This window comes from Cyanistes caeruleus, chromosome 7, assembly GCF_971803275.1.
Source record: "Cyanistes caeruleus chromosome 7, bCyaCae1.hap1.1, whole genome shotgun sequence".
Lineage (NCBI taxonomy): Eukaryota > Metazoa > Chordata > Aves > Passeriformes > Paridae > Cyanistes > Cyanistes caeruleus.
The window spans coordinates 27933022-28077200 of NC_141707.1; the positions used below are offsets into that span (position 1 = coordinate 27933022).

The window sequence follows — 144179 nt, forward strand, 5'->3', positions numbered from 1 at the left end:
TTCATTCAGATCAACTCTGGAATTTTGCTTAACTGAAAGTAAGAGTTTCTGTTACATTAATTGTAGTGACTCTCATAAAGCAGATTATGGGATCTGGATTATACTTTTTAAACAAGCAAAAGTACATAAATGGATTACAGAAGCTTGTACATGACAGCAATTCTCCAAGGATACAGATAACCAACAACATCTTTTTAGATCATAGGGGTATATTGAGGCATAATCTCAATGCACTGGGGGGAGCTTGAGCTTCTCCACTGAGCTAGAGGTGTTTTTACCAGGAGTTTCACAAAGTACAAAAACCACCTGAATTTGATTTTTTAGCTCTTAATTGTTCCATAAAACATCATAAGCTCTGTGTTATGCCTGTCTATAAATAATCAAATCCGAAAGAGGTGTGAGAATTAAAATACTTATGTAAGTTAGCATCCCATACCCTAATAGTGAAACCACCTGTGATTCAATCTTGTTTGATGAAATAATAACTGAATGCACCAGATTAAAGAAAATGCCCCTGTGATTTGATTTCTTCCTTGGCTAAGCATATCTATGATGATATATAAATAAAAATGAGAGTGTGATTTTAAGCTCAGCTGGGAAATAGAACAGCACAATTATAGGTGAGCTCTTATGTTGGTCTGTCAGACTGTTTTTTTCCTTTCCAAGTAGGAGTTAAATGAGGTTTTATAAACTTATTAGGCAGAGGAAGACAGTGGTTCTTAGGGATGACAAAGATCCCAGCCACTTCTAAATTCATAACTCAGTTGGAGCAGGAACATAGACCCTCACACTTGCAGATTTTCTCTTACTTTGAATTGTGACTCTCAGTTTCTAGACTTTGTGTTTTTGTGAGAAGAAAGCTATTTCCTGGTTGGAGCTGAGACCTTAAGCTGTCTTTTAACATTATTTTCAAGGGCTTCTTGAAAGTTCCTATAAAGCTACCAGTGCTGGGCATTGTGAAAAGCTGCAGGGCTGTGATGACCTTGGGTCAGTCTGGGGTGGCAGGTGTTCAGGTTCAGGAAACTCTGAAATCACAGCGTTTAGCAGGGCTACCAGTGACTAATTGCTAACAATATCAGGCTCAATACAGATGGGAGTGGTAGTGAGTGACACTCCACACTTGGAACTGGGAGTTCCCTGTTTGCTCCTGCTGGACTCACTAAATGTGTGAGACAAGAAGGACAAAACAAGGATGAGTGTAAAAATGATGGTACTGTGTGCTTGATGTGTTTTGGGTTTTCAGTGTCTAAGAACATCCAGCAGTACTAATTTCTTCAGTACATACTTTACCACTCGGTGCTTTCCATGGGATGTTATAACTTGTATGGCTGAGGGACATCAGGAGTTTGGCTTTTCTGGATGACTTTTAAAAATAAGCAAATGTTAAAAATATTTTTTTAACTACAGGAAATGTCAAATTTTCATTCTTGATATAATGACTTTGCATGCAATTTCCATCTTTTTACGAAATGATTATGGACTTGTTGCAAGGAATAAAGTCAAACATGCTTATATCTGCCTTAATATATATGTATGATATTTGCAAAGTAATGTTTTCAGGAATTACAGCCTTGAAAAGTGCCACTATGCTCAGGAGTGCTATTACTGAGTTCCTTCCTTTATTATGATTCTTAATGGGTAGAACCTGTGGAATGATAAACTTTTGGTTTAAAATATTGTGTGAGAGGCAAGAAATCTAGCGTGGTTCCTCTCTTAGTCTGAACGGCCAGAGAAATGTTTTTGTTACATCTGTAGGATAACAATGCTTTACTTTTCAATCCTCAACATTCTCTGGTACCAGTATCAAAAATCAATTTCCTCTAGAGGACCAGCTTGGGCAGTCCTGGGAATCAGTGATTTAAATGGTGGGGGGAGGGAGGTTTGGTCTATTTGCTTCTCAGCTTTACATTTTGAATGTCATCTGCACTGTTATGCTCCATTCCTAGAAAAGGAAGAATCAGTTTTGAAAGAAGTGATGCTTTTTTATATGAATGTAATAATATAAAGTTAGAAATTATTTCAGTACATGTTCAACAATCTCCTGTGGGATGTACGTGGTTCCTACTATCAAACAAAATGTATTCTGTGGGCAGGATGGGCACTCCATTCCTATTTGTACATTTTTTAGTTTGAAATGCAATCTACAGGTTAAGCCAAATAAGTGCTAACAGAATGTAGGATGTACTGTATCAGAACTCTGCTGCTAATGTTGCAGATTAGGCCTTTAGTTTTTATAACACCTCTGCTCCTCTCTTTCTCATAAGAAGCTGCTTTAAGCTTGACAATACCATGTTGAGAATCACCAGGTGGAGTTATTGCACACATTTGAGAGATTATTTTTCTGACTACACAAGCATTGTTAAAGACATGGTTACATCAGTTTTCATTTTGTGAATTAATTTCTGACTGTAGGGTGCATCATAAATCAGGGAGGATGTTATTATCCCTTCTTATGCTCCCTGTTTAGAATCTTTTCTCTTAGTCCCCAGGAAGTAAACTGCTATGTCTGGTCCTACTGTCTTAAGATAACTGTCTGCATGTTGTTTAGCTTCTCTGGTTTTGGTCTGTGCATACAAGGTAAGTAAACATTTTGCACCATATATAATCCTGAACTGTGACTCAGACAAGTCTGTAAAGGTGAGGAAATAATGTGAGTAAAGGATGAGGTGTGTTACTGTTAGGTAAGTCTGAGTCATTCCTGTTGAGTGTGGAAAAGGGATCAAAATGAATAGGGATGGGGGAAGTTGCCATTTAGATACTGCAGGAGAAGAGATGAGCAGAATTGTGCAGGGATAAGGAAACAGAAAAAAGGCATGATGGCTGTGTGTGATGCAGGGGAGAAACATGCTGAGGGCCTCGGGGTATAGGGCAGCCAGGCAGGTACAAAACACATTCACAGGGAGAGTTCTGACCTGGGGAAGGCTGATTCTGACCACAGGGCAGCAGAGCAGGGTGGGTGAGGATGACAGCTGTCTGTCACCATCAGGCTCCCTGCTGGGGGGGATGCAGGAGCTGCACGTATCCCAACCTAACGAAGGCATATTGATTAATTTGGAATCTGTATGCACAGTTATAGCTGTTTGGCCTTAATGTCAGTGAGATGATGTGAATACTTACCTTAAATGTTAAAATATTCTTTAGATTGTAATCACATGTTTCCTTTGCTCTTTGGAGTCAATCCACTGAGATCTCTGACTCAGAGTGATCTTTCAAAGTCAAGTTGGCATTTGAATGGCACTTAATATCTGCCCCTAAAATTCTAGACTAAATATCCATTAATTGATGGCACTCAACATTGCACTCTAAACTGGGGCAACAGCTACAAATACTTAAGTAATCATTGAAGAATTAGGGAGTGATTAAGAGGAATTAACTGATTGCTTTCTGAGGTATTGTGGAGTAATTAGGATGAGAGTCCAGCTCGCAAATAAGAGCATAACAAATTGATGTAGTCAAATCTAGAAGTAACTTTCATTGAAGAGCTTAGCATTGGATATTCTACTTCTAAATCTCAGGTGGGCTTTGCTTTACACCAGACAGAATGGCCCATATCTCACTGAAATAAAATAAGAGATGCTCATTTTCTTTATATCATATTGAGTTTGAGACATCCTGGATGTTGCTGTTGTTGAATCAGAAGCTCATTACTGAAGCTAGGATGGCAGGACCTGAGAGGGAATTCCACATGGCACTTGTACTACTGGGTTGATGGGCACAAACAGAAAAAGAAGAAAATGCCCTAAGAAACACTTGAGGACATATTTCCACCCTGCTTTTTTGTCATTCATTTTTGTGCATCTTTCTCCCCTTCTCTTTGTGCTTTTTCTCAGACGATATTTTATTGTTCTTCTGTTATTAAAATGATATTGCAAGAGATTACCTATTGTGAAGCTGGAGTAAGAAATATTGCCACTGGCTTCTGTCATTTTTCTAGAAGTTAAGGTTATTGAAATAAAGATTAAGAGTAGGGGGAGAAGAGGGTAATGGGGTCGAGGAAGAGCTAATTGAAAAAGATGACAGCCCTCTGTCTAGGAATATTCTCTGAGAATCCAGGGGAGGTGCTCATCAAATAAGTGATTATTGTCCCTTCAGTAGCATGAGTGTCTGTGTATAATTAGGTGTGCAAGCTGCCAAATCTCTTACAAGGGATGCCATGGGATCTGAATCATCACTGATGATCTTTCATATTATTGGTATGAATGCAAGCAATGCTAACACCCCTGCCTGTTTACCTTTCAACAGATGTACATTTTTTAGCTGCAACTTGTTGTAGAAGTATGTGGACAGGAGAAGAATGATTCCACTGAAAAATATAATTTCAACAGGAAATCCTTTGCTTTCTTGCTTGGATATAGAAATGCGATAGGATGTCTACGGGCCCCTTGCATTTTATTAGAGTTTTTGCTATAATTATTTTTCACTTCTAAGGGAGAAAAAGGTTGCACTACAAAAATTTCAGCTAATCTACATGCCTAAATTCTGCATTTTTCTTCAGAAATTCTCTGGGAGTGAGAGGTGTTTTGCTAAAGAGTGAAGAGGGATATGTGATGTATGAAGAGGGATCAAGAAATACAAATATTTGGCACTGCTTTCTGCCTGGGACCCAATGGCTTGTTCTAGGGGATTCTAGAACAACAAGCCAAGCTAAACCTGTTGCCATTGAAGTTAAATTAGTAATGTCATAATCTGCACAGAAGCTGTAAATTAAAAAATGTTGAAAACTACTTCCATCTGGTAAACAACAATTGATGAGTTCCATACCTGGCTTTTGCAATCACACAGAAACTACTTCTAGTTTTCCTGAACAGTTTGAAGAGGTTTTCTTTTGTTGTCTTGTTATAATTGTACAGTGAAACATCCTTGAGAAACTGAAGGGGAATATCAAACATAATGAAGTGCCTTTACTTCTGCGCTGTACTCCCATGTCTTAAAAAAGTAGGTAGTCTCTGCTGAAAGAAAAGAAATATCTGTACATCATTAAACTCAAGGCCAAAATGAGTAATCAGTGAATTTGGGTTGCTATTTCACATGCATTGGGACGTTAATAGAGAACAAAGAATATCAGCCTTGAGCCTTGAATTGTATGGAAGGGAATCTTTCCATTTTTCAGTGGGTGGATGGTATAGTAAAAAAGGAAATAACAGTGAAAACTCTCTTTTAGGCTTTCCCTCATCAGAAGGAAAAATTTTTTGTTCTTTTGAGTAGGAAAGATTGGTACCTTAACTAAATATGAATGACCACAAATGGCCCTAGTCTCAGAGTAAAAATTGCATAAAGAAAGGGACCTGTTTGTGATATCCAAAAGTGGGTACATCAGTAATGTTTAGAGAGCAATAAGATAATTTTAGGAATAAGAATGCTATAAGGTAAAACAGAATCATTCTCCTCTTTTCTACTAAGAAGGAAAATTATTAATTTGGTCACTCAAGTATCAAGAAAGGTTTGCATTCCCTATCTACAGTGGGGTGGGAAGCAGAGCAGCTATAGGAATATTCCTCAGAGTGTAGAGCTTCTCTACAACCCTTTCTACACTCTGTGTCTTCTCCACTTAAAAGTTCTCTGGTCCTGTAAAAACCTCCTTTTACAATTCAAGGTGAACCATCTTGAATCAGCCAATGGAAACCAAAAATCCCCGATCTGAAGAGGGACTGCAGCTTGTGACAGTAATCTCTGCCCTCATACTGGTGGGAATGTACTGCCCAGAAAGGCAGTGACATTCAGTCTCTGCTATTTATGAGGCACTTGTCAATACAAGCAGTGCAGAGTTTATTCTGAGATGCCTGTGACTGATGTCATGCAAACAATTATGTGGGTTAACATGCTTGAATGGTCCATTAGTTCAATGAATCCTCTGTTTACTCAAGAATCTGCAGGGTCTAGCTGATAAACAGTGAATTTTGATTTAGGATGTCCTGTGCCTCACCTTACACAACCCGATAGAGTCTAGACACGTGGTGAGATAGTGTTCCTCTGGACAGGGGACATGATACACCTGAGCCCCATTCTTATAACATGGGTGTGTCCAATGTGGGTCCCTTGGCTCCATAAACTCAGTCCTGAATGACTGAAATTGATCATAGTGAAGGGGAAATACACTAGCAGGAACTATAATGGCAATGAAAATATGCTCAAGAGAAAGCTTACATGTCTGCCTTCTAAATTAATGTTTTGTCACTAAATAAACAACAAATGCCAAACCAGCTGGACACATTTAACAACACCCCTCCCCAGCTAGAATCAGTAAAGGCATATGGTTGACAGACAGCCAAGCTAATTGTCTCTAGTTCTGTTCATATTCAGTTTCTGGCATGTCCTGTTCATGCAGTGGTTGCCTCAAGCTATTTATCCCTGGGCCAGATTGCCCCAGACCCATCTGATCAATCTGCTGATTGATCTGGACCCTGTAGTGAGTGGCCTCAAGGTTCATGGTGTTGGAGATGTCTGTGTGACACACCATTGCATGATGTAGATGGATATTTGCACTGTGGTCCAGTACTTTTACTCTCTGTTAGCCACTTCTTAAGCAGCCCTGCTGCTGAGGCTCTGGGGACAGCTGTTCATGGATGCAGAGCCAATGGCCTCAGAGTGCAAGCTGTATTGCAAAGACATTAGAAATTATGTGGCCTCCAAAAGCCACTGTCCGGAACCTTGATGAGGTAAATTCTCCCTGCAGATTTATTCCATTAGTTACTAGGTGAAGACAGAGTTGTCAACAATGATATCTCCTTCCCAATTAAGCTCACTATTACAGTTCATAAATCAAAACATGCCTTCCCTGTGAGGAAAGAAAACTTGCAGTTTCTGCAAATGCTCATAACCAGTGTGCAGGAAATAGTTACGTTTTTTTTTGAACCAAGCACATTCCATCATATTGCCTTAATACTGAATCATGACCAAGGCTATTAAAGAGACCAGGCACTTGTGTTGCACTTTAATGCCAGGTGAAGGAAGGCCTGCTGAAATGTTTTTCTGTCACAGAAGAGTGCTGATCATTTTGATTAGTATTGTCTTCTAGCCCTTTCCCACCAAATCACAGAGAACAGGACTATAGGGACATCTATTCCCTTGTTCCAGTGCAGAATCAACTCCACTTGTGTCTGTCTTCATAAAGGCATCCAGTGGCAGGGCTGCCTACACCTTTCCCTGGGAATTGATTCTGGAAATGGCCTTGGAATTGACCAGTGCTTTGCTACTATAATTTAGGAGCTTTCTATTTTTGGTTGTGCTGATTCCTCCATACTGGAGTACGAGCTTACTGCTTCTTATCTTGGACTCTTTCAGTTACACTTGAAATTCATCATAGAAAACTGGGGTTTTTCAGTGTTTGCTTGATTTTTTTTTTCCATTGTTTTTCTTATAAAAAAATGACATGAGTACTGTGGATCTGCTAGTCCTTTACACATTGATACACAACAGGATGGTGCATTTTAAAGTGAGATGAAGCATCCCTGGACTGGATGAATGGGATGAATGGAATCCAGATTTGCTTTGCTGCATCCCTGAGAAGGGAAGAGGACTCACATGGTAATTAACAGCTGGTGATTGCTTCTCAGTTATCCAGTAGTAGAAAATAAGCAGCATTTTTGTCTGTAAGAGTGGTATTTTGAGGTCTGCTTCTCTTTCAAGCTGTTTAAGCACAAATGAAAGAGTAGGCTCTGTAGTGAACACTTGAAATCCTGTGTAGGCACCAGAAGAGTGGATAGAGCCCATTGGCATTACTGACAGGGACTTGATATGTTAACTGAGTCAAAGAAGAATAAAGATATTCTTATTTGAAACACAAGTCTTTCTACAAATGACCCCACAATACTCTTTAAAAGAAAGAGTGCTTTATGAAGCAGTCATTGTTCAGAGAAGCAATGCTCAATGATCAGAGCTGCCAGCCTCTGGAAATGCCCTCTAAAGGATTAAACTGGAGACTGTGAGGGTAGAATTTTATTTTCTGATCTATGTGTGTGGTAAATTGTTTTGCTTAGGTACCTAAGCTTAAAAAATCTAATTAAATGCTACAGTCATCAAAGACTTGGGACAGGGATGGATGTTGACCCTTCTTTAAAAGAGATGTTAAGACAGGGATTGTTTACTACTGGAAAGTTTCAAAGACAATAAATCAACATCTTTGTATTAACTTCACAGTTTGGCATTTTTCATGGAAGTAGGTCTGAAATCTGATGTAAGACCTGAGATTGCTTTTCAGAAAGTTGCTTTACCTTTTGTGTATAAGTACTGCTTTTCTTGCATATTCCATTATTCTTTATTTTTAAAATATTTTAGGCTTTTGAAAATTAATTTTGAGCTCCAGCTATACAAACAGCCTGAAACATTTGAGAGGGCTGTAAAGAATAAACAAATCTGGTTAAAGGCAGGAATGATAAGCTGAATCTGTTGCAATGAAGAATTATGAAGCTCTGATTAGTGAATGTGAATCTACTCAGGATGAGTTTTGGGAATCATTAAATATTTAAGTTGCATTCAACCAGTTCTGTCATGTTTGAGGTGGACCTATATTAGAGAGATATTGCTTCTTTTGGTCACATTTTCCTACTCTTTCCTACTCTTCTCTATTCTCCTACTGTTCTTCCTTTCAGTGATAGATAGACTTGTGTACTTTTTGTTTGCTAGCTCCAAAACATGCTGTTTGTAGCTTGACTCCCTCCCTTCCAGTATTTTGAGATGGTGTTTTCCAGCAGGAACTCCAGGACTTTCTCTTACAGTTTTTCTGCTATTCCTTCTCTTCAAGTACTCTGGCAGCATTTGCACATCCCAGGCTGTCAGGACCCTTCTGTGCTGACTGTACTGCAGGCAGGGCAGGGGGGAGAGGAATCCTGCCTTGGATACCTCAAATGAAATACTGAAGGAAAGCCTGGCAAAGAACACAGTGGCACAAAATTCCAACAATTGTACTCAGAACAACGTTGTGACGAACAGCAGTGATAGCTACTGAGAGTGTCAGCAGATTTGGAGCTGTCCTGACTGACCACAATTTTGTTCTGATTTCTTCATTAAGTTGAAGTCCCACATTTCACTGCCCATTTGCTAGCAGCCCTAATCCAGCTCTGCATCAATCCCAGTCACCTCATGGGTTGCTGACAGCTACTGATTTCAACAGTTTGGGTCACCTGAGGATCTTAAAGGAGTTGTGTTCTCCTGGAGATGATTTGAAACCAACAGAGTAAAACGTTAACTAAATTAAACTCAACAAAAAAATTTAAAAACAGTAATGGAGAGAGAGGCTGCTCAGTGGGGCATCTTGGTTTGCATGTGTGTTATTAATGTATGCCTAATTACTTATGCCCTTTACTTTGTCCTTGAGAAAATTACAATAGCTACTAGAGAATTGCTAGCAACAGAGAAAATTCACATTTCAGCCTGAGTCACTGCAAAATGTTGCTTTTGAAAGGAGAGGGAAGAGGAAAAAACCCAACACATTTTAGGCAAAAAGGGTGAGAACAGTGTCTCTCTCCAGCTGTTAAAGTAAGTGTGTGTGTGTGTATTTTTACATATATATAGAGCTATAATTTGCAGCTCCTAAATAGTTCTGAGGAGAACATACAAGAAATTTTAGCAGAATGCTAGGCACTCTGCTATGGCTTATACAGCAAATCCCTGACTGGTGCTGCACTAAGGATATTGACACACATTTGCATGTGTGAAAGTTGATTTTTTAAGGTGATGTCCATAGCAGATTACTTATGAAGGTAAAAGTAATTTTTTGGGGGGGGCAAAGTAAGAGAATATAGGGGAGGGGATGGAGCAGAAGACAGGGAATTTGGCCCTCTCAGTGGAGGATTATTTAGCCACGTGTCTTTACTCTCAGCGGTCAAAAGATCATTCCTTTTCAAATTTTAATGAAAGAAGTTTAGTTTGATGTTTTCCTCATTCTGAGACTGCAAATGAACGTGACTGTTGCTCTTGGAAATACCTTGAGGTGCTGAGATGTGTTCTATCAAGTGTTGTTTTACATCTGGTAATAGTCACCAAAAGAGGATCTGAATTTCGATGCATTTTTAGAGAACTTATTGTTCAATTTGCTTTAACACTGCCTCCAGAATTTGATGATAGATCAGTACAAATATGGGCTGGAGGATGATATGGCAGATGCAAGTGGAGATTTGTAATTTTACGATTTAAGATTTGTAATTTTAAATATGGTCATCAGTAGCATTCATAAGCAAGGACCTAAACTTCTGAAAAGATATTTTAGGTAATATTAAGAAAATTTTCTTCTGTGGCCATAAGAAAAATATTGGGGGGGAGGAAATTTTTTGACATCTTTAATAGTGAGTGAAAGGCTAAACTGAATAAATTTAGTATGTGCCTTGAGGAATAAAGTTTTTTTTGTGTTTTGAAAGATGGTAAGAATTGAAGAGTTGGGGTGGTTTTTGTTTTTTTTTTTTGAAAAGCAAAAAATTCTACCTTGTTTCCATCACTAAAGGAAATTCACTTAAGTAGTTCTGATCTCCTGAGAAGGAAAAAAGAAGCCTTAAGAACAGGGTAAACAAGCCAAGCACTTTGGATGTAGCCTTGAAAACAAAGTTGAGAACAAAGAATGAAAGTATGACATTATCTGCTCTGAAGAAAGGTCACAATGTGCAAAGCACTGAAGAATCCTGTATTTTAATACAAAGATGTGTAGTTTAAGGTGATGCTTGTCTTGAAGCACTTGATAACTTCAAGTTATAAAAGCATGAAACACAGGTGTCTTTCAAAAAAAGAACTTGTAGTTGACAAAAAAAATCAGTGTTCAAGTTCCCCAACATTCAAGCCAGTTTCTCAGAGCAAGTTGCATGAAACCCCATGGTGCCTGCTGAGCATCGTTAATGCACACTCTGTAAATCCCTGGGGAGTAACTCACATTTCTAGAATTAGGGGCTGAACAAGGAGAGAAACTGTACAGGGTCCAAGTAGAATGGGGGGGAGCTCATAAAAACAATTTGACTTTGAGGCCTGTCTGCTGTGGAGGAGGAGGAATGAGGCTGAATGTGAAATGTATCTATAAAAGCTGTTCAGAAAAAAAAGCCTTCCAAAGCAACAAATTAATGTTGAGCCATCAGAACTGTAGTGAAAATTGGGACATATTTTCCATAAATACCACAGATTACAAATGTTTTGATCAGCTCTCTCAGTAGTTAAAAAATATAAGGTCCCATTGTATCTTTTTATTGGGCATTGAAAACAACGTCATATGTTAGGATTTATGTAATTTCTTCAAGATTTGCAATGAAGGCATTTGATCAGAGATTTGGAGATGGACTCTTGTGGTCAATGTCTTCCTCAATTGCCTGAAGCAGTGTATTCTGATGCAGCACATGCCTGCTAAATAACTAGCCAGACTGTTAATTGCTTTTATTGCCAAAGGCTGATGGCTCCGTGCTATGTTAAGAAGATAAATATGTGGAACCTGTCTATTTCCTCACCCTTTCATCAGCCCAAAGAAGCCATAAAATGCAACCATTCTAAGGTATAACTGTGTTTTCTTCCATAGAGGGACAAGGGATCTGAAATAAGGCAAATAAATGGTGAAGGAAAGTGTAGGGCCCAGTTTAGTGGCTTAAAGAGTCATGTTGGGTGGAGAACCAGACACTTGGAAGTGAGGGAGGGAAAAGAGCGTTTCTCTATTCCTACACTCTGCAGGACTGACTCTGATCTGGGATCTGTGCCTGAAAGAAGATGTAGGAATCTGGTATACAATAGAAACAAATTAATCTGAGTGAATTTTGAATGCACCCAATCTCGGGGCTTTCTGACTCCATCAATCAGCTTTCCCAACCCGCTCCCTGCAGGAATGGGTGCACTCTGCAGCAGGGCTATAGCATGCTGCCGTTTGCCATGAGAAGGAAAAATTTTGATGGGATCAATTTTGCAAATGACTGACTTGTAAAACACACTGTGAAGTGTAGTTCATAGAAACAAAATAACAATGAAAAGCCAAACCCAAGAACAGAGTCCTGGAGTCTCTGATGTGTCATTGATGCAAATGACTAGAAGATCCAAAGCTTAAAGAAATTAAAGTGTCATGCTTCAGTTCAATTGTAGTGCTTAAAGGTATCTTTATTTCCCACTATTTATTCATGAAATCTTTAATATGCTAGAAAATGTCAAAGTAAGTGTTATTCTTGTTCATTAAAACTTTTTTTTTTTGAATCAATGCTTTCAAGATGTGCAAGGAGAAAACAACCTTCTCCATTATTTTCTATTTGATAGACAAATTATCTTGCCTATACCTTCAAAGAGATCTGATGATAACAGAAACATCTCTTTTACCATATATTCTAAATATTCATTAGAAGGTCTGAGCAGTCAGTGATTGCTCATGAGACAAACTCTTAATAGAACAATGATTAATTACAGTGGGAAATAAAAAGTACCAAATCACTTCTTAGTTTACTTCACCTATCCTTTCAAAATGTTACATTCAGACCCTGGTAGCTCTGGTATGTCTTCATTACTTTAATTTTCTTTAATAGTTGAGTGAAGACCAGGTCCTTCATAGGATAAATCACTGCTTTGATATCTTCTTTCCAAGTTAAAAAGCCCATACCAAAGTGATTTTTTTTTTTAAATTAGGTCTCAATTTGGCTATAAAAAAAAATGTATTTTGGCAGAGACTACAAAACAAATCATCCCAGGTTTCCCAAGAAAATAATAAATTTTAACTGCTTACACAAAACTTTTGATGTGAATTAGACTGCATGAAGATTTGCTTCACTTAGTAATCTTCATTAATAACCTGGTGTCAAGTTTTGAAGACTTCTGCAATGAGTTTTCATGAAGTCAACTATTTATATGCAATTAATTGGATCTTTTGCATCATTCTTCTGGTAGTCAGCTGAGCCACCTATGAAATATTTATGTCTCACTTTATGTCACCATTACTTGGAAGAATTATCAGAACTGTTCTGACAAACCTTTTACTTGCATAATAACTACCAATCATGCTCTTACAACACTTTTGATTTGCCAAAGTCAAAGCAGTTATTGTCATAAAAAGTGAGTGAAGGAATGAGGTCTCTGACTCATTGCATGATTATTGGTTATGGGGGGGGAAATAAAAAGGAAAAAACCCTGTGATTGATTGATTGCTAAATCAAAATTGGATAGATGTAAACTTCCTAAATGCTGAACTACTCCCCCTTTATTTTCTTTTTTTCTTTCTAAAAACCAGAAAATGCCAGAAAATGAGAAAAAAAGTAAATGAAAAAATGGGGATATTTTTTAATTATTCTTAATATTTGAAGCCTTTTATAAATGCTACAAAGGTTCACAGAATTTACTAGTGGACCTCTGTGAGCTGCAGGGGATCAGCCTGACTCACCATTGTCTGCACCACAGGGGAATGTCTCTCATACTGTCACTCCTCTCTGGCTGCAGCTGCCACTGTGCAGGGTGCACTTCACAAAAAATATGATAGCAACATCTATTTTTAAGCCTTCTGGTAAGAGAACCATTTGGAGGAAAAGAAGTCTAAGGCTAGCAATTTGAGTTCAGCTGTACTCTGGAAGCTAGAGATTTTGTTAAATAAATCACAAAGATTTCAAATGGCCAAGCATCATAATCTCAAAATACTCCTCTTTTCTTTAAGTCAGACTCATCTTTTGCATTTTAATTAACAATTTAGCATAACAGCATCTACATTCCACTCTCTTTAATAAATCAGACATTTTTCCCCTCTAATTTACAACTGACATCATCTCTGATGTTGTATTTTTTCCCTTCTTTCCAGCTCTATCTCTAATTCACCTCTCTCTTCTCTGCATCAAGTGAGGTATCTCTTTTATTTCAATACTGGAGTTTTGAAAATTATTCCATGGATATGGATATTGAGCTCTATTGAGCTATATTAGCTATTCTGAGCAGGTGGTTGAGAAATTTTAGCTCTGATCTATGAGTATTATTGCATTATAATATGGACAAAGCTTTTTTTAGTTATATTTGATTTTTGTGTATAATTCATTGTAAACCTCAGTTCAGATCTCAAAAGCTAATCAGTTGTCAGATTAAATATTGTAAGTTATTATTGAAGGATTAGATAACAAAGCACAGAACATCGCTGTGCCATTGTCTAAGGCTGTGTTATGTCTTGAATACTGAACACACTTCTGGCCATTTCATCCCAAAGGATTTAACAGCTTGAGTAAAAGTACAGAGAAGGGCAAAAAGGCAAATGAAAAAAAAAAAAAAAAGGAATGCCTTACATAGACCAAATGCTGAGCAGAAAATAGAAAAGAAGAGTATATGGTAGGAATGTATAAACTATAATAGGAAAAATGTACACAGAATGTGTATTCACTATCTTACAACACAATAACTAGGAACCACTGCAATCAAAAGGTAACCAGATTAAGCAAACAAAGATTAACTTTTCACCACAGAGACTGATTCAGTTGTGGAACCCATTGGTGCATGTCTGGAGGACAAAGAAAAAAATGGATTTGAAAGGAGAGAAAAGAAATTCATGGAACAAAACTCTTCAGAATGCATTTTCATTTGACTGGTGTGACACAGGTAAAGTTTGACTCCCAAAAGGTGCTTTGTCTTTGGTAGGGAAATACTTCCTGGAGTATCTGGAGGGTTTTTTGCCTTTTCCTCAGTGCTGGAATGAATCTAAGGCAAACGTGGATCTCAGTTAAGGTCAACAGCAAAATTAAAGTGATATCTTTAAGGCTGCAGCAATGATGGAGACCAAGAGTAAAAAAGTTTTTTCAGAGATGTCTTTATTAAGTTTTTAATGCTGATCAATCTTTCCTTAAAAAAGAAAAAAACCAAAAGCTAACTCCCCCCAAAAAAACAGAATAAAGCCCATAAAGAATCAACCAAGTTTTTGAAGCATCAGCTCACTTAAAAATGATATTTGACCCTGATTTTTTTTTAACCTGACTTTGGCTGCTTACTCTGATCACCAAGCTTTCCAGCATTTTTAGCACTGCAATCTATATTGATTTCTCTCTGGCTTTTATAAGGTCACTAAAAGTGAGTATCACAATATCATAGCCTCCATGCATAATTCAGCATTTGTTGACACAGAAAGCAGCTAAATAAAGGCAATTTCATTGCTTTTAGAAGAAATTCAGAGAGACCTTATTTATAGAGTTAGTGGATAAAACTCCCCTTCTGTTTGTCTTAGATTAGGAAAAAGAAAGGGAAGATTATTTTAAAACAGTTTATCTGCTTTAAATATTGCACTTGCCTCATGGTCTTTTCTGTTGTTCCCCAAATCCATTCTTGAAGATGGTTAGCAATCTGTTAAAATGTTTTTTGACTTTGAGGAAAGATCCTTCATCAGTCTAGCACAAAAAGAACAAAATAATCCATATTTTTTATGGAGATTTGACTGATGAGGATATTTCTTCCTTAAACAGCTATTATGAGTGACAAAGTCCTGAAAAAATTCTCTTTCAAACCAAAGAAAGAAACAACCTCAGAATCTGTTCATTGACTAGAGCATTTCCCCATGCTGTAAATCAAATAATAAAATAATTCTGCTCTAAATCCTGGGGTAATTTGGTCCTCTTTCAGCTCCATCTCTACTGCTAATTAAATGGTTTCAGTTGAGCACTGAACGCCTCTACATCCAGAAAACATTAGTCACAAAATTGAATCTCCATATAAATTGCCTGTTAAGGACCCCAAAAACCCCGGGCTGCCAGACTGCTCTGAGAAATTGCACACAGCACATGCTAATTACAACAACCCAAACACACCAGGGCATCCTCACCCTGCAGGAGCATGGGCAGTCAGGTTCCAGCAGCCAGGACATTTCCAGATCATCTCTGCAGTTATCATTTATTACTGAAACAGCTTATGCTTTGACACAGAGGAAGGTATGGTAACAGAAACATGCTGCAGTTAGAAATGTTTCATTAGAGACTCATTAAGTTTTCTGAATTAACACCACAAATAGTTCTAAAAGGTCTACGATTTGGATGATCATCAGATTTGAGCAGGAGGCCCTAATCAAAACCATCTACAGGCTGGTCCTGTTCTAATACTGGAAAGAATCCCTGTACAAAGGCAGTAATATTGCAAAAGATGAAGATATGCTGGCAAAGTGCTGATGTCCCATGCTCCCCCCCACAGAAATTTTGACTCTTGTTTTACTTTAGGATACTAAGCCTTTAGTAGAGTAGAACTGTTTTTTCCCCTAAAAATCTGTGTTTTCTGCTCTTATTTTGAACTTTGGCTAAAATAAACTTAAAAAATTGACAGTATCCTGCAACATAGTTACAAGGAAACAGATGCTTTTTATTTTACTGAAACCTGTGAAATAAGACAATTTTTGGTGACCTTGGAAGGGAAGCTGAGAACTCCATTCTTCAATAATATTTTTTTTCTTATTATTTCTTTCTGAGCAACATTAGCTAGCTATTACTTGGGCCCCTTGGGAATTCTGATTAAGGCAGAATCTTATGCAAAAATCAATCTTTCAATGGCAGGCTTTGTTAATCTTCCAAATCCAATTTCCATTTCTCACATTCCAGGTTTATTGATTATATGTCAAAATTCTCAAGTCATCTGTAGGGCTAACTGAATTACTCTGTGTCTAATAATTTAATTGTTTTCAAAAACAGATGTGCCGCTTCCACTGAATGCTGAATTTTTTTGGAAATATCTGGGGAAATGGCAGAGCACACTCACATAATTATTCAAAAGCCTTTAATTACCTAAACTTCCAAATGGAACTGCAGTGAGATGGTGAGCATAAAGGGGTGACAAGGTAAGCAGACTGCACTGTGTGAGCCAAGTAAGGTCCTGTCTCTGCGGCTTTGCCACAGGAAACTTTCAGTTCTAGTCAGGTTTTGAGGTGAGCAACAGATACTTTCTTATGAAGAAGCTTTACCATAGCCCAAAGTGAAGTTAGATTGTATTTAAATGGATACGAATGACACAAATACTGAGAAAATGAGAAGGGGAAATGGCTTGTCTGTATTTAGAGAAACAAAAATCAAGGACCTGCAATTCTTTATACATAACCAAAAGCATTATTTGAATTAACTACTTTAAATTAATTAAACCGAGACTTATTGGTATCACTGAAGTCACTGGCAAAGTTCACAGATGTGAGCAGAGCTTATTCAGGGAATGAGAAGAATGAGGGAGAGTGTGCACCTGTGTGAACCATGTCAGCATATTTTGTGGTAATCTTCCTAGTGCAAGGTGGCCCTGGGGAAAAACTGGGTGCTAAGGAACCATAGAAATCCTCTCAGCATTATTAAGGAGGGCATTTAATTTGAGCCATCAAAACAAGGTCAGATAAAAAGGTATTTTTATAAGCAGCTGAAAAGTGAAGCGCAGTTTAGGACTTGCTGGCAGCAAGGGTTTTTGACACCTAGGCCTCTGCAGGGAGCGGAGCACATCAACACTCAGACAATTTTATTACAGAAGGCAGACAAACCCTTAGAGGAATGCTCTGTAGGCTTCGTTCTAATCAAGTGGCAATAACCCATTGAGCATATCAGGGGAGAAGATAATTTGACTGAGAGTAAACACAGAGAAGGCACAGGGTTCACCATAGGGGAAATAGGAAAGAGGAAAAGCAAGGCCCAGTTCTAAAATCCTCAGCTGCTCAGTAGGTAAGACTTCCCTAGCAGCTACTACCCCAAAAAATACATGTTGTAATTTATTTTGACCATGGGAAACCTTCTGATGTTTTCCCACATCGTTTTCTCAAAAGCAAGATAAGGAAGGGTTTTCTGATGGAACTACCAGAAAGTGGATGCAGAGGTGACTGCTAAAAAATCTTACTTTCTCTTTGGACATCTATCAAGAACTCTGCTGTTCTTTATAAAGTACAGGAATTAAATTGCAGGAAAGGAGGCTGAAATTTCAGTCTGGAAAAGTGTGTGGCAGTAAGGATTGTGAAGCACTAGAAGAGCTTACATAGAGAAGAGATGGAGTGTTCTTTACTGTTAAAAGACCTTAATAATTGTGTAGAGAAATGTATCAGAAATTATTCGGGTAAGGGTAATGTCACTGTGGTTTACCAAAAGAGACAGAATGAGCACTTGAGGTGTTTTCCAAGCCTGTAGTTGCATGATCCACTGGTTTTTCAGGGACATACAACAGTCTGTTGTTAGGTGCTTTCCCCATGGTTCCCAACCATAAAATTTGGGGTTTTATACTTGAGAGCATATTCACACATTCACAACATAAATTGTTCTAAATGCTAGTGTTACGTTCTTGTTTTTAGGTATCTTTTGAATGTATACAAAACAGGAGCATGAGACAAAAAAATACAAAATACTAAATTGTAAACAGAGTATGCAATCGATTCTCCCAGTCAGAGAGGGTTCAGAATTCATAACCCTGTTCAATAATTCACAAATCAATTAAAATAACATTATTATTCTCTCCTTCCACTTAGCAGTAACGATGTGTAAAGGTCACTTGCCATCTAGTTAGGGAAAAGGCAGCAATTAACATCAGAGTAAAACCAGAATATTCATTTTCTGTTACAGAATGTAAGCATGACATGATTTTCTACTTGGAAGGAACCCTTAGCAATGTGGGGCTGAATTTTCACCTCACGGAGAAATTTCGGAAGAATTTTTAAAATGTTGCTCTGACACTAATAATGTTGTAGCTTCTTCTACAAACACTGAGAGCCAAAGATGTCAGAGATGACTGGAAGCCTGATTCCTTTTACCTTAAATGTCAGCAAAAAGACCTTTAGGAATAGTTCTAAAATATGAAAGAAGATACTTTTTTCTATTTGGTTCACTTATGCCACTGTAAGTTGGAATTCATGTCAGAACTGTGCTAGGAATTGAAGAATTAATGCTTTGCTTTTGGAATGGGGCTTCTTCATTTTATTTAATTATTGTTTTTATTTGTCGATTTTTTAGTTTAATTTATTTTCAAGTTTTTTACGTCTGTTTTCTATTTTTATTTATTTTTTATTCATTTATTATGCATTTATGATCTTCATTTTTACTTTTTAAGTTTCTTAATTTACTTCATTAATTTTATTCTTTATAATTTTTATTTATTTGGTTTTTATTTGTTTTTTTAATTTTATTTTACTTATTAGATTTTTCATTTTTATATCTATCTTGTTTATTATTTTATATTTTTACTTTTTAAAAATTTATTTCTGTGTACTTATACATTCTTTTTATTTTTCCTTTTGTTTTCTAATTTATTTGTATTTTATATTTTGTGATTTATTTTATTTTTTATTTAATTTATTTTATTTATATTCACTATTATTTTCTATTTATTTTTTATTTACTTTTGTTTTATTTTTTAATTTTTAAAATGTAATATGATTTTTTATTTTTCTTTATTTCATTTTGATATTTTTATAGTTTATTTTAACTAATTCCATTTATTTAATTTTTTTAATATTTACATTGTATTAATTTTTCATTTATTTTTAAATTTATTTTAAAAATATTTTTTAACTTATTGTTGTTTATTTTATTTTTTATTTAATTTTTATTTTTTATTTCTTCTTTTAATTTTAATTTTATTTTCTATTTTATTACATTTATTTTTAAATTTACTTTTAATTTTTAAAGTAATTTTTATTTTTAGATTTTATTTTATTTTTTTCACCAATGAGGACTTCCCAGTGAAATTTCTCCTGCACTTTTCTCTCTGGCCTTACAAACCAGAGGCTGTGGAGGTGACTGCACTGGGAACCAGCCTTGTCTTGCTGTGGTGCATGGAGCCACCTTTAGACTGAGAAATCCCAGCAGTTTTCCTCAGACACCCTGGGTTGGTGTGGCTGTGCTGCATTCCCATGGGAACGAGAGGGATTCACCTCCTGAGCAGGCTTGGAGTCCTGACACCTCTGCCTTCTGCTGCCTCTCTGTTTCTGTGCTTCATCTCCCACTGCTCATTCCAAGATTTTCAGCAGTTGCTGACAAGTTTACGCCGAGTATTCAGTGGCTTTTTGTGGCTCCAGATAAATCTCAAAAATAATGAGAAGAATGGCTGAGGTTTTTTCCCCTGTTATAAATGTTCTTTTCAACAAACCATAACATTAATGTTTATGCTTTGAAATGCCATAAAGTTGTTAATGCTGCATAGGAAGCAAGGGATAAATTTGATCTTTGTCTGCTAAAAATACGTCATTTAGGTAGCGTCACTTTCAGTCTTCCATCTTTCTGCTTTCAGTTTACTGCCACAAAATGCTTGGAAAGCTGTTAACCAATTTGTATTGATACATTTGCCCTCAAAGATACTAAGTTACTTGTTTAAAGGAAATAAGAAAGGGAAATAAAGAATAAAATTTATTAGTACTCTCTGCAAGACACAGGGAAATGACCTCAGCTTTATTTACTGGTGCTAAGGAATCCACATGGGCAAATTCATATAAAAGGCCACCAAAAATTTGGCTTTGTGCTCTATTAGAAAGTCTTAGGAAGATTCCAGTCCCTATGAAACTGCAAAATGTTGTGTTTTTTTCAATCCCTACTGTGTAATGGGAATAAAATATAATTTAGGCTTTTTCCCCCCCCACTGTAAGAAAGCAAACACAAAGAATCAGATGTCAAACAAGAGTTTTCTCATTACCTTTGATGAGATTTCTTTCTAAAATAAACCAGCAAATGCTTTCTATGTGAACTCCATAATTTTCCAAATACAGAGTTTAGGGACACTGAACTCTTGAAAATGTAGTGTCACATTTGTCTTTTTCTTTTCTAGTGACACATTTAACAAACGTTGAGCATTTCTGTCATTCTCATGTTACCATATGAAGCGTGAAAATTAGTTTTACTTGCTAATTGTAAAGGTAATTAGTTTGGGGGTAGCAATTGTCACTCCACCAGGGAGAAAAAAAAACCAAACTCTCTTCTGTGAGCCTGCAGGAAGGGGTAGGATGGATGTTGTCTTGAAAAATCCATCTGTGAATTAATTGAAAAGGACATACGAGTCTTATGAACCCACCAGTTGAATTTGATGAAGGAGCAACATTTACTTCTAAAAATATTCCTCTTCTAGAAAGAGATTAATGACTCTACTAACGAACATTGCTATTGCAGAAAATAACCTTACGAGCTAACTAGAACCCACAGTGGATCTCCACAGGGAGTGAACAGTGTTCCTAAACCAAGATCTGTCCTTCCCTTATCTACTACTGAAAGAAATCTGTGTGTAAAGTGTGAGGAAAAGTGAATTCATCAAGAATAGTGTAAAGCTTTTCTGCAATCAGTGCCTAACACATCACACTTGGTGCATTACTGAGATGTCAGTTCTTTTAATTAGTTCACAAAATTGGTCTCAGTCGTGCACTGTTAACTTCCTGGAAAACACAATGGCTTTCTGCCACACAGCTTCACCCACTGAGATGGAAAGAGCTACCCTGCATTTTGTCTCTAGATAAGTTTTCACAGCTCTCTTCTTGTAATGGTTGCAAAAATATTGTCATCAGGGTTATAGCTGGGCTGAAACTCTTTTCTACTACAACACCTCGATGTTTTTGCTGTTTACTTGCTGCTTCTTCATGTCCATCTTATATTATCAGTGTAAACTATATGGGTTAAAGATCACCTTTGTATTCTGTATTTCCATGTCACCTAGCAGCAGACCCAAAGTAAGAGTAGTACAAAATGCTGCAATAAATTGTTTACTCTATGTTCCCTCTTTTGAGCTGCTGGAAGGTCTATCTCTCAGTAAATCACATGGGAGAAGATGGCAAAGAAGAGGTTCTAGGAAATGAATATAAGAACTTTTTAGATTTTTCTCTCAGAGCTTTAAACAGTGCATAAATGACTTACTAGTCATTACTAGTTCCAACAAAAAGCACTACATACTGCTGAAGCATACTGCTTCAGCACCTATATTCTAGATAAGCTGAACATTTTTGTCTGAAGGTTGTATTATCTACCTGACCCAAAATCCTGAGGAGGAAGGATCCTGTCCTCCTTGTGATGCATGGTGATTTTAAAATTTAATCCACTCAAGCCCATGTTTTTCCATTAGTATCTTCATAATTCCCTGAATCTTATTTTGTTTCTCTTTCAGGGCCACCAGCACCCAACTTCACTATAAAAAGAAACTTCTTCTTCTCACTATTTTTTTTTTTTAAATGATCTCTTTATTTCACAGTGACTTCAACCTGGGCTGGTTTCAGTGGCTGTCCTACCCGCTCAACAGTTCTGAAAATCAGCCCAGTGGCTTTTGTCTCCTTTTTCTATCTATAAAAATAAATGTTAAGTATTTGGCTATGAGTTAAAAACATGGTACTAAGAATAAAAGCTTTACTGGCCATTGTAAGTGGGTTAATTATAAAGGCTTTGCAGAATCACTAAATTCAATTATGTGTCCAAAACTAAACAGAAATTAAGATCTTTCAACTAAATTTTAGGAGTGTTACAGAACTATTTGGTTGTTTTGCTACAGTTAATCATGGAAAGCAGAAGACAGCAGGAGGAGTTAACAAAATAGTCACAAAGGAACATTGTATAAATATATATTACTATCTCTTTATATGTTAAATATTGCATAAAAGACAATGAACCTTGATGTAAAAATGCTTAAAATAAATTTGTTTGCAAAATAATATATTGGGCTGATTATGAATTCCTTGGTATCATTAACAACATTTTAGATTAAATACTGGTTGATCTGTCTATGTTTTAAGGGGAAGATTTCTGTTGAAAAAATTAATATACAGAAAATACATTATCTGGAAGGCAATAATCAGCACAATAAATTCACCATTTCTAACCTTCCTCTTTACATGCAAATCCTTGTTGTTTTCATGATAATTTACTATAGAAAGTATTAAAATAATATTTCCCACTCTTATCAATGTAATTAAAACATTACATTACTTACAGAATAAAAACCATATTATATATTTATGAGGTTCATAAACTCACAGGCAGGCTACTAATTTATTAGCAATCTGCTTGATTTTTAGCACAACTGATTAGAAGATTTTACCAGGGGTCGACCTGGTGAAATATCCTTTGAATATTTTATAATTGAAAAACTTTGCCAGGAGGAGCTACACCAGAACTAGGAAATATAGGTTGAGAGGGAATTCAGAGTCATGGGGACAAAAACGACTTTGTGAGACAAGAACAGAATCCAAATTCCTGACTGCTCCCTCCAGAGTGCTGTCCATTAAATTGCATTAGTGTAATTGCATATTTCTCAGGTCTTGAACTTTCTGTTCTGTGTCCAGTATAATAGATGCTGCATTTTTAAAGTACTTGTAGCCAAAATGCAGTTTTGGGAGCTGTTTACAGAATGAGAGGTTGTTGTTTAAAAGAAAAAAGAAAAAAAGGTGCAGGTCATTAAGTAACAGGAGTCATCAGAACCATCAAAAGGGTATTTTTTCCAATCTCATAGAATTATACTCATCTTTTGCAAGCAGCTGAGGTTTTTTTGAGTAATGATGAAGATGTGGAACAAAGTGGCTTTTCTGAGGTGTACGCAAAGGGTGATACAATTGTCATATAGGAAAGCCACTAATGCCACTTGCAAATCTCAAGATGAATTTCAGCACACAGAAGTTTGTTTGAGGACACTGGGAATAATCTAATCTACTCTTTCAAATTTAATTTAGTTTTAAGAAGAGGCTTTCTTACACTTGTGCTGTGTCCCTGCCATAGATACATGCTGAGAGTATTGCACATCACATTAGATTAAGGTCAGTTAGCAGTGTTATAAGCAGTGTTATCCTTTCCTCCCCCTGTCTCTTATTCTCTTTAAAAATGAAGCATCACTGCAATTTTGTGATTAAAACCCTGCATCTTGGAGCATGATGAGTGACCCTGGCTGGCTTCCAGCTGTGATTAAGACTATGATTTTTGGCCTAAAGGTTCATGTGGAATCACAACTTCATTGACCCTTTAATCAGAACTGATTAAGAAGTGATGGCTTGCTTGCTGTTTGGTACTTCATTACCAACCATGGGGAGCCTATAATAGGGAGATATTGCTCTGTCAGCAGCCCTAGGAAAATTCAACTTTTGGAAGACTTTGTGCACAAGATCCTTCAAACAGGAAATTTTCCTTGACAGGAAATTTTCAGTACTCTTCAGTTAAGAAATTTGAGAGACTGAGTTTTAGAAAGTCCTTAGAATCATGTTGATAGAAAAATTAATATTTCCCAGATATCTTTTAGATGTAAGGACCTGAGATATTGTAAAATTCTTTAGGTGTTTGGTGTGGCTCACACAACCCTTTCCAAAGTCCTGTAGAGGATGGAGATGACAGAAGGGGGCAATGGCAATGGTTTAGAATTCACTGTTTTACAAGTAGTTTGAAGGGGAAATACAAAGAATAGAAGGAATGGATAAGAATAGAATAGAATGGATAAGAATAGAATAGAATGGATAAATAAGTGATGACAAAGAAATACCCAATTCATCAGTTGCTGTCTCGCATTTCATCATGTCTGCAGTCTGGCTGGGCTCTCTGGATATGACAGCCCAGAAAACCAGGTGGAAAAGTGACTGTATTTGGTCTGTTCCTGTGGTCAAGTTGGTGACCATGGTTAGTCAAACAGACTGAGTAGAAAGATTCCCAGCTGCTTTATTAGGGGTAGGACAATGGTAGTCTGATGGTGTGTCGAAATAAACAAAGAATTATGCCCTTTTAATGGACTCTAAGCCCTTCTATTGGACAGTCATTAGAGGACAATTTTCATAATATACATAGTCCAGGGTTACTCATTTTGCTTTAAATGTCATACAGGCTTGGGTATGTATTAGTATTCTTAATAAAGTATATTATAGCCAGGGAAGTTAATAGCCTCAATGTACTGGGCAATATTAATGAGTCTATGACTTTCAATTAGAACAGACAATGAGCCAGAAATAAGCAAACATTCTATGAAAACATTAGAGCTGGTAAGACCACCAAAGAATGACTTGGCTGGCTATTCTGCATAGCAGTGTTTTGGCAAACCCAGGAAGGGCTGGTTATAACCACAATAACACCCTCTTCCAAACTGAAACATGTTCTCAAATAAACCTATATAAAATTCACCAAGGAGATTAGTAGTAGTCATCATGGATGTATCATGAACAAATCATGAACATGTGGTAATATGTGAACACAATGTGATAAACATAATTATATTCTATTGTGTGTCTTGTGGATAGAGTAGCAAATGTCATGTTTTTACTGCAATAAGGTTTCTGAGCCTTACATGATATTCTGATATTCAAAACAGAGACACATTGACTAAATAAAATTAGGAAATAACAGGAAACACACACAGCTAATGGAGCTCAGTAAAATAATATATAGGTTTATAATATTCAGCAATAAATCTTATTGCTGAATGTCAGTATAAACAAAGACAGGGTCAAAGCTAAAAGTCAACCCAACAGGTTTGAATTAGGATTCTACATCTTCCTTGGATATTCATGTACCTTTTCTTATATTCAGCATGATTTTTATTACTTGGACAAATTTCCATAGTTTGCTAACTCTCTTTGTCAAGAAATTTCTCGTTAGAGCAGTCTTAGCTAACTTTTTGTTTATTCTGCCTCCTTATTTGGGTTAGCTGAAGACTAAAGACTGATTTCCCATAAAAGTACATGAGACCCATAGGATCTTCCCAGGACAATATGAGACAGTAGGAAATTAAGAGATTTTCTGTACTGCTTTTAAATGGGTAATGTCTGGAGCAATATTTATAGGGCTTAATGCTGATGTCAGAATGTTTGCAACAGATTCAGCTTTTCTCCATTGCTTTTCTATACTTTTCTATACTTTTCCTATAGCATAATAAAGTACAGTTTACTGAATCAGCCCACCTACATATGACAGATTTAAAACTTAAGTTAAAAAAAGCAAATAAGGGAAATGTCATTGTGTTTAAAAGCTGGAAATTAATTACTTGAAATAACTCCAATCTCATACAGAATGCAGACCATCTGTAATGGTACTAACTTTATTTTCTTAAACACTCTTGGAAGTAAAGACAAGTATGCTGTGTCTTATAAGTTCTTCAAAATAATTCCCAGACCATGGTGTTGTGTCTTTATTTACAGCTGTCTTTACCTCAATGTAATCCCACAGACTTCATATGAAGTGATGGTACATCAAAGGTGATGGTAGATCACATATTTTTCACCTCTCTCAGGGTGGATATTTTCACAGATATTCTCTTCCTTCTGCATGTAGAAGACTGCTGTGATCAATCCTGTTTTGGTGCTGAGTGAGGATATTTTAGCTGCAAACAAACATTACTTGAACTTATTGTTCTGAAGCCTAACTTGAATGAATGGATTCCATAAACTCTAGAGACTGCGTGAAATACCCTGATAAATCTTCATCAAATTCACTTTGTTCACTAGAAGAATAGTTGTCTTAATGCATGCTGCTGCCTGCTGTTAATATTCTCAGATCATTTTCAGGGCCCCATGTCTTGTACTTGTTACCCAATCCTTGTCATGGCTTCAATACATTGGAATGAAAGGTGCAAATTATTCGGATGGGGAAATGTAAGAGGAGTGATAGTACAAAGTCCACAAAAATAGAGCAATGTGTGTTTGGCTTTTAATATCATCTCTCCCCTTCTGGTATTGTGGGGGGTTTTTGCATTTTGTTTGTTGTTTTCTTGTTTTTAATAAGCAAACCTCAAAGAGTCATGCATGCAACGTTTTTGGTTTTGCTTCTATCTGCAGTTTTGTGGGTACTTTGTTTAAAAACAGATTCATAGTGTAAAGATATGTGACCACTTCCTTGGGACCCATTTTCTGTTTTTTATGGTATTATCTCCAACATTTTTAGGCACTTTTCAAGTTGATAAAATGATATTCAAGTGACCATCAGATAATTATCTTCAGTAGTAGGTGCAGAGCTTCCTGACTGTTAAGTGCATTCAGGAAATTATTCTGTGCTGTGACAGGGACTGTGCTCTAACTAAGATATTTTTAAAGGATTCTCATACTTCCACAAATTAACTTCAGTGACAGTAGAGTAAAGGATGCTGTTTAAGTGTGACTCAATTGCTTTCTAAATGACAAGCATTAACTTAGGTTACAAAAATCGGCCAGAGAATGTTAATTTATTTCTACCTGCAGACATTCACCCTGAAAAGTTCATCAGCTGTATTGAGGTAAAGATAAAATTAATAAGAGATTGACTTCAAGAACTGTGTAATTTTAAAACCATGGAAGGGATGCAAAAGAACTTCCCAAATGCATAAGGACCAGATTTGCCACTGACCAAGAGAATACAGTACATTTTCAAAGGTTAACAGAGTCTCAGAAGGTCTGAGGCTACATCTGAGTAGCTGACTGGTTTCTTTGCATTCCTCTTGTCACAAAATTGTTGGTTAAAGGAGTTACTATTTAAAGTAAAAAAATTGGAGGACTTTTATTAAAATTAATTGACCTGAAAGTAATGGGGAATGGAAAGTGTTATCTATATTTAAAAATGGTTCCAGGAAATTACCAACAAGGAAATGTGACTCTAATTCTGCATTGAGTGTTGTATACTGTAGCAAATAAGAAAATTATTAGAGATGTGGATTAACATATTAGAATGATAAAGAAGGTATTCAAAACTCCTACATTGTGGAGAGGGATGTGGAAGAGGTGAAGAAGACTCATTAGACCTGAAGAACTGGTAGATGCTCGAAAGACAGCCAGTCAGTCATCTAGAGAAGCTCAGTTAAAACCAGCAAGTAATATTGGTAATATTCAGAGAAGCCTCTTGCTCTTTGAGAACTTAATGATGAGTACCTTTCAAGTCACTATGGAAAGTGACCTGTCATTATCACTATTTTCAGGAAGAAGATTTGAAACATGAAAAGGGAAAGGTGCCTGACAAAGGTCACACAGGAGGAATATGGCTACAGTACAAAACATGTCTCCTGAGCTCCCTCTCAGGCCTTGCCCTGACACTAATGGGAGTCAGAGCTTTGACTGCAAATAGTGGTGGATGAATCAGGGCTCCCATTCCCCTCCAGCAGAGGTGTCTGAGAGATACGTGACTGAGAGTCTGGTAATTGCATGGCTAATACTGAAAGGTTTTACACAAAGTAGAAGACAGGAAAAAGCCTTCATTATTTCAATTAGGAGACTAGGCCATGCATAATGAATTCAGGCAGGAAAGCTGTTCCAGTCAGAGTTAGTTTAGGTTCAGAGAAGGGTGAATAGGAACTTTTTCTGAGGGATAATTCTGAGAAGGGATGAAATATATAAGACAGCATAAGTAAAGGAACAGTGTAGATGGTGAAGGACTGTTATTTATTAACTACTAGAATTGTCTTAGTTTCTTGCCAATGTCCTATTTGAAAGGGGAAGGTAGGGCTGTTTTTTGATGGGGTGAATAATGACTTACCAATTATCCTGAGAAAATTAAACTATGATGCACTAGAACTCACTGGTACTGAAGAGTATCAAAAGTGTCAATATTCCATGAGCTTTATTCATAACTGAGGGAAATCTGTTCTGACACTGGAGAGTCCTTTGATGTAGCAAATAGTGATGAAGTAACTGAAAGCAGGAGAATTTAAAAAAAAAAAAAAATCAAGTAAGATCAAAGAAAATGGACCACTTCTTTTTTTCTCATGACTGTCCAAGTACCATCAGAGCAGAGGTAAGTCTTGGGGGAGTATCAAAGAATGCAAGTTATCACAAGCCTTTCTGAAAATGTGGCTTAATTTGATTGTGAATTGGTGGATTTTCATGTAAGGTTTCTGACAAAACAGGGTAAGTTTCTACTGTGGCTTGAGTGTATTTTATTGGACTCATGCAAGAGTCCATGGCTTTTTTCATGTATGTCTTTCTTCTCACATCCATTATGGAGCTACTGCTCTGTTTGGATTACAAGCAGCTCAGAAGCCTTGTCTCAGTAAGTCCTTACTGACAGATATTGAAAAACTTGAACTTATTTGGCATCCCTTGAGCCAGCCAGGAGCCTTCTCAGGGGCACCTGACACACCCAGAGACTCTGCAAAGGAGCTGGATTGTGTCTGAGCAGCAGGAGAATGTGTAGAGTGGTCAGGTCAGTCTGTCCCCATTGAAGCAATCTGTCCCCTTGTTCTACAACACTGTGTGTAAATATGGTTCTTTGTTTTAAAGAAATGCTAAACTGGTGAAAGTCCATCTGGGCACAGCTATTTTCTCTAGCACTTCTTCTATCAATCTTCACTGCGCTCTGTTAACAGGTCCACTAAAAAGTGTGGAAATATTATAGGAAAATAAGTTTTTCCTCATAATGCCAGCCTTACCTTTCCATATTTTTTTCCCTGTTTGATAGTTTCCAAACCATGTAATACTTATAGAATAAACATTAAACATGTTCAACAACAGTTTCTGAAAACTGTTAGACCCACATTTTAAAACTGATATCCATGTCTAAATTGTCTTCTCAATCTGAAACTTTTCTTATTTAGTTAAGACTTCTGGCTTTCCTTTAACACTCTAACATCCAGACTCTCACAGAGACATCTGAAGCTGAAAACACAACATTCATGAAATATTTAAACTGTCTTAAAATATGAAAACACGAGAGGTTTCCAAGCATCAGTCTATGTTGCTGTATGAGTGACTCATGCAAAGGAAGGACCAGAAGTTTACAGACTTGACACAGCATTCTGTGAGGTGTTTTAAGGAAAGCAAATTTTTAAAAGCACCATAATGGAAAAAAAGGATTCAATAACGCTGGTTAATTAAACAAATGAATGGAGCATAATTTATTGCTTTCAGACTAGCTAAAGAGTAGGTTTCCAGGAGGGTTTTTTTATTTCTCATGTGCTCTTTCCTTCTGAGCGAGACATCTAATTAAGTTGGTGTTTAGCATGTAGATATTTTGTTCCTCAGTTAGGCACCTTGTAATTTTGTCATTAATGGAAGAAACAATGTGCCAAGTATTGCCTTTTCTACCCTCTGTGCTCTTACTCCAGCTGTCCCTGTTTTGGCTGGGGGGTCCTGCTGGAAAACCATCAATTCCCCAGCCCCTTGCGCTCTGCTCAGCCCTGCAGCTGAGATTTGGATGCTCTTTGCTAACCCAGCCTGGGATTTATCTATTTTCCCTGACTCTGCCAGGCAACCAGGATAATAGTTTGTCATGCTCCATCCCTCATTAGTAAATAGTTATTTATTTGCCTCGAGTCTTCACACTAATAGCCGTGGCTGTCCTCTAAAGCTTGCAGTAGTGTTGCTGGAGTTTTCCGGCTCCCAGCCGGTCACGCATTAGGGACGGGGCTGGCAATCCATCAGGGCGCTTCACGCGCCGCATCACAGCCTGACTGACACCAGCTGACACCATCCCACACTTGGCAGCACAACACGACAGCTTAAAATATGGGAGTGGGTCACACCAGCCCTCTCAAAACTCCTTACTCATTTCAGACCCGTATTCAACTCTTTTCCTCCATAAACACGCTCACTCCAAAAAGAGGAAAAAGAAAAGAAACCCCGTGATGCATTACAGAAATTTCTATGCTTTAGCGGTGCAGATTTCTGATTTTGGATATTTACATGACAATTTGGTGTTACTAATCCTTTAAAAAAAAATATGTCTACTGAGCTAAGAGCTTAAAGGGAAGTCAGGTGGAAAATGCACTGAAGAAAAAACAGGTGACGGAAACCTGCCTTAAGTTTCTGTCCTGCTACAGCCCTCTGATCAAAGGCTGGTAACTTAGGCTAGGTTTTTAAAGATGTTTGATTGCCAAGACCTAATTTGAAGTTCCTAATACTATTAAATAACTTTAGCCTCCAAATATGTTTAGTTTGTCTGAATTGCCTTGTTTTAGAAATTCACTGTTTTCTGCCCATTGCATTAAAGAAAAAAAAAAGTAAAAAGAAAAAAAGAAAAAAAAAGTTTGGTAGTATTGCAGGAATAACTTAGGAAGATGGATGGAAAGCATCACTTTTATTTTTCCCTACTTCAGTAAAGACTCCAGACTTACAATGTACTGTGGACATTCTGGTAAATTGCCTTCAAAGCTTGCATATTTTTCTGAGGGTATCATTTTAGAATTCTGGTATTATTGTTTTGGCATCCAGCATTCACTCTGTACCTTTCCTCACAGTGCATCATGTAGGTACCATGCCATCTGTGTTTTATCTTAACTTCAGGCATGGTCTATTAACTGAAACTTGAACTGGACTGCTGTCTGCAGTTGTTTCTTTTTAAAATATATGTTAGGGCTGTGTATAGATAGGAAAATCTCATTCTGTTACATATTTTTTCTATTCATCTTCTTCAGTTTTGGCCACCATAAACTGCAGGTTTTTAAGTATCATCCTTACCTTCACAGCTCATGAAGGTCATCCAGTCCTTCCTCTCTAATCCCCCACCAACCCTGTTTTCCCTCATTTTTACTACCTCCCATATGCATAGTCATGACAATTTAAGAGAAGAAAAAATATATCCTGGTTGACAGCTATTAATTCATTACTTTCGTTCATAATTTAATTATTTCCTTAATTGTATCCAATTAATTTTTAAACTTTTTTGCATTTAAATTAAGACACTTGCAATAAGAGAAGTTCCTCGGAGTTATGAAGGACTGAAACCGCACTTCTTGTGTTTCACATTGAAACTAAAAGGGAAAGTTCAGAAGGCATACCTGAAACAAAACTAAGGAGAATCCATGAGGAAAATATCCTTTAGTATTCAAATTGCATTAGAGCCCAAGTCCTACCATTTTTAAAGTTATGCATAGATAGACACCTCAGTGAAGCTACTGATAAGAGGAGCATAAATCATGCCTAATAACTGAATGCATCTAAAATTTGGGGTCACATCTGTCTGCCTTGCTACATCTGGCAAAGTGTAATAATTAGGTTTTCTCATGAAGATGAGAATTACAAAAAAAATGTATTTGTAGAGATTATTATCCCTTCAAGAGATTTCAGATCCATTTTTAATTGATGTAAATAACAGCTCTGGTGAAGCCAGTTGAACCCTGCTGTTAGCTGCCTGCAGGGAATCTGTCCTTCCATTCCCAGGTCAGATTTGACAAGAGTTGCGTGACCCACGGTTGTTTTTGCTTTGACATTCTCCAAAACATTTGTTATAATTTTATCTTGGTGGGAAGGTTTCTTCACTCTGTTTGATTTCAAATTTTTTAGAATGAAAAATAGCTAAAGTAGAAAGAAAATTTAAAGCACATTTGTTTACATAGATAAGGAAATGTTTCACTAAAAACATCAGAACTATTTAGTTTTGGTCTAAAACATTTCCCTACAATTTACACTGTCTAATTCTGCTCAAAGGCACAAAACACTTGTCTGCGTCTAATGCGTTTATAAAGAATGAGAGAGTATGTTTTCAACTCATAAAAAGAAAGTTTCTTCACTCTGGGTAAGTAAAATGCTAGAGAAGAAGCAATTAATATGTCTTTTTATGGCTTTTTGCACACAGTTGCACTTCATCTTGCATACAAACTGAGATGCAGGATAGCTGCTGTTTGTCCCTTACCTTTCCTCACGCTGTGGGACTGTGCCAGGTGTCCTGATGCTGTGTGCAGAAAGCAGCTACAGTAGATTGAACAAGTGAAAGATTTTGCCCTCATTCATTTGCTTTTAAAGAGAAGTGTCCAGGATGAAGGATGAGTATTTACTAATATGTAGGGAAGAAGGTCAAGAAAAGGTTTCTGTTTGTTTTCATAGAATCAAGCCCAGAAATACTTTTGTACAAATCTGTTGTGCCAAATCCGGCTCTATAATGCTAAGATTGATCAGAGGAAAAATAAAAAAACCCCAATGAAACTGAATTTGCAATGTTATCATATGGGAAGGGATGCCTTCTTGACCCCAAGTTTATGTCCTGAAGAATAAAACCTGATAGAAGCTGTCAGTTTTATCTTAAGCTGCAGAGCTGTAAGGATTATTTCAGCTGAGGATCTTAATATTGGTCTCTGCCTTCACACAAGAAATGACACTTATGTAAGGAGATAGCAAGAGCTTTAAGAATTAAAATGAACTTAAACCACAGGCTCTGTGGGGTACAGATGCACTTTCTGTCTGGATCCACACACACACTGAGACATTTTCCATTGCTTCTTTCACTTTCACCAAAAAACAAGTGAAAACTCCAAGACCAGATGGAACAGCAAGGTTGTCTTTCCTGTAGGCTGTCCCATATCTGGTGGAGAGGGTAACGAGGAGGGGATAATTGTGGCTTCAAAGTAAAATGCCCTATTTCCACTAGGAGAGTTTGTGCCCTGAACCCCCAATGCCTCTGCTACCCCTGAGGGGGGCTGTGCTTTTCCAGAGAAGGAAGTCAGGGCTTTGGAGTCTGCAAAGGACATGGGGAAGCAGTAGGCTGCCACTGGTCCCAAACAGAGTCAAGGGAATAATTTTGTCTAAAATGGTGGCAGCAGAGTCCGTTTTCCTACCTTAATCATGGGAATTAAACTGGGAGGTTCACAAAACATGCAGCTAGAGACACAGAAAAAAGGTGGGTGGTGAAGAGGAGCACAGAAATTATGTTGGATAAGAAGGTGAAAACTTTGCATCAGTTGCATGGTCAGGATGTGTGCTGGCCAAAACTTTTTCTCCATGACTCTACCTCAGCATGTCTTAGGAAGGACCAGCCAGGAAAGGGAAATCTGTAGCAAACTGCAGGTGGAGATTTATGGGTTAAAGATAACTTAGGATAGCATTTCCCTGTAGCTCACTGCTGGAGATCTCAGCTCTCAGTTACAGAAAAAAAATTGGGGGACACTGAAAATTGTCCTGGATAAACAGGAGGAACTAAGGACTCTTTAAATATCTCTCATTTCTTGTATGTTTTCTACTGGGAACTAGGAAATAAGAGAGATTTCTTAAGGAGAATGGCTGACTGCCCTAAGAAAAGAAGAAAAAGAAAACAGTTTAAAAAAAAGAGAAAAAAATCTGTTGGCAATCCTGGATCTCTCTAGGCAATTTTAGGTACCTGCAATAAAATACTTTCCTAATCACTGTCACAGCTGCTTGCTTGACTAGATGGAATTTTTTTTGTCAATACAAAATACTAGCTTTAATAACTTTTGCAGTTTGCTATGACTGGGAAAGTTATTTCTGATATACTTTAGCAGCTTTAGGAATTACTGTCTTTCCAAAAGTAGGCTTTTCAAATGAAAGAAATTAGTTTTGTTCAGTTTTGAAGGAGTCTTCCATAGGATATCCAACATAAGAAATCCTACAATGGTCTGTTGTTCAGTAATATTGTTCTCATTTAAAACTTCATAATGAGGGATCTCAGCAGGCTCTAGAAAATCTCTTTGTTTAGCCCATGGTCTTCCAATGTTGGCTTAGAGTACATGTGCAGGTCAAGCTGCAGTGCTCACAGTCCCTTATTTCTGTTATTAAGATCTTTAAAACTCAGTTCAAGGGTCTTTAGGCATCTAGGAATGTTGTCTTGCAGTAAGTACTCACTCAACCTTAAATATTAGTCTAAATTTCTTAATTTTCCCTTTTAATTACAAATTGGTGACATCCTCACAGTGTCTTCTCAAAGATTTAAATGGAATCTTTTGAGAAATACATTTTATGATAACAAAATAAGAACTGAATAATGGAATTACATTTTTAGGGGGGTTATATAATGCAGAGATCATTTAATAATAGTTGTGGTCTAATTATTTTAAAATTATGTAAGCAGTTCATGTGCAATTTTTTTTTTCTTTTAAATGGATTCTGTTTCCATGGAATATTAAAGCAATGAGCTGTCATGTACTATAGGAAAATAACATGCTAGACACACAATGAAGCAGACTATTTCATAAACACTCAGTGGAATATTTTTAAATAGTCCAAGATTTAAAAAGATTAGTTAGAAGAATATTCAGAAGTTATGAATTGTAAGCAAAGACATTTATTAAGCTGTTGACACCTTAGATACAAAAATTCCTTTTGTCTGCAAATCCTAGAATAGCAACAAAAGTTTGCTGATGCTGTAATATCTAAATGGAATCTTAGAAAGTTAGAACGATTATAGAAACACTTCAGTGTCACAATAAGAAAATTCAAGAGAGAAATACATATTATAGATTAAAAAAATGACCCTGTCTATATGTCATTTATGGATAAATCAGATAAATCAGAAAAATATATTTCATCTTTACTCTTTTTCCCCTGTTGAAAAAACCTCCATAGCCAACTGCACAAATATGAGCCCCAAAAAACCAGTTACGTATATAAATCAGTTTGGGTCTTTCTCACCAGTCTAAAATTTGCTCACAGAACTGAGTTAAAATAACAAACTCATGTGAATTACAAATAAATGAAGAAGCATTTTGAAATATGCCTTATCTCTAGTTAATCATGCAATATCAGAACAAAGACCAGTTTTTTCATAACTCCCAACTCTCTTTCATGCAAAACAAAGTATTTCCTGGGTTCACTAGTTGGAGGACTCACCAATTTGTAATTAGATTTTTCTCCTCCCAGTCCTCCATACCAAATTATTCCAGCAACTTTGGTCTATCTTTATCAAACTTACTTAAGAGATTTTGGTTCTGTTCTTTTTTTTTTAACCAGCTGTGCAGTAGAATTGCTGCACTAATCTGGGTTTCATGTTTTGGGTTTTTAGTCATCCAAACTCTGTCATATGTTATTTAAAGGAGCCCTGGAGCTGCTGGACAGACCTAGGAAAGCAATTTGGTGTCCATGTGTGTCTGAGTAGAGGCATTATAGGAATCCTGCCTCCTTCTGGACTTGCAGTGAAAATGGAGAGTGAGGGATGAAGCAGGACATAGTCACCACCTGTGGGTCCAGTGAGTCTCATTCATCCTTCTTCACCCTGGGTTTCTTGCTGGAGTGGGGAGGGTCCCAGAGTTTTCTGGGCTGCCACCTTTACACAGCCCAAATTCTGGGTGTCCACAGGGTGGTCACAGGGGCTATTCCCAAAACTCGGGGTGATGTGTATGGGAGTTGCCTCCTTTCTCACAGCTTGCCAGAGTGGAAATTTTTGTCTGGATGTGTTAATATGAATGTGCTAACCCCATCTTAACTCTGCTAGGCCTGGAATTAATGCTTTCCTGTTGCAAATTCCTCCCTTCTGTGCTTATCTGAATTATTCCTGTGGTGGCTTGTCATCTTAGGGCAAGCTCCTCTTGTGGCCTTGACATTGTTTGAGAAAGGCAACCATGTTCTTTAAGTCCTTTCAAATAGTCATTCTTGGAAGTTTTGTTACATGTGGCAAATAAAATTTAAGGAAACTTCTTTCAGATTTCAGGGAGGGCAAATTAAGGTGAATGAAATTATTTCTAGACTAAGCATATTACATGCACGTGTTAGCTACCACAGCTTGCTTAGTGCAGGGATATCAAATCACCTCGTGTAACTTCATTCCAGTTCTGGCATTAGAGGTCTTTGTTAAAAGACAACAGTATTTTCAGCTTTTGCAACATGACAGTATTTTTATCAAATGCTTTGTGAACATTCAGGCATATGAATGTGACTGCGAATGGAGCAGGGTATGTGTTATTAGTGGAATCATAGGCACAGAAATGATTTCTTAAGAAGGCTCCTACACTGCAGAAGACAGCTAGAAATTAGGACCTGGTTAGCAGTCTTAGCTAAACTGTGTATGTCATATTTTGCATTATGTGCCCTTATTTTATCGACGTGTAATGTGCTGTCTGACACATCACATTAGAGAGCTTCCTCAGCTGATGCAGAAAGTGACTGTGACAGCTGTTTTTATTGCAAATCTCTCCTCCAGTGTCCCCTCTGCTATAAAATTTGGAAACAAATGAGAGAACTTGATGAATAGCAGATTCAGTTTATTGGCAGTTACATTTATTTTTCTATCTTTATATAAAACATGAAGTATCAATATATCAATCTTTATGTATGTGACTGTAGCCATATTTTTCCAGCCTGTGCACAGTGCTTGTATTCTAGGCTCATAAGGTGTGTGGGAAAAGGCCCTCTGAGTGTTTGAATAACTCTTAGCACAATAGAGCTTAAAGGATGATTTGTGCCTTTGGGCATCTCAGCCATGTAAGTAGAGAGCATCTGAAATACATTCTGGAATATGGAACTGAAAATTAAATGGGAAATGCTCATTATGTTGCACGTGTTATGATCAGCCTAATTTGTAAGAACTGAAGTGGTTTGTCTTCAGAGGGACATTAGGTAATATCCAGACAAACCCAAAGCAGCTTTGGCTCAGATTCACAATGTTATTCAGGCACTTCCCTCACACTAATTTCCAAAGGCAATGGGGACAGACTGACTAGACCATAGAGACCTCCACCATTTGTTCTTCTTACTGCGGGGATGCTTTGGAGCAGACAGGTTGCACAGTGCTCCTACCTGGAAAGCAGGCTACTGCAGGACATCGGTGCTCATTGGAGACATTTTCCACAGCCTAGCTTAAACATGGAACTGAGCTGCCTCTACAAACCTAAGAACATCATTCATTATGTGGGTTATCTGCATATCTTTTGAATGCTGAAGACATCTTTGCATGCTGTAAATAATTATTGATATTTCACATAAGACACACTAACCATACTCCAGGACTGAGATGTTATTGATTTAGCCACTACTTTTCACATTTATTCTTTACCCCTAGAAGATTTGCTGCTCACTGCATTTTATAATTATTTCACTCTGGAATTTTAAATGCTCCCAGAAACACCACTGCCTTTCAGCTAATAAAACAACAGACTAGTGCATTAGATAGGATATTTGCTTTCGCTTTTAATCTCAGGTTTATGTCTTTTATCATATCTTGAGATACAAAAAAGTGAATCATAATATATAGATACAATCTCACTAGCCATAAATCTCTAGGGAGGAAGATCCCATCTTGACCAAAACCTTGTGCTATGTCCTATTTTACAATACTGACCAGAGAAGCTGCAAAGAAATAATGTTACATCAGCTGTCATAAAAGAAATCACACCTTTCTCCTGCCATTGTCCCACACACTTTGAATTCAGTATTGTCTCTTCACCAGGAACGTGCCCTACCTGCAGTTGCACACACCACACCACTGAGTGTCCAAGAAAGTGAAATTACAAGCACTTAATACAAACAGAAGCTTCAATCACTGAAAAATAATAAGCTTTTAGTAGTGTTTATGAAGAATAGGAAGGAGTTCTTCACTTCTTAAGAGATAAGCAGGTATGTATTTTCATGTGTGCAATGTAACTGTGTATGGGTTTCACAATATACATGTGATCACTGCAAAGATGAGGAAAGAGTGAATGTTAAATTGCTACTTTTTCATTCTGGTCTACAGATCCATTCTATTATCCTACTTAAGCAGTTTATCTTCACCCTGAACCCATTTTTTATTTCTATAAAATGGGAATACCAGTATTTACCAGCATATAGTGTTGGAGATACATGGAGTCAGTACAAAATCACCTGGAAATAACTTAAGTAGGACAGGACACGAGGCATGTGGATATTCATTTGTGCTTCTTGGTTGTGCATGGCCAAGAACAAGGCTCAGTGTTTTGAACACTAGTCTGTGCTCACATATGGCAAGGATGTAGAGTGAAAAAAACCAGTGATGGAATTGGAGTGCTCTGTGACCTTGTTTTTTCCTTCTCTGTGCTTTAATTTCTCTGCCTTTCACAAGTAATACTGGCATTTTCCTCAAACTTTAGGTGAATTTTGAGGCCTTATAAGAAAGGGAGCTAAAAAAACCCGCATTGGGTAAAAAGTATAGCTTGGAGCTAATCTTGAGGACATTTAGAGTCAACTTTCTTCATGTTCTTTTAATGAGTAAGAACACTGGTTCATTTTTGGAGCCATAAATTGTCATAAAACTCATGGGTTTTACCAGTCCATATTTGTGACTCCATAAAATACTAAATCTAACATAGTATATATCTTGTGTAATAAGGAATTGTTGATAGGCAGACAATAGAATGGTTCCAGTGTTTTATTTTCTCCCTGTTTTCTCGTTTATTCTTTGCTTTTGTGTTTGATTTTGAGCATTTTTTTGGACCTCTGATTTGACACAGGCACAAGAGAAAAAAAACATTTGGACTTTTTTCCCACTGGTCACCAAGATAAGGTCCAAGTGCTTCATGGAAACACAAAAAAATATCAATCTCATTTAACAATAAACATTTTTCTCCTTTTCTCCCTATCTTTATTGTGGTACACAAGAGGATATTGGCATCTGAAAAGTGCTCAGAGCTAAATTAACTGGGTCACCTTGTGACCTGTACTGCACAGATGTTACCTTTTAATGGCTTCCATGGCTTCTGGCATTTCCTGCCTTAGCAGGCTGTGAGGAGTGTAGGAAACTCATATGCAGTAATTATATTGCTTATTTGCATGAATAGTGTCTTTTTAAACAAAAAACAAAAATAATTTGGTGTTTTTTCCTTTAACAAAATATTAACAAAGAACTTGCAAGCCAAAAAAGACATAATTTGCCATACCAGTTCCCATATCAGAAAGCTGAACTTATTTTTCCCTGGGTTTCTGGCAGAAACATTAGAAATTCCTGGAAAAAATAAGGCTACTACTAGATTTTTAATATGAAACTCATTTAACAAGCAGATCTATTTTTCATTAATACCTTCTTCATGAAGAGAAGTGGAGGGCCAGGCTCTGATCTCTGCTCTCTGGTGATCACCTATAGGAAACAAGGGAACAGCCTGAAACCGTGTTAGAGGAAGTTTGGGCTGGATATTAGGGAAAGGCTTTTCACCCAGAGGATGGCTGGGCAGTGGAACAGGCTCCTCAGGGAAGGAGTCACAGACACCAAGCCTGACAGAGTTCAAGAAGCATTTGAACAACTCTGGCACATGGTGTGACTCCTGGGGTGTCCTGTGCAGGGCCACAAGTTGGATTCAGTGATCCTTGTGGGTCCCTGACAGTTGAGAAGATTCTATGATTCTAAATATGTTTTCACAAGCAGAGTGAATAAGCATGTCCACACTAAAACCAGAGGAACTGTGATGGTTGCCAGCAGCCAAAAGCTTGCCTCAGAAAATATGAACATAAGGTATTTAAACATGTCAATTTTTTGGCTCCACTGGTATAGTCTCTTCTCAGAGTCCATTTACTCAAGCTGGAATCAGCAGATAATTCCTCCTGAGCTGCTAAAGATAACTTTATGTTAAACAACTCACGTTACTTGTAATATTTTAATAACTTAATGATTAGTTCATTCTACTCTTAATCTGCTCCATATGCAACAGATTATTGCTAATCAATATCAGTTTAAAGAATTCCTGTTTCTAAAGAGTGTCATCATGTTTTCTGTCCCAATTTGATGTCCATTTTCTATAAGCATGTAAATAATTAGATTTTGTACACAATATATAATATAACCTCAAACACATATGATGGCCCACTTATTTTGATAATTATCTACATTTCCCAAACTGAGCCATTCAGTTACTCTTATTTGTAACACAGGAGGTCTGAGGAAAAGATGAGACATGCATATGAACCCACATTTTTTAATGTAGGTTCTTAACTATGAAAGCATCTTTTTCAAAGGGTAGTATAAGAGACTTACTTGGAAATATAGGAATATCTACATAACTATGAGAAAGAATACTTTTTCACCTTCCAGGAAAAACAGGTTGCAAGAGCTTTCTTAGTGTCCCCTAACCATCACAAATGTATTTTCCTGGTTTGAGAGCAAGAAGCATGAGATAAGACAAATGTGTAATTACTTCTTGACCCACTCTTCTGGGTTATACATTTTCATGAGGTGCCATGATTCATTATTTGCATTGATATGTACAGAAGGATGGGGCTGCTTAGTTGATATTCATTTATTCAACAGTCTGTAATCTATATTTAATGGAGTACCAGACTGTGGCATAATAAACCGTTTAAAAAGATAGCTGCTGCTTACACAGGGGTTATTGCTTGCATAACCTGTACTTACTTTTCATTACAAAACTAAAAGAGCAAAGCATAATTCACACAAGAAAATGAAGTTAACATTTAATGGCTTGAAAAATGATAGTGTACCATAATGCTGTGCAGTACTCTGAACACTTATAAAACAAAACAAGGGAGCAAAAAAAATAAATACAAATAAAAAGGCATTAACAGTGCACTGTGAAATATGGGCACCAAAGCAAAACAGTGCATTCTAGTTTGCCACCTGCTTAGCAGGACCACTCGAAGATTGCTAATTAATCTGAAGCAAGTTATTGAGCACACAAAAAGACCTACAGTGGCACAAATGCTCAAATATTTTTTGTTGCATTTTTTTCTTACGTTTGTTTCATTTCTGTTATGTTTTTCTCCATGGAAATAGAAGTCTCACATCATATGCAATGCTGTTTGCTCTGCATATAGCCATGGAACCTATTGACCAACATGATTGCCTCTAGAAAGACATTTTACTGTAGGTCAGATACCATCCAGATTTATTAAGATGAAAAGTCTGATTTTGAAACTGATAGCAATATGAGGCTGGTGTGCCCTGGTACCACGATCAGTGAGGAAAACTTCAAGGCAGTTGTTGGGATGATGGTAGCAAGCCCCAAATTTTGGGGCACTTACAAGTCCATCACTTCTTACCATTTCTGTAATAACAGTGGTTTACAAGTCATCTCTTCCTGGACTTCCCAATCAGTTTAGCTTCTAAAAACAAATGCTGTTTCAATCAGCATCTGGAGTCCTGTAGAATTCTGAAGTTCCTCAGACTTGACAAAATATGACTTTTGTTCTTGGTGAAAACTTGACAGGAACAGGTTCTTGCATGCCCAGGAAGTTACTGAGTGACAGCAGCAGAATGTGGGTTCTGCAAGTTCAGCTACTCCTCCTTTGGGAAGTCATGCACCACCCTCCACTGAGACACCTCTGGAGGGACTTAACAACCAAACCAACAGATGGAAATGTCTGTAGAAGAGCACATCTGTGACCATCTCCTGCTGGCATATGGAGGTGAGTTCACCTACAATGATTTGAAGGGAAATTTTCACTTTCCAGGCAACAGAAAATTGTTTCCTATTACGTGTGGTGACTTCTGTTTCAGACAAAAAAACCCCCACATAGTCTTCTCAGATTAATGTTGAGAAGAAAAAAAAAAAAAAAAGCCAGTTTAAATAAATAAATAAATTAAATGCTCTCAAAGGCATTAAAAGTATAATTAAATTGGTGGCTAAAGGATTTCAAGTGCCAATTAGGGGTCATTGTAGGCTTGAAGAAATTGGAGAAGATTTTTTTAATCCTTACATTTAAGATGCTTTTTCTACTTGTAATGCTATCACATTGTGTAATTCAATGAGTAAACATGATATACATAGAAAATTAATGATCATGCCTTGTTGCCTTTTTAAGCTCCCTTTTTCTTGGTATGTCTGCTGAAGAACTTTTCTATTTTAGTGTCTTTGCTTGCTCTCTTCTGGGACTTGCATAAACACCACAGAAAGCTGACACCTGGGAATCCTTGCAGTTGCCTTAAGGGCAATTAGCTATAAAAGACAGGGCTAAAAGCTAATTGCTCTGGTTTAGCTCTCAAAGTGCACATGAAGTTTGCTGAGAAATGAAAGTTGAAGAGGAGAAAGGGTAGTTAAAAATTTCTCTCTTGAGTTTAGCTGGAACTTTTAGTACTGAAAACTTCTGCCACTTCAGCAGTAAATCTCATGTTCTAGTGTGCGCTGGGATGAGATCCTGAGTTTTCCCTTTTCCATTTACACTCTTGGGGATATTTTGTGCCTTCCCTTCCCTTGCTGGGGAGCTGACAGAGGGTGAAAGGGGAAACAGCATCAAAAATGTGACGGGACTGGAAAGAAGAAAAAGTCTAGACTGTCAATGTTTCTAGAACTGGTGTGGCTGCAAAGTGAGCTTGGATTTAAGCTGGATGTGTGATGACAGCTCTCCAGCTGAACCAGCAAAAGGAATTTGTGATGTTCTTCATTTGGCTTGGTAACTAAAGACAATACACTGTCTTCCCAAGTACTTTTTACATTGGATATGTAGTAAAAAATGGATGTTTAGGAACGATTTGAAGCTGATTCTATGTATTTGAGTTTGGGTGTGGGAGGAATGTAGTGGAAAATTATAAAATAGCTGTTGTATTCTGAACAGTTGACTCACTGGAACTAGGAGAGGAAATGCCTTCCCATCTCAAAATCTGAGTTCTCAAATAATTTTCCTGTCATGTCTAAAGATTTTAAAATGTTCAGTTTGCAACAAACACACAAAATGTTTGTTTCAGTGTCTCTAAAACATCCTGTTTCAACCACTTTATGGGTTTTTTTTGACTCTACTATTTGAAAACAAAATTGAGACTAAAGGTTTTCTTCTATTCATTTTGAAATGTCAAGAAATGTTGTATGAATAATGAGTAAAGGAAGGAAATCACAAAGTCTGGATTCAGAAATCTGACTAAATTACCCAGTTCTACAAATAGCACTGATAATGCAACACATGTCTTCAAAAAGCTCCCAGCTGGCTCTATTTCCATGAATTAGACCTAGATTTACTGACAATCATTTACTGACAATGTTGAATAAACTGTAGTTTGCTCCCTCATACTTCAAAAAGATGTCTTGGTGTAAAGTGCATATCTCAGAAATGGCAGGGTGCTTATGTTTGTCATGTCCCTCTCCACCAAGGGGATGGTTGTGTTTTGTTCCCTGGTATTTACCCAGCTGCAGAAGATGGGCCAAAAAGAGCCCATTCCTTGCACCTTTTTCTGTGCCTTTGTTTCTTTCTGATTAAGAGAAGTTATTTGACCTCTCCTGCTGCTGTGTCCTTTGAGACTGATATGAGATTGTGCTTAGCAATTCGGACAGGAGGGGAAAATTAGGAAGGGAAGAGACCAAGCATGTTCTCATGACCTGACCAGATCTGTTACATTTCCTTTGCTAAGACTGAGCCAATCTAGCTGTTGGAGACCCTATTTTACATTTGTTAAATTTATATCCTTGCTGTAATGAAAGATAAGACAGAGTTTAGCAGTAAGGTTATGTAAGAATGGTTAATAATTTGGGAGGTTTGGACCCAGATACGGCAAATTGACTTGATGAGTGTCTGCAAACCACTTCCTACTGAAAAATGGAGAGAGGTCAGGTCTTGACATGCCCTGGAGAAGGATGCTCTGAGGCAGGAAGATGTATGACTTGCTAGTGAAAGTAGAAATTCATGGATTTGTGATATGTGCTGTGGAAAGATATGGTATTAATTTTGTATGTTCAAATGCAAATGTGAATGAGTATAATCGAGAATCAAGGAAGGTTGTCACACTGCTTGAATGGAAATCCAGAAATAATTTGTCAATTTACTGTTGAGACTAGTAAATTGCTGGTTCCAACCTTTCCAGAACAGTCAAGTAGAATTCAAAGCTGAGATATTGTTTTATGTTCAGTTTAACATAAAAAAAAGAAACCCCACCTTCTTCTATTCATTAGCATTCTCACATTTTCAAGCAAATCAAGATTACTTTGATATGTGTGGGCAAGAAAACTCTCAACTGAAATACATTTTAGTTAGAGCATTCATTCAAGAAGGAGGTTCAAACCTACACAGGGGAAGGACAAGTTAGAGTGTAGGGTTCCCCTGCTGCACATAGCAGCTGTAACCCCAAGATAATGGCTGGAGAAGCACCACCACTGCCTCCTCTCCCTTCCACACCTCACAGAAAATTGCTTACCTAAGAACTGTGTTGGTTCCCAAAGGCCAGTTAGCTGAATAAAAGTGAAGATGGCAGCTTATGTTTCAGATATAGGTTTAACTCTGTGATTCCTCATCTTAAATACTCATGGCAATACTAAAAATGGGCACAGAAATCATCAGAGACATTTAAAATGTATGAAGGTAAGTGCCTCAAGGATCGTAAGTGGCAGAATTTTCATAGGCCTCCCTTTAAGAGTGTGTTGTTTTGCTGGTTTTTCAGGTATTTGAGTGTATTTTCTTGGTAAGTGCACTTTTCTAAGGTGAAGCTGGATAAGGCTGGCAAAATCAGCTCCTCGTGTTCAGCACTAGGAAGGACCAATTGCCTGCAGAGGCATCCAGCTGCTGCAGGGAAAGGACCAAGGTTTCCTGGCTTGCTAGGCTGATCCTGAAGCCTTTGATGACTAGGTCTGTCTGCTGCTCTGGGAGCAGGTGGGGGCTGAAAATGAACCAAAGAAACAAGTAACAGAAGAAAAACATCAGGGCATGAAAAGGAAATGCTTGCTACTTTGAAAACGCCATTTCACTAAATAATTGAGTTCCCTCTCCACATGCATGCTTGTTCCATATGCTCAAAGTTTAAGCTAAGTATTTGCTTCTTTTTATTGCTTCTCTGTTATCTCTACAAACATGTAATCTTGGGCTTACTGCTAAGTGTGTATCTGTCTTCAGTTTTTATGCTCTGTAATTCCCAAGGAAATCAGTTCCGGATATCTTGCATTGAAAAACTGTGCTCACTCTGCAGGCTAGAGGAGTTTTAAAACTGTAGGCAATGATGGTAATCCTTTGTGTAGTTACACTGGTGTAAAGCCTGAGTAATTTTAATGTAGCAAAGAGAAGCATTAGGGTTGCTATTCTCAGGAGGATGCTCACTAATTATTTCTAGATAAGGTGGTGGGAATAATCGGTGCTAGATATTGGAATGTAATTTGTGTCCACATAATAATACCAACATCTACTTCTGTTCAACTTCTATTTTCACTTTTTTTTCCTTTTAAATTGAGAAGGCACAAGAAAGCTTGCTAAAAATATATGAAGTGGACTGTACATGTATCTTTTTGAACATTGCAGATCTGTATCAGGCAATGAGGTTTATAATATGAATGGATTTCTGTGGCAGACACCACTGGAAGTTGGATCACCTTGCAGTTAATGTGGTAGAGGGGATGTTGTTGAGTTTGAACTGAGCTCAGTGGCACTGAATGCTTGGGTAGAGGCTAGAGAGAATGGGCTGCCATACCACTGCCCTTCAAGGCAAACGGGGAAAGAAACACAGTTTGTGCTGATGGAGAGGTGCTTGGTTTCCCATGCTGACCTAAAGCTATATCTTAGTTCTGATCAGTTATGAATTATTCCTAATAAACATTAAAAATCAAAGTTCTGCTCCTGGTGAAACCACTCTATTTTCAGGTTGGTTCCCTTTCCACAGGTGAAGTACAGGACATTTCACCTTTTCTCGGAGAATAGCATACTGAGATAATTTGTGCCTGGAGGTATCAGGATTATGTTTTTTACAACATCCACAGAAGGATATGGAGATTTAAGTTGTCCTAAACATGAACATCTTATTCTGAGTAGTAGTCTGAAATTATTATGATTGTTTTACATTTTACTTTCAGATTGAGGAAATTCTTCAAATCCTGTTCTCTTCCTGGAAACTCCTGAGTCCCAACAGTGCCTTGCACACTAACACCTTTGTTTTTTAGAATTATTTTAGCCAATCAATTGTCAGCTGTAAGAGCTTACCCTGACAGGGTGCCTATGTTGTGCTTTTTTCTTCCATAAATATGGTTTTCAGTATAGGATTGGGCTTTGACAACCCAGTCCTGATACACTTTTTTCAGCTGGCATTATCATGCACCTTTAGAGATAGCCAGGTGCTGACACTGAGGAACACTCTGATATTAGAGCTGTTTTGTTGTTACAACAGTAGTGACCTCATGGCATTGCACCTGTAATTTCTTTTACAGAATCCCCGGTATCTTCAAGTTCAAGCATTGTGTAATTTTATCAGGCCTTCAGGTGATGCTCCCACTCAGCCATCAGGGATCATCTGGAGACCTTCCCTTTCATTCCCTGCAGTCACCATGAGATGGCAGTTGTCACTTGCTGGACTTGTTTCACTCCATTTGAACCACAACGACTCAAAGCTTATTGATCCTTGGAGACACTGAGCTTTCCAGCTCCTCTGTTCGCTGTTTGCAGCATGCAAGTGTGAAACTTTACAAGTGACTTTTAAAGGCAGGCAAGGAATGTGTGAGACAGATTGTTAGGGGAAAAAAATCCAAACCAAAAACAAAACAACAACTCAACATTATTTAATTTGATGGTGCAGAGCTTTATGCCAAAATAAGGCATGTGTTTGCTGTTAGCAATCAAAGAGGTTTAGCAATGAAAAGTGACATTTTGTTTATGGGATTTTACAAGCAGGGGCTCCCTAGGGAAATTAATTTGGCCCTCTGGAGTGCTGCCCTCTTCCATGTCACTTTCCCTTCAGCCCCAGCATTTTTTTTACCACGAAGCTTTATATTAGTTTTCAGGTAGATAGAACCCAGAGGGAGGGATGCGGGTGCAGTAAGGAGCTTCCCTAACTCCACATGGCATTGTAAACCCATGGCAGGTCTCCAGCATTTTCATAGTGCTCCCTAATAAATCATCAGACCCAGATCCTGAACTGCAGCTAATAAGCTACCATCTAGAGAGCTGGATTTTATTTTGTCCTTTCAATAAAATCCCAGAGCACAAACCAAGCTTTTTAAAATAGTGGTCCCCAAACATAGCCTGGAGGCAGTCTAAATAATTTAGATCCTTCTTCATCTCTGTATTCTGTGGAGAAAAAAAAAGAAGCCTGGAAATTCTCAACTTATTTCTTAATAACAGATTGCTCCAACTTGTGTCTCCATTCTCTCTACCTATATTCCCTCCCAATTTTCAGCTGCACAAGTTATTCTCATCTTTTTATGAACTGAATGTCTTATAATTTTTTTCAATGTGTATTTTCAAACAGTTGCTCTCCTCCATCCTGTAGCTAATCAAATGATATAGACAAATAAGTACATTGCTTCTTCTAGTAGTTTTTTTTATTTTGTGGAAATCAGTAGTACCTTATATTTATAGCTTGTAAATTTTACCATCTAATTTTCAATGTAGCTTCATTTCTTTACTTTTAAAACCATGAGAGGGTAGCTATAAAACATTATCACCATCAATAATTTTAAAATAATCAATAAATGACACCTTAGTTGATTATATCTTGGGCATTCAAGAAAAGGAAAATGCTAAAAATGTGCAGAAGTGCTGTGTTTTCAGCCATTGTCTTGCAATGCCAAGGCCTTGAGCCATGGAAGTGATCTTTACACTGTCAGCTATCCTGATCTACAGGAGTGATAATGGAGGATGAAATTGTATTTTCCAATGCTTAGTTTACTCCTCTTTGAAATGAGTCCCAAATTTGTCTAGGGTAGAAGGCACTGAGATGTATATGTCTGGGCTCTTCTATAACAGGATATTAAATTTCACCCTTGTAACAGACAATTTCAGAGCATAAAGTAAGACTTGGTTGAGGAAAGGTATCAAATCCTGGCTTTGAAGAGGTGATAAAGGCTCTACACTTTCCTCAAGAGCTTCTCAGTCAATCTCTTTGCCAAGCATGCGTGTAGGAAGTTTCTCAGTCTTACATAAGTGATTCTGTTTGCAGACTCTGGTTATGCCTTTCACCAAAAAATTAAAGAGTTCTTTATGCACCATACATCGTCCCTTTGAATGTACATATTTCAACCAAGTCGTCTTTCACTCCTCCTTTCTGATTAGTTAAGTAGATTGAGCTCTCTGAATCCCACAGTCAAGCACTTATTTTTTTCCAGTCTTAGAAAAAATTCCTTGGAGGCACTTTATACCTTTCTATAGTGAAAAATAAAATAGTAAAATAGTGCTTCTCTGATTTATCCTTGCTCTTCAGTATCCTAAAAAAAATGAAAAAAAAAAAAAAAAAGGAAAGGTATTTTGCAATGCCTGGTATCTAGAAATCTAGTGAGCTGTAAAACTTTGAAACTCTAAATAAATGTAAGAGGTCATTTAGTGACCAAACTTTTCCATCCAGAGGCTATGAGGGAAAATCTCTCATTCTCCCTTAGAGTCTGTAAAGGGAGACAATGGTAAACAAAGTTCTCAAACTAGCAAAATCAGTCATCTATTTAAAATTATGTCACAGACTTAAAAAAGCCCCAAGCAATTCTAATGGAAAAATAGGAATCCATTCCAGAATAATCAGGGTCTCCTGTTTGTCTGTCTCCAGTGAGCTCCCTAGTCTCAATGGGACAGGGTGAAATATATTTTTCCAATGTCTCTTAATGACTGCCCATGATATCATGTGTCTGTTTCTCTCTTTATGGGGCAGAATCTGATCTTCTCAAGGTTATCTGATCCACCAGTATTTCCAATTCAGAGAACAGGGGAACGAGCAGTACAGAGAAGGACAAGATTGGTCGCTCTAGGGCAGTACAAACTGATTACCAGTCAGAAAGTTAGAGAACTGTGTGGTGTTCAACAATTTTTAAGAGTTTGGATAGAAGAAAATTAGGGGAAAAAAATAAAAGAAAGTAAAGTTTTGGATGGGAAGGGTATTATCCTGTCATGAATATTTCCTTTGCAGGAATCTCTGCCCTGATTGGGTGTTAGAAATTAGAATCCTGGGCAGAAAATAAAGATGAATAAAGAACTAAGGAAGAAACACATATCCTACAATTCAGAAGGTCTTCACTCTGGCAATTTTTCCTAGAATAGCTGTGAATATCTGATGAAAAAACAGCAGCATAATGTGGAATATGAGAATTTGTTTTCTGCTAAGAAGAGATGGTAGATATTTTACTAAGAAGGCTTTTCTTCCTAAATCTGCTTTTAGCAACCCAAAACTTTGTTACAGCAAAGAGCATTATATGTTTATATGTGTGTGTGTGTGTGTGTGTGTGTGTGTACAAGCTTTTGATATAGCTTTTGGTCTTTTTCTCCCTCCCTTCTCTCTTTCCATCTCTTTCCCACCTGTTTGGTTTAGCAGTTCTGTTTCACTTCCAGCAATTATGTATTATGCATGCACAATTCAGGAAAGCTAACAAAAGTTCTGCAGCACACTATCTTTGTACATAAGTGCTCCTCTTAAAAGCATAAAATCAGATTGCAATTTTTTAATAACAACTGCTTTTGTAATAACAAAAGAATTCAGACTCTCTGTGACATATTTTTATGGGGATACTGTGGATACTGTGTTGGTTTTTTATTAATCTCATGATTCTTTGGCTATCCACAGAAAAATATTTTAAAGGAATTATTTGTTTTGCCCAGAAATTGTCCTTTCCTGTGTGTTCAATGATCAGTGTAAGTTCCCAGTTTGGTTAATTTTGCACTTGCTTGATTTATACTACTGGGTTTGCTTATATAGGTAGGCATATTTCTTAACAACCTACAAACCAAAGTCTTAAAATACCAGAGCTTTGCTAACGTTTTAATGCAATGAAAACATATTGGTTTTAGAGAGGATATTTTTCAGAAGTTGTAACAGGAATTAGACTGTATGGATTTTTTTGTAACTCCCAAATCTCTAATTTTGGTATTCTAAATGTACTGGGAAGACAACTGTTCCCTTAAATTGAGAATGTCTGGACATGTGTGATTGCTAAATGTGAAATAGATTTCATATGAAAATAATGAAAAGAAAATCTCAGCTATGATGAGCATTTAGGTACCAATGAAACATTAACAACACGATGTCTGTGTTAGTGGTTGGTGGCTCAGAAATTCTTTGAAAGATGGAAAGGGGTATACACATTTTGTCTTTCTTCAAGGTATGCAAACGTAACACTTGCATTCCAGGAGGCATTTCTGACTTACAGGACAATTCCTGGTTTTGGGGTAAAACAGAAAAACAGAAGAAAGGAAAACCCAGTCCAGCAATCTTTTTCAATCTTTTTCTTTTTCTTTATCTTTTTTTTCTTTTTTTTTTTTTTTTTTTTTAAGAGGAATGAAGAGGTGCACATCTGGACAGGTAATAACAATAAGGACTCCAAAAACTTTTACCACATTTCTGTATAAAATGGAAGCCAACCAGTGAGATATGAGAAGATGAGAGGAGTAATTACAGTGAAAATATCTGTTTATACCTTTATCTGTTAACAGTCCAACAGGTAAGTTAACAGTCCAATACAGACAAGACATAAAGATACTTAAAAAATCTTGTAGTGAAAATTTCTACAGGTTTTTTTTTTTCCTTTTTAAAACATGAGCAACCTAGTAAAAATAATTCACTTAATATCTCCAGGTTGCAGAATCTACACTTTAAGTTGATTTTTTTTCTTCATTTTCTTAACTAAAAATGTTTTTCATCTGAAACCCAATTCCTACAACATCAGCAAAGCAAAGGGAAAAGCCCAGAATCCTATTTTGACTGCGTGTCTGTTTCTTCATTTTGTATTTGAAGCAGCTCTGATCTACGAATAGGCTTTGACTTTGTGGGGAGCGAGGATGGGACCTGGGGTAACACACGCTCTATTTCTGTGCTGGCTGATGACAGCAGAGCTGGGTAAATGACAGATCTGGAGCTGGGAGGGTATCAAACACACGGCAGCAGCTGTCACGGGCTCCTCGCTGCGAGTGCATGCAGGGGACTTCAAAAACTGGAGTTCTCCAGGGATTCCTTGAACTCGGCTTTGTTTTTCCTTTTGTTGTTATTGTTGCTCTTTCCCCATTCTTGACTCTCTGCTTGGCTTTTCTGTATTGCTGCATCTTCTTTTCCCTTCTGAAACAAATTGGGAAGCTGTGAATATCTCCCGGTCTTGTGTCTTCAGAGGATATGGATTTTTAGTCATTATTATCATCCATAATCATCATTATTTTGTTGCATTTACACACTGCTGCTGGTCTGGCTAATGGTTTTAGAAAACGAGGGAAAGGAAGGTCCTAGCCTAAAGGATTTTGCAGTCTATTTGAGAGACGAGCAACATCACAGTCAGCACAGTTTGGGAGCTGAGGGGAACACGGGAATAATGAAGCCAGAGGTAAAGAAAGTATCATTTAGAGCATGTTTGCCTCTTAACTTGTCTGTTTATTGACTTGCCTTACCTTGCAACAAAAAACTTCTGTGAGTTTGTCTGGTCGGGTGTGAAATTGGCAGCAGAAATTCAGGAAGATAAAGGCCAAAAAAACCTCAGAAAGGCTTCATGAATTTAAATTCAACTCAGGCTGACACGGTCAGGGCCACCAGCCCTTTTTTTGAAGGTATTCTCCCTTGGATTTGTAAATTTAGGAAAGCAGAAATTACCAGTCAGGTGTGGAAGTGAGCCCATTGCAGGCACTGCCATGTCTTAGACCACTTGGTTTAGAGATGAGGACCTCTCTAGCTGACAGATTTGTGGTTATCTGTCCTGAGAACAGATCTGGTCTCTAACAGCTTCAGACACATAGGCCACTGCAAACTTTTAATTTGCAAAACATGGATTTTTTCATGGCACCCATCCATACCTTCTCTCTTGTGACACAAGTGGCTATAGGAAAGGGAATTAAACCACTTAGAAAGACTAATATTTCTTGGCTGTTTGCCCCAGGATAGTGTCAGCAGACATGCTGCTGACACATATAATCCACTCAATCTGAGGGTAACAAATTTTTTGCAAATGAATGAGTCATTGAAATAAATGCAGGCATCCAGAGGTTGCTGTAAAATACATGGAATAGAAGCAACCAGTGTATTTGCACTGAACTTCACATGGGAATTTTGTGGTTTTACCAAAGGGACAAGCTGGTCTAGACAAAGACAAGATCTGTAGAAACATGATGCAATCCAGGAGCAAGAAAAAGTGGCTTCTTTCCTAATATATTGGTCAGAAAATTGAGGAGAGGTGATTTTTTTTGGGTTCTGGCTGAAGATCACTTGCAAATTTCAGCTGAGGAAGGAGATGGTGGCTCTGACTGCTTAATGGAGCTGGGTGCCATGAACAGATTAAACACACTTCCATCTGTTTCTGGGTGCAATTCAGCATCATTTAAGGCAGAGAATGATCTTCTGTGTCATTCCTCCTTCCCCACCACACACATGCACACTAAGAACAATGGAGATTTGCAAAGGTTTTGATTTTTTAGAATTTGTGATGGGACTTAGACATTTTCCCAGGTAATGAATTATTTGACTCCTACTTCAAATTAAAATTGTAAAATATTCAGCCTTTTCACAGTGATCATCCTGATGATCTTTTTTTCTTTACAGAGAAAGCAAAGCCTGTGTACAGCAGGGCAAAGCAGCTTACAGAGCATTTGTGTAAAATTTATTCTGATTTTTTTCCACAAAAGCTTTTAAGAATGCCCTTTTTAAAAAGAATGCTAGGAGAAAAGTGTTTATCTCTGGATTAAAAAAAAACAAACACTCTTGCATATTTGCTGAGTTATCACAATGCCCTCTATGTTCATGTTCTCATTCTTTAAATTATGTTTTTTCTGACAAACTCATTTTCAGTCACAGTAATGAGCAGATAAACAAGGGGTAGCAGTGGATAGCTGCAGAGTGAATAGAATAATTCAGAAGGGGAACTTTTTTCCCTGAAGAGCATGTCAGCTGCTAAAAATTTATGCATCTAGCCTTGAGATATGCAAGACATATGCATAAATAAATAAGCTTTTGAATGCACACCGTAAGTTTTGGCAGTGCTGGAGATACTGGGTAGTGGGGGAACCTGAAAAAAATTCAACTTTTCCTGACTATTGAAGATGTACAATTATTTGGTGTAGTAATTAGACAATGAAGCTGTCCCTAATAAATCTGTCTTATGGCTCTTGGAACTTTGGTATGAACATGAACATGAGGTTTTTATCAAAGGCTTTACAGTCTTCTACTGAACATATTATCAGCTTACAAAATTTTGAAGAGCAACATGCCCATCCCATAATTTCACCATCAGAAGCAGTAGAGACAGAAGTTAATGACATTAAGAGATACATTGCCTTTACAACAAACTAGGTGCAATACCCACCCAAATCTTCTAGCACTGGTGCCTTAAGCAGGAAAGCTCAGAAAAACCAGCTTGACTTACTGCAAGGAACAATTCTGTTGCTTTAATTTAGAGATGTGTTTATCTGCTTTGTGAAACAGAGATCTTGAAGTATTCTTCAATAGTTCTGGGACAAGATGGGGAGAATGTCTTTGTGGGCTTTTGTATGGTGAAATCCTATTGTCCTTTCCAAATGTGGGGTAATTCCTGTTTGGATGAATGTGTATGGCTGGTGGCAGAGCTGTTGTGGTGCTGGTGAGCTTCTTGCAATTATAGAAGGCATTATCTTGGTTTTGGTACTACTAGTAGGTTTTGGCATGATGACAAGTGCTGTAGGATTTACTGGTTGGTTGTCAAAATGAGGCACTGAGTGAGGAAAAAGGTGACCTCTCCCCCTCTGTTTACCTTGTTTGTACCTTGTTTACCTTACTTGGTGTCCATAATGATGGAATAATAATCTTCAGGCTATTCTTAGTTTACGGCTGCAGGATGTCATGGTTTGGAAGGTAGCTCTGGTGGGAACCCAGAGAATATGTGATAAAGGCAGGGATCCTCAGGGTCTCCTGGAGGTATGTTTTGGAGAAATCCATGGAATGAGCTATCTGTCTTTATGAAATACAATATTTTTCTATTAAAAATAGAAAGAGCAGAAGGGAACCTGCCGAAAAAATCACCCAGATCTTCAGAGATGTCTAATAATTATTTACTGTACTACTGGCATAATCAGATCCTTAAAACTGGCTCATGGTAACACTAGAAATAAGATTTGCAGTAGTTTTCTTTTTGCCTTGAAAATGCAATCTATAGGAACAAGGTCTTTTGCTGAATTTTACAGTCACTGATGAGACATGAAACAACATGTTAATTTCATAGTTCCTTTAATACTGGGATGTTTTCAAGATTTGAATAGAAAACCCCTATCTTCCTGTGAGAATTATATATTTTGATTTTCTCGTTCATTTTTTTTTTTTGAGTTTTCAGTCCAATCTTTGTAAACTGGAAGTATTTTTCCCCTTATAAATGAGGTGACAGATTTTATCATTTAGGACTCTCTTTTTGGCAACAATTTTTAAAGTAAAATGATTTTTTAATTCATATTTTAATTTAATGAAATAAAATTAAGTTCTAAACCCATAATTTCTAAACACTGCCTCTTATTTCATTAATTGTTTACAGAATGTATAGCCTGCAAGTTAGATGCCAGAGCTCAGCAAATGTTTATGCTGCCTAAACCTTTACAGTGTGCAACTTCATCACTGCCAATAACTTGTGCCTTGATGGTCTGGCTCTCAGTTCTTAGCATCTCACTTCCTTCTCTACTTTGAAATGAATAAAAAATGCCATACTTTTTTATAAGAGGTTGCCCAGTAGACTGCCTGAAGCCAGGGTTTTTATATGGACATCAGGCTGTCCTTTATAATTGCCAAAACCTGAGGGTCTAATATCCCAATTTTCAAAACTTCCTTTATAGAACAATAAATTATTAATTAATATCATCTTTGGCAAAAATTCTTTCCTGTGAAAAATAATTTGGATATTTAGTGGTTGAAAATTTTCTGTTGACTGCCTTCCAAATGCAACATTACATTTCATTTTGCTTTGAAATGCTAAAATAAATTTAATGGCTGTTATTTTAAAGGAAGGTAATTGCATTTTCTTTTGTTTTGTTTTCTATTGTAGACATCTAGAAAGAAAATAATAATTTTCATTTATTTATTAGACTAAAATTTTAGCTCCCTCTCTTACTCCTGTCTCGTCCCTTTCTTGCCTGCTTGGGGTGTTTTTTGTTTTATTTTTGGTTTTCTTGTTTAACAGGAGAAATTTTTTTAGTCCTCTAGGTATGGTAAGTAACAGATGGAATGTGAAGGCTGTTTGATGATGGATTATTCAGGTAAGCTTTGTGCCAAAACAGCCAGTACTTTTTGTTAGCCTGAATCATATCACCTGTTGTTTTACCTTTTGTCCTGGAACTCTTCAGAACTGTGTGCTTACATGTTTGATGCTGCAATATCACCCCTGAGCTGGCTGACTCTAATGTCCTATGTCTCTAATAGTCCTATGACTCTAATACATGCCTAAATCTGCCTCAGTTTACTGATATATTATCAGTGATTCTTATTCATCCCTCCTCATGGCATCTGTACAGAATCACATGATGTATTTACCTTTGAAAAAGTAACATCTCCTCAGTCTCCTTTCCATGGTGCTCCTCATTTGACTGGGTTTGGAGTTTTGAGTTTCACTGAAATGTTCTCTGACTTGGACCTGAGAGTTTATAGAATTGCTCCCATACCTGCTTTATATAAATCAGAAAAAGCATTTTCTCACATTATTCATCTTTCTAATTGCTTTGCCTCCAACCTCTGCACACATGATATTAACTTTGAGCAAATGTCCATATTTTCCATTTGTAAGCTGGAAACTGTCTCTCAATATCCTTCTTATTTTTTCATTATCCTGTTACTCACTTCACACACTGACTTCTGAGACAGCTGGTCTTTTTCTAAGTGCCTCTTCTTAGCTGAACTCTTTAGTATTTTTTTCTGCATGATGAATTGTTCTCTTTTCATATACATTTCTGATTGGTACATTGCTTATCTTGAACTCTTTAATTTTGCTTCTTGTATCACACTGATAACATTAGTGTGACACTGGGCCCTGGCAATAGAAAGGGACAGAAAAGCAATCATAAATTCTACTCATTCCTGGTTTTTGTCTTTGGTTTGGACACATCACCAATGTAGTTTAATTCCTGAAGACCTGGGATACTGTGTTGGCTGAGAGTACATGCTGAATGCAATCAAAATAAAGCTGAAATTTCTCTTCTACCAACCTGTAGAACTCCAAGCATTACTCTCAGGTAGTGAGAAAGGAAAAGAAATGGGGAATTGGTAGGTCATGCAGAAAGCCAAAGTCATTTCAAAGTCACCATTTCAAGCTGTGGTTAAGGAGTGTGCTGCCATAAACAGCTCGTCAGAGCAGCAGCACTTGGTGCCAATTCTGTCACCTCACCATTTGCCAATTCCGTCTGCTGCCTGAGACATCGTGCAGAGGGACTGGGACACAAAGCTTGTGATGTCCCTTGCTTTACACACCTGAAGTCTGCTGGTTTGTGGAAACAGTGCAAAAAGAACCTGGGTGTCAGTTTTAATGCAATGGACATGGTGGTTTATAACGATTGAGATCTCATTCAGTAGCACTTATTTCCACTGGGGTATTTGGGCATCTCTTTTGGTACCAGACTCAACCACCTCCATTGCTTTTATTGATACAACTTCCATTCCTACAAGCTTGTTGTACAAGCATCTGTATTTGAAAAGAAAACTAAATTCACACTTAATCTGAACTCAATTTTCTCAACAGCTTTTGAAGGTGATTTCTCAAGATTAGGTATAAATATCCAAAGGATTTAGATTGACAGTAAGAGACTCTGGATTGAAATGAAAATAGGGAAAAATATAAAAAGATAAATTTATGATCTTATAATTCTGTTGAGTCCCAGCAAGCTGGAGCACATAAACTTTTAAATGCTAACATAGGGATTTTAAAATCAATGGAGTGTTTAATAGAATTCTGTACAATGCATGGAAAATCGGGGAAATGTGGCAACAGGCAAATTTGGAATGAGTGAAACCTTGAATGTGGCTTGGTTACATAATTAAAACTAGACAAACAAAGGAAAATGTCAATAATCCAACCAAGAAGTTACACAGATACAGATTAGTGTCTCACTAATCAAGGAAAAAAACCCCAACTAATCAAAACAAACCCACAGCTTAGAAAGCAGATGGCATTTTGGGAACTAATAAGAACAAAAAGAATTTCAGTAAGAGTCATATATGAATTGCTCTAATTATGCACTCAACTCCCCATATGTATATGATATGTATATGATATGTATATGGTTCAGTTGAAGGAGCACCTGGGATCACCATCCTGATACAGTCATTGTATGTCTGCCCTCAGGGCTGTCCAGCACTAAATGGAATGTTTTCCCTCCTAAGAGACCTGAAACAGGGGATTAAAAGTGAGAAAAAAAAAGTTAAACAGGGGACAAAAAGTGAGAAACACGGACATGATGCTCTTACAGTAGAGGAATTATTTTTTTGGATGACCTTGTCTATGACATGATTGGGAGGTCAGAGGATGAGAGTTTAACAAAGATGACTTAAATGCACAATATTTACGTTTTGGCAAAACAAGAACAAATCCAGCAACAGCCATGTTGATAACAGACCAATCCTTTCCATCACAGAACTTATCTTTCCTACAGAAAACTGTTCTTCACCTTTTACTGTAGCTTGTGGCCTGATGTGCCTTTCCTAGATGCCCCCATGGGATGGTTTTCCTCTGGTCCCTGCCTGGCCCCTATGACAGCAGCAGACAGAAAAGTGGAATTTATCATGGACAATTAAGTCCAGCTGAGGGATTGTCTTGTCATGGAGACACTGCCTCAGTTTCTGATTCAGCTACTCTTGTTATGGGATCACAACTAATGTTCCCAGTTTTCTCCATCTTACTCTTGTCCTCTCATACGGCAGAGATTGATTCTCACTGCGATTCTGCAGCCCCCTCCTCCAGTCTGGGGCACCTCACTGGAACAGCAGTTACCTTGCAAGCCTGCTCTGTGATTACAGTGACAGAAATGTGGCTGATTTTAAGAGGTTTAGGAGTTAAAATTTACTCTGCAAATAAGAGGTTTGAATCTGTGAAATAGCTTTCACAGATTATGGGGTGCTTTATAAAGAAGTGCTTGGATTATAGGAGTCTTAGTTTTATTTTAGAAGTCAAAGACATGTCATACCTTTTTAGCAAAATGTGATTAATACAAAATTTTGCAGTCAATGCCTAATATTAATAAGAAAATCCAGGCCGAAGTGGATAAAAATCCAGTCATCTGGATTTTTTACTTCATCATCTATTAATCCCTCTCTGAATGAGAGGCATCAGATGCAATTTTCAAGTAACATCACATGAGCTGGTACTTAACAGTTCTCTTTTCTGACTGAACAGCAGTAGGCATGCTAAGAGTTTCTCCAATGAATTTATTTCACCAGAAGACTCCTGGCTCTAGCAAATGGCCCTGGAGGATTCTGGTCTTGTTGGAATTTGGGTCCAAATTCACAGCTTCAGTGTGAATTCTTTGATGCCACATGGAGGCTGTATTCACATGGTCACAATCTCGTCTGTAAGGCCACCAAGGATATCTGTGTGGTCCTGGCTGTTTTTATGGTCCTTTCAGAAAGGTGTTACTGTAAGATCTGTAGCCTCTGCCATGTTTGTAGAAAACTGCCCAATAAATCCCAAAGCAGAGATGAGGAAGGGCTGGTACCCCATCCCAACCCCAGACCACTCCAAACACTTGCTCATACAGTCACACCTCTTCCTTAAACCAGGTGAAAGGTCTGTACACTGTCCATGCTCATAAATTTATTTCATATGAGCAGTTTAAACTCCTAAGACAAACCAATTTTCTCTCCTGTCGAAAAATAATATTGTTATACATCATGGTCAGCACTGCTTTTTTCCTCAAACTGAAAAATAATTAAGAGCTTCATAGTTTTCCTCTGTCTGCCTGCCCAGTTTCATGATATCTCAATCCATTTTTTGCATTGCTATTACCAATTTTAATTCATCCATGTAAATCCTGTGGTCACCTTCAATGATTTCAGTGCAGTCAGTCCATGAGATGAACCTGTAAGTCTCAGATGATTTGTAGGACAGGTTTTTTTTTCTCATTGCTGATGTTCTTAAAAAAAATATAGTATTTTGCCCAAAGAAGGATGAAAATGCATTTTCCTGACAGGCAGAGAGGGAACATTTTTGTTATGATTGAAAAAAGTCTCAAAAGTTTTGGGGATAAAAAATGATGAAATTGGGATGCAAAAATATTGAGAAGAGGTTAGAGGAACTCGCTGTGCAAGCAAAGTGCCAATACCCTGGGCCTGTCTCTGCCAGCACAGATATTTAACAGGAATTTGCATGGTGTATGTCTCTGATCTCACTCGCATACATATTGTAACATTAACACATCAGAGCTTGTCCTTTAAGGCCCACGGATCACCTGCCATGATTACACTGCACACAAGAACAGGGTGAATACTCATTTGGGCAATTTCTCTACCTTAGGGAGCTCACTCTCAGCAGCTGTGGGTAAAGCTCCGAGTGAGAATCCAAAAGATAGACTAATATGGATTTACAGTGGAAAGGGGCCAATGCTCACTGTGGTTACTGAGCATTGAGAACACCACAGAATCCCTATGATGCCTCTAATTGAAGGAACAAATTAAAAAGTGTTTTCTCTACATAAACACACAAAATTACACCTTAATTTATCTCCTAATCTGGGAATGAACTGGGAATTTTGGCTGCACACAGGGTTGTAGTGTCTTTAAAAATAAAGTCCCTTAACATTGGTCATATGTACATATATATTATACATGTAGTGTCACTGAATGAAGTCAGCTACTCTCCTGTGTGAGTACTGTTTAACCAGCAGGGATGCCAAAATCTGTCTGCTTATTGCTGACTCTCAATTCATGTTTGATCAAAGCCCCACTGATACATCTATCAAACTCGCTGATAACTTAATCCCTACTGCTCTCATTTCAAGTGACTGAGTCATTTCCCCCTGTTATGTTCAGCCTGCTGTAAACACCAGCACTTTTGTAAGTCTCTCTTTTCACCCCGCTGTTTAATAATCTCCCCAGCTTTTTTTCCATGACAAATGTGTTCATATTTCTGGAAATTTTTGTGCTTATTGCTTTTGTCATTTAAGCACTCCTAGCACTGTTGCCCTCTGCTATCTTCTCTGTTGTGTACTTGTGCCCCCATGATGTGAACAAATGCTCATCTCTGGATTCTCATGTTTCCTTCTCATACGTGCTCATAATTACATCCCACAATTTACAGGTTGTCAGTATGAAAAATTATTAGATATAATGACTATCTGTGATGAATTTGTCCCATTCTTGGGTTAAAACACAATTTCTTCATCACATAAACATTTATTCTCCTTTATTCTCAATTTACTAAATAATAAGACTGGTTGATGGTTTAATGTATGGATTCAATTAACTATTATGTCCCTAGGCAAATTTTAAGGTAAAACTTGACTAATTCTTTTCAGAGATGTGTGATACATCCTCAGGCAAAAAATCTGCTTGTATATTTTCAAACTCCTGAACCTTCATGCAAAGTATGAGACTTGCATCTTAAACCTCCTCATTTTACATCTTATTTATTTATTGTTGTACAATAGCTGCTATGTCATAAGACTGACTAGGAGTAGGCAAGAGTATTTTGAAGAACAGTTTAGTTAGAGACAACCAAAAAACTCATAATCCAGGGATTCAGTTGTGGAGATTCATCTTTATATATATATATATATATATATATATATTTATATAAATAAACACTATGTAAATATATATGTGTATATAAATTATATAAAATTACATTATAATTATATTATATTATGCATTGAATTATTACTGTAATATGTTTTTATTTTAGGGAAGCAAGTAATCAATCAACACATATGGTATTGGGAATATATATATATAAGCTCCCCATAAAAATTATTGAGATTAAAAACAATTTAAAAATGCAGGAAATATAAATTCATATTATGACAATTGGATTTTGAGAGAAATCTTGTGAGTTATATTTTTTTTTTGTTTTGTTTGTATTTGCAATGGCTAGAATGAAAGTCCTTATGATTGATGTTAGCTTTCAATTCTATGACTTGTTCCAGTTTGTGTCACAATATTTGACTGATGTAGGAGTGTATTGTTCTTTGTTTGGATTTTTTTTTACTCAGTGATGTGTGACAGCATCACTTTGAAATCAGTACAGAAGCAGGGCAACATGTCAGCTTGATTTATTTAGCTGTTTTTCTGTTAACACTCCTCATCATGTTGGTAGAATGATCAGGTAGCTGGCACTAATGTCATTACACAGGGGACATTTTAATCATTCAACAAATATATATAATATTGCAAAACAAAATGGTTTCCCCATATTTGGGAAGATGTTTGCAGGACGTTATCCAAGATATTCCAATCAGTAAGAGAGTGGATAAAATCAGTTGGGTGAGCTGTCCTGTCTGATTTGATACCAACCAGATATTTTGCAAGCTCCTGAGTCACAAGGAAATACTGATTTCAAGAGTAGCCTTTTACACAAAGTGAGTCTTCATTAGTTTTCCTCAGCAGACAGACTCCAGTACATGTAGATTAATTTGTGCTGCATTTGTGGCACTTGCATTTCCCTGGACATCATGGTATCTGGATTACAAATTGGTTATTGATATTACTCAGTAATTTAAATAGGGGAAATAAAGCAGCACTTAAAGATCTTTTCTCTGGTTTGAGTTCTTGCTATCAGTTGTCATTGTACCTAGGTCTGGTTTATATTGTCAGTTTTTATTGCCACTGATGGGCTTATTCTTGAGTCCTCTGCACCAGCAATCACAATATTAATTTTGAAAATTTTCAAGACCATTTCATATCTTATAGGCTCTTTCATTCCTTGAATGAAAAAATGCCTCCAGTCTTATGAAGGAGTTTATCAACCTTGCTCTTTCCAAACAGCTTCAGGTAGGATGGTCTGTAAGTGTAGCTTGAAAGAAGGGGCAAGAGTCCTTCCTGTGGGATATGGGGACAATTTTGAGAAAAACATGAGAAGAATCTGACTTCACCTGTTTATTTTGATCATTTCATCAATCCTGTGGTACCCTTGAGTAAACATTTTCTTTAGTGTTTCATTGCCATCATTCCTCACGTCCTCTGCAGTATGAGTTTTTCAGCTCTCACATGAAAGCTTCATATATATATTCATCTTAAAGAAGCTCACACTGCACCACTGATCCTTGCTTTGCTCTCACCTATAATTCTTTTATGCTTAATAGATTTTATCCATGGACAAGCACTGCTTTATACTTTTTTGCCAGTGTTTAGTCCTGTGAGCCAATTTTCTACATAAAGCATTTACAACAGCTCTCTGTGAAGAATATTCTGGCCTTCGCTTATACTGAGAGATCTAAACTAGCAGACCTGCACAGAGTAATACATGGTGTTAAAAAGACACAAATCACTCTTGGCCACAAATGAAATATTTTAACTTTTGTAAAGTAGTATTCAAACTAGAAACTGTTGAGTTTCCACTTTTCTTTACCTAACCACTTTGAGAATGAAGGAAAGAGTCCACATTTCTCACACTACTTCATCCCTCTGGTTGGTGCAGCGTGGGCTTGGACACATCTGTGCCATATCTCCCTGTTAGCTCCTCATTACAAGAACAAGAGAGAGCCACAGTACAGTTAACAACGTGGACAAAGGGATGCTGAGATCTACACACTCTGAAAACCTGTGAGAAGCTAGATGGATGCTCCTTTTTTTTTTTCCATACATTTCTTTTGGGGAAAGATGGGAGGGGCTGGTTATTTTTTGTTTGTCTCCTGTCTGTCATTTCTGAAGTTGATATCCTGAAAAACAGGAACATGCTATTCCCAAGTGTTCCTCACCTCCCACATTAGTTTAACAGATCCTGAAAAAACATTTTTTATAGCAGGGAAAAAAATATAATTCTTAGGATATCCTGAACATTTCAATAGATGGCATATTAATAAAGTTGAAAAATATTTGGAAAAGCAAAGCTGCAAGTCAAAGAGAATTCATTTTGGCAACAGAGGTGATCAGAGAGCAGTGTCTGTCTGTGGAGGGGAAGGTCATCAGTTCAATCCTTGGTGTTACTCCATTACTTCATAGCTCTGCTTATGGGAGACATGACAAATACAACAGGATGGGGGGAAAGGAGAATTTTTAGTCACTGATCAGAATACGAATGATCTGATATTAATGAAGGGAAATTTCTCTTCATTACCGATCTACTGAGAAAAAGCAGAGATGTCTGTGAAACTTTTAGACTCTAAGTTACTTCATGACATGATGACCAGAGTTTTATTTTTAATTTGCATCTTTAAAATTATTTTTCACATTAAGTACTTTACCAACTCATATGCAAATAATTCATCAGGGAGCTTTATCACTGTCAAGCAACTAGTTTGATCTGAAGAACCTAAAAGCTATAGCAAAGTCAGAGAAGGCACAGTGGTGAGACCATAGCCAAACTGAATCTAAGCAGAGATTACTGCTCAGAGTTTCTGTGCTGCTTTATGGAGCAAGAGGATGTCAGACAAGGCCAATGTTCCTCTTCCTCTTTTTCACCCTGAAAAACATTTATTGGAATTACACTATGCTTACCCCTTCTAGTCCTCCAGTCTGTAAAGATATCATATAAAAGTCCACAGAGATGTCTTCTGTTATTTGTAAAGCTTCTTTAACCATACCACTTTCACCCATGGTCTTTGAAAACAAACTAACAGACTAAGAAGAAAAAGAAAATTGTTGTAAAGAGTTGAATGACATTTCTGTGAGCATGCTGACACATCTAACATGGACCTCAAAAGGGGAAAGTTTCCTCCTGGTAAAAGAAGAGGAAGATAGAAAAAATAAGGCCTGAATTGCTTATTTTCTTTCCTCATTAAGATCTATGAGTTTTTACAGCTCTGAATCTGTTTCCCCAACTACAAAATGTCACAGATGTCCTCTGTTTGGACTCTGGGAGGAAATACATCAACAAATACAAGCTATTAGAACTTAACTTTTTTTTGTTGAACTTTAGAAATGTTACATGGTTTCACCTGTTTTCAGGCTGGGTATATGAGGCCTCAGTAATTGGAGAGAGAATATTGAAAGTGTGTGGCACTGGAATGGCAGGTCTAGAACCAGGAGCCATTTCTCTGAAGCTTTACTCTTTCTGCTCAAAAATACTATTTTTGAGAGACAGATAATAATTCTATGTATTTATATAGATGTTTATGTTTGTGCTTAAATCATATCATTTATGAGAAATATATTAAATATACTGGTGCCAAATCGATTTATGTCAAGTATTATTGATTTCAGTGAAGTTTCAGCTCAAGATATTTGTGTGGTTTATTTGTTCATTATTTTTACTTGTGGCATTTCTAAAATCTAATTTAAAAAAGGATTAATCTTGATGTCAAATAAGATGTTTCTATTTTAAACATTTTTAGCCTTAAAAAATACAAGTGGAAGACATTAATTGTGGATTAAAATGCATGAATTATTTGTTCAACAAAATGAAATTAAGTATTTCAATTGTATAGACTTTTTTTAATAGCAAAGTGTTGAAAACAGGGTGACGTTACAAAATGTCATTGTATTTTCTACTTTCATCAGACAGGAGGCAAAAGTGAAAAATCAGTGGAAAATGTTGTTTCCTACTACCTTTCAAGAAATGTGGTTCTCTAATCAAGCTGTGCAGATTCCCAGAATCATGGTGAATAGCAGTTAACTTGAACTCCATGTACAACAGGCTCCGTATGACCCTGTTTGACTCTTAAGAAATTTTTTAAAAGCCCTGACCAAAATCACAACTGACCTGGTGTTTTTTCTCTTTTAGATTGGAGGTGATAATTGATAACTAGAGGGGGAAGACAGGTTGCTATTAATAAAGAAGAATCAGCAGGAAGTTAAGAAAATCAGTAATTGCCTTTTTGTCAAAGAGAAAGTGCCTCCACCTGATGTAGAAACAGACAAAGCCCCATGGGAGAACAACGATTTTGGGTGATGAGCAGTTGAGATAGAATTCTTTGCACTTTCAAAACACCGTCTTTGCTACAATGTAGGATGTTTTTGGATCCTGACTGCAGCTGAGGAATTCTTGGGATGACAAGGTGAGTGTTAATGACTAGTCGGGGACTTCAGTGCATCAGGAAAAATGCATGGCCTGGGCACATGGGACTGGCCAGCTGCTTTGGGGGTCCTACCAGATGTGAGAGTCTGTGTGACTGGTGAATTCAGCATGCCTGGTGACAGGGTTGGGAGGGGAGCCAGAACAAAGCATGACATGCATGAGGGGGAAAAAGTTTCAAAATTTTAGTCTATTTTGTTTTCATTGTTTGTTTTGCTTCCACCACCCTGCACCCCTAATGGCAAAGATTATTTTTGCTTTAATTCCAGACCAAAGTGAATGAACCATTGTAGCATCAGGTGGGATACTAGGATATGAGTGAAACTCCTCAGAACTAAATGTGTGTGTGGATTTTCCCCTTTTTTATTTCTTCCCCCCTTTATTATGTAGCAGGTAGCAAAACAAAGGGGATGAACATTTTGCTGCTTGCTTCCAACCAGCTGGATTATTTCTAGTTGGCTGGTCACATCTCCTACACCTAGTGATATAAATGATGGGCTTAGTGAAAATGGTCTGTGCTTTTTAATTTATTTCTCTTTTTTATTAAGACAATCCAGCAGATTGCTTTATTTTTCTTAACTGCAGCAGAAAGAGCATGAGTGAACACGCCTGGCCTCCTGGTCCCTGGGGAGCAATCACACATTTGTGCAGACGTGCTCCTTGACCCTGAGCTAAAAGGCTAATCCCAGAAAAACAGGGCAATGAGGTTGCTCATTTGTGTGTTTTCTGTGTTGTTGCATTCTCTTTCACCAGGTTTGTGGTGGTGTAATGCTGTGTGCTTTTTCATACAGTCAGGTTGTTTCCTCATGCATCTCAACCCTTTATAAAAAGGCATATATTAGCTCCCTCAGTGCATGTATATATTTTGTACTAATATTTGAGAGTAATAGCTCCCTACTGCCTTTTATCAGCAACCTTGCTAATATGAAAAAGGATACAGACCCTGAATTCTGCATCTCTTTCTGTAACAAGCCCTGTTGTAGAGGAGCTGAGTTTCTGCCATGTTTGGTGTGGCCAGGTACTCCACAGTCTGAGTTTTGGAGCCTATGATCTAGTGAAAATTTATCCTATGTTAGAAATTTCCACAGACAGAGGTGTGTTAAATAAAGGATATTTCTCTTTCTGTCCCCCTTTCTAGTTCCTTCAATGTACTCCCTCCTACTTGATTCTATTTCCCAAAACTTGTGTAAAACCAGAAACAAAAATAATATGGGCAAAGCAGGGGGAAAGCTCCTAAATAGTGTGTCAGATGGAAGTCATAAACTGAAGAAAAATTGGTATAGTGTTGTAGTTTAGTGATAAGTGCTTTTTGGCTGACAGTAGGAAAGCTAAACTCTAGTGCCTGATCTTCCAGCTTTTTTTCTTTTTTATTATTATTACCAATAGCAAGTCTAATTGAGAAAATGAAGTTTAAGTTCATGTGTCTACATGCACATGTCAGTTCTGCCTAATAAGTTTTGAACTTGTTGCCCAATTTCAACCAAATTGACATTGGTAAAAATGTGTTTTGATAATTTGTGTCAAATGTTTGGGGTTTTTTTATCTCTTTGGGGTTTGTGGTTGGGAGCACTAAGCTTTTTGAGGGGCAGGGTCGTTTGTATGTTTTTGGGTTTAGATGTTTTATTTTGTGTTTTTGTTTGTTTTTCTAATGGACTCAATCACTGAATAAAACTGTGGAGAAGAGGAACAAGTGCTCCCTCAGTGAGGAGAGAAAAGCTAGAGGGGCAAACTCATCTCTGGGTTTACACACCAAAGAATCCCTGCTTTTCAAATTCAGACTGTTCTCTGTCCCAGGAGAATTTAAATGCTGGGATAATGGAGCCACCTTGCTTCCCTCTCAGGCTGTTGTGGAACAAAATTGTGCAAATGGCTGTTTTCTCAGCTAATTGGTAATTTAAGAGTAAATAGTCCAAATTCTATGGCATGATGTAAATTAAGGTTAAAACCCCCTAACCCTTAAAATTTTTCTTACCAAATAATGAAACATAAACTTGCAAATGAACAATAAACTCAAGATAATTCTTAAAAAAGCTTTAAAACAATATCTGCAGATAAAAATGTTGCTATATGAAAAGAATTGCCTGTTCCCAATGGAAGTAGTGGTGCCAGTTTTTAAGGTCAGTTTAACAAAAGTAAAACCATTCTGATTTGTTTATACTCTTCACCCTCCAAGTATAATTTTTTGCTTTTGGAAGCCAGTGAGGAAAATGTCAGTCTTGCTCCTAAGCAGCCATCTAGACTTGTCTCAATTTCTAAGTCAGAGTTCTTTCTCCACTCAGGCCCTGCCATGAAAGAGCTCCAGGTCTCCTGGAACACTATTTAAGGATTGGCAAGCAGTGAGGTCTGGGAGCTGGGAATGTTTGAGACAGCAGACTCTGTGCACAGAAGTTACAGGGCTGATCTCTGTGGAAGGAATGCAGCAGGTGATCTGTCCCTATTGATTCCAGAGTGTATCTAGAGAGATTAAGGGGTTAACCTGCCTGGTCAGTGTAATTGCTTATAGCTGAGATTTGTGTGCACTGCCCTCGCTATATTAAGTGTGGCAGCTGATTCACACTGTAGGGACCCGTGGCTTTATACAGCTGGTTCTGCAGAGAGCAGGCTCTGAAAAGCCCTAAATAGGACTTGCTTTTCTGCCTTACCTTGCCCTGTTTAGGTGCCTTTGGGCACATTGGGGTGCCCTTGCTGGATTACTGAGGAGCAGTGGGCAAGCTCTGGTGCTGAGAGTGAGAAGGTTTGTCTGCCTTCTCTCTCTGCTGGCGTGCTGCCTGCTCCTGCAACCAGCAAGGCAGGGACATCCTCCCCAGCAGCTCAGATCTAAATCCCAGATATGGAGATTGATTTCCAGCACAGCCTGCTCTGTGTATAAATCCTGGATCAAACAGGCTAATCACTGTTAATCACTGCTAATCAGCATGATGGTGCCTGTAGACCTTTGCAGCCCTGCTTACTGGCTAGGGGGGACAAACTGCCAGTAGATGCTAAATCATTAACAGTTGCTGTTGAATTTAAGTAGCTGGTGGTGTTGAATTTAAGTGACTAGTGCTACTGTCATACACTGCCAAGAAATGAAATATTCCAGAGCTATGGCATCACTGTGAATTTTTCTCAGCACGACTGTGGTTCAAGCTGAGAAGCGTTCATCTGCCTCAGCACATGAGCAAACTTGGTGGAAGAACTCCTTCCAAATAAACTATGGAGTGTTGTAGTGCTGATTATTTTTGAGGTTCTTTTCATAACTCCATCACAGGTTATGTTATAGCACTCTGCTACCTGCAGTTCAGCATTTACATTCATCACTTTGGCTGAAAGGAAGACTAATACTGGATCTCAGACTTCTTTATCTATCCTTGTTTACTGTGTGGTTTGTTCTTGGATAGCTATGGAATTTGGGAAACTTTCCTGTCGGCTACTGTGATTTTCATGTTTTTATTCGCGCTATGCAGGTTTGATTGTCGGCTTTTTTTTGTTTCTATTTTTTTCTGTTAATTTGAAAATTGTATTTCAAAATAGCAAGAAAATGTGGCAGGTTGTATAGTTGGAGAGAATTATGGCTCCTCTCTGGTAGTTAATGTACCCTGAGCTTTTGGCTTAGGTGCCTCATAATGCCACATGAGGCATGTGGAAACTGCTCAGAAACACATTTGTTAGCTGTCATGTCAATGCTTAATTATATCTTACTTCTGTTTCAATGCATCATGCATAAGTCTGCTAAATGTTCTGTGTGAATCCAAACCTGATTTATAGGCACAAAAGTACCTTAGAGAATACCAGTGGAATAAAAGAGCTCCCTTTAATGTGCTTTGCTATCTGCAGAGCTCAAATTTAGTGTAACTTTGTTAATCTTTGAATCGGTAAACAATATTGCATACAGTGTGTAGCTTTAATTTAAGCAGATTGCTTGCTTATAATCTTGTTCTCAGGTGTGCCATGAAAATTAAATTTTCTTTCTTTGCTAGATTGTGGGAAGAGTTGAAAATATGGTGTGTGTGTTTCTAGATTCTCCGCTGCTGCAATTCAGGACAGCTTCAAAGCCCTGACAACACCACTGATTTATACCAGCTAGTGTTCAGATTTTGCTGCTATTGGTGATGGGAAACAAAACACCATTTTGAGGCTGCAGCTTTCTCCCTGTAAGCCCCTGAACTAAGGGAATAGGGAGGGCAGGAGGGAGGAGATTGTGCTTGGGTAAGGAAGTGAGGTCTTGCTGCTGTGTGCTGGGGGTGTTGATGCATCTTCTCAATAAATTATTTTGGTTCTCTCAGTTAGTGGCAGCAGCTTCAAGATGCCATAAGTGCTTTTGCTCTGAAATGAGATTTACTGAGTGCATGATCCTGGAGCCTCTGAGCTTTTGGAAGCTGCTGAATGGTTGCTCCCTGCCTGAGCAGACTAAGGGCAAGGTAGTACCACAACATTTGAAGAGCAACGTTCGCATGTGTTCTATGATGCCAAATAAAGAAGTTTGTTTGCTGTTTACCAGTGAGGATAATGCAATATCTCACTGCCTATCCAAACTCTTTTAGGGGCACTGGGTGAAGGCATAAGCCTTTTCTGCTTTGAAACTTGTGGTAAGCCTCATGAAGGGGCTCAGAGTGAGTCTGTTGCTTAGACTGTTAATACACAGGGGTTTCCTGCATTGATAGCTGAAGCCTGTGCCTCCTTGCATTCCTTCTTGTCTGATCAATACATGCAAAAGGGTGTCAGGCCTGGAGTTTACCAGATACCTGGAAGCCCTAAAAGATATTTCTCAAGGGGATGGGTGGTGGAACTGAAAAAGCCCACCTCAAATTTCTTGGTAAAGGAAGACAATATGCTTGATAAATTTTGGGACCAGTGACAACTGTGGGAGCAGGTTAGTGATTTTGGTTGAAATGTTACCAATTTCCTCGTTAATGTTCTGTTAACAGATGTTTTGGTTTGTGGATTCCTGTGCAGGCTTTCTGGTAACTGTAATTTCTCCATTAAGCTCAAAGCATGTGAGAAGCTGTTTGTTAAGCAATCCAGAACGGGGATTGTCTTTCTTGAGGAGCTGGTCAGCCATGAAAACCTGTTTTGAGTTCCCTTGGAAGAGAACAGGAGTTGGTGTTTCCTCTTGGAGTAACGTTCAGGTGAGTGAGGATATGAGGAGAGGCTCTGTGGGATATGAGCAGGCTGTGGGAATGCACACCCCTAAAGAAAAGAGCAAGATTTCTTTCACACTATGAAAGTGAAGTTTAGAGATGATACCAAGAAATAATTAAACTTAATTTAAACCAATAGACTTTTGCAGTAGCTCAACTGATCTGAAATTTTATCCCATATAGCTAGTGACAATCAATGGGCATAACGGGAGAAAGTGGAAATAACAACAAAGGTCAGAAATGGGCTTTTAAATGTCAGCTTTGAATTGGAGAAGACTGTAGAGGAGCCAGATATTTCAGTTTCTTAGAACTAAGTTTGAAAACTTTATGATTACGATTGCACAAGCTCTTTTTGGAAGAGAGCTGAAATGTCTTTAAAATGCTTTTATGCATATAACATATAAGGTTATGAAGCTTTTTTCCTTTTTTCTCCTTTCATCATGGTTGCTTACCACAGGCATTTCCCTTTTTATACTTCATACTATAAACCCTGGTGCAGCTGCATTGTTGTTCACCTTAGCAAAACATAAACTAGGGAAGATTTGCATAGCCACAGTTGCTTATCTCTTTGCTGTTTTCTCACCATGCCCAGCAGGCATGGTAGGAATTCATCATTTACGGTGACTTTATACAATCCATAAACCCAGAAGTTTCAGTAGGAGAGGAAGTAGCTGAAATCAGTCAGTCTGTACTGTTTGCAAGACAGTTCCTCAATGACAGTACTTGCAAGACTATTTAATGAAGATGCCTAGGTTTGGTTATATAAATACACATATGTAAAAAAACCCAGATGATGCTCTTTATTTTATTAGATCATCACATTGGATTTCAGTCTGTGCAGTAAGGATTGAAATGACATTGAATTATTGAAAAATAGACTGTCTCTGCAAATTAGCTCCCTTTAAAATTTAGAACAGTTTAGGGCTTACACATGGGTCTTGTAGTCATCTTCAGGGTTTTAAAAGCTGCTAGGAATTGACACAGGGAGAGGGAATCCAAAATCATTGCTACAGTATGCCAGCCAATGAAGTGACCTTTGCCTGAGGCAGGCACAGCTGCTGAAACCCTTGTGTTTGAATTCCGCATAGGCACCCAAAAGTTCCAGCTATTTTAGTGCAGACTCGGTTTGAAAAGCAAGGATTTGTCCCCATGGACTCAGCTTCACAAAAGTCCTGCTCTGTGTGTTATGTGTGCTCTACTCATAGCACAGTTTTGATGAGCTACCATCAACACATAGAACAGATTAAATAAATTAAGGTTAAAAAGCTGTATCCCAGGGTTTGAACACCTTTAAATGAAGACATGTGATTCATATTCAGATGGCTTCTACTAAATATTCAGCAGGGTGTTGCTTAGGTAGATTAACACCTCTTAAAGCAGTAGAGTTATTTTGGTGGCAAAACAGTTTAATGGATGCAAAAAGACTAATGATGAGAGCAAATGATGCCCATGTAATTAGAGAATGCCAGGACTTGATTTCATGATTAAAATAAATCATAAATTAAGAATATTATTTTAAGATCAGCACAGAAAATAGGAATTAGATTAGTCTTTAAGATTGCTTTCAGTTTGTGATTTTAGGTACCTGAGCTCCTAGAACTAAGGTAAAATTTGAATCTTACAAAAAAGGAAAAGGTGATCCACCACTGCTTTTTGTTTTAAGTTCAAGTCCAAAAGACAACATCAGATGTTCTTCTTAAAATAAATAATAAATCCTGGGCTATTAAACATAACTGCCAGACATCCAAAGGGAATTTTATTTTCTGTTGGACTTCTTAAATTTAAACTTCAATGTGTGTGTAATCAACTTCTGCTGCTTACAGTATATGGAGAGCAGGAACATATAAGAATGCCTTGTTCAGGAAGCCTTTGGTCCTAAAATCTACACCCTCTGTCAAACTATGGTCAGTCTTCTCAGCACCAATCCATTTAGACCATTTCTGTCCCTAAAGAAAAGTTTATAGGAGCTTTGTGTGTCTAATTCACTTTATGTATTTTTGGTGATTGAAGAGAGGTAAAGACTGCCTTTCAGTGGCAATAGTTTCTGCTTCTTGAAGGACTCTGCTAGGAGATATTTTCTGCATGATTTTCACATAGCCTCTATGAGCATTCACCATTAGATACATAAATCTGAAGTAAAGCCCTCTTGAGGAGAATGTGATGAATTCAGCCATCTAATGAAAGGGAACAAGATATTCTCCAGATGGGAGAGAGACTCTAATGTCTGATTCTCCTTTGGAAGAGGGAGAAATTGACCTTTAGAGCATGGTCAGCCCTTGCTGTCTGGTGAAAGAAAAAAAATAAAATAGACTACATAAATATGTTTTCCCTTCTTCCCTCACAGGGACAGGTTGGTCATTGTTTTTGTTGTTGGGATGTGGTAGATGAAAGAGAAGTTGAATGGATAACATTGGCACAAAAACTTGCTTTACTTTGAAGATTTAAAATAGGCTTATGAGCTATTTACATCCTCTCTTGAATTAAGATATTAAGAAAATGCAGGTATCTCTGGTTCTATGCACAGGAATTCATTGAACACTTACTGCTTTTCAAACACACAATTATTTATTGACTGTCTCTTTAAGGATGTGTTAGATTTTTTTAATTGTAAAAAGTTTTTGAAAGATATTTTTAAATTTAAGAAGCTTTCTAAGATAATCCCTTATCTACTTAGCATACAGAAAGAGCCAAACCCATCAGCTCAGCATTGTCTCTGAGTTTCAATGGGTGCTTTGTGATGTTAGAGTGTAATGAAGTTTTTCAGGGAAGGGTAGGATTAATCCTGTCCTGTAGGAGAGCTGTGCAAAAGTAATTCTATCCATGTGAGCAAATTTTAAATAAATGGGTACATTTGCCAGTCTCTGAATGCAGGATTAATTTTTATGCCTGGTTGATTCATGTGGGATCTAAAAAACCATGAGCCTAAAGTGCTGGAAATGTATAGGAAAATTGTCATTTGGTCATAATTCACCTTGACATGAGTGATGGAGAATTCATATGGGTAAGTGAAGCCTTTGAGGGCATGGGCCATAGTTATTAAATCAAGCTTTTCTATGAATACAAGATTTCATGAGGTTGTGCTTGCAACACACAGCCTTTGTATTCAGGCAGAGTGTGGGGAAGGAGTTGATAACATATTTGTGAATGTTTGTTTGCATCTGACATGGCTTCTTCATTTAGTCAGACTTATTTATGGCTTCTCACTTGCCCCTGCATAGGGGATGCAGGTAAACTGAATTTTGTTTGCTAACATTCAGGCAGAGTTCTCTCTTGTTGTGTTCCAAAGTGTCTCCTAAACACAGATGTACAGCTGTGCTAACATCAGAATAAAAACTTTGTCACTGGTGTCCTTTCTTGATTAAGTTGCTGCCCACCCTCTGTAATAAAAGAGTCCAAGCAGAAACTCTGACCTGCTGCATCTTTGATAGACAGAAAATCATTGCAATGTACCTGCCTACAAAAACAAAGGGTGATTATTATTCATGTAGAGAAAAGTTGTGGATAAAGGAGATGTTACAGAGATCAGAACGAGTTTACAGAAGATTGCATGGGAGACTTGCTCCTTTTCTGAGTGTAGAATCTTGATTGTGCAGGAGCTTACTCTGTGACCTGATCATCTATTTAATTATATCTTGGATAAATTTGTTTTACAGTCTCATGACTAAAATATTTAATTGGTTTAAGTTACAGAAATAAGATCAGTTAGCAGCAGCTCAGTTTTCTAGCTGTTAGCATTTTTACTGTGCCATTAGTTGGTATAGAAATGTTGTCCTATCTATGTTGCACACTTCTACAAATGATTTAAATTCTTTGTCTTTTTGACATATTTGTGAGTATTTCAATGTACAGTGTCTCTCCATTTTTTCAATTCTTACTTATATACAAAGAATGAGGCTTTCATATTTCTGTCCATACCAAATTTTTCTCAATGTACAGTAAAAAATTTGTCCTTCAAGTATGTGGGTTTTTTCTAATTGATTATAATTGATAATATATAAGGGGTGGTGAAAGGTAATCAAGTCTATTACTTGCAAAAAAATCACACAGATCTTACCCCTTTAAAGGTTAGGCATCTGACCAGAATTGCATAAATTTGTCCATAGTCTTTGAAGAGGAATTAGTCTTCTTGTGAGCTGAAATGTGTGTCTGCTACTAGTCTCTAACAGCAAAGGATCTCCAGATGCTTAGTTTAAGTAAACACTTAAATTTTAGACTGTTAATTAAGTTCTTATAAACAAATTTCTTAATTAAGTTTGTCCCCTGCAATCATCTAGTCCAAACTCTGTGGTCAATGGCTTTCTACAGTCTGTGTTGGATCAATTTTCATGCTCCATTACACCTGATTCTCTTTCCTTTTCCCTTGGAATGAAACTCTGGCTACCAGCTGGAGTGTTACTAGAGACTTTACTCAGCTCACTGTGGCTGACACAAATTGTCTTCCAATGTCCTTTGGAGCTCCAGTGACGACGTTGATTTATATCAGCTGCAAGTCTGGCCCAGTGGCTGTAACCAAACGATTGATAAAATCCAGAAGTTCAACTAATGCAAAGAAATTGATTTTTTAATATACATTTCTATTTGAAGGGTGGTCCTTAGAGTCATTCTTTGACTCTGAGTTGTAATCATATTCGTGTTGTTCAGATGATATACTATGCCTGGGGTTGCAATGCGTCATGAAAACCGCATTGTGTTGGATAAAAATACAATCTGCAGTTGAATAGGACTTTTTTTCACCGTTGTCTATCAAAATTTCTATTACTAGCTCAGTCATTCATTAGCAAAAATACAAAGCACATGTTCTGAGTTCTGTGCAGGACCATCAATTATGCTAGTCTTGTAAAGAAGTACTGGCATTCATTTTGAACTGGACAGCAGATTTTTTTCTCTTCTTTTCACAAGGCTATTTTTATTCTCTTTTAAGTGGAAACAAACATCCTAGTTCATCTTCCAGGGTATGTCCCTGACACAGGACATAGAATAACTCATTTATAAAGAAGCAAAGATGTGCTTGAATACAGAACTTAAAAATTTTCTTTCTTAAACTTGGCTCTTGAATTAACACCTCTTGAGAGAAATGTTAAGACTTTTGTATTGTCTCCAAAGAGCAGGAAATCTTGGATAGAAGAGTTCTTCTGCCTGTCAGAGATCTGCAGCTTCAGTTTTCTTGTCAGTTCCTATCTGTGGCTATTTTTGGCACACCAAAATGCTTTAGGATATTATAGAAATTTTTTTGTGTATGGTTGGACCTTATTTCTAGACAGGTCTATTGCCTTTGTAAATTTTGTTATAAATTACTATTATCATTGTAGTAGATTAACTAAATCAACATCTTTTGAGGGAAACTTAATCAACACCTTTGTCAACAAAGGCTGGTTAGAGCCCAAATTATTAAATAGGTGGAAACATTGCCCCTTAAAAGGCATGAAGGGAGAATGAAGCACCAAGTCATAGTGAAGGAAGATGGAAAAAACCCCCAAATATGGCAGATAACAAAAAACTAAAATTCATAGCATGCTAACTTTTTTCTAAATATGTGTCCGTACCAGGCTAATGGTTTATGGTTAGAGATTCATGATAATAACTCCTTTAGAGGGACTGAGTAGAAGAGCACACAGTTTTTTGAAATTGAAATATTTCCCTTCTAAAAGCATAAATTACTATTTTAAGTATCACAGGTGTCTCTCTTTTTAAAAAAATACTTTTCAATGCATAAATTGGAGCTTTACCAAAGGAGATTAAGTACGGGGCAGGAAGGAAGTAAGAAATGGGCTTTCCCTTTGTGTTAAAATTCATTGGTTTTCAGTCCAAAATCAGAATCTTAATGAAGTAACATATTCTGCTGGGGTAACATAATGCATAGCCCATTCACAGGCAAATAGATTGAGAGAAAAATAGGTTAATGTGAAAACGTTTTCTAGGATTTAGTTTTGTTGCTATTAAAAATGACAATGCACCATCATGAACAGAATGGCTCACCACATTCATATTGTATTCCAGGCTTTAGCTAGAAGCCTTTTAATGATGCATTAATAGGAATGTATGGGGATTCCAAATAAGCTATACAATTCTCTGTTTCACTTTCTTGACCCTAATGTCACACAACACAACAGGAACACCAAATGTGTATGTTTACCAGCTGTTAGCAACACAACATCGCTTGTATTTGTGTCTGTGCACAGCTTGGTGAGTCTCACTGTTTGTTTATGATCCCTGCTTTGCATTGCTGTCACATAACTCTTCCCATCAATAATAATCACAGACGTGTTTACTTTAGAAATATGGGGAATGAATATGCTTTACTTCAACCTAAGGGAAACTCCATAAATAAGCACCTGTGAGGGAAATAATGAACCTGCTGATAAACATATGTATTTTTTACTGAATACTATGAAAGCATTTACCCATGCGTCTTTTGAAACAGACTGAGGAAACACAGCTTAATGGTAATTCTTATTTGACAGTGACTGGGATATAGCATATACCCTGCATGCTCCTTCTTTTTGTTTGTTTGTTTTCCCCTAAATACTTTCCTATAAAAAATGAGCCAAAACTGAATTTAGTATGGCAAATATAGATTATTTTATTTATTGTGTAATATAACTCAGGATTTCTAGCCTAGCATCTTTCTCTCCCATTTTCCTGCTCTTACAATGCAGATGAGGAGAAACAATCTATTGTGCTTCATTAATCCTTTTAATATCTGTTGTCTGCATTATTTGCTCTTTACTTTGTGTTTAGAATTAATATTTAACTTTCATTATGCAAAGTCCACTCAGCTGTATTAAATTCTATTTGCTAGACTTCTGTGTCAAAGTGCTGCTAGGACAGCATTTAGAACCCAGTATCTCATCTTATGCTAATATTTAGGCAAATCAGTGAATAGTATTTATTTGATTTATTGAATTTCCTGAAGGAATTCTTATTCTTTCATCTTTGTAACTGATAGAGATGGAAAACAAGAAGTATTCTTTCTACCCTGTTTTTCTCCTTCATAAACAATTGCCTATTACCACTTGATTTCCAATTTCTAGCCAATTTTCTACTCGACTTGCTGGTATTTTTGCTTAATTCTGTTGGTACAATTGACTACAGGCACTTTTTTTCTCATATATGCTTGTTTGCAGCCCTTTGAAGTAGACTAATTCTAAACCTTATTGTAATTGTGAAGACTTAGATTGGGATGTTATTTGTGTTCCCTCTGTATATATATTAATGATGTTTCTTAATGGGGCATTCTTAATTTTGACTGCAAGCACACTGGGGAGGCATCTTGACATGGTGTGACCTCTCCGGTTGCATGCTGAGTAGTCAAATTAAATGAGGATGGACAGCTCATCTTGGTTACCAGAAAATTTGCAGGGCGCTAACAATCAAAAACCACCATTTCCTGCATTGTATGTGCATCAATGAAAAAAGCCAGCTAAGACACTTCCTGTTCACTTTGGAGAGAATATGAAATCAATGGTGTTTTCAACTCTATGAGAATTTGTATTCAATTCTCCTAATTACTCACAGACTAGTTGTCAACAGGCTTTATGGATGGGATTAATATAGCTGAGTAAAGACTCTTAAAATTTGCTTTCACTCTTTTCCCTGGAAATAAAACCCAGACTCTGGATGTATTGGGATTTTGAGAGAGAGGACCACTGGTAGACATTTTAAAGCATGATTTATTATTCTTCTTTTATGGTCTCATGAAGGAGTGAGTACATCTTCACCTTATTCACCAGATGTTCTTAGTCACTGGTCACAAGAGTGCAGGTCACAAGGTCTTTTAAAGGTTATTTTGCCAATAAACTAATGCCACAAAAGAATGTTTCCACTTTTACACCAAGAGTTAATTATTTTGTTTTTTATGTCTTCGCCCCAGTGCGGACATTCTTGGCCAATCATATAATGACACACAAACCTACTTGCTATACATTAAACTCTTTATTACCTTTATAATTACTTCTATATCTTAACTTTAAAACCTTAAAACTTTCCACTACTTAGCTTAATGTCTTTCTATCTGTGAACTCTCATTCTCGCTTATGGCTTTAAATGTGGAAGCCTTTCCCAAGGTCTCAGGTTGAACCCTGTGTCCATGTCTATGTTTGACCTCGCATTTACAAGATCTTCAGAGCTTTCTGTGCTTGGGAATCCTACAGGATGAATGAAGAATTTTTTTTAAACTACCCAAGCTTTGCTAAGTGCTTCAATATTAAGTCTTTTCTTGTATTTCCAAAATTAATTACTTGACCTTCTTGAATGTGTCCATAGTGCAATTCTGGTCCTGTTCTTGTTTTGAAACTAAACAATAAGACTGCTGAGAAGTTTGAACATTCCTCTGTTTGTTTTCATGAAGCACCTTCTTAGGGTGGAAAAAATGCTTTCAACTTTTGAGAAATTCTAGGAAAATTAAAAATAATCCCAAAAATAGGAAAACATCCTTTTAGTCACATCACCATTTTTTACTTGGATTATTTTTCTCTCCTAGAAGTGTATGATTTTGAAGAAAGATTGGTTTTGGGGTTTTTATTTATACCAGGAAAAGTAGGATTCCAAATGCATCTGGAAATCACCAGATGGGATGGTAATATATAATTCTGACTCAGCATGGAAAAATATGGAACAAAAGTAAATACCATGGAAAAATATTTGTAAATAAATTAATCAAGATCGGAAATCAGGAAAATCAGGAGAAAACTCTTGCAACTTGAATCTAATAAGCAGTAACAGCTTCAATTATGCAGTGTGAAATTTGAAAAACATGTAAGCAAAAGGATAAACAAATGTGGGAAGATGTCTGGGACCAGAAACAGAAGGTTTGTTGGACAATAACAGGGAAAAAAAAATCCTTGTAGGTGACTGCAGTGTGATCATCAGAAAGACAGTGGTCAATGGACACATTGGGGAAAAACCAGAGCATTGACCAACAGAGCTGCTGTTCACAGGCAGGAGCCCAGTGCTGGGGCTGCCTGCAGTTCTGAGACTGTCCCAAAATGCTTACTGCCCAGAGGAAGTTCAAGCCTATCTTTCAAATTAAAAAGAAGAGGAAACAGTTACAAAAAAGCCAAGCTTTGCAAAGTCAGCTTCAGTCTGCTGTCTTCGGTTTCCCCTTTGTCAGCAGAAGCTGTTGAGAGGCAGCCTGGCAGCCCACCTGTGTTTGTTTTTCAGGTTATTAAATATCAAAACTGAGCCAAACACAGTGGAAGTTAGAGAATATGTTAGAAATAATGGATGAAATCTTAAAGGATCAATTCCCACACATGTCACAAGACACATAATGGGGACATGATGAGTTAAACAACCCTGAGGGATACTGGCAGCACTTCTGTGGCTGGTCAGGGTGTTATTATGCTTCAGGTTTTCTAATATTGTCTTGGCAGTGCTTTAGTTAGTGGCTTACAGATAGGAATGCTTTTACCATTGGTAGGAAGCCACTTTCACAAGAATCTTATTTTTCTTTACATACAATTGATTAACTTGGAATTTTCTTTAAGAACTAAATAAATACATCTATGTGTTTTACAGTTTCTTGCCCAAATTGCCAGTCTTTGTCATGTCAGTAGATCTTCAGCTGGTGTAATTTGGGGAATTGTACTATTCTTCTTGCCCTTTTTCTTTTTTTCTGGACAGTGTGTCTCTGTGCTGATCTCAGTCTTTAATGTGCCTGCTCTGACAGAAAACACTAGATTTGAGAAAGTGCCAGCTTTTCAGTAGGCTCCCTAGTGTGAAGTTGTGAGCTTTAATTCCATCTATAAGAATTTGGGGTACTCATATTGGCACTATATGATAGACAGAGACTTGAAAAATCAAGGCACTTCTCAAAGTATGAGCTATCCTGCATTTGACACCACATTGGATTGGGTTTGTATGGCCATATTTTGGTACTGGGGTACAGGGTTGGTTTCTGTGAGAAGCTGCTGGAAGCTCCCTGCCTGTCCAGCAGAGCCAATGCCAGATGGTGTTACCACAGATGGTGGTAACACCTCTGTGATAACATATTGAAAAGAAGATGTTTTTGCAGAGATGTAATTGAAGCCAATGAAGAAACAGAACTTAGGTATTTTCTTATTGTCATTCTTTCAACAGCTCTTTTTACCTGAAGAAAATAATATTCATCTTCACTCACTCTTCAGCAGTGGAGCAATTAGTTTTTGTTTTACTCTTGTTTGGCTGGGTCTTTTGGGAGGATGCTTTTTTGGTGATATCTCTTTTTGGTTTGTGGGTTTCTTTGGCTTTTTTCTCGATGTAGAATCCCTAAATAACTTTAGTGACATAGAACACATATTGGGAATATCCTTTCCATGGAAAGTAGCTTTGTTTTAATTCTTGATCTATTTCAAAGGTATTGCAAGTAATTCTGTTTCTTACCTTATAAAAACACAGGATGAAATCCATTACTACAAAGCAAATGTAGGGTTGTGTCTAATCCCTGGGCTCAAACAGGCAGGTGAAGTAAGCTGGACTTGAGCTTCTTACTTCTCAGAGGCAAAAGCTGCATTTCTTACGGAAATATCAGATAATAGAAATTTCACAGTATGCTCTTGTGTGTTTTGGAAACTGATATTTTAATCAGAGCTGTAGAATTTCTTGGGAAGAGCTTGCTGTGCCTGGGAGAAAAAAGGTGGCTGCTTCCAGCACCCTCTGCTCCTCCACCTCCTTTGTGTAATGTATAATCAGTGTAAATTGTTACTGTGGAACAAGAGGATAGCTTGAGTTCTACAGCTTGAAGAATTTCTCCTGATCCTTGTTCAAGCTGACAAACAAACAAGATGAGCAGGCTGAATAGGTTTTCCTCGATGATTTGCATAATGGATTTTTGAGCCTTGGCATGCTGGCCTGCAAACTACATGTTCCCTCCTTTTCTTCTCCAGTGTGGAAATGTAATCTGAACTCTTGCCATGCATTTGGGAAATGGACTCATACTTGTGATTCAAGGTAATCAGGATGCAAATCGAGTTCTGTGGCCTAGTAATCTCAGCTCACCTATATGTGAACAATGATTCTGACAGAAATAATGATATTAAACCAAAGTCCCACTCTCTTGTGTGCATGTGAAAAATCAAGGAGGCAATAGATTTATTCTTATTCTCTGAGAGTACAGTTTGTCTTGGTCTCATTACTGTATTTCTGTTTAATTAAGAGTTTCAGGCAGTGCTATAGAAATGTTTCCTGCACTCAAAATGCAAACTGATTTGGAGTTTGTCATGCTTTCTGATATGTTGGCATATCTAGTAGGTATTTGTAAGAGGAAGTTTCAACAAATCCCAGCATGTGAGGATTGCTCTCACATAATTAGTTCATGGGAGATACTCCAACACAGCACAGTTAGATGAAAAAAGCATACTGAGGGGAAGCTGGGAAACCCTGTAGTTTTGACTTTCCCAATGCTGAAAACATCACTCTGCCAGGGCTGTCAGTATTGTGACTTGGGAAGGGAAAGAATCAGATCAAGAATATTTCAAGTATTGGCCTTTTCCTAATAGTGGTGCTCCTGCTGCTCTTGCCCCACAGCCTTGCCTTTTCCACTGCCCCAGCACTGAGCCAGCACTGAGGGAAACATAGCATGCAATGCCCAACTAGTCCCCCTTGAAAAGCAATTTATGCTCACCTTAGGGACTGCAAACAGTAAAGTTGTGTCTGGCTGCCTCAGTGGCAGTCAGGCACCTTTGAAGAATGCTTTCCTTAGGCTTAGTCTGTACCCACTTGCTACTTGCCAGGAGCTGTCAGTGATAGGCAGAAAGCCCAGCTGTTACATCTATTCCTCTGATGCCTTTAGTCCTTGAAAAGTCAGAAAGGTGACTTTGAAGAGAACATTCAAAACTCTTCCTGAGGGTCCCCTTGCAGCCCTACCTTAATTGCCTCCTTCGGCTCAAAGTGTCTTTCCTTCTTCTGCCTTGCTGTGTGGCAGAATCTCCTCTTATGCTGCATTATTTAGTATCTCAAGAGTGGGCACTGTGACTTCAAATGCTTTGAAGCCTCCAAGCCAACCTGTGTCATGTAAAGAAATGGGGGATTTCTCTGTGGTTCTGAGCAACCAGTTTATAGGATTTTTATTTTGATTTTTAAAATACTGGACCAGCAAACACTCTGCGTGGATAAAATGAGGATGTTCAGCTTCATCAACAACAGAGAAAAACCTCTTCCTCTCCTTTGGCTGCAGCCCCTCCTGGAGAGTTCCAGTGGGTCATGTAAGCAACTCCTCTTTGGCTATACAGTTCTTGACATAATCTGTGGAAATATTCACTTAACTTCTGAATTATTGCCAGTGTTATATTACAGGGAGGTGGGAAACAAAACAAGTCTTTAGTGAGTATGGCAACAATGTGTTAGGGTGGGGGTTTAGGGGTGTTACTCGATTAAACCTTAAGCACAGCTCTACAAACCAACAAAACCCTTCTCCCTTCTGGTGGAATTCTTACCTACTGAGTATCAGATTCTTTAGTGGGTTGATTTCAGTTCAGATGTCAAGAGATTCTTCCAGATCCTTTTCCTAGAAATACTTTACTGATACTGTAACTTTTTTTCTTTTTTGATTTTCACTGATTTCTAATTTACAGATGAGCTAGTCCATGGTACAGATAGCAGTCCATGAGGATTACCTTTGCTATGATATTTGTGTACCTCATTAAATAGGATGATCAGGACAGTGCTGAGAGAGTTTAAGTCAGCTCAGTTTAACTTCAGTTTTAACAACAAAATCTTCTTTCATTCTTCTAGTGGAGACACATCTGATGGTCTTTTTTTTTTTTTTTTTTTTAATACCAAAGCAGAAAGTGTACATTTCTTTTATTGATCCCTGAAAGTTATTAAAGGTGTCCCGAGCTACGTATGTTTTTATTGGTGTACAAATTATTTGTTCCTGACTTTTGATATCAAGAAATGCTAATCTACACTGGGAGCTCTCAGACTTCAGAGTGCACAGATTCAGTAGACTATAAATACTGTTAATATCCATAAGTATCAAAGATTAATGATACTAGTTTTTATTTGTTCTACAGACAGGAGAAACTTCTCATTTAAATTTAACCAAGTAAAATAATCTTTTTGACACTTGGTGTGAATATGTCACTGAAAAAAACCCACATCATGTAATTAATTGATTAAAACTTATTAATATTTCAACAGTATTCAAAGGAATTTTTGTGGGGATGTATGTTCCAATGACCCAGTAATTCAAAGGATACAAAATTGAAAGCTCAGATGAGTTCAGGAGGATACTGCTAGCAAAGGATTTTTAGACAAATGTCCTAAATAATGTGCTTATCTCTCTAAACTGAAATAGCTTGCAAAGCCAGTGACTCTTAATGCTGATCAGAAACAACCCAGCTTATTACTTTTTCTTTCTCTGGAAGAAAATGGGAGGTGTTTGATGTTTTCTTTTGAATTAAATAGATCTGATTTCCATGGGGAAAGTATTGATTAAAAGAAACTTATAGAAAAAAAAGTCCCAGACATTTCCATCAAATTTCTGGTCTTGCCTGGCTGTTCATTGGTGTAGAAACTAATTGTTAGAGACATGATTCTGGGGTATCTTGCCTATGTGCCTACAGTTCTTGATGAAAAAACCTTAGACTTTTTCTTTGTATGATGACTTTCAAGGGCTTGCTGCTTTGAAGTTAGAGGCATTGCACTTTTTTCCCTCTACCATTTCTCAGGCTCAAAAGCACTTTCACAATGCATATAGATGAAGGTTTCACACAGTCTGATTTCTGCAGTGGTGAAAAAGGCGCGAGAGAAATTTGCGAAGTTCCTTGGTTTTTTTCTTCACTGTTAATAATCTGGTAGTCTTTAAAAGGCTTAAAATATTGGTAAATCACTACATTTTATATATTACAAAATGAAAAAAGAAGAAGAAAAACCGATAATTTTACCTCTTTGCTCATTATCTTGGGAAACACCTGCTTATGCCAAACTACTGAAACCATCCTACCATCCTCTTAAATGTGATTTTGGTCTGTTTGTGGGCTGAAAGTACCAAGGCCATACAGAAATCCCAGTTTAGAAATGAGTGATAACAATGACAAGATACAAAAATAAAAAAGAATTTCATTTAACATGACTGTCAAATTTTCAAATATATTGCATGCGAGTAATTATGTGAATGTACTTGCAATTATGTGAATGTACTTGAAATTCAGAGTATATAGTGTAGTTCCTACTTCACTAGAGGTGAATGCAAGTATAAGTAAAGATGTATTACTGCCTTTAAATATGAAAATCAACAACCATCAGTCAACAGAGCTGATAAAATGTCTATCAGAGGTCGCTACCCAAACTTATCTGTGAGCTGTTTTACCCTTCAACATGCTTTGAGTATGGATTTTTCATAGCTAAGAAGCTCTAAAAAGTAATATTGCCCCAAGAGGTACTCCTGAAACCATTCACAGCATCTCAAATCTGTCAGGATTGTATGTTTCAGCAATCTAAAAATTTATCATTCTCATCAGTCTGTTTGATGAAATGAAATCTGTAAGGTGGTTGCTGGATATAAATTACCTGGGAGTCTGAAGATTAAAAGTAGCTCCTGAACAACTGGAATGAGGGAAAAAAAAGTAAAAATTGAGCCACATTACCTCAACTCACTGTTTTTTTTATATGGAAACCTATTCCCAGGCAATTGACTTTACATTATTCATTATTTGTTTGAGATTTGAATGGCAGCCACAATATTATAAAATATAATGAAACTTTCCAAAGGCAGTGGAAGTACAAATTCAAGCCCAGTTACAGGTATATGGCTCAGAGAATGCTCTTATCCTTGAAAATGAGCTTCATTTATTTTCAATACACTGAGGAAAAACAACTGCATTTGAAAACTCGGTGTTTGTTCATTAGCACTTTGTCTTACCTGTCTTGTTTTAAGCTCCCAAATCCTCCCACTGTTCTGATTATTTGCCTGATAGCGTGTGATTTCAGCTGAAATTTAGGAGATCAGGAAGAGCCAACCAGGTAATTCATTCTTGGAGAGCCACAGGGATTGCTTGGAGCTTGTGAAGTTGAGTGGGAGGTGGGAACTCTACTAAATCACATCCATGCAGATAGAAACATCCCAAGCTGGGTAAGAGGAGTTTGGACAATGCTGGAATGATCCATTTTGCCTTACATATAGGGAAAGGCACATCACTTATCAAAGTTCTGATACTAAACTGAGGCTGTGGTCTGAACAGTGCCATGAGCTATTGCCAGACCATTTCTGCAGAAACAGCTACGATGGTGTAAGACTTTATTCCTTCCTCCCTCTTCCCCCATCAGCATATTAGTACTGTTCTGCTCTCAGCTGCTGCCCGTGCAGCAAAGCTGAGGAAAGAGAAGCACAAAGGCTTAAGTTTTGTGAAGGATCAATGCCAGATAGCTTTGTATCACTTCAATAAAACTTTATCTCTTTTTAAATTGTAAGTTTGTCTTGGAAATTACAGAAATATGTTCATGGATACTTTCTCAATATGTTTTGCCTGAGGTACAGACAAATGTTGGGGAAATACAGCCCAAATTCAAAGTTTCCTGTGATCTATTGGGCAAATCCTGGTGTTGGACATTGCTGTCACCTGTGAGAACAGGAAAAGTGTTAAAAACCCCAAATAAATGGAAATTTAAAAATTACATGTGGCTTGCTCCTCTCTGCTCACAAAAGCAGATGCTTTCTCATTGCAACTGATCATTGTATTCAATGTGCAGTTTCTTTTGTTTTATCATGTAGAATCATTCAGAGGAGACTTTCAAATATAACAACTTTTAAAGTGGTGGTGAAAGAGGCTGGCACTGATTTTAAAATTTTATCGAGACTTATTATTTTTGAGGAATTTTGACCACATTGAAACAAGGCCTTTAAAAAGCTAAGTAATTCTAAAGTCTGTCAGTCACAAGCAGCTTTATGGGAGCAATTGTTCTCTGTACAGCAACACAGACCTTGCATGGCTAAAGCTCACAACCCTGAGCAGGCAAAGTGTCACCAAAAGATGTCTTGGTCACTTGTTCCTATCAGACTTCCTGTGCTGATTCTGATACTGACATGATTACATACTAAGCTAGACTGAGGGACTGGTTCAGCTGAAAACTTAAAAAAAAGAAGGTAAAAAAAATTCTTCCTTGACTATTTAAATAATTTCAGTTGGAAGAAAGTATTGTTGTCTTAAAAAAAAAAAGTTTAAGAGGAAAAGCCTTTCACAGCTCTAGCTGTAGTGATGGATTAGTTTTTCTACAGGTTTCTCTCTAGGGCTTTTGCAGCATTAATTTTCATAGGCAGGAATGTTGCATTAGGACTTAAAATTGCTCAGACCAAAGGGCTTTTTGTGGTGTTGTTTTTTTGACTTCCCTCTTCAAAGGCATTACTTTGTTCATGATGAATCCATGGAAACTCAGTCTAGATTTGTTTGTTACCCAGAGGTGTAGCTTAACCCTGCACTACACACTGGGTGATATAAATGATGTTTATATGATTCCAAATGAAGTAGAAATTGATGTCAAGTCTTGTGGACAAATTTTGTCATATAATGAGGGAACTAGAATAACCAGTGCATCCAGGAATAATATGGGAATGATAGGTGCTTGCCAGATTTGAATATTATTCATTCTCATATCCAAGGCTTGTGAGACATCCTCCTTAATCCACGCTGAAGTTTTGTGCCTCTTGGGTTTAATTAACCCTAATGTAACTCTGCTGACTTCATTAAAGATGGACAAGAGCTGTGTCTGAATCATTCACAGGAGCACAAATGTGGTGTTTTAAAAAAAGATTAAAAAAAACCCAAAACAAATCTGTGGCAAGAATCTTTGAGAGAATAAATTTTGACTGGATTTTCCAAAAGTACTGAGCAACTTCTCCATTTATACCCATGTTAGTGGGTTATATTTCAACAAAGACTAAGATTTGTTACAAGTTCGTATTTGTCTTGACCAAAGAACTAAAATGGTTTGGTGTCTTCAAGAGTAAATCCCAAAACAACCAGATTGGTAAATTAAGTAGGATCATTTCTGACTTGTGTTCAAAGGGTCTATTCATTCCTGCAGATGATTATTTAGGTCAGCTCTCAAAGGTACACTTAAAAAAGGCATTGCTCACACACACCATGTTTTCTTTTACTCTCCCTGGTCTCCCAAGGGGGTTTCTCTATCAGTTTCCCAACAGAATCACATTGTTCCTGCATCAGAGTTCTTAGATGGGTTATTGAGAGAAGAGACTGTAGGGGTCTGGAAAAGTAAGTGAAAGCAGGGACAGAATCATGACATAAGATGTGAATAAACCTCTTCCAGTGAGATTCAGAGAACTCCCCTCAGTCAGTTCTGCTCTCACAGTGTAAAACCAAGTATGAGAGGGAAATATCCACTGGATAATAACCTTTTACTCAGAGAGAGTCATCCTAGGCAAATTTTAGTCAAGCGCTGGCTAAACTAATCCAGCTTGACACCAATAATAAATTGTGCAAATTCCTGTGACCTTCATCATTCTTATTTTGTATTAAATGTCATCTTGTTAGATCATGCATGAATGAATGGCACAATATGATAGATAGCATGAATTATTGTTCACTAATAGATTTTGTTAAAATGTCTCCTCTCTGGGCTGGTCCTTGAGAAATATGCTTAAAATATGCTTTCTTAGCAGGCCTTCGAAATCAGAGTTGGGGCCATCATAGGAGTTGGAAAAATTGATTTCTGTTGATTTTAATGTGGGGGTTTTTTGCTTGTTTTGTTTTGGCTTTTGCTTTTAGGGGCTTTTGGGGTGTTTTTTTTTGTGTTTTTTTTTATTTTTTTATTTTTTTTTTCATCTTGTTTTTTTCCCCTCAATTTAAGACCTGGCTTTTTTTCTGTGCTTTTACTACTACACAACTGTGGACACTTGGAGTGATGGACAGAAGGGCACAAGCTTGACATGGATCTGACTCTGTAGGTCATGGTCATCAGAAACTTTGAAGCAGAAAGACAGACTGTTTCTGAAATACATGAGGAGCAGCACAGATTAAGCAGGGTGGTGATTAAACTGAGAGCAGGTGAAAACAAATTTCTGTTTACAAGCCCTTAAGGCCACCACTTCCCACCCAGGCTGTTTTCATGCTCCCTGCAAAGCCCTGCCTCATGGATTCTGTAGTCATGGAATTAAACAGAGTTCAATAGGCTTTTTGCTTTCCCCTGGCATGCCAAGCTACTCATCAGCAACCCTTAAACCTCCATTAAAACAAATGCACTAGAAGTGTGTTTGCCTCTGAAATGACAGAGTCCAGGCTATTGAATGGCAAAGATATTTGCTTAATAGTTTTGAATGATTAGGATGATACCTAGGCTTATCTGATAATTTTGTCTCCAAAATATTTTTTCCCCTAAGCATGTCCATCTATCTCTTGGCATATAATCAAATTTTTAAATTTGCTTTTCACTAGACAGTGTTGATAAATATTTTTAACGTACTTCCAGAGATTGTCAAACATTAAAAATTAGAATTGTTAGTGGTTTTCTTAAATAAAAAAAAATGCCCTATAACTATCATCTTTAAGGCTGCAAGATTGCAGATAATTAAATGTGTTCCATATTTAGCCCAGCTTCTTTTTCTGTCCACAGTTCTATATAGATATAACCAGATGATGTTTAATGTAGCAAACCAAATTCTGTAAGGCAAAAGACACTGCTCTGTGGCTCAAATCCCTTCTTTCCATGATAGGTTTTCTAACCTGGTTGTGTGTCTCAGGGTGTGGTTTAATCTGAGCCATTTTCCTTCACATACACATGATGTCTCTGACATACTTAGAGGCCCTCTAAATGGATATTAGGAAATTGAGACCGACTACAATGTCAAGTTTTCTGATGCCTTTCTCTCCCACCTGGGGTTATGGTTTTCTTGTCAAGCATAGCTTGAAGCCATCTCTAGGCTTGTTTAAAAATGTTAGGGTTCAGAACCAATACCTGTAGTTCAGATGGAAAACAAACCTAACCAATATTGAACTTTTGATTGGAAGGCAGCAACCTCAGCTTCCGTAGCTGAGTAAAATCCTTTCTAAATGTTTCTGCATATCAAGAGTGAATTTCTGTCAATGGACTAAAGAGTCCTTGAGCACTTTTAGCCTTGAATAAGCAGCACATTTTTATTCTAACAACTATATTTCTGTAAAAATCTTTTGATGTGTCATTAAGTAACAACCCATTTTGCACAGGAACTGATGTTTCCCTCTTATTCTGCTGCATAATGGAACTGTCTTGGGCTCTTTCCACTCAACTGCACTTTAATTGGGTGTCACAGAAGGTAGGTGGAAGGCATGAGAATGTTCCATCTGAGTAAACTTCAGAAAATTTGGCTAAGAGCAGAAAATAGCAAAGGGAACATAGTGGTAGGCTCCAGAGTGGCTGCAGCTTTTCTGGGATAACAGTATAAAATCGGATAGATCTTGGTACATAACGTGTCACCTCCCGGGAGAAATGACCGTATAATTGGATAGATGGATTTCCCTGCCTCAGTGTTGTTCTTCGTCTCAATCTTTTTCCCTAACTCCTTCAGTCATTCTGTTATAGAAATACTGAAAATGATTATTTGAGGAACTTCAAGAAAGTGTCAAGAAGAGGTTATTTCTGAAGTATATTTCTTCAGTCATACGCCTCTTGCCTGAAACTGAATATAATCATAAGGACAGTTATGTAGAACAGAACAGGCGATTATAACAAATGGAAGGGATGGAGCGCAATGTTGGTATTTTTTGTGCTAAATTTTACTTATCAGACTCTACACTGAGTACCTTTTCTGTTTGTTTTTGATAGGTATATAACAGAGTTGTTTGTTTATGGTGTGTTTTTAGAGTTTTTTTTTAATCTCCAGGAACGTTGCTGTGTTTTGACTTTGATATGTTGCCAATTTGATTTAGGTGCATCCAATGCGAGAGTGAAATCGTGGCTAGTAAAAGTTACTAGCTAAATTGTTCTTTTGGGACTATGCCAACCCTAAATAAGGTCCAAAATCACCTTTGCTTCGAAGGCAATACCTTCTTGCTTAGATTTTTCCTATGCAGAGCATGAAAGATAAACTTCAAAAGGTGGGTACTCAATTTAGTCTGCTTTTGGCAGGGATAAGATTTATCAAGACTGTAGCAGGTGTTTTCTAACCTGAGATTGAGAGTTGACGTGCCAGCAAGAACCTGCAGTGCATTCATTTCCCAAAGATTTCAGCAAATCCGATCCAGATGTTCATGGTATCCCTGAACCTCTTGTTTCTGGGACTGGGGTGCCCTCTGATTTTTCACTCTCCAATGTCTCATTCAGTAAGTCCTTCTCCCAAAAGGAGAGCCCTTGCTTCATCTTGAAAACCCTTGCTCTATTCTGTCATATAAAGTAAGATCAGTCTTGTTGAAATCAATGTGAGTCTAATTCAAATGATACTTCCAAGGAAGAAAATCTTAAAATCAAATAAATGTTTGCATGACATTGCAGTCTGGGATTTATTCTTATCATGTGAACAAGCAGGATTTAGGAAAATTAGGCATGTTGATCTACGAAAAATAAACTTCATCCTGACATTTTGTAAAATTTGGGATTTCTTAGCATTAGAAACGATCTAACCTAGCTTTAATTGAAACACTGAAGATATAAAGAATATACAAAGAAACCCAAGCAGTCCCAGATTTTTATGGTCTCATAATTAAAGGACATGAGGTCACATGAAGATAATCATGGATAAATTTCAAGCAAATGAAATGAAATATTTCCTCACAAAGCACTTAGATTATGCTGGAGGTCAGAATCAAACAGTGGAGCTGCACTTTTAAAAAACACTAGCTAACTTTATGATCATCCATAAAACTTTTAGCTTACCTGCTAGAGTGGGTTAGTCTGAGTTCATGAGTCAGGGCATTAGCTGATTACAAAATGATTAAAAAGTATTTTTCTTTTCCCTGTGCAAATAAGGTCTTTTGGCGCTGTCCAAAAACAAACAAACAAAAAACCAACCCAATCAAAATTGCCTTTATTTTTTACCAATGTTTTGTAGTAACAATACAGACCAAAAAAGTTCTATATTGTTAAAAGAATGATGCATGTATCCAGTCATGCAATTTGAATTGATTTTACTTCACACTTCTCTCAGAGACTATTGAAGTGACATGATTTGCATTTGAGCTGATGTCACATACATCTCTTGCCCTGATAAAATTATATCCATGTGTGTTGCTCTAGCTTAGCATACAATTTTAAGATGCTACTTGTGTTCATCCTATTTCAGGTTTTATTAGGGTATACTTCTTCAGGTTTAATAGACCATGAGCACAACACTCTTTTGTCACATTAATATAGAATACTTTAAAGTCTTTCCCATTTTAAGAAACTCTGAAACCTTTAATTTTTCTGAAACTGTCCATTTGAAAACCAGCTTTAAGTTGTCATGTCATCCTCTTGCAATATGTGATCCTACTGTGTCTGTAGAACTAAGGAAGATTTTATTCAAATATACTTTGAGTTATTAAGGCAATACCATAATGCAAGTGAAGTTCAGAAATTATATATTAAATCTGGTTTTAAAATATTTGAAGCTGAAGGAATTGGAAATAGAGTGTTTCACCTGGAGCACATCACCTCTGATGTCTTCCCAGGTTCACTAAAATCTAGATTGTTTCACTGTATTCGTGGCTGCCAGGGCTGGGTCAAAAAAGGTCCCAGGAACAGGAATTCCATGTGGAAACTGAATATCAGTAAGAGTGGGTGCCCAAGCCTTTTTCTCAATGTAAGATAGTGAAGAATAATTATGAAGATCAGTTTCCAGAAATATTTGTAACAGTACCAAAGTCTTTACAAACCCCCCAAATCTCCAGCTGATCCCTAAGGTCCTATAAGGAGACCATGGAATCACTGTTGAATCAGAATAGTTATCAGGAGGGAAAGCAGAGGCAACCACTGTTGGAGAGGATGGAGCAATATCTGAGAGACCTTCACAGTTGTATGTTGAAAACATGAAAAGAGGGACTGTTGTGTTAGGACACTTAAACTAATCAAATATTTCTTAGTTCTGACAATGCTCTGATGTTCAACAGCAATCTCTAACAATTCCAGAGGGGTTGTGGTTATTTCCATCATAGTACTCTAAGGAAGCTTAACTTTGGGCCCTTACCTGCTGTCTGTATCTTCCACCTGTAAAATAAATGCACTCCTGCCTACAATAAATTCCACTGCCTGCTTGGAGGGTGGTGACCTTCCCTGTTGCAGAGGTGACTTGGGTTTGTTCCTGTGCTGTAGAGCAGTAGAGGATGCTGCAAAGCAGAGAAAGGAGAGCAATGAGGGAGGGGGAGCCCCTCAGATGCATACCCAAAGTAAAATGTTGACAAGGGTGAGAGAGCTGTTTTGTTTAATGGTGGCAGTTTTCAATGTGCAGGGTGCTGGTTAAGTGGGAGAAAAGTGACCCATGAGTTTGACACAGCAATCTCCTGTTCCAGGGTTACCATTTAAACCCTTGAAGGAAAATTTAAAATTGTGAGTTCCTCAGCTAATTGTGCAGTGAGGAGGAAAACCAGGAAAAGAGTATAGTAACAACATGAAAAAATCCTGATCTTTTTTTTCTCCAGGCATATTTGTTTGATCATGCTGGAGCTTTGAGGCCAAATAGCCTGCAAATTGCTTTCTCATTTCAGATGTTTCCACTGCTGCAAAACAAATACTTTGTTTTGCAGCTTTTAAATGATCCTCCCAAGCATTTCTCCTTCTTGCCCTGTTTCTCTTCCTTGCTTCAGCGTTTTCACTGCTGCTGCCATTCATCTGCATTTCTTTCTTCTTTGATATTTATGAACTCAGCTTCAGCAGCAGAGTTCAGAGAGAACATCCCCTCCTTCTCTGTGCAAGACAAGCCACGTAAAAATAGTTTACTCAAATGAAGGAAGGAGACAAAATAAATATCTTCTAGGTATATCAGGCCCTCAGGCCAAATTTGATGTGGGGAGTATTACCTAGTTTTCTTCCAGGGGAAGGGGTCTGGAATTAACCTACCTTCCTTCTGAGATGCCGAAAGATGTCTTAACCTAATTTAAACTCTTCCCAGGAGGAACAGGAAGAACAGGACAGACTTCAGCAGAGTAAGGGGTTTCAGTGGCTGAAGGGTTTCAGTGCATGAGACCTCCCTGGTGTCATGTTCTTCTCAACAAGCTTTTCCATCTCTGTACCACTGCGTCTTTTCTCCCACTCCTATTTCATTAATATACTTTGACAAAAACTTGTGAGGAGGTGTGTGTGTGAGTATTCCTGCCTTAGGTCTGCCTTGAAGGCAGGTATCACTTCTGTTGTAACTACCATTATTTTCATTGCCAAGGTGCCTAAGAGACACCCAGTGTCCATGTTTGTTTGATGTATGTTTAGAGATATACTTGTGTTTTTTCCTTCTTGACTAAGGGATAATTTTCCATCCTCTAGTGAAAACAAACAGAAATATCCTAGATTTGAATGGGCAGGAATCCATGTTGGAACTAGAATTACCAGAAGGAAAAGAGAGAAGGAAGTTTCAGAAATTGGAATAGGATAAGTTTTTCTAGTTTTGTTGTCGTTTGTGTTTTTGTTGTGCTGTGTTTAAATTAACATTCACAGTGAACAGGCTGAGCTCCCAGAAAACATGAGTTTGACAAACATTCCTATCCATAGGTAATAAGATCATTTTCCCTGAAAAAAACCTCTTCTAGCTGGAGGGCTGGAGGCATATGATGCATAAAGGAAAACTGGCAGCATTTTCTGGCAATTCCTCATTGACTTTGATTTTATTTTTTTTTCCTTTCTGAATATTTGAATTATTTTAAATATTCTGGATAGCTAATTTCTGAGTTTGTATATTTGTCTGTGTATGTGTGAATATGAAATCTCAGAGTACTTTATTTATGCATAAGATTTTCCTTTTTCTTCCTCTGCTAGAATTACTGCATGAAATCCAGACGAATGATTCTGTTATATGAGACATCAAAATAAATAGTGTGAACAATCTCTTGCAGCTTTAAACATCTGTGAATCAAAATCTATTTGCTCTCTTCATTGTTATTTTCCTACATCTCGATTAATGAGATTTCTGAACAACGGTCTGGGAGTAAGAGATTTTAATAGAGTAGATAAACTGAAGAAGTTGAAAGGAAAAAAGCCTGAGTGGGAACAAAAAGGGACTGTTTCCATCTCTTGGATTGTTAATATGCCTTTTCTCTCTAACTTCTTTAGACATTCTTCTTGAGATCAATTAAGTTTCACTTTAAAGTTCACATTTCCTCACATTTTGATTTTCTTTCTGGCTAACATTTTCAGACTTATTACCTGTGTCCTGAATAATCTGGTGTTCTCCTCTTATTAGCCATAGTGCCATGAAAAGAGTGGTTGGGACTGTTTGTCTATAAGATATTAACCCTTTACTTATCTGTGGGTGTATTACAAGATTAAAGATGCAGCAGAAATCAGCCTGGACTCTGACCAAGCCACACAGGACTGAACTGGAAGGAAAACAGCATCCCCATCAACCAACAGTAGGCTGGAAAGGAGGATTGTAGGTGATGCTGGGAATCACAAATATATGTGCAGGCTGGTAATATACAGTCAGCATGGATATTGGATTTGAAGGTAGACAGCATTCAACTCTTTTCAGTTTAACTTTAGAGTTTGCTTTTGCATGCAAATGTCTTGCACACTTTGACTTCTCTCTTAGTCTCTATAATGCTGGCATGAATCTCCATGTGCCTGAATGCTTTATCAATTTGTGTCTCCTCTGTCAATTACTGCTCTGTGTAAGGGGAGGTCTCTCCCTGTTCAAAACCACCACCACAGCTATTACTGTGCCAGAGCTACTGGTTTGAGCTGAGAGCAAGTTAGGATTTAATTCTGTTAATGTAAGGTCTTTCCTTTCTCTCTTTGGAAATTCCACCAGCTGAATGTATTGAAATAATTGAGGTCTGTTTGTGTTTCAGAGTGTGGTAGGAATGGGGAAAATGTGTCAGGGAAAGAAGCTTTTTATGACCAAAGTGTAGGGCTGGAAGTTCCCTGAGCCCTCTAATAACTTTTACATTTATTAGCCAATTTCAGTAAGATACAGCAGATCTACAAGAGAGTAACTTCCTACAAGTTTTATGACAATTAGGTGCTAGAGAGACAAGGGACACCTGCAGAGAGAAGGGTACAGGCAGGACAACTCTGTGATTCTTGCCTAGTTTGCTCAATGGGAATGGCCAATGCACGAGTCAAAATGCAAAAACTCAAGGCAAGCCAGAGCAACCCAGGTTTATTTTTCAGCTGAGGATGTTGGGGGGAGATTAAGATAGAGACAGGGTGAGGTCCAGAGGTCTTAACAGAATCTTGGGTATTGTCAGGGGTGCTTTAGTAACAGGAGTCTGAGGAGATGATTGCAGCCTGCCAGAGAATTTGCTAATAGGTTAGTGGATATAAACAAAATTTTGGGAAAAAACTCCAGCTTTTCTGTGACCAGCTTAGTAAGTTGTATTTCTGGCTAATCATTGATTCTTGTTTATCATTTTCACTTCAAACCATGAGGTTCAGCTCTTATGGGTAAAGGTGAAGCACACTGCTTTTATTTCCAGATTGTTTTTCAGCAGGCAATTAGAGACAGTATAAGGAAACATTCATAAAAAATACAGAAAACTGCAGGCACATAAGAGTCTGGAGGGTTGGATATATAATTCATGTGGATATGTTTTTAGGACAATCATTCATGTTTTTAAACATTTTCTGATATTTAGTGGCTTACAACGGGGCAAGTTTTTAATTAAGATTTCTATCTATGATATTTTTATTGTAAAGTCACTTAGATTGCAGCTTCTGTGTGTTGAGCTATTAAATTTCAGAAACAAGGTTGTAAGATGATGCAACCACCATTTCCAGCACTGAAATAATGAAAGGTAGCTTATGAAATCCTGTGACATTTCTGAACTAACTAAAATGTGCTGAAAATGAAAACAATTGATGTCAAGATTTTTTTCTTTCCCCTAATACATTTTAATGATCTATAATTTCAGATTGTTCCTGGAAGAAAGGAGAAATGTGACTTCAGATTTCAGCACCACCCAAAACAAGGACAGGATAATTGTTGTTATAACTTAGCCAATGATCAATCCATATACAAAATGTCATGATAAATAGCCATTTCTGGAGTGGTCTGTGTTCTTCAACTATTTCCCCTAGCACCCATTTGTTTAATTTGCTTTTATTTTGCTTGTTTTTCTGCCTGTGTGGCCATTTCTTTATCTAGTTGATACCTTCCTTAGGTTTCATCTGGCTGCCTTTTCCCTTTTTTGGCTTCTTTCATCTGATAAAAGTTACATTCAGTAAATCTAGAAAAATATGCTTCAAGCTCATCCAAAAAAATCAAAAATATAGGCTGCAAAAAGTTGTTGGCTTGAATACATTTTTTCCCAGCATACTGAATTCCGTGACATTTTTTTAGTATTTCTGAAGCGCAGGATGGAACATCATAAAAATAAAAGCAAATGTGTGTGCTGTGGGAATTGTGTGTCCACTTACCTGCTTTGAGAAGGGAGGTAATTCTGTATATAGTCACAGGTAAGCCCATGGCTGAGCTTTTGTCATTTGTAGAGATTTCTTTTTTTTTATTCATTAACTCTAAAAAAACAATAATTGAGGTTTCTCAAAATCTGTTGAAGATAAGTGTCAAAACATTAGAACTACTTAATAAGGTGGAACTGGTTTCCAAGTAAACCTAACTGGAACAAGGTACTGCTTTAACTCAAAAGTAAAATCAGTTTCTACCCCACGGGGGTATCTTGCTGTTACATATAATACCAGTAGCTGTGAAGGTAATCACAGATCTTCACCCAGGAAATCAATAAAAAGCTTTTTAATCAGCTATTGTGTACTAACAAATAGATAACTCGAGCAGCCTGTTACCACCCATTGCCTTCTATGTTTAAGAGGAATACTTTGTGAGCATTTCCCTGGGGATAGTTATGTCTGCATTCTTCCTGAAAGGCATACAATAAATCCTTCTAATCGGCACTCTGCAAGCATTTGATTTCTGCATGCTCAGCCCAACCCAGCCCACGAAAGGTGAATGCAAAACTGTAAGCTAATGAATCAAACAAATATTCTGCTTTTGTTGGAATATGCATGGTGATAATATTGGAGTAAATGACAAATTCCAAATGAAATTCAATGAGACTGAATCAGCCTTTCTGAGATTCATCTGTCTTTTTCTCCTTGGAAAGTATCTGAGAGAAAAATGTTTAATTTACTTTTTGTTACCTTTGTTTGGATTTAGTGTTGGACTAGGCAGACTGGATCAGACCCAAGTTCCACACTGGCCAATATTTTGTCTTCATCATTGACCACTGACACAGACTTCTTGAAAAGGCAAAAGAGATCAGTAAGAAGCTGTCAGGGGAGTCTTGCTCCCTGTTTTGTGACAGGAGGTTGTCCCAAGCTGCAGATCACTGAGGTTGCCCCTGATGATATATTGAGCTGTGTTCTTCACATGGAGGTATTCTCCACAAGCACAGGAGCTCTGGAAATCCCAACATAAATGAAGACATTTAGACACTGGCTTCTGAGCTTGTTGTATGGGCTCTCTTGCTGGTTGATAGAGAAAGATGGGCTCTTGTAGGATGCAGTTTATCTTGCTGTAAGGCAGACATCCAAGAGATCTGTCTGGTGCCTAGGAGAGGCATTCCGTGAATTGTATCTAAGTCCGCTTCTTTCTACTGATTGCAAAGGCAACCTGTGAAACTAGCTCAGAGGTAGACAACTACCATTGTGTGAGATTAGTCTCACTCTTGTCAGCTTGAAATATGGAGGTAGGACATGGTGTTGATTTTTTTCAACTCTGAAACATATGTTATTCTTTCATATAAAATGCTGTTAGGTTAGGAGTTCAAGAGTTATTAGAAACAGCAGGAGAAGACCACTGGAGGTCTCCAGGGTTGAGATGACAGTGATAGCAGTGATTATTGATGTGCAGACAAAAGCCCAGCTATTGACAAGCACAGGAGCACAGCTGTTCTCCAGTTGGTTGGTTCAGTGTCTGCTGCCTGTGACATGCCACACTAAGATAAAAACAAAAGAGATAGGAGAGACAGAACACAAACCATGGAAGGTGATAAAAGTGCACTGGAAACCTTACCTCTCCTCCTCCCTGATAGCAAGATATGTGTGGAGACAATGGGAAAAGCAATGGATAAATAGTTCCTGGAGATGAGCACCAAGGGCCAAAGGTCAAACATAGCAAATACTTGGGTCTGTGTGGAAAGACAAGCCTGGTTTCTGAGACGAGAGAGATGTCCCTTTCCTTTAGGCACTATAAATATAAATATCTTAGCCTTTTATCAAATCCTTTTTGTCACCTTATTTGGAGGGGAATGTTTTAATGGCAAGTTACCAGACTACAGCTGACTCATAGTACTGGAAGAGTCACACTAGCCCTTACTCAGAGAGAAAGTTCTTCCCACCCTTTTCCATTTATTCCATGTCAAAACTTGTATGTGTCTCTAAAGAAGGTATTTATGTGGTTGTTTCAATGCTTTCCTCTTTTCTCTTTCCAGATTTATTCAAAATCCATGTTTGGGAAACTTACAAAGAGAATCTTCTTTATCCAGGGACGTACTTAAATGTTTAAAGTCTTTTTCTTCTCTTTCCTTGCATTGGACAATGCTTTCAACAGGCAGAGAAAAAGATACTCATGCTTTCTATGGAGAAAACTTGCTGGTTACTTTATGTAACACTTCATCACTGCCTGTGCATACAGAATTCAACTAACTTTAGGAAGCAGCATTTTGGTATCATTTTTTCTAATGGGACATGTCCAAATAAGAAAATAATTTATCTTTTCAATCTTACTCTCATGTATATTTTCCATTTTGGTTTAGCTTTCCATTCATCATGTGGCACTGGTGCATATTGTATTAGGGTATTAGATCAAACTGTCAAAAAGCTGACTTTTTTTTTCCCCTAAGCATATGCATTTTTGGAATAGTAATTAATTCAACCAACTGGAAGTAAGTAATTAGTGGCTTTTTTTCTTTGTGCTTGTTGCAAGTTTTGATACGAAGTATTTTTAGAAGGCTGCAGATTTAGCATCTAAAAAGCCCTTATTTTTGGGTACCTTGGTTATACAAGAAGAATGTGGGATCTTAGGGTATACATTAACATTCATGATGCCAAACATGGTTTTTGGAGGGAGAAATGCCTTGTGGATTATCAGTGGTTGTCTGCATAGGTGGCTTGAATATTCAAGACTTCATGTCTCATAATTACAGCCAACTATTATGACTACATGTGGGATTAGTGTGTTCCATTTCCAAAGTTTTATGTGCTGTAGGTGACACAAATTTACTTTAGATGAACCCCACGAAAAGCCCAGATGCATGGGAGCAGTGAGATTGCAACTGATAAACAGCAAGTTTTTGATAACAGAATCAAAAGCAGAATGTTTGTCCTCTGAAAGGACTGGACAGCTGTGCACAGGAAGGTAATGCTGACAGGGCAATATACAAATATAGCAAAGAGATATACACAACATAAACTGAACCCACAATGATTTAAAAGATGGACTTGAGAGTATGAAAAGCTATGCAAAAAGTCATTGACCTATTTTAAAGAATGTCTAGTGGAACAATGGAAGATAATGGCTGGCAGGAGAATGACTAACACTGCAGAAAAGGGCCTGATTCATTGTGCTTAGGAAAGGAGCTGAGGTTTGAATTCAGGATGCTGGGCATTGAACACCCACTGTGGGTTTTTTGGCCATACCTTTGCAGTGTTGAACTTCCTGCCTGCTGGCCTGAGTAGACAAAGCTGCATATTAGTCATCATAAATGCATAAATCCAGCATCCCTTTATGTTAGTGAATGTTGGTCCTGGGAATGAAGTATAAGGAAAATGTTTGAAATGGTTTCTCTAGCCAGCAGGAGTTCTCTCAGCTTAGAGTGCTGAGACTGAGGCAAGTGACTGGGAATGCCTGGAGGACCAGGAGTCCTGGGACCAGAGGGATTACAGGATGGCCAATGTAGAGTAGTGCTAAATTGTTCAAGTGATACAATAAGTAAGCAGAGGATACAGATCCTGTCATCTTCACTTCCATTCTGATCTGTAATAAAGAACCTTTAACCTACTATTGTCTGGGCTGAGATGTGCTCACCTCTCCCTTACACTGTTTCAACCTGTGACTTTGGTGTATTTATACCATAATGTGAAGAAATTAATTTGAGGATGGTGAAGATGAGTCATTATCTATTTACTAAAAAGGGAAAAATTGTGACCTAGATAAGATCCATGATTTCATTTCACATTACTTGAGGTTGTTTAGTTTTGTTTAGTGCAGCAAAGGCAAGAAAGGAAAAGAAAAACTTTGTTTGGGGATTTTTACTTTTCTTATTCCTAACCATATGACATGTGTTTCCACACTGCATGATGTGGTCCCCAAACACAAAGCATTCTTTTCCCTTTACAAGAATTTATTGAAAAAAATAACTTCTTAAAATTTTTTGTTGCTAATCTAAAACCTGCTGAAATAACTTCAAATATTCTCTTATGTCAGTCTAATGACAGTTAAGCTTTTTCTTTTTTTGGTGTATTAGAGATCTGAGATAAACTGTTAAAAGAATAAAAGGTCAAATGTGTTTTCTTGTACAAGGAGGTAAACTAAAGGGAATGAGATACTTGTGCTTCAAAGGGCTAGGTCTTCCAGCTGCCTAGCTGGGAGAAAGTAGATAAGCTGCAGTCATTTATGAAAAAATAAAAGAGTGAACCCAAGGCTTTGTCCACCATTGTGTTCCTCCTCTTTTACCCCCACATGAGTTGCTGCATATCAGTGGGGCTGGGATAATGTGCTATCCATGCTTTTGTAAATCAATGGATTATTGACTTTTTTCTGCCAGTATGTAGGGAGGCATGTTATAGATAAGAGTAAAGCATTCATGCGTGCATGTATATGTGTGTGTCTGGGCAGAAATATGTGTATTTGTACAATATAATTTGTGTTAATATGTATGTAGTGTTATTCTTCCCATATCCCAGTCTGACCTTGCCTAGAAGACAACAAATATAATATTAACCTTGCTGCTTCTGTGATTTTTATTAACTATTAACTTTTTCTAGCTGTTTTAATTTTCTTGTTGTTAATACCCCCTGTAATTCTGGCACAGTACTGCTCAATTGCATGGTAATTTGGAGCAGGGGGGAAGTCAGGCTCTTTAGTGACCTTTTCAATCGAAATTTCTCATGAAAGCAACTGTTAGCAAGTTTGGATGTCTTTTTATAACCTTTACAGTTCAGTGTGTGTCCTTCTAATGAGCTATTCAATAACTCAGTGCCTCAGCTCTGCTAATACTGTCATACTTAACACGTGGTTATGTGGCCCTGAAATTCATTCTTTCTTTTTCAAGGCAGAAGTAAGAAATGCTGAGAGTCTAGTAAACAGTTTGTACTAAGAGTTTTTTCTGGGAACACCTAGGATGCCTCTAATTCAACTCTTGAAAAACAGACAGTAGAAAATGCCTTGACATCATCTTAGCATATGAACAAGGCAAACAATGATTCTGACATTCTTTCCCATATAATCAATACCTAGTAGATCAATATCTAGTAGAACTTGATTGTGGTATTTTTTTCTCCCATGATTTTATCAAATTAGGTTTGAGACAAAATGAGTTTAGAAAATTTTCAGAATCATTCTCCTAAATGTATGTAACCTTAATTCTTTGTTGATTTTGTACTAATAAATAAATATGTTGGAGATTTATTTTTTTTTTTCCTCTCCTGTGGGTCATCTTTTTAGCCATTACAATACCTGGATACAGAGCCATATTTCCTAGAATTTTGTGTCTGGCTGGTTCTGTCTGGGGGTTCTTGCTGAACAGAATGCTAAAAATCTTATCCTGATCATCTTAGAAATATTAGTGGGGCAAAATTTTCTGCTTGTCTGTTTCTTTCTAAATTTAATGATTTTTGGTGTATTCATAAATAGTCTATCTCTGGTGTGATCTGAGCCTGGCTTTTTATGTGGGAGCAATGATAAAGACAAAAAAAAAGCTTTTGAACTTGACATTTAATCAGAGGTTAAAATGCTGAGCTAAAGAAATTTAGATTTCATTCCTAACTTTAAAACAGTTTCCTTATTTGATATGAAATTTCTTTTTCCACCTCCTTTATTTGTTCCAAGAGGGCTGATAGCAGTTCCTTAACCTGCAAGGATATTGCAGTAATAAATTTCCTAAAACATCAAAGGAGCTTGGATAGCAGATTACTGAGGGCTGATGAAGTATCTAAGAAAAACAATAGAAATCAGTACATGCATGCTTTTCTCAGCACTGTACTGCAATACATTTTTAAAAGTTTAAAAAACAAAAACAAAAAGAAATTATTTTACCAAGTAGTATTAGTAAGTTCAAGTTTCTCCATCATCCTTCTCTGCATATCCTGCTGTCTGTAACAATCATTTCAAACATAAAAAGGCCCAGAAAAGTGCAACTTTTAAGAATTGTAGCTTCCAGTCATGTTAGTTTGGTGCCTTGTTGGCTTTTCTCTTGGGGTGTTTCTGTTCTGAATGGCAAGCAGCATGTCAGATTCCCTACACACTCATTTGGACCTGCTGCTGTCTTTGACGCAGCCTCTGGTCCTAGCTGAACAGTTTTATGGTTGTCTCTTATTTTTCTTTTATATTTTGGGGGAATCTTGCAGGTATGAAGGCTTTCTTTTGATGAAAAACTTGTAACACTTTAAGGTAGTATGAATCCATGTGTCCCTTATCAAAAATAACAGCCAATTAATAACTAGGAAAAAACATTACTGGAGCTACAGTCCAATTGTTGAAATAAAGCTGTTCCTCTCATTCATTCCATCTGGGAGAAGGCAAGGATTTCTTCCCCCATTGTCTGCTGCTGACTAGATGTTTCACTTGTCATTCTAGATGCATTGCATGGTGAAAAGATGGTCTGGGACCTTTATTCTGGATGGTTCTTTAAACAAGCTGGAGGGTTTATGTTTTGTGGAGTAGGGAATCATGAGGGTACTCAGCCAGTAGAAGACATACAAGACCCACTGCCTCCTGCTGCTGAATATCTGCTGCTGCAGAAGAGAAGAACCAAAGGCAGGATTTCCACAGAGCACCCCTGCCCCCTCCTTTTCCTGTACAGAACTGATCAGAGTCACTTGAGAAGGAACTTTGCTATTCTAAGCTAATTTTATCTGTAAAAAGTCTCCTCTTGCATTATTTATATGGGGGCTTTATTGCAGGTGTGGGCTGGGGATGCTCTTGAGTGATGGCAAATAGAATGTAATTTCCTAATTGGTTGTTGTCTCTCACTTCTATGGAAATACAAAATATCTCTCAGCTACTTGTCATTAGTAAAATGAAAAAACTATATGTGCTAACTCTGAAATAGAAAAATGGCTTTTCCCTTATAGTCTTCTGGCCATTTTTAGATTATCAATCCTTCTGGGTGAAAAAGCAATCTGGATTAAATTAGACATTTTATTCAGAGTAGCTAATGCAAAATAAACAGCTCTATCATCTTTTCCCTCTTTTCCTGGAATCCAGCCAGATTTCCAGCAGTGTTGTCAAATAATATCTACTCTTTCAATTAACATTAGATACAGTACTCAGGCAAAATTGCAAGTCACCCAGTCTCTTCTCTCTAAAATCAGAAAACTGCAATTTAACCACGAACTTCAGGCAGAAATTGTTTTTATCTGTGAAATTATATGTGTTTTACAGACTAACCATCAAGATAAACACACATGCTTTTCTTTATTCTGTCTGTGGGTAGTCAGGGTGTTATACAAGCTGAAAACCAGGTATGGGGTCTGGTAAATAAAGACAACACAGCTGGAACACAAGCTGTCGGGAATGCTGTTTATTGTAATACTCTTTCTTTAGTAGACTTGTTATTTGAAGGCTACCTGTAAGCCCACAGATACTGAAATTTAAGAAGAACTTGTTACTGATAAAGCAGACCCATTTTGTTTGTGTTTTCAGCCTAGGTTCTAATCGTAAAGCAAATCTACTGTGCATCTGAATTCACAGGTGCAAAGTGTGCTTGCTGAATGTGAAACTACGTGGAGTTTTGTTGTGTAAAATGAAATGCCTCACTGCCCCTCACAAAGAATAAAAAACACGAATTTGTTGTTGACTTCTTAGACAAAAGCAGCAGGGAAATCTGTAGCGATAAGTATATTCACCTAGAAGCTCTGTATGTAAAGGGCAAAGTTGCACAGATGACAAGCTAGATGTTTTGAGATGAGTTTTGCTGCTGAAAAGCATAAAGAGTGTTAGGACTTGTTATATTTTTTTCTGAAAAACAACTGGTGACACACTCTAAGGTCAACATGTAATATCTTTTCTACGCTCTTCTAAAAAGTCAGATTAGTCCTTTCAGCAGTAACCTTTCTCACACTGAGTATGTTTGCTTTCCTGCCTTTAAAATTCATCTTCTCTATTTGTGATTCTGACAGCTTGTAGGATTACATTGTCCATATATCAATGCAGCTGTGCCCTCTGTCATATTTTGATTAAAATAAGTATACTTTTACTTATACTAAGATAATATAGTATACAGAAGATGTATAACCTTTTATCAAAGCCTTCTTTTTTTTCTTCTTTATATTTTTAAAGAACCTTCAGATTCCACTTAACTATTCAAGCTCAACATAGTAATACTGAAGCAGGGTTTGGTGGGTTGAAGAAAAGATTGTCTCTTAATCTTTAGATAGATACAAAGGAAACCAGGGAAATGTGAAATAGAAAAATCCTTGGGAAAACTGGAGTAAATATGTATCAAACGTTCCTCATATCCATTTTAGAAATGATCCAATAAAAATGGGCTCATTGCCATCATTGTCACTTTATAGTAGATAACACTTTTCATTTTGAGAGCTTTCATGTCCTAGCACAAAAGCCATGTCATGTTGTTCTGGGAAAATGAATCTGAAATAGACCTCCTGGGTCATTAAGTCCAGTATATTTACTTTTTTAGGCAACTATACAATTTATATAATCTGCTTAGTTTCCAAGCAATTATCAGAAAGAAAAAAGAATAAAAAAATTGTTTACTCAGCTAGCACAATATATTTTAAAAACATATAATAATATATCACATTTATTTTTATTTAAAAATAAAATTACCAAACTGAGACACAGTTTAATTATCATTACTCTGAAGATATTTATCTGATTTTGAACAGTTAATTATCTTTTTTACTTAGTTCTTCCAGCTGAAGGAAAAAAGTGTGAATATATGGTGTGAATAATAAGAAATCATCCTTTGTTCTAAACTAATTTTATAAAATATGCCCTATTTTCCACATAGCACTGTTTGTCATCACTTTTACTAGGACTGAATGATATTACTGATGTTATTTTGAAAAAGACCTTCAAGACCTTAAATAAAATAAAAGGAAAGTAATTTCTCTAAGTGTAGCAAACAAGGTGGTAAGTTACCTAACTGGAGCCAGCCACCCTGATAACCAGTTGTGTTCTCCATCCTTGGGGCTTCTTTCTTTCTATCTGCTTTGCTCAATGCCTTTTATCAAGTTCTGTAGAAGGTTTTCAGTCACATTAATGTTTTTTATTATGGGGGCTCAACAAACAAGGCTTACTGTGGGTCTGCCCACTCTCCAAATACTTTTGAATCTATTATTGATCAGCTACCATTAGATTCAGAATTAGGTGGATGTCAGCAGTCTATGAAGCTTTGTGGTAACGTAGGATCGGACAGGACCTATATTATCCTGATTTTACAGTTTTGTGGGATTCTTCCCACTAAGTGACTATTTCTGAGTGAGCTTTTTCTTGATGCTTTTTCAAGGAGGCTGTGGCAAAACTTTCCGAGCTTACAGACTTTTCATTTTCTCTGTACTTTTCATTAGGTTCAAGCTGAGCTGCTTTATTTCCTCACTAGTAGCGACCTTGAGGTTTCAGAATTCTTTTACATTTCAGTCTTTTTTTATAACTGAAGAGAGCTCTATTATTGCTGCTTTCCTGGCTAATCAAGGTGAGATCTTTTAGTCTCTACAATGGTTTCTAAGTTCCCTTGGGTATCCTAATGGCCAGTCTCTTCATTTGTTACCATTTGAACAAATTTCTCTCCGATATAGGTGGCCAGAATTATGTTCAATATTCTGGATGGAGACTTTTACAACATCATTAGTAACTTGTATCACTAGTGGAACTACCTCATCTTTTAGATCCTAGCAGTCATCCAAAGATCCTAGCAGTGATTTGGCTTTTTCATGATCACACCAAATTAATTGCTTCTCATCATCCTCTCATTGAAAAATGCACATCAGGTCTTTCCCCTCTATTTTTTCTAACTGATGAGACATCAGCATAGATCAGATAGTCCTGATATTAATCCCTATGAGTATGACCTTGTACTTTATGATAGCACAGTCTACACAGAGCTTATTAATGCCTCAGTTTCAGATCACAAGGACTATTAATTAGCATATGCAGGCCTGGGTTTACTGTGGGAGAGGGAGGAAAAGCATCCCTGCTCCCATCTTCACTAGCACCAACTTATGCTGGGTGTACTTTCACATCATTGGCCATGAGGCTGCACAATCCTTCTGCACAGACTGAGATTGTGCTAGCCCTTGCATTCCTACTTGCAGGGATGACCTATATCTATCCTATCTTTAAGACGACAATGGGGTTTTTTTATTATTTCAGTTCCTCTCCTATGTTGCAATCAAGATCATAGACCTTGGATTAAGATTGTTTGTTCCCTTGAGTCCCTTCAGATGGGAGACACCCTCCAAGATGTGAAGATTTTGTCATTCCTTAAGTATAGGAGAGGGCTGTGGAAAGACTGCTATATATTTGGAGAAAAGCCTAGGAAAATTAGACAAACCTACGCAATATCCTATGATCAAAGTGAACTAGTCACTTTTTCCTGATGAAATGTAGACTTCTAATGGCCACCAAAGTGTTTTCAATTTCACTGGATTTTAGCATTTGTTGAGCTTTCCCTGAGTGTTCATTAATCTAATTGTGAGGCAAATGCCAGCTTCAGACTAAAGGTGACCTAAATGTCGCACCACTTTTAGCACTAAAATAGTGTTCAAGAATTAATGAGCATAGTGGCCACATTTCTTATGCATAGCAACTGGTGAATCTCAGCTCGTGCTTCTTTGACACAAAATGCTCCTCAGTCAACTCTCTATTTCCCAGGTGAGTTGCTTCTCTTGCAGTTGTCAGCTAGCTTTTTTTATCAGTTTATGACAAACCACAGGGGCTGTGGATCATAGGAGTTAGGGCTTTTGATTAGTTCTATGCAATATGAGAAGTTTCCTGTCCTTCAACAAAATCTGTTCAGTTTTCCCTTCAGTTTTCTCCAAAATTACAGGATATACTTAACTTTCCCCTGAGATACTTGAGAATAGCAACCTGACTCCTTTCACTTCTTTTTTCAGCTATAGTATTTCTATTTTCTTTCCTCTTTCATCTTGCCTTTTATCCTTTGTGAAATGGCAGAGGACAGCGCTATGACTAACAGTGTAGCAAGAAAAAAAGGAGGAAAAGCCTTTTTGAAGGGCGGGGTGAATTACCCAGTTAACAGGTCACAGATTTAGCAAGGCTTATGTTGGAATAATAATAAGCCTTAAGCATTTTTAGCATGTCTGTGGTATATGTGAGAATTAGGAATCTGGGCTATACCTGCAATTACAAGAGGGAAGCTTTGGCTGGAAAGGGCAGGGAACTCTGAGTAGCCATTGCTGGGGGGCAACTTTAACCAGTGCTAGGTGGGAGCAGAGCTGTAGGGCAGCAGTTAATAGGGACCTGAGCAGTTATTCCAGAGATCTCACCCCTTCATGGCAATGATCAGTCATCTCAGAGCCTCTTGTTTTATTGGGGAAGCAATCACAAGGCCCTTTGGCACTTCCATGCAGTCTGCCATCTTTACCACAAAATAATTTTTATTGGCAGAAAACTTTGGCATCTCTCGCTGTGAGCTCTAAGCCACTACACTGGCCTTGGGAATGAGTGTAATTTTGAAGTTATTCTGTGAAATACAGGAATTTAGTCCTCAGTAGACTCCAGTGATTTACTAATATTTAAGTTATTGGATTAATCACTTAGTGTTCGAGTAACTGTCCCAGTAATGACCAGGAATGTGTCCTTCTGGCACTAATCTTTGTGAAGCTCTAAAAATGCATTGAGACCCCAGGTCACAATAGTGAGCATCTGACACGTGAGCCCTGGTTTCTTAGGTATTTATTTCATATGTCCTGTGTCTCTGCACTACAGCCATTCCAGCTTGCCACATCTTCTGTAAATACCATTGTTAGACTACGTTTTCTGTCCTCCTGTCTCTTTTGGGCTAAACCAGAACATTTTTTTTGTCTGGTTAAGAGCTACATATGTACAGGTTGGCAAGCTACATGCATTCCCAGGTGCCCAAGCTAGTTCATGCATTTTAAATGTGCAAGGATTGAGTTTGGTCTGTCTTTTCCTCAACTGAAAGAATAAATTTAGAAAAGTGATCTTAACCAACCATCTAACCATCTGACACAAGTGTAGAAAATTAACTAGGGTATTTCTATTTCTGATTGAAATGCCTATAGGAAGAAATATTATTAAAGCCAGAGAAATGGATAGGTAGCACAACTGTGGTGGTTTAGGTTTGTGCAAGGAGATGGCATCCCATCCCCAGGACCTGTTAAGAAGTGCATGGAGAAAGTCTAGAAGATATCACATGGTGAGGGTTTGAGGATTGGGAAATGAGGGCAAAGACCAAAGGGACTGATGTTTTGCAGGAGTAAGGATGCAACTTCCTATTGTAGAGAAAAGAGGACTAGGAAAGAATGATTTTCCAGAACTGTTAATGTTTTTGAGCTTGAGGACATCAGCAGGTCTTGAACTATTTTTACTATATCTCACAGTTATACCATCCCTATGGTATTTGTAGTCTCCTCTTGGCTCTCATGCTGTGTGTGTACCTGAAATTAAACTATTAATATTGCTGATTACAAACCCTCTCACTCTTCATCATTCAGTGCAATTCATATGTGCCAAATTCAACATTTGGTGTCCTGTGCCATGTTTTCATTAATTCTCCAAAACTCCTCTCACATCCTTACAGAGAACACAATTGAACTTTAGGGGCTTATTAAGGGAGTTTTGGCACTGAAATTCTGTGTGCAGTGGCTATCCCAGCTTCAGAAGAATCTCTGACAGGCAGCTGTACTTGACAGCTGCATGGCTTAATGTGTATGAGTCTCTTAATAGCTGATTTAAACTTCTAACACTGCCCAGTGATGTCAAATAAGAAAACATCTTTTAGCTTGTCATTCTGAATAATATTTGACACCATACTACCATTTTCTTCCACCTTCAGCTTGTCAGCAAAGAACTGTGGGGAAATCTAGCCATCTCATTTTAACTTTATTATCAATATAATCCATCTATTTTCCATTTATAATCCATTTACTTTCTATCAAATGCATATCATAGCATTTTTCAGTTACTAAGGCAGTTATAGCATCACAATATGTGACATTGCAATTAAAATTTAAAGCAGCCTTTGTTTGATCTTTGTTGAGGGAGAAGAATGTTGATGATGGTGAATCACAATGATAGTGAAGAGTTAATCTAAGAAATTCTTTTTCTCAATCTTTTAATAACTTTTCTTCAAATCTCTGTGATTTCTGTGATAATATATATGATCACATTATAAAATAAAGATTAAAACGTGATAGAGACTTAATAGTATATGGGTATTATACTAATGAGTGATGATAAAAAAGTAAGAAATTTCAATAAATACATATACTCACAGATATCTAGAAATACAATCTCATCAGTCCACAGTCATTTCAAGTAGCATGCTCTAACTTCTAAATTTAGGGGAATCTGACAAGGACTCATGCTTTCATAAATTTGGATACTACTTCCTCCCTACAAGTGCTTAGGTTAATAATTAGCATATCATTACTGAAATGGCTGCCCTTTCAAGGTCTGTATTTTTATTAATGTGCTTTTCTGGTAGCTGGCTGTTTAAATTTGGCCAGGATGGGCTGTCATACAGTGCAGTAAGTGGATATTGCAGTTTTCTCCCACCCATCCATGCAATACTTTCCAGCTAAAGAGCACACGAGATCGAAAGGGATTCCTCAGCAATGAAAAATTAAATAATGGTGTCAGAAGGATTTTCAATTTATCAGAGAAAAGGCATAATGAAATCCAATAGCTGGAAAAGAAGAGACAGACTTATTAGAAATAGGGTGTGCAGTGAAGGATAGCTGTCTATTAGAAAAGCATATCTAAAAACATAGTGAGATCTATGCTACCTGGAATCTTTATATATAAAAATTTATGAGTTTTTAAAATATACATTTTAACTTCAGGGGAAAATATGAGCCTCTTGTCAATTTTTTTTTTTAAGCGATATCCTCTGTTCTGCTCAGTAGATGAAAAAATAAGTGATAACAACAACTGTTTTCTCATTTCCAAGCTGATGAATATATGTTCTACTGCTTCTCAAAACTTTCATTTTTGAACAAAATGAAGACAGAGTGGGGGGAAACTGTAGCTGTAGTATGATATATCTTTATATTTTTAACCTTTTTGTAATCCTATCTCTTTTTGATCCTTTTTGCCTGCTGAGAAGGAGATAGAGAACACTTCTTCACCTAGGAAAAAAAAAAAAAAACTATATTGAGAAGAATAAAACCAAAAAATGATGAAGTATAAAATAAATTTTAATTTAGAGATGGGCAAAGAAAACAGAATAGAACATGCAATCTGTAACTGTTTTGACTAGTCTTTTATTATATTCTTTCCATAATGAACCAACACAAACTAATCCTTCACATGTGGTGGATGGCTGACTGGAACATTTTAAGTACCCAACTTCAGCAACTTCAAAGAGAAGTGATAAATGTTCAATTACATCTAAAGCATGTCAGAGGAAAATTGAAGAAAAGGTGTTCACTAAATATTCACACACCATTTGATGATGGATGAAGGATGATGGGTGAAGATGGCCTTTCCTACCACTAGTTCAGGATTTTGGTTGAAATAACATTTTTGGAAGGAAGGGTTAATAAGGAGACAGGATGGGTTTTATCAGTGGTATTTTGCTGCATTTTTTAAAATAATTTCACATGTCATTCCTCCAGTTGATGGTGACTGTTTGAAGGATTGCTTTATGCATACAAAATGAGTTAGCTGAGTTTGTCTCTCCTTCTTTTGTGTCTAGAGATCAGGTCAAGTCTTTTGCACTTAGAGAAATTTCACATAGATTTTGATTCACAGTCCATGATCAAGGGAGTGCCATGGGTCTAGTGAAGAATTTTCCGGCCAATAATTTTCATGGTAAATTTAGAGATTGCTTCCTATGTATCTATGTATGAATGAAGCTGTGATCTTTACCTTTAATTTTTGGTATGTAAACTCATCCATCAGATAAATAAGAGAGACTACTGCTGATGACATAGGCCACCTACACCTTTTTTTTTTTTTTCTTAATTAATGGCTTCATATGCTGAGCAGAAAATGTGTGCTTTTTTTCAGTTCTTTGTCCCAGATATACATAGCATCACCATTAATATGTATATATATTTTTATAAAAGGAAACTTTAATGTCAAAATTACACATTTATCAATATAAATGCAACAGGCTGATAGAGGATATTTTTTTCCTTACTGAAGTGCTAATGTAAAATTTACAACGTGTTTCTGTAAAAAGAAGCATTTTTGAATTTGGAGTGGTGAGTCATGCCCCTCTCTCCCAGAAAGGGACTGCAGATAAAGGACATATCTTTAATTGCAGCTTGAGATAACACTTTTCAAGTGCTAGGTGCAGGGCAGCCAGGCTAACACGGAGCTAATAGCAGGTGGCTGAACCAGCTGGAGAAGAACTGCCACCTGCTGCAACATCCACCATTAATTAACTAACTCATCATTAATTGCATGGCCTTCTAACTAAGATCATGTGGAATATCTGTATACTATCTAATGAAATCTATGCTTCTGAATGATAAATCTGAACTCTCAGGGGGACTGATTATGACCTAATGCAGAAGACACTGGATGCATGTTTAGAGAGAAGCCAAAATCGCAGAAATGCAGAGTTCATGCAGTCAGATCTCAAGCTGTTTTGTTTTGGTGCAGTCCCAAGTCAGCTGCCCTTTGGGGTCAGGGGGGAAAAATCAATTTTGCCTTGCTGAGAATCCCAGTCTGGAGGCCTGTGCTGAATGCAGCTTCATCCCACTGTGGATGATCTACTTCTGCTGAGACAGAAGGTGATTATCAATCACAAAAGGACCTCAATGCTCCAAGTTCTTTACTGTAAATACTAATCAATAGCAACTCTATTATTAGCAACACAGAAACTTCTGGTCTCTTGGCTTCTATCAGATGGTGAGGTTTTTGTATTTTTCCTGTACCAGCTCCTTAGGTTACACCTCCTTTTGTAATGAGTATGAGTTATTTTGAAGAGCAACATGAGTCAAAGAAGCAGGAGTTTTGAAGTACCAGCAGCAGGCATGGCTTTGAAGCTACAAAATAACAATTTGAAATTAGTTTAGGAGATCTTGCTATTTTATAATACAGCTCCTTAAATTCTACCTAAAAACAGGTTGGTTGTGCCTTAAATATTGATAGAAGGATGGGATAGATCTTCAGAAACCCAGCTACTGAAGCACCACTAGTAGTGACTGAAGACAGAATGTCTGAAACATTTAGCTTGCCAAAAGAGATGATTTTTGGCACTTTGAGTAAGTCCAATCAGTGTTCACCTACTGTATGAGCAGCTGAGATTTCATGAAAGAGAAGATTTCTCTTTCTCATGAAAGAGAAATCCAGGGGAAGGGAATTTTCTCTTCTGTGTCTGTTTAGGCATTGAAATCTTAACTGATATAGCTGCAGATTGGAAACTAGTCAAGTAAACCATCAGTGTAACCCAGTATGTTTGGATGCTTTACGACAATATTTCTTTTTCACATTGGGCCTGCATGATGTAAAGTCAGCATTTTTGGGTCCAATTCTACTGCCTATGTAAATCAAGTTCAAGTGCAAGTGGGAAGTTATTGCTAGGGGCACTTAATGCAAGTTTTCTGCTTGGCAATTTCTATGATCTTTTCTGGCTCACAATCAAAAGCAGACATTGTGGTTTCACTGGAATAAATAATATAACAAGCCTGACCAGCTCAGGGAAATGGCAGGTTTCTGCATTTCAGGTTAATCTCAAGCCAGTAATTCATTCTGATTCTTAGCTGCTGTTCTTGCTATGATGCCAAAACACCAGTTCCTAGACTGATACATTCATATTCTAATTTTCCAGTAATTAGTGTCCTCCTGAAAATGGGTTCATTGTCTTTATTTTCAATCACGATATTTAATATAAATTCAGAAGAGAAATGCTACGTCATATTTATGGATTGAAGAGTTTGTGGTAGACAATTATTATGATTTTAAAATACATCTTGCTTAGAAATAAAAAAAAAGGTGTTCAGAGTTAGATTCATTCTTTGAGTTTGAAATGCAAATTATTATAAATATGTAAATAACTTGAGAATGAAATGAAATTAGTTTTCTATTTTTGTCATTAAAAACCAGGAAAAATGAAGCTCAGATGTTAAAGGTAATTATTTTTAGAAATTAAAAAGAAAGTACTAAACAATTGCAAAAAGCAAAAATTGCAAAAGAAGTTGATCAGGAAGGCCACACAAATGCAGGTCATAGAGAAATCCTACATGAAATGCAGGAATTTTATTTTTATGTTTGTTTAAATGGTCTTTAAATCTACAGAGCTGAGGACAGTGCTGCTCACTGCAGAACTAGTTTAAAGAGAAGAGAAAAGCAATTGTCTTGATGCAGAGCATTTTAATGCACATTTCTACCCCTTTTAGTTCTGATCTCAGTTAAGTTGACAAGCAAGATACTGAGACTGTTCAAAGCCCTTCACATGGGGTAAGGGAACGAGATAATTATTCTGATTTGTAAATGGAATAGGTGTTCAGACAAAAACTGGTGTTTCATATGAAATGGTCCTTTCTTGTTCTCACTAAGAGTGGGCTTGTGTGTCTTTCTGTTTCAGTAATGTGCAGCTTTTTTTTGAACAGCAGCAGCAATACTGATAACATGTTTAACAGGTGAAAGATCCTGACCACTGATGTGGGTTCAGAGTGGGTTTTTTTTGTTTTAAAATCAGTGCATTTTTCATAAGTTAAAGAAAAAAAAAAAGATAAAAAGTGGAATATGTGGAATGGTATTTAGCTGTTTTCTCTGCTCAGGGTTGAATGACATTATGTGGTCCTCAGTAGGAGGTTAGTGGAGATACTTTCAAGAGAAGTAATTTTTGTTCTTACAGTACAATGCCCTGGTATTTCTGTAGTTAAATCATAGAAGATCTAAATAATTTTAAAAACTGACGGAAAAAAAAATAATTCTAATCTTGATTTGGAATTTTTTTCTGAATATCAGAATAATAGCAGAGCAGGCATTCCCTTTTGGGAACCATTGCAACTCTTTGCATCATTGCAACAATCTGAACTCACCAAGACATATGTTTTAATCTCAAAAAATGCCCCAAAATAAACAAAACCCCCACCCCAAATGGAATAAAAAGGTCCCTCGATTATCTTGTTTTGTGAAATTCAACTTCACATAGTCCTTCATTAGGTCCAAGATTGCCTTTTGTTCTCAATGTGGCCAAAGCTTGATATTTTGTTTTCAGATTTCCATACATTATGCCATCTTGTGTAGCCGTAATTCACAATCCAGCCTTGGATCCTGCCATGTTATGGCATCTCTCGCCTTTCACAGGGAAAGGATTTATTTCCCTGAAAAATAAGTATTTTCAGCTTTCCTGGTGATATAACCTTTCATGCTGATACTCTAAAATTGAGTAAATATTCCAAGATATGATTTTAAAATCTTTATGGCTGAGGCTGCTTCTATCTCCTTCTTTTCTTTTCCAAGATCCACATAGTGCCTGGGAAGTGGCAGTCTTGGAGTTCCTTGTGTTTTATTGTAAAAATGCACTGCACTACATCTATGCAAAGGGCTTCCTTTTATCGTCATTCAGACTTGTCTGTTGCTCCTCTCCTTTAAAACACTTTCAACTCCTCAGCAATATGATTAGGCATATATTATTATGAGACAAAATGTTAATAGAAAAAGATTGTTTAGACGACATAGGACTAATTTATTCCATTAATTAGAGTGAAATTTTATGCAGTTATTCAAAATAAGTAGACATGCAAGTTATTTAATCACTTAATAAATTACCATAAAGTCTATTCTAAATCTAATATCTTTCAATTCCTCTAAGATGAACATTCTGATATCAATGACTTTAATAAATTCCACACAGGCAACTTCACTTTGGCATAAACACAAACAGTAATAGAGTTAATAGGAAGTATGTTTCTTTAGCAATTAAATTTGACCTTGAAGACCAGAAAGTCAACTGATATGAGGTGGTGTTTCATAGTGTTAAATCCTATGATGATGTAAATGGAGTCCCACAGGGAAATAGCAATTTTATCTTTCTAAAACCAGGCTGATATATGATTAGTTTCACAAACCTTCCTAAAATTAGTTTAAAAGTTTTCATTCAGGACTTTTTGTTTTGTTTTGACAGAAAAGGACATTGCAAGGTACCTTGGTTAGATACATTTTCTCAAATTATTTTCCATTAAAAATGAGATCTTCATAATATGTATTTTCAAAAATATCCATTATGCATGATTTTTTAAAAAATAATTTATTTTGTTTCTGCATAAATTACCTATTTTCATCTCTAAATTAGAAAAAGATATTTCATTCTGTTCTACACAGCATCTTCCTCTAATAATTTTATATACAATAATAGAGGGCTTCAACTATTGTAGTCATTACACATCTATTGCTGTATCATGTCTTGAAATTTTATGTCAGTAGTATATGTTATGAAATAAATGGAAAAATAATTCTGTGTCCGAGCTATTTTTAAATGAGTTCCTTTTTGAAATATCACATATTAGCAGCCAAGTTTTTAACAAGCTAGGTTTTTCCACAAGTTCCTGAGATGTTATTTTCATTCTTGGCAATTTGACATGAAAATAAAAGTTTGAAATATTGAGATTTTCAGGAGAAGGAAGGGTTTCGTTACGTTCTGTTTTTTAATCCTCTGATCTTTCTGCAAAGCATTGTAATCTCACAAATTCGGTTTGGTTGCAGGTGTGAAAAAAGATCACATAAAGGTTAAATTAAGTGTTTTACACTGTTTAAATCTTGTGTTCAGGTAGTGGGTGGCTGCTGTTTCTTTGAACCCACAGCAGCAATGAATAAGTGGCCTTTCGAGAACCCCTGAGCTCAGGTTTCCTCAGCTTCCTCTCTTTCCTGGATGGCTACAAGTACCAGCCTGATTCCTCCTGAGCCTGAGAGTTGAGCATCTGTCTCAAAATTAAATGGAAAAAGTCTTTAATATATTACTGAAACATAAATTAATAAACACGAGGCACAACGCTATTGTCTGGTGTTAAATTTTGGTTCAGCTATTTAGTGATTTAAAGCACTTTAGCTCTTGCCAACTTATTAGTGTCAGATGATTGCTTTCTGGGTTCAAACCCCACAGGCTTTCAGTCTGGAAAGCAAAGACTAAGGCAACAAATGGATTTAAACCAGAAGACTGTAGACTAGTTATTATTTTTATGCTGCATGCCTTCATAGCAGTAGGAAGATAGTCAGCAACAGTGGTAGTTAATATACACCCTTCTCACAGTTTTGAAATATGTTTTAATAATCAATATTATTTCAATATTTTCACATGATATTTTTGGAATAATGATGTAATATTTTTCCCTTACTCCTTCATGAAATATGTTGTTCATATATATTTTATGAATGTTGCATCCTATTTGAGATGAATAACTATTTAGAAATACTCTTATATAGTATCTTCACTAGTGCTAATTTAATAAAAAAAAAACCTGATTCTGACTAAATCTGAGCTCTTCAGAGCAAATAAAATTTCCTGAAAAATTGGATTCAGCAACTGGTATCACTTGTGTCGTTATTAATGTTTCAGTGGACTAGTATTATCTGTAAAGTAATAAGGGTTTGTCTGTGAATCAATACTGAGGATAGGTCTTTGAGAACAAGTAATCCTGTTCATTTTAAAGTGTATTACTAACCTGAATTAAGATTGTGGAATAATACTATCAAAAAGAATTAAAGCCATTTTAAATTGGTTTAACGTAATTCATTTTTGAAGACAATAGAATTAAATTTTGTTGAATGCAGACTTTTTTATTTATTTAACCTGGATGGGCCTGTCCAGAGCAGGTCTCCAGTGACAAAGGCTGGTAGATACTCTGTGATTTAAACGGGCAAAGCAAAGTACAGAGCTGGGCAACCTTCCCTGTGGGTGCTGAAGGCCAGGGTCCTCTTTGTCCTCCTTGTCTGATCTTCCCAGGAAGGAGCTCTCTGCCCACATTGGTGTGCTCTTGCCTTCTCCTGAGGCTCCAGCTTTGGAAAACACATGGAGGGATGTGACCTTCCCAGCAAGACTGTAAAGCTTTCCTTTAGCTGTGTGCTGGGATGACAACTGTATAGAAAACTCTTCCCATCAATTGTGAGATCAGTGAGTTTAGGTACTCCCTCAAATTCACCTAATAAATCAGTGACAGCAGATTTCCAAGACACGTGCTCCCTGCTCTAAGAGCAGGTTGAACACTGGCAAAGCAGTTAAGTGCAGATGCTCGTTATGAAAGGGGAGATGGAAACGAAATGTATGTGATGAGAGAGGATGGCAAGTGGGGTCCCAGCCTGCTCTAAGGGTGATGGATAGCAGACAGAGAGGGATGAGAAGCAGCAGAGCTGTGAGTGTTCTTGGCCAGGATAAATAGCTGGGAAGTGGTGTATTGAGGGCAGCCAGAGGAGAGGCAGTGATAGAGGAGTGAGTAAAAGATAGATGCACCACCAACCCCTCTGAAATGGCAGTAGAAATTTCACACATTTTTTTTATATGTATTTATAAGTATAATCCCCTATATTTTCTTCTGGAACTTTGAAGTTGGTTTCAAACGGTAATACCAGACCTCAATTTTTTTTTTTTTTCATTTTCCCTCAGCTTTCCTCTCCTCCGAGAAAAAGAAAACAAAACAGGGAGCAGGAAGATACTAAGATTATGAGTGGTGAAGGGACTTCTTTTCCCAAAGCAATTTTTTAAAAGCTACAAAAAAATGCTAATAGTGTTGAAGTTTAATATTTATTCTAGGAGAGAAAAGCCTCCAAATAATAAGAACAGCAGGGAGTTAATTCCATTCTAATTCAAATAGATATGGATAAATAAATAACTCACAATGACAGAGTTTTAGCTATTGGAGGAAACTACCAGAGGAAATTACAGGTTTTGTAGATTTTGAGTCTGCAGACAAGGTTTGTTAGCAGGGTTTTTGATGATCTGTCATATAAGCCCTTATTGTTTTGAAATAATTGAATTTCATGTTGTTCTGAAAGTATAAAGTTTTGGAAAGGGACATGTCATGAAAGGAACATTGTCATGCAATCAAAACCACCTTGGCAGTAGCAAGCAAGTGATCAGGCAACAAACAGGAATCGTCTCTGTGAATTCTTTACCAGTTGGTAAAAAAATAAGTTTTAGTTAAACATCAGGGTCTGCTTTTTTCTTTTCCAGCTCACTGAAGGCAGTGCAGTAAAAGGCAACATTGTCTGGCATGTTAGATGGGAGGGAAAACTTGATGAACCAATGATCCCTTCTAGCCTCAATCTATGAATCTGTTACCGGCTTGACTTATCAAGATTAAGTGTTTGCTTTCCCTCCTTTTCTCCTGCACAGCAGGAACAGCAAAGGGAATTCATTGTTTCTACTGCTGAGGAAAAAGTGTTATAGAATTACGATTTTATCTTTTAATTTGCTTTATCCCAGATTTTTTTGGAGCAGTGTCTTACTACAATTACAATTAATACTGTTCTGAGTAAAAAATGCATAGCTGCAACTGGAATTTGGGAAACTGTAACAGCAAAAGCTTGTCAAGTGATTAATGCATGTGTGGGATTTAGGATGGCACATTTTTATAACCTGTCTAGGAGGCACTGACACTGGTGGATAGCAACCTCTCAAAGAGCAGTAGAAGATGATTATAGATAGGGTAGCCATTGGTTACAATGATGGAAGTACCTGATTAATGACTTGCAACAGTAAAGAAAGACCAGAGATTAACGTTGGCAAGGCAGTCATCCTGTGCTGATGGAAGACAGATGGTTTCAGGAGAGGAGATGATTTTTGTAACCCAAAAAATATGTGAGTGAATATGTGTGATAGCAAAACTGAATAGAATTGGATTTTTTGTGTTATTGAATCATCTGTGTCACTACTACGGGCCTAATGAAAGATCAATGAAGGTAACACAAATAAATGTATCTTATTTAAGACATTGCACTTTCTGAAAATTAAGCTGGCACCCGGTAGGAATCAAGCATTCACATGATGGAAATCACTATAGTTCAGTGGGATAATATTTGCTCATAGTATTGCAGAATCTGTTTGAGACTTCAAGGCTCCTTTAGCATTGACATCCTGCTTTGTTACCCTCCACCTGCAATCAGCATCCACTAGGTAAGATAAGCTGGTGTCTGAGGGAACCATAGAGCATTATTGGCATCAGCACCACAACAACTTTTACCTACATTGTGATTTTATTATCAATGACTGAAATATTCACCATATTTGCTTAGCATCTATTCTAAGCAAGCAAACACCCTTCTGCTTGTTGCTCATTCAAGAAGGCTCAAGTTTTGTCTTCATTTCCATAGATGTTTATGCTTCCCTGACCAAGTCCCCTGAAGAGTTTCAAGAACTTTCTTGTTCTGAGGAGTTTCTGATCTATCACAAATAACAACTTTCTTAGACTAATAGCACTCATTATTTCAATTATATCTAACTGGAAATATATGCCTATAGAAAAAATTGTGCAGTCTCTGCTCTGATTCCAGGCTGCTTATTGCATTCTTTATTTTTGCTGTAAATTTAGGATAGGTGATTGGTAAGCTCCATTCATCCTTGAAAAAGTAGCTTGTGCATTTCAGTGCAAAAGCTGCAAGGTGATAGCTTTGCTAGGAAAGCAATGTGTCAGGGACAATCTTGTCAATTATCCTACAGTCTTTACTCTCTCAATATCAAAGGAAATTATTGGGGAAGGAGTGAAACTTGAACACCTCAGGAGTCCTTTGCCTTCTCTAGATCTGATTTTAGCTAAGATAAGTTATCGACCATGTGCCAGACATGCCTTGTGGTAATGACAGAAGATAAAAGCCAAGACAGTGATTTCTGCTTGTGCCTTCAACCCTTCAGAGTGGTAACAAAGCTCTCTATGTCAACGGGAGATTCCATTTTGTAAAATTTGTAAAACAATTCCATTTTGTGTATGAATCCTGAAATCACTGGAAAGCCATTTAGTTGGAAAACCAAGATCGGCATTGTTTAAAGGTTTTCTGGAATTCAGACTGAGCATGGCTTTTGATTTTCTTTATTTCATTTTCCCTTTTTTTTAACTATTACCACTTGTTCTGTGGGGTTGTTATTACTTTGCTGTGCCTTAGTAGTTTGACATATTAGATTGTAGTATTTGGTCATCTCCTACTGAATGTGTGCATGCTTAATATCTGTTTGTAACCTCTGGTGTTTGAATAAGGGGTATTTGGTTTTCCATATGACATAAAAATAATAATAATTTTTAAATATTTATTTAAATATTTAAATATTATTATCAAATAATTGAGTTCCCAAATGCCTTTCACTCATACACATAGAAATAGTTAACTAGCAAAAATTACATTGTTGTTTTAATAAAAGAGATATTTAAAGATGAAAAAAAACCCATCAGCCTAATTGTAAAAGCAGTGACAACTTGAAAGTTAAATCCAGATTACATCTGAAGGCTGATGTTGAATCATTTTGGATACAAAACCAGATGCACATTTACCAGTACAAGGACTTTTTCCTCTTGCCAGAGCTCATGTACCATCTTGAGTAAAAGCATGGTTAAATGGGTTAAGGGGTGGAAGAAGAGCTACAGGTATGAAAAATTTTACTTGCTTTAAGTGATAGATCAAAAATTATAGTCGGTAAACACCTACAATTTATTTTCTTTTGAGGATCAAGAAAAGGAGAATGGGGAAAGCAGTATAATTTTCAGTATTAAATTATGTGCATTTGGTTGATGCAGAAAAGTTGAAGAAATCTGTTGGCCCATGTTAAAAGAAGTAGCTGCATTCAGCTACTGAAAATATATTGATGTGCCTGCGCTTTGAAGCAAAACCAAGGATGTGCTTTTAGAACTCTCTGTGATATTGGTTTACATAAGTTTCATAACTCCTTAGATCTTTGGCAAATAAATCCCACAAAGAAAAAGTGTTCCAGTCCAAGGCGTGCAAGAGCTGCAGCCCCCAGGGATGCTGGGACCATGGTGAACATGAGTTTAGGCACACTGGATGAAGAACACAGTCTCTCCAGCACTCTGTAGTGCAAATTTCAGAGGGTGAAGCAACAGGCCAGAAGGATTTTTGGGCAGAGGAAGAAAGTGGCAAGATCAGGATTTGAAGTTTTCAGTATGGGTTTAAAGAAAAGATAACTGAGATTCATCATTATTATTCTTTATTTTCTGCTTTGAAAATTCACCCAAGCTTTAGATATTTGTCCCAAGCACCTGCACTCCTATGAATGCATTGTCTGCCCCTAGAACTTCTGTTGGGTCTTGACAGTTCTTCAAGCATATACAAAGCAGTTGTGTGTAAGAATGACAACTCATGAAAGTGTGGGAGACTTCCCTTCATGTGAACTTCTCTATTGATTAATGTAGGTGTAATCAATCTGATCTTTCTGAAGATCACTGTGTTTATTTAAGTGTGTAGCTCATATTTCTATCTAGGAAACTCAGAGCAGGCACCTCTTCCAAATAAATATTTCATAGCTTATCTTAAGTGTTCAAACTAACAAACATCCTGAACAAAGAAAGCCAGCACTGCCATAAGTCACGAATGCAATGAGACCACTCGCTTCTGATGGAAAGAGCCTTACATGATCTGCCATCAGAAAGGATTTTCTGTAGGTATCTACTCTGAATTGTGCTTCAGATGGGAAGGTTTCCTTTGATCTGACTCTGAGCTTCTCCTAGTGGGTGAGTTTATAGAGGTCCTCCAAGCTATATATGAAATAAGTATTTAAATGAGACATTGGAGGAGGTGATTTCATAAAAAAATTAAATCTTAAGGCACCAGTTATTTGAAGTACAGACCATAGTATGTCAGAACCCACAACCTGTTGCTTTTAGAGGCTCTTTGCCTGTTTTAAAGTCTGGGGTGAGCTATGTATACTCTATTCCAGCTCTGGTCATTAGTTGCCATTTCATCAGCAGGTTTTGTGCTAAAGCTTTTGAGAATATTTCGTACTTGTTCAGGCTTCTTTCTTGTATCTCAGGTATCAGAATTTGGTATCAGAATGATACCAAAATTTATTTTTTTTTTTTTGTTTGGGTTGGATTTTTTTGCTCTTTGGTTTTCTTTGTTTATTTTGAAAAACAGCCACCTCACTAATCTAGCAGTTACTTTTTACCTAACCAAGAATACTGCCAAAAAATTAGCTGACAAAACGAGATCCAAAACACTTAGCGATATCCTTTGAAGCCTACCTGCATATTTGTTTCCATTTAAGTCCTCTTTCTCATTTGGTCTATTCACAAGCTAGTATTGTATAATATATAACAAAATGAGCAATATTATTCTGGTCAGAATAGCAGGCAGAAGTGAAAGGTACTGTCTGTCCTACCAAGTTACCCAGTTGAAAGAATTTCTCCAGCTTAACCTGTCTTTTTCTCTTTTCAAGAGATATGAGCTGATGTCTGCAAGACTGTTGAACTCCCTGGTGTTAGTGCCTACCTCTGAAAATTTCACCAAGCAGAATTTACAGTCTTCCAGAGAGAGATAAGACCAGCCATCACTGCAATCTTTAGATTATGCTTTCAGCTGTTACAAATCCCACATTGTTGGTCCTTTGCCAACCAACACATTAGCACAAACTTTATGCATTAGGTGTTTGCAGCAAAACAATTCGGACTTGAAATGTATAGATCTTCCAAGAGGAAGTTTCCTTGATATTTATGTTACTAACCTTTGCAATTTTGTTTTGCTCTTTGAGAGAGTGTAGTCTCTATAAATAACAGAGGTAAAGTTCTAGGCTTGTAATCAGTCAGCTGTTATTTAAAAGAATTGAAACGTGCTGCTTTCAAATTCAGCCCAAAATAAGTATCAGTGCCTGACAAAACTGCAAGATATCCTGCAAAGCAAGATTTAGTGTCTTTATTTAAGACAGTAATTTCTGGAAAACTCTAGACACAACTGAGCTTAAAGGACAACCATTAATTTTTCGATGAGTTGCAATATTCTCAGGGACCTGTTTCCCTTCTGACTGTGAGTCTAGTTGGGCATATCTACAGCACCTTTAATTTAATGTCATTGACATGGGAAAAGTGCTAATTTGACCTTTTATTTTATTGAGAAGTATTTCTGACATATCAGTGAAAATTGAATAAGCTTTTTCAGTTTAATACAGGCAGATACATAAAGCTGGACAATAGCTGAGGCTGGTGCAACGCTTTTGCAGATATCTTAGCACTGAAGACTCTGCCACTGCCATTCATGACTTCATGAATGAAACAGAAGACATTATTAATGCAGTTTATACAGAGGTTTTCTTTTCCTCCTTTCTAAACTAAGTGCTTAAATATGGCCTTAGATCAGGATTTCATATATAATGTGGCAACTGCTGCATCATTTTTATCAGTTGTATTGTTGCCAATCAAACAAAACTCCTTTTTTTTTAATCAATCAGAGAGAGAAACAGTCATAATCAACCAGCTGGGTGTCTCTGATGCCCTGACACTCTGTTTTCCTTCCTTTAGTCAGGTTTGAGGATATTTATCAGGCACAAGTTTAACCCACAGAAAAATGACTGAAATTTATTTTACTTTTCCACAACTTCTGTCTCTCAGCAGAATTACTTTGCTTCTTGCTTTTGCTCTGAGGCAAAACCTAGGAAGCCTGTTTTTGTGAGGAAATCATACCATGTGGTATGCTTCTAATGGGAAAAAAATTAAAAGACTTATTCTATTTCATCCATTATATTCCTGATATAAGTCTCTTGAAAAAGCAGATTGCTGGAAATGCAGATGCTTTGACTCTACATTAATAACATACATGCTAAAATGCAGATGCTTAATTAAATTACCATGGTAATTTAATGGTAATTAAATTACAGTGGAGTAATTTAGGTAGGGATGTGCCAGTGGGGGTTATGTTGTTCACCATGCTTCAGCTCAAACAGATCCAACTAACTAGGCCAAGCTAGGGCTTTGTCCATGTAACTTTTGAATATCTCAAGGAATAGGGTCTTCTGTTTAATGGCAGGCATTTGGTTTGATTCTTCTTTGCCTTTTGGCTCCTGCAATTCTCAGTGCCTGAGCAAAAGTGACTATGGAATGCTTCAGGACTGAAAGGCATTTTGCACATACACTTTGCAGAGGCCTTAAAATCTTCAGTTAAATTTCACATCTTCCTTCTCAAATTTTAGAGACATCTGTGGCATTTGACCACTGTAAGCTCCTCAGGAGAGGCATGGACTGTGGAGTTCCTGTTCATCTTGAAAAATGTTTCTCTTTTTCTTTTTTTTTTCCCTAAAATTCTTCTTTGAGGAGTTGGTAGTGGCCTCTTGACCTGAAAATAACTTCCACTTCCATTTTAAGACCGATAATCTTTCTTCTAAGAAGCCTAGCTGTAAGGCATCTGCTTTCTCTGATAAAGGAACTACCATTTATTTCATTACACTGCTGCTCTGTCCTGAAGGTTTGTAATTGTCCTGGTGATGTCAATGCAAATTCCCTCTGAAATCTCAAATTGTAGAGATTTGTGGTAAGCAGAGACAAGATGAAATAGTGACCACACTAAAACAGGGTATATTACACTGTGTTCAGGCTTCTCAGAAAGCATTTTTGCTGGTTTAGGAGCAATGCTGTAAAACAGTTAATCCTTTGGAAAGATGTTAGTTTTCTCTTTGATGCTTGTCAGAATTAAAGGTGCTAAGCACCTTCCAGGATGAAGTCTTCAGAAAATTAACTTTTAATTTACTCTTGTGATGAGTCACCCTTGTTAGCTTTTAAAGAAAACACTTGTTTCTTTGTTTCATGCTTATAAAGAGTCACAATAATTGTTTTAAGGGATGTCTATATAATACTACAGTATTTCCACTTATATTTAAATTAAGATTTATTAAAGTAACATTCATCATCTGAAAAAGACACATTGAGAGAATATAGTCTCACATTTTGAATGAAAAATATTTTACTCATGTTTCCTTTTTCAAAATAAAATTAACATTTCACATATCTGGAGATATGGTTCAGCAGCATTACAGTTTCTCCTGTCAGATATTTGCATGACTTTTCCTTGACTCTTGCTGTTGGTCCATTTATAGGGGGCTAAAGCAGTGGGTTGTGAGGACTGGGGGATCCTACAGCAGATCCTGGCAGTCACTTCCCTCCTGCTGCTCCTGTCTGTCCCTCTCTGCCTCTTCCCAAAACTGGTTTGTTTATATTTTGGGATGGCATGGGGTTTTGTAGCTTTGCTATAAATCAATATTTCACAATTTCACCTACAGTGCTGATCCTCAAAGAAATGTCAGGGAGGTGGAATGTGCATTTTGCAGCAACTGAAGATAGAGTGTGAGTCCAAATTTTGAGGCAGAGGGAGAAAATACTTATTGGGTAGCTTACATTTGTTTCAGTCAATTACATGGATCCAAGCAAGAGGGAAAATTTGCCACAGTATGGATGCATCCTGCCGAGAAAACCTTAGAGGATCTAAGATCCAGGCTTCCTCTTTTATCTGTACCTGGAAGTCCACCCCTCCAATAGCAGTGTTGCTGTAAGATTGGCTCAATGTGGTCCTGGAGGGCAGAGCACTACAGTTTGCTCCCACTGTCAGCGTAGCCTGAGGTTCCCAAGTTCTCTCCTCCATGTGCTCAGACACGCTTGACCTTACTTTGTAAACATAATGTGGCAAAAGTAATGAGGATAATGTTGCAGGCTGAAAATAAAATGAATATCTGCAGTACTTCATGTTGTCATTTTTTATTACCTCAAATGTCAGGTCAATCTTCATTACATACAGGACTAAATGCATCCTTTCTTGCTTTTCTTAGTGGTATTTGCTCCCTTTGTTCTATATTTCTAATCTCCTAGTTCTCAGCAGCTTTCAGCATGTTTAGTGCAGTGATATTCTCATTTTATGCAGTTTAGCAGACCAAATGTATGAGTCACAATTCCAGGCTTTATTGTGCTTAAACCTGTGTCTGTATTGCAGCAATGAATTGATAAATTCTGTGATATTATTTCTAATATGATGAATCAAGAGAAAAAATTTTTGCAGTTTCCCCAAGTTACCCAGTCTGATGATTCAACCTAAAACAGTACAAGGGATGCATCTTTGTATCTTCTATTTCAACAGTTTCTCTGCACTGATTTTTTTAAAGTTTTTGTATCGTCTATTTCAATAATTATTTCTCCTGGTTTGTTCTCTTATGTTTTATTGGTATCTCCAGTCTTTTAAGCACTTTGGGATGCATAAAGCAGTTCACAAATGCAATTAGAGATAAAACATGCACAATGAGATAAAGACATCATAAAGCATTAAAGTAAATCTTAGTGGTCTCGTGACTGGAGCCATGGGACAACATTAGAAGCTTGTTTCTTCTTCAAAACTTAGCCTAGGCTACAAATCAATTTCATTGAAGATAAATGCTTCTGGGCTGAAATACTGAAACTCTGGACAGTGGGGTTCACCTTCCAGCTTTTTGGAGAACTTCCTCTTATGTCCCACCTGAACAGGTCACCCACCAAGTGAAATTCTCTATCTGATAGGCTACGACAAGGCCCAGAGAGGATGGCAATTAACTCTTCTGCTGCCTCCTTGGTCACACCATAAATTTTGTGTCTTGAAGCTGTAATATTTTGTAATAAATTGGAGAGTGAGATCTGTTTCTCTTGGCTACATAAGGGTGTCTTATTTTTCCACTTCTTCCTGAGTGATTTCTGGTTTTAGTATGTATGCAGAAAACCCCTAGGCTGAGAGAACAATTTATCCATCTGTCCTTCCTGGCAGCTGCTTCCTGCAAGCCTCTCCATCCCTCTTCTGTCACTTAGGTGGAAACCTGTCTTATTAAATACAGGAGATGACTAGATTCTTGTCACACACTGATTAAACTTCAGTTTCCAATACAAAGGAGAACTCTCCTAGGCTTCTGTGTAAAAGAATCTTGGCATAATAAACAGATGTAGTGAAATTCTTTATTTGAACAATATTACCATTCTAATCTGAAAATCTAATTCTCTTTAATTAGTTGTTATTTCAAATTTATCCTGAATGGCTTGAGAATGCAAAGTAATAATTCTCACTATCATAGCACATTGCAGTTAGTGTTTGGGTAGAGGAAATTCCTATGATCTCCTTGTTGGGAATGTGGATTTGATTTCTTTCAGAGAGTTGAATAGGTAAAAACATCTTTCAGTTAATGTGTGCAATTCAGGTTTCTCATACTGCACTATGCAAGAAAGTAAAGCAGTGGGGGAAGAAAAAAACCAGCCTGATCAATAAAGGACCTTTCTTGTTTAAGCCTTTTTGAGGAGTAGGGAGGTTGGTTATTTTCTTATCCCTACCCATTCTTTTGCATTGCAGCCCAGCTAGATAGCATCTTAAAAGTGGATTATATCCAAAATGATAAATGAAGGAGTTTGTACTGATTTACTAAAATCACATTATAATGACATTATTAGTCTACTTATGAATTGTCTGTACTGTGAAGTTAAAAAAAAGGACATTAAAATAAAAGTTCCTGCCAGCACACTGAATACTGAAAAAGCAAAACCCAGGCAACACTTCCACATAACATTATGGCAGAGACTTTGAAAATGCTCATTTTTACGTTCTCCATGGTTACACAAATTTCCATTCTAGAGTTCCACCTGTAGAGCTCTTTGACTCTCATCCAAGAAAGCACTTAAATATTTACTGATAATTTCTGGTTATTGCTTTTTTTGACACCCAGTTCTCACATTTTGTTTGGGTGATTAGACAACCTCCTTATCACAGCATAGGGCTAAAGCATCTATAGGTGTGTTCTATTGTGCTGGGACAAAATATTCATTCTGTTTTTGCAGTAAGATTAGCATCTGCTAGAAGTTTAGCATCCCAGAGAACTGAGAGCCATGCAAAAGCGTTAACACTGAAATGCTAGAAACAATGCAACTGCTCACTTTCTTCTTCTCTTGTGCTACATCAACTTGAACACATTTTCAAACTGCATGATAGTAACCTGAATCCTGACTCATGAGCTAATAGTAGGTGACAGCAAGGGAAAGAGGACTGCTTAAAAATAAATTAAAAAAAAATAGCAAGAGAAAAGGGAACAAAAGACTGTTTGATCAATTGAGGAAAAGCAGCAAATTGAAATAATGAGGCAAGCTTTTTTGTAAAGTCTTGAAAATGTGTCTTCAGAGTATCTTTTTTGCCATTTTCCTTTATTAAAGTAATGCTTACCTGGGAGGAGATAAAGATAACTTTGAATTTTTAAAATGAAAAATGAAAGTCTAAGTAAGCCCTTAGGGTTCATCTTACTGAAATTCTTGAACCTTATATTCAAGGTTATTATATTATATATTATATAATATATAATATATAATATATAATATATTATATATTATATATTATATAATATATATAATATATAATATATAATATATATTATATATTATATATTATATATTATATAATATATAATATATTATATTATATTATATAATATATATTTTAACCCTTATATTTTAACCCTTGTAATCATAGCCTGATAATCCATTTTCTAGCTAAAAAATCACAGTGGAAAGTATAGGAAAAAAGGTCTAATAAATCTCCATACATAAATACTATCAATTTTATTATTTGTTGGTTTTGTTGATTTTTTGGTTTTGTCTGATTGTTTTTCTTTAAATAATTGACATGTTTAACAGGTCTGAGAATATACAGCTTTTGTTTATGGCATTGACTGTCATTAGCTGACTTAGGTAGTGAGTCTGAACTCTAAAAAAATATGCAAGAAAATTCATTCAGTGCAGAATTCAGGTATGCTGAGAAATGAAAAATATTCAGTGGTAACTGAAATAAGGACACCAGTGCCTACTAATCCCTGTTATATCAGATTGTGGCACAAAATATACTTCCACTGCACTCCTCAATTCTACTTGAAATTCTATCACCTTCACAGATCTCAGTTAAGGAGGAGGGGCCGTATCAAGTACAGAAAGCTAAAAACAATCCACACACAGACTTATGGGGAAAGGCACATTTCAGTGATGAGAACCTCTGGAGAATTCATTCTTCTCCCTTTTCATGGAAAAACCTCAATCTTGTATGCCTTTTCTCATGTCTGCAGTGATGCCTATTTGTTCATAAAGACAATGAATGTTGCATTCTACATATGAAGACAACCACTGTCTTTTCTTAGAAACATCATTGAAAACATGATATGGAAGGGGAGAAGTATTTGAGTATTTGTGGGTTGTCACTGACCTGTATTAAAATCTTACCAGCTGTCACTATCTAAAAACACAAAACAGTGAGTATGACTCCCTTTTTAACTTTGCTCTGAGGTGTGAGCCTTAAACCACTACCTAGTATGGAAGCAGGAATCTCATAAGGAGGAGATTCTGATTTCTGATTTTTACAGGCACATGGCATGTCCAAAGTCTTCGTAGGGAGGTGATGTTCCTCAGACACTATTAGCCCAGTTTGTCATTTCTGGAATTTTCTGCTGGTGTCAGAGTTTCTGAGTTGTTGATGTCTCTCTACTATGAACCTCAAAACCTTGTGAGATTTGCCCATAACAAGGGTAATTTCTTTGCTGTTGTGCATGATTTTTAGGCAGCACACTGAGAAGTGTTTTAATGAAGACATCACTTTAAAGTAAGCTACTACCATCTGTTCTGCCCTCTAATTACAAATAGGGAAAGGAGAGAGAGAGAGAATAATTTGCAATTGCATCATAGAGACAGAGAGGATAAAGAAATGACATAAAGGTGTGCAAGTCTCCAAATACAGCCTGCATCACTTATGCTGCTTTCGTGATTCATATACAAATGGAAGATGAAACTGCTCCCTTGTGAAAGGAAAAGCTCCCTATGATAGCAATCAGTTTTCAGCATATCTGAAATGACATGTCTGTAACAATGTATACCAGTGTGCTCTGTTTTGGTGTCAGTTACTTAGTCCTGGGGAAAGCTATAGATGTGAGTTGTGTGTGTTTGAGGTAAAATAAATGTTAAAAAAGATGATCTGGTAGGCTGTGGGTTTAGACTCCAAAGAATTGAGTTGAATTCCAATTTCCATTTATTTCAACCTAAATAAACAAAAATTGGGTGTCTAATTTCAAATATAACTAGATCTGATGTTCTGTGAGCCTTACATAGCGCTTGCTTGCAATACAAGAATAACAGCCCCATATTCCATAGGAGTGTTGCCAGGATTCAGTCAATTTAGTGTTTGTGAGACAGGAAGGTTCTTACCTGACAGGAAACATGTAAGATGCACTGAGATAGCAGAGCTTTGATTTGATTCCCTGCAGCCTTTTCTCCCATGCTCATGGCAGCAGTATGTGCTGCTTTTACTTACACCTTTGCAGAAAAGATGGGCTGGGCTGACACAAGAATGGTCCTCAATCCCTCAGTGGTGTCAAAACCACATATCCTTGTTCCCAAAGGTGCTGCCCAGCATGGTTCACACTGCTGCAGTGGAAAATCTCCTGTGCTTGTAATGTTAATCAGAATCTTCAGGCATGAGAGGGGTGGCTAAGCAGGGAAACATCAGCTCCCTGATTATCTCAGAGGTGTGTGGGCTCAGTCTCTCAAGACACTATGCTGCAGCACCTGGTTGGCAATTATGTGCTGTCTTAAGCTGGGGAAATGATGACCTCCTGAAGAAAATTCCTGCAGGTCCTGCAATGTGTTTATGCATTTACTTAAATTATTAGAGAATTTATCAGAAAGCATCTGAGCACACTACACAAACTAAGCAAGAACAAGTTCCCATTTGACGCAGGAAAACAAATTCAAAAACATGTAGCAAAAAGGAGATTTGGATGATAGTTAATGAATCCTTCCTGTCAAGGAGGATCAGTTGGTATTTGATCAGTGTGGACAATCAAATAATTGTGTATTCATGCACCTTTTCTTAAATTTCCATTGGTAATTAAGTGGCAGGAAGCATGGTGTTCAAAAGGAGGAGAATCAGACCTATAGCTCTTCCTTTTTTTCCATTTCTCTAGTTCCAGCCTGAAAATCTGGCAATGTGTTTCTTGACTCCCATCTGTGAAAGAGTCCATTACATCCTTTACCAAAATATTGACAATGAAAAATGGAGCAGAATTCTCCCTCCATCTTCTCCCCCACACCAACCCCAGTAAAAGTGAACAAAGCAAGCTGTCCAAAGACATGGCCATTTACAAATGTGCAAGTGCAATCAAGTATTTGCCACACTGAATGTTCCACCAATATCACTAAATTGTGTTTGAGTAAAAGAGGGCATAAAATCCAGACCTGCACTAACCAGTAATAATTTTCTGCAACCATATGGTGCAAGAGGATTTCAGCCACAGTGAATGCTCTCACATGCTTGTTTCAGTTAATGTCTCAGGCTCAGAAGGGATTGCAAGCCTGGATTTAATCATGTTTCTAAAACTAGTTGAACTCTTAGGCACTACAGGAATGCAAATTACTATTAAGTTTGAATCCTTAACATAGAGCTCAGAGGGCAGTGTGCTCTTGATGCATTTCCCTATATGTAACTGTGGCAGATAAAAGATGGTGCATAAAAATTCTCAGCTAGCACAAATATATATATATATATCATTCAGCTTTTCCTCTAATTATGGAAAAAGCAAACTCCAGGCTGATCTTGTGAAAATACAGTTACCAGGAAGCACTGGAAATGTATCTCCATTTGTAATTATGATTTTGGTTCCTGATGACTAAACAGCCATCCTAGGACAAGGCTGCTCAGGCTGGTGCTGTCCTTCACATTCTTGCAGACAAAAAGTATTTGTATGACTATGAAGTCTTTTCATACACAGATCATTGCTGCTTGGGGAAAAATCAGCAGACATTGTCCTGGGGTTAGAGCAAGTCTAAAGTACCAGAGAATGCATGAGGTTGGAGGGATGTCTGGAGCACATCTGGTCCAAGGTCCAAATGTAGTTACACCAAGTTTCCAGCTTTACATTCAGCAAAAATGCCCAAAATTTTGGTGTGGATTGAGATTGGGGAAAAGGAGAGGAATGGCACTTCTGACACCCTCCTACAAGGGTACATGCTCTAAGTCTACCCCAGAGCTCCCCTGAGACAATGTGCTGTCTCTCAGAAGAGAATGCATAGGCTGAATATTAATGTCATTTGGTAACAAACGTTCTTGGTTGAGCTGTGTGAGCAATATTCCTTTACACAGCTGAGAAACCTTCCCAGTTACCTAATTCCCCAAAATGGAGATTGCAAGGTCAACCTACTTCAAACAGAAAATGAAACTAGCATTGAAAATAAATGTAAATGATAAATGATCTTGCTACTTCTGTGTTAAGATTTTCTGCAGTCAGCAGACCATAGTGAAGAAATCACCTTGAATTTACTTTCTGGTTCTCTGCAAATACAGAAATTAGTTTGTGAGACAAATACTTCCAGGAGTCTCTAGTGTACAGATAGTATGGCTCTAGTCTAAAATATTTTCATTTATCTGCAACACTCAAGTAAAAATGTCATTCTGTGTAACAAAATATTTTGATGGTCAACAGTGACACTAATAATATAAAACTTCAACACTCCAGGTAGTGGTATTAACTTTTTAGTTCTGAGACATCAAATAGGAAGGAAAAACACTTCCTAAAATGTAAAATAACCACACTTTTTTGATTAATTGTTTGGATCTATAGATTATGTCAAGGTATATAAGGTCCACAGTAGAAAGGACAGAATTGTTACTATTTCTTACTTTTGCTATTAATTGTTATTATTTCTACTCTTTGTCAATATACTTGTAGAATCATAAGAACTATTTCCAATAAATTATTTTGAGGTTGCTTTATTTGTTTCTGAGCTTGCTCAGAGCTCAGGAAAAAAATGGAATTTTGAGATGGTCTGTGGCAATTAGAATATTTATATTCTTTTATTAGGTATGAAATATCTATTTTGTTTTGTTTGCTTTTTTGGAGTTTTGATGCCTATTTGTTGCTAAACATATCTTAGCATTGGAGGAACACTATTTCAAGGTCAAAAGTTAAATATTTCTTTGTTGAATAAGCATAAATGCTAATGAGGTTAACAAGTTTGTGGGTTGGATATTCAAGCTGAAGTAATTAGCTTGAAAATTATTGCAGGAAAGAATGGCATCTTATTATTTAACAGGGCAGACCCATATGTTTGTTTGGTCATGGTATATTTTGGCTAGAAAGAGAAAAATAACATTTCATTTATTATTTATTTTTCTATTTATTTTCCTATTAGCTCTGCATACTAGCTCATTTTGCACAAACTAAGTTGTCTTCTACTTCTCTCTACAGCAAAATAATCCCTCAAATATCACCTGCATTATTCCTTTGCTGCTTTGAGGCTCTAAGAAAGCACACAGGCAGATTCCATACACAGTTTATATGAAATGTTTTTCTAAATACAAATTTCTCTGTTTTATGCAGTCACTTTTGATTCTTATGTATGAGGGTTTGAATCATTCACTGTCATGAATCTGTGCTCGCTTTCCTCATTATACAGAAGTCATAAATGTAAAAAGAAGTTATAATGTCATGACAGGACGAATGAAAATGGAGAAGGGAAGATAGAAAAATTCAAATATATGAAAGAGTATACTCTGGGGAAGGGCATATTTGTAAGAATAGCAAAGTGAGTTTCTCCTCAAATATTTCTGCAAATACTTAATGTAAAGTAATAGCAGTTGAAAGAATATTACAGTGAGAATAAAGTAAAACTGGAAGCATTTTAAGAAAAAAGCCTCCTGACTTTTTGAAAATAAAACCTCTTTTCCTTCATAATTCTAGAGCTGCTTGACAAATAGAAGGTTTTTAATATTGGTGTTTCAGCTTTTCTCAGTATTTTTCTAACCCTCAGATTTTGACACCAATACTTCCTTTCTAAATATGGAAAGGCTAAACAAATGGGTTTAGTTCAGTTCCTTCAGCTGTAATGAAAAACAAATCAGGCTAGGAATCTCCTTGCTTTGGAAGCAAGGAGAGATCCATAATTGATGGATATTGCCCAGTCTGACCAGCTGCAGAGCACAACATTTCATCAGAGTCTGGGAGGGAATGAAATGTGGCAATCCTCAGGTGCCCTGACACTGGTAGTTCCAGTGCTATTCCCAGTGCTATTCTTCCTCCTCTGCTTGTTCAGGTTAGGAAGAAAGGAATCATTTTGTTCTCAGACCTTGTTTGATTTTTAATTAAGGGCTATGTACTCTCAAGAAAGATCCATAATTATTAATCACAGATGGAAGGAGTCACGCAGGCTTTGAACAGTGGGAGAAGCTCAATATTTAGAGATCTTGCTCTGGGGAAAAACACCCAGGTCCCTCTCCCTGATTCCTAACTCCCCTCATACTTCTGTGAACATCATCACAAACCAGGCCCTGGGGCACTTTTGTGGGCCAATCCCTCTCTTTGGACACTCATAATTTTGTTCATGAAGGCCAAGAGCCTTTTCTCAATGTGATAATGAGAATTGTGTATTTCATCTGAGGAAGTCCAACATCAAACAAAAAGGAGAAGTTTTCATGTTTGGAAAGCTGATTGTTCTTCTAACACACATCTTCATCATATTTTCTCTTTTCCTACAGAAAAAAAGAAGCATTTACCTCTACAGGAGGGTTGATTATAGAAATGAAGTGCTTTCCATTCTAAGATACAGAATTACTGAAATAAAATCTTGGGACCTCTTGAAGTCTGATCCAAGGGGAAATAAAATCAAACACAATATAGGCCAGTTGGCTGAATGTGTTGAGTAAATGTAGAAAAGAGAGAGAAAATTTGACAATGCACAGAAGTTTGAATAAATAATATAAAAAATAAAATATAAGTTGACAATGGCTGAACATTCATATTTTCAGGGTGCTCCCAAAGAAGAATACAGCTATTATTTGGCCTGGAAACAGTCTGTGAAAAATTGACAGGCTGAGTTATTTTAAGGAGCTCAGAATAAAACATTTAGCAAAAGAAAAGTATAAAGGCAGGTAAAGGTTCTCCTAACTCTTAAAAGAAAAACCCCAAATACAGCACAATCTCTTTTCCCAGGTGTGGTAAATGCTTATTCTCAAACTAATTTTTGCTGTTGCTGGGAAGAGGATACAAAGTTCAATATCCTGTGTACCAATACTTCCATTATGTCCATGTACCCATTTGAAGGCTGCAGAGTAGAAATTTCTCTGAGCCAGAGTTTGTTTGGATTTTTCCTCCTCGATGAGGAAGTGATGAACAGGAAATAGCTGTTTTTCTATTAGATAGATCTATGACCATAGCAGCCATTCTGAGGAGAAAAAACCCAACCCTGCAGATTCATCCGGGGTCTATTGGATCCTTATAAATCCATAAAGAAATCCTCATTCAAATTCATGACTGCTTTCCACAGCTTTAATTGTGAAATTGTACAGGCACCCCGAACCTCCGCTCTCATTTAAGAAAATGAGCACTGCACTGTGGAGTTCTGCTAGAAAACATGAATCCTGAAGGTACCTAAATCAGGCAGAGGGTGTAAAAAGAGCACTAAATGTATTTTATAGCTTTTGAGGTCTAACTGATGCTTTTCAAGCCCTTGTGTTAAATTTCACAAGGGCCTCGTCCTGTTGGTGTGCATTAAACTTGTTGTGGTGGGACCTGACCAGAGCACTCCTCACCTATGTGGATGAAATCCAAGGCTGAAAAATTTCTGGATCCCTTCAGTGGTTTGAGACTACTCTGCCAGCAGACAGTCTTTACTGTCAGTAAAAGCTGACAGTGCCTTTGGCTGCACCAAGGGAGAGTTATCTTGGTTACTTTTGTGACCAAGAGAGGTCACAAAACTTCAGACATGAAAGGACTGAAGTCCTCTGGGATCAGGAGTGTTCTGGATTTTAATTTTCAGTCAGAGGATTTCATGTACAGGTTATGCCCCTTCTGGATCCACTCTAAGCTCCAGTAACAAATCCAGCAAAATTTGCCTTTTTGGAGTATTCGGGTGCTGTCTCCTAAATCAACGTTTTTCATTCCCTCCATTTTTGGAGTGGTCTAGGTAAATCAGAGAATTCTTCCACTTTTTTCGTACTTTTTTTTTGTTTTGTTTTCCAAGAGAAAATAATAGAATAATGAAAGCCAGCAAGTTTAGCACGCTTAATTGTACGGTCAGTACAGTTCTCAGACTGAGAACACTTTAATGCATGTTTTTCATTTGGTTCTTTCGTTTTGGCCTTAGTTTGGCTGGTAACACTACACTTACTAATATTTTTTTTAAATTTTTAACTTTTTTTTTAATTGGGATCTTTTTTTGGTGTTCTGGAGACTATATTTAATCTTGATTACATCAAGATTTAATCACGGGAACAAAACCAGGAGTCAACATTCTCACTCTTCTGGCTGGGATGGATTCAGTGCTCGTGTCCTCTGAGAGCAGGCCAGGATAAGCATCTCCAGCTGGCTTAATGCTGCAGAGGATTTCTCCCCCTCTGTTATGATTGGCAGCACATTTCAGCCTGGTTTATGTGAACAAAGCCAGCGAGCAAGAAGCAATAGGGCACGGATCATCTGAGGCTTCAAAGCCAAGTTTTTCCCACTTAAATGTCAGTCGACTGCTGTTTGTCAGCAGCATGGAAAGCCCTGACAGAAGGAAATTGAGTCTTTTCTGCTGGTTTAATACCCCTGTGGCAGCGGGCATTGTGGCACTCCGGGAAATGAAGCGTGCCTGGGAAGAGCACAGAGGGGAGAGGCTGCTGCCTCTGCAGACACTGCAGTGCAGGGCTCCTGTCCCCTCTTTCAAATACTCACCTCAGGGGCAGGGAAGGGCTTCCAATCTGCTTGGTTTTTGCCTGGAAGAGTGTGTCCTAAATGCTCTTCCCATACCTTACCATGCATCTCTTTTGGTGCTTTCCAGAGTGGGTAATTATTCATAGAGATCCAGGAACAAGTGAGCTCTTCTAGGACAGCCTCCGGCCTTGTGTGTGAATTTCTTCTCTGGCCCAACACCAGCAATGTGGGAAACACCAGCAAGGCTCTGTCTGGTCTCTAGGGGGTGAGAAGTGAGGTATTCCCATATGTGAAGACAGCAAGGTTAGGATTTTAAGAACAGGGGTCTTCAGTCCTTGCTTCCATCACTGACTTTTGAGGGGTTTCTTTGGAAATCAAGGAGTTTGTTTATGTAAGTGAAGATGTTTGGGAGGAAAAGGATCCTGAATCTGCTTGTCTATAGCTGTGCTGAAACAGGAATTATGTCTCTGTCATAAAAATATAAATTAAAGTCAAAGGACTTACTCTGATAAAAATTTATATGCCAAGTGCTGCAGATGAGTCACTGTTGAGTGAAGTTCATACTGCAGGTATCACTGTCTGAATAAATAATGCTATTAATTGTTTGCATTTAGTCCTGTTTGTAAACTCTCTTGGACATGTTATTTGCACTTGTCATCAAGATAAATTTGCACCCTACCAACTGCAAACAAGGACAGCCTTTCCCACCAGTTTATTCATGCCAGTGGTTTCAATTATTTGAAATCTGAAATACATCAGTCTTAGAAAGATAAGTACCACACCTAACAAGTCATATTTTCTCTGTGTCAAAATAGCAATATCACAATGATGGTCTGATCTCAGTGACTGGAATAGAACTATGAATAACAGTATCTAATCAAGATATTAATTAAAACTTGTAATATCATCTTAATGGGAACACATTGCAGAGTTAAATTGGATTTTTCTTCCCCTTTTAAATTAGCACAGTCAATTAACAGGTGTTCTCCATATGTAATTATTTTCAGTGGAATGAAAAGCTGAGTTAAACATTACAGCTGTATAGGGCTAGATTACAGTCAGGCACTTTGAGAAAATGAAGGCTGAGAGGAGTGAAAATGTGGACCAGGATGCTCTGGCTAAATTCCAGCTTGCTAATCACATCCTACTTTATCAAAACTGCCTGATAGTTTCAATTAGTTGCTGTGTTGTCCTCATATTTCCTTGGAGGGCTAGGTGCTTTGCAGTATAAAATTGAAAAGCTCCTTCTCCCCATGTATGCCTGCCTTTAACTCTCAAGTGACACAAATTTAAAAAGCAGATCTATTTCAATTTCATTTTTGTGTGCAGGGAAGGTTTCTCAATTTCTCTCTCTTTGTATATGTAGGTATCTATGAACACACTTATGTATGTTTTTCTTTAAATGCATGATACAAACTTAGCCTTTCTGTAAGTAAAATAGTGATTTTGCTTTCCTGGGTGAAAATCTGGCACATTGTTTTTTGCTTAAAAATGTGGTTGTATATTTTCCAGCTTTCTGGTTGTTCAGCTGGTAGCTCCAGTCTAATTTAGCTTGTTACCCAAGCTGTCTGAATGCTTTGTCAATGATGGTCAAGTACTGAGCTTCTGCAGCAGGTGGGCTTTAGATTCAGTAGCTTTTGATGGACACACGATGATGGGATAAAATGGGGATACTGGGTCTGAAGACATGGATAGAGGACAAATTTTTGTTTCTCTAGGTAAACCCAGATATTTTGTTGTCTTGGTATTTGTAAAGTAGACTATTGAGCATCTATTGCTACCCACATGTAGAGTCATCAGTGTGACTTGTTTGTGTGATTCATGTCCCACAAACCTGAAGGGATGGATCTACTCTTCAAGTAAGACAGAAGGGACCTTTCAGAATTAACTCTATTTACCTTATAAAATGAATATTCAAGTGAACAGAATCTATTTAATTCAAAATCCAAAGCCTGCCAAATTCAGTGGAAGACTTTCCACAGTCTTCAGAAAACTTTAGTTAGAAGTGAAAAGAATTAATTTTGCAAGAATAAAAGCATCTGAGCAGCCTTTACAAGTGAAAAGAAAATCACAGAAACAGTTTGTATTTATACAGAACTCTTCCCCTTAGGATTTTGTTCTTTGAAAATGGATTCCTTGAACAAGTTTTGAGTCTATTTAAATATGCATACATATAGAGAGAAATTATTTTATTTAAAAAGGTTTTTATTTCCCCCCACCAAGCATAACTTCTTAATCATGCACTTTCTCCCCTCCTTCTGGTTTCTCAGTATTTTTCACCACCTCTAGCCAGACATTAGATTTCCTAAGACAGCGAGATCCATGTCTTGACAGGTTATTAATTATCACAGCTGGAGGTAGGGTGTTGTGGCTGTTCTTTGCTGTTTGTCATCCGACAGTAAAACCAGATGAAAACTAAGGCTTTGGAAGAAAATAGAAATAACCCCAACATTTGTATACAGTGCACATTGGCTGAACAGCTGCTGAGTTGTTTTTCAGACCATCGGCGATATCTCTTATCCTTCTTTCTTGAACTTTTTGTATCTAAACTCAGAGATATTAAAACAGAGAATAATGGGATAGAAGACCATTATTACCAGAAGGCAGTAAAATGTTTCTGAAAATATCTTGCCTTACCTAAAGATATCTGGGGATATCCTTACCTCTAGAAATCTGAGGAGTGAGGCTGAAGTGGGGTAATGATGAGAGGATACACTCAAAAGAAACAGAAGATCCTTTCCAAGAAGAAGGCCATTTACCAGGAATCACTTGGGGATCCTAAATTTCCTACCTCTCACTCTTATCTGGAATCCCTCACTTGGGGGAGGTTGGGATTTGATTTGATTTGATTTGATTTGATTTGATGTGGTCTCCAGTTTCCCGGATGCCAGCAGTGGTGCTGGTGGCCGCCTGGGCGAGGTGGGTGTTTGCAGAACGATGTTGTCTGAGTTGCCAGGCAGTTCACCTGTGCCCCTGTCACATTAAGGTGAAGCATGACTCTCTCAGGAGCATGTATGGGCCTCGAGGAAATTTAGCCCAGAAAAGGAGAGTTCCAGCGTCGGTGCCAGGAGGTGCAAAGGCAGCCAAGATATCCCACTAGGAGCACAGAGCCCACAGAAGTTGTCCTTTCCTGAGCTTTTGAGGCACCTCTGGGAATGCTGTCAAGCAGAGGTACAGAGGTGGTGTTGGAGGAGTTGTACAGACCATGCCAGGCTATCTCCTGAGAAATCTGAATTTATATTTGTGTGAATTTTCCCTTTTTACCTGACATTCCACATTTAGCTGCTGTAGGAAAGCTCTGAAGAGCAGCGAGAATCCAGGAGAGGGCAGTGCTGCTCTCAGACATCAGCTGCTGGAAAGCCAGGACCAGTGTGGAAACAGTGATGTGGATTGTTCTTCTCATGTAATCAGTTCAATTAATTAGGGGCAGATTCTTCTGCCAGATTTACACTCATTTTATTTTTGTATCTAGTCAAAACCTATCACAGAAGTCATGAGATATTGTCAAGGTAAATTGTGACAGCAGCCTTGTGTTCTGGTTTTATTTTTTTCCTAATTAGAATGAGATCTGGAAGTAATAGAAGGGGTGGATGGTCACCTTAAGCTTTTATTTAATAATAGTGCCAGCAAGTAAAGAATTTATTACATGAGAGAAACTTTTCAATGTTTCCTGAAATGGAACAAACTCTGTCTCCTCTCCCCTTTCTCCAGAAGTTTCACTGTGCTCAGATCCCTCAGCCTGGGTGTCCATCACTTGTAACTCGAACAGTGTGCCAGGTTTCCTCATTCATTTCATCTCAAAGGACCCTGGCAGCCTTGACTACACTCAATTGGAACTAAATCAGTTGAGATCAGATCCTTTCGTTGCTTTGCTGCATGGTACCAAGGCCTTAAATCATGGAAGGAGGTAGGGACTGAGCTGATAAGAAAGTTCCTAAAATACAGAAGAGACAAAGAGTGTGTTTGAACTAACTGGAGCCAGACAGGGAACTGCAGTGATCCACACTGGGCATGACAAACACTCACCCTGGCCTCCATCTGTAATAGAGGGAGAAGGACAGATACACTTGGGCTCCCAAAAAAAGAAGTATCTGTGATCTGAAGATCTGAGCCACAAGAAGTGTCTTGCTTTCAGTGCTGGAAAAGAGGGTGTTTTATGCCCAGCAAGCTGAAAGACTGGGACATCAGCCTGTGTTTGTATAATGGATGCTGGAAGTACCTGCCATTTATCTCTTCTGTACTTCTTTTCCAAAACAGCTACTCTTTCCTGTCTGAGTTTCTCTTGCCAAGTGTCCAGGTCCTTCATAGAAATGGAGAACTGGACAAATTCTTAAAAAAAGTATCTTTTTCAACTCTGAAAATATGTAATTTAGAAATTAAACACACTTTGGAATGTGATGCTCTGAGCAGTCTCCATTTACCAGCCTTTGAAAGACTTCTATTATATAAGAAAAGAAAAAAAAAAGTAAAATGTTGCTAGCTAGCTAGTTGAGTTTTCAACTTATGTAGCCCAAACCTCATAGTGCTAGTTAGTCATGTTGCATATTAACATCAACATTCAAATAAAACTTGTTTGCAAATTTCTCTTGAGCAGAACCTAGCAAAGATGTTTCAATAAAAAACTCTTTTTCAGTTCACCTCCTCCCAGAGGGCTTTCTGGAGTCACAGCAAGCCTGAAGACATTCTACTTAAATGATGATCTCAGACTCTGCAAATCAAGCAGGGTAAGGACTGAGACATTTTTAACTGGAGAATTTCTAAGACAAATCCAGTTGCCCCCAGGAGGTGACGTGAGAATTTCAGGGCTGAACCAATGTCACTGGATGATCGCTGTTACTGACCTGTCTGCCTTTTTACACAACTTCACCCTTAGGTAACTCACTTACCTACATATAAGGGTATTTAATGACGTGTTTGTCATTGGAACTCCCTCCACCTAGTGTGAAAGCTTTCAGATATTGGTTATTAGTCAGAAAGCTCCATCAACCCAGTGAGGGGATGAAACTTTTAAAATGCTAATATGGGGAGAGGTGAACATAAAGGAATTTTTCACAGACAATACATTCTATTTGCTTGACATCTGCTGAAGTGTCTGAAGTGAAATTATTCCCAAACATATCTAGAGTGCAAATAGCAGTGATAGAAAATGGCAAAGTATTTCTTATGTCTGTGACAAGCCCTTTCAAAGGGAAGGGCTTACTAGGGGCCTTATCATAATTCTGATTCATGCTTTCTGAGAGAGACAGTCATTTGGGGATTGCTGAATTGTTGCTGTTTTGAAAATTTCAGAAGAGGAAAGGCTGAAATCTGAGCAGTTATCATCTGATTACACCAGTTCCTCCTGAAATGTTAAGTGTATATAATGCTTTTTCCTTATGGAGCTTAAACTGATAACAGCCTAGCTGTTAAAATGCTACATTGTGTAATGGAAGAAGCTGATGCTTTCTGCTGGGTAGTGCACTTTTGTCAGTGAAATTTCTATAGAGGTGATGAGTTCTTTAACATGTTCTATCCAGGAGGCTCTGCTCCTGGTTTGAATATTTGCAAAGTACAGACAGGTGTGTCTGCAGTGGGGAATAAAAATTCCCTCCCCCACCTCACTGATTTATTGAACTGAATGTCAGCAGCAAGCACGTTGCTGGCAGCCTCCTATTTACCACGCACGAAGGTCAGTCAGTACCCCACCAGTTTTCATTCTCCTTCCTTAATTGCTTCTCACATTGAAAGAAATATTTTTTTTATAGCTCTCTGCCAGTGTGTGTGTTCGTGCATAGCTTGTGTCATGGATTTATTTTCTCTTCCAGCTTGCTGGCATGGCCACTTTTAGTTCATCTTCTGATTCTTTTCCCAGGAAAGGTTTTCTAAAACCATATGTGAATGTATAGAAGGGATGCAGGCTTCAGTTTGACAGTGATCCCTTCCTGCTGGCCCCATAAATTCAGCTACATTTGGGTCAATATTAAAGAAATGAAGCAAATTAACAAGGTTTGTATTACAAGTTTTAGAGACAGTTTATTGAGTGGCAAAATATTTCAGTCACTTGCATTTACTGCATCATATTATTTTGAATGAGTAAGGTATGCTTGTGAAAATTCCCTCAGAAAAGAATAATATCGGAAAAGTTATTTAGTTTTTGTTCCTCTTTTGTGTTGCACAGCTGAGAAAGAGGCTGCCTTCAGCCAGAAATCAAAGCTTTATCATAAAAACTAAATTTTTCTATAAGAAAACAACAAGGCTCTTGGGGAGAACAATAAAGAAAGTATTGCTTGTTTTTTAGTGAAAAATCCAGTAGGATGGGTAATAATGTGTTTTTATGTGGGTAAAATCGAGGGTCAGTATTCTCAGTGAGCATTGCACAATGCATGAGCTAATAGACACCAGATTTTCATGCGGTCCCAGTGTGCTTGCAAGCCAGGCCAAGGTAGCTACATATGCTGTCACTATAGGCCTGGAGACAAACTACACTTAAAAATGCAAATATAACCTTGCATAAAGCTGGACCATCTTGGTCATCAAAAAAGTGGTCCTTGCAGCTCTGGTTTCTGTGTACAGAAACAAACTGGTGCAGCGCTGACCTTCCTGTGCTCAGAGCCCCCCTTGCCCTGCCTCTGCATCTCTGTTGGAGCAGGCACCATGTGCCCAACCTGTTTTGAAACCTTCATTTTCCATGCTGATGGAAGCCCAGCTGCAAGGGTAGCATAAGGTAATACATAGTCAGGTTTACTCCTGACTTTGGTGTCCAGCCTGTAAG

At 37.4% G+C, this 144179-nt stretch overlaps 2 long non-coding RNA genes across 2 annotated transcripts in view; both read left to right on the plus strand.

Moving 5' to 3' along the window:
• The window catches only part of LOC111931802 (uncharacterized), a 7706-nt gene extending 2982 nt beyond the window's left edge, over window positions 1-4724 (plus strand). The window contains exons 3-4 of the long non-coding RNA XR_002865749.2: window positions 2483-2577; window positions 4496-4724. This is a non-coding gene — a long non-coding RNA (uncharacterized LOC111931802). The remainder of the gene's footprint in view (window positions 1-2482; window positions 2578-4495) is intronic.
• A 60346-nt stretch (window positions 4725-65070) lies between these two features.
• LOC147652268 (uncharacterized) lies at window positions 65071-104899 on the plus strand. The gene is made up of 2 exons (XR_015289325.1): window positions 65071-65272; window positions 103246-104899. It is a non-coding gene; the product is annotated as an uncharacterized LOC147652268 (long non-coding RNA).
• The last annotated feature ends 39280 nt before the right edge of the window (window positions 104900-144179 follow it).